General features: G+C 40.8%; 4 protein-coding genes across 5 annotated transcripts; 2 read left to right on the forward strand and 2 right to left on the reverse strand.

Moving 5' to 3' along the window:
* Positions 1-1,674: 1,674 nt before the first annotated feature.
* Positions 1,675-5,164, reverse strand: sowahca (sosondowah ankyrin repeat domain family Ca; the record flags this gene model as incomplete). The annotated part of the gene is made up of 4 exons (XM_083908887.1): positions 1,675-2,154; positions 2,863-3,252; positions 3,541-3,929; positions 4,840-5,164. 4 exons carry the CDS (start codon positions 5,162-5,164, stop codon positions 1,675-1,677), a joined length of 1,584 nt encoding a protein of 527 aa, XP_083765013.1.
* Positions 5,165-6,261: 1,097 nt separating this feature from the next.
* On the forward strand, positions 6,262-12,814 carry septin10 (septin 10). Its single transcript, XM_083908794.1, has 10 exons — positions 6,262-6,382; positions 7,440-7,554; positions 7,648-7,843; positions 7,958-8,144; positions 9,871-10,032; positions 10,162-10,258; positions 10,345-10,513; positions 10,602-10,734; positions 10,841-11,019; positions 11,422-12,814. Exons 1-10 carry the CDS (start codon positions 6,353-6,355, stop codon positions 11,435-11,437), a joined length of 1,284 nt encoding a protein of 427 aa, XP_083764920.1. The 5' UTR covers positions 6,262-6,352; the 3' UTR covers positions 11,438-12,814.
* A 5,547-nt stretch (positions 12,815-18,361) lies between these two features.
* LOC310942874 (E3 ubiquitin-protein ligase SH3RF3-like) lies at positions 18,362-100,172 on the reverse strand. 2 transcript variants are annotated; one of them, XM_083908322.1, is made up of 10 exons: positions 99,556-100,172; positions 48,775-49,050; positions 42,593-42,688; positions 36,177-36,485; positions 34,533-34,648; positions 32,510-32,680; positions 29,728-29,990; positions 26,124-26,440; positions 21,698-22,047; positions 18,362-19,457 (listed from the first exon to the last, which is right to left on the reverse strand). In XM_083908322.1, the coding sequence occupies exons 1-10, from the start codon at positions 99,958-99,960 to the stop codon at positions 19,289-19,291; spliced, it is 2,472 nt and encodes an 823-aa protein (XP_083764448.1). In that variant the 5' UTR covers positions 99,961-100,172; the 3' UTR covers positions 18,362-19,288. The 2 variants fall into 2 exon arrangements, with proteins under 2 accessions (XP_083764448.1, XP_083764447.1); XM_083908321.1 differs by having other exon boundaries at positions 19,230-19,473; positions 99,556-100,106.
* Positions 100,173-117,781: 17,609 nt separating this feature from the next.
* On the forward strand, positions 117,782-136,291 carry edar (ectodysplasin A receptor; the record flags this gene model as incomplete). Its single annotated transcript, XM_083908516.1, has 11 exons — positions 117,782-117,832; positions 120,521-120,640; positions 123,812-123,993; positions 125,936-126,021; positions 129,488-129,565; positions 129,857-129,982; positions 130,084-130,155; positions 131,950-132,022; positions 134,487-134,814; positions 134,947-135,010; positions 135,906-136,291. The coding sequence occupies 11 exons, from the start codon at positions 117,782-117,784 to the stop codon at positions 136,289-136,291; spliced, it is 1,566 nt and encodes a 521-aa protein (XP_083764642.1).
* Between the last annotated feature and the right edge of the window lie 7,888 nt (positions 136,292-144,179).

Genomic DNA, 144,179 nt, shown 5'->3' on the forward strand with positions numbered 1-144,179 from the left:
TTTAAACGGCATCGTGCCAGAGGTGATGGTGTTTGCGTTGCTCCTCTTGACATTTAAATTGATCATTTATTAATAGCGTGACATCAACACATTTCTAATTTAAGAGAGCACAGAGGCCTGGTTTGATGCAAATAATTATTGCTTTATCACGTTTAAGGATGAGGAAAAAAAATGACAACAGTGTTTTCACACCAGATAATCACTTCACAGTATTTCACAAATGAGACAGACAGCGAATCTTATATTCATGCGGGTTGAAAAAAGCAATGTCAAAGCACATCTGTATCACATATGTCTACATCAAAAGTGTCAGTCTTATAATTACATGAAATGCTGCGATTTCAGCATAAAGCTACAAAAGGAACATTTGTGTAATCCAGGAAGTGTCGCCGAGTACGAAAGATTCACATATTTGGGGAAAATGTTAAAAAAGTCAGTGTGCTTTTCAGCTTGGAGCACATTTAGATCTACACTCATTTAATATTCACAGATGAAATTACACTTGGCGTATTTATTCTTAATCTGATCAGTGCCATGCTGAGTGTCTATGTTTTCAATTGTTTCGTGCCTAACCTCAACTGATCCTCATTTAAATCATGCATGTATTCAAATGGAAATAGGAAGTCGAACTATGAAATTCATAGAAACAAATACTTGAAACTACAACTATGATGGAAGCCTGGAAACATTCCTCCTGTCAGAGTAAATTCCACCATTGAGATTGAAAGATATAGAAAAATAACAGTCTCCATTTGTATGTCTAGATACAGTTTGCAGTAGATTAGCTGTATAATGGTAAGGTAAAACAGTTTGATTGCCCACTTCTGTTGTGCATACAGTTTTAAACACATACTGCAGCTATGACATGGACCAAAAAACAGCTGTGATTTCAGCACAAGGGGTTTTCTCCCGATGTCGCCTACTATCTTCAAAGTGACAAAGTGCAAACATGGTATAGACCATATTTCTGCGTTCACAAAGAGTTTGAACATCAAAATGTGCTACTTAAACTTAAAATTAATTCATATTACTGTTATTATATACTGGAAGAAAAAAAACGTCAGCACCTTACAATCGGAGGAAGTTGAAATATAGAAAAATTAGGTTGAGGAATATATTATTTTATTTTAAAAAAAGAAAGAAAAAAAGATTTAGAATAACTGTGAAATCAAGTGTTTTTGTATCCCTCACCTTTGCGTCATGAAAACTCAATACAATCTTACTTTAGTGCTTTAGTGTTTGTGTCAATATTATTCTTGTGTTGAGTATTAAATTAAAAAAAAAAAAAGCTGGTGTGGTATTTGCTACCTGCTCTAAAACAGAGCCTATGGATTAAATCAACCCACCATCCCATAAATTAAGGTAAAAATAATAATAATAAAAAAGAAAATACAATCTACATGAACAGTGTCTCCCTGGTAGTGATCACCGTGAGCCGAACACCTGCAACAGGAACAAAAACAAGTTATAAACTTTTTAGAAAAACAACAAATGTGGTTAGTCCTTAAAAATATATTATCATAAACCTTAGAAAACAGCTTGAATCCATATATAAGATATGTACGATTAGTTGTGGTCATGGACCTGTCAGTTTATAAGTGAAGTAAACGTCATCTTGTGAAAACAAAGTCAGACTGATTGAAAAATGATGCACTGCTGGTTCAGACCGGCGTTTCACCCAAACAGATTGGACAGCGGTCGGGTTCGTATCGGACTGCTGGGAAGCTCCTCCCCTCTTCCAAATTCCCCCGTGTCCCGAAACGACACGCTGTGGATGATCTGAGCTCGGTGGCGCCCTCTGTGCAGCCTGGCGTTTAAGCGGCTCAGAGACGACTTCCTCTGCATGCCCTCTCCTTTCGTCTTCACGGTCCCAGCTCCCTCCTCCGCCGCCTCAGCCGGTGGAATCAGAAGACGCAGAGGGTTCAGGTTTCCAGGCAGGACTCGAGGAAACCTCCACGTGCGGCCTTTTCCACCACCGCCGCCGCCGCTGCTGCTGGTGTTTTCGCTGTCTGACTCAGTCCCCGGTGAGGTGACCAGCCCCTCGTCGCGCAGGTCAGCAGCCAGTGGTGGGGGGAGATACTGGATGGCTCGTCTTCCGCTGTAGTCTCTGGCCTCGGGGTCTGCCTCCCAGTCTGACAGCAACACTCGAACCACCTGTCAGGAAATGACGATGAGTTAACATAAAGCAACATTGTATTCAGGGCAGGGAATTGAAATTGCATCACAAACAGTCACAGAAGACACATTCAGGAACACCCGCACTGAGACCTGAGATCGATGCTATATACTCTTTCAGTGGGCTGTGTTATTAAAGTGAACAAAAAGTCACAATATGTGACAAAAGTCACTTGGTACCTATATCATTCAAGCCTGTTGGTGCAGTGTTACGATCTGCTGTTGCTTCAGTTGGTTAGGTTTTAGGTTCAGCAATGTTATGTGTTCAGCTGACTATCAAAATACACTGAATGACCAGGTTTTTCAGCCATATTCCAACACAACAATGCCAGGACACATTGGAAACGTGTGGTTCATGGAGCATGAGACATCATTTCACACATGGACTGGCCGCAGAGGCTGCCATTTTGGCAAGATCTTTTCAGTAGCACACAATGGACAAACTAAATATCTGAGGCCACTGCAAAAAGCTAAAGGCGGTTCAACAAAAACATCTAATGTGTGTCTTTTTTTGGGAGAGGCAGCATATATAAACATGCAAATTCGGTGCATGTTTATTGTCATGTAGAGGTAAGACTTCTAATGACTTCAGCTGGAGGTGACACACAGTGTGCAATAATCTGCTGATTCATTGCTGCACATGTAACGTAATGAAACTCCACCGGCGCCGTTGTCGCAGCAACCCACCTGTGTGTGTCCATGCATGGCTGCCAGGTGTAGCGGCGTGTATCCAGCGCTCGATCTCACGTTCACATTCACCGGGATCGCGTTCTCCTTGGCGAAGCCCAGCAGCTGGGAGAGCAGCTCAGCTTTGCCTTGCTTGGCCGCCCAGTGGAGGCAAGTGAAGCCCGTCACAAAGTCTCTCTTGGTCACCAGGCTGGGTTCGACGGCCAACAGGGACTGCAGGCTTTCCCATAGGCCGTCTGAGGCGCACAGCATCCACTCGTGCTCCAGTGGGTCCAGAGTCACCAAGGCGCAGTCTTCGTCGGTGGCTGAAGAGACGATCGATACCGAGTCACCATCGCTCTTCAGCGAGTCTCGGAGGCGTGAGCCGCGGTCGATCAGAGACCTCCGAACCTGCGAGAGACAGACACACTATGCATGAAATTTAAAAAAGTAATTGAAAATAACATTTTCAAGTTTTAGATTTGAGATTTCAGTTGAAATAGTGTGATTTTCTTTTGTATTAACTCCTGATGATCAACAAAAGACACTCATAGATCAACCCTGGTTATATCGTAGGGTCTCAGAAGAGTAAAAACTGTTATCATTTCACTATCATAATTAATCCAATGTATCAACAGACTCAGATCCAAACAAATATTTCAAGGTTTTTCCAACCTAACAAATACAGTATCCTCCTACCTGAGGAGAACTACTCATCATCAGCTCTATGAAGTTCCTGCGACTTCCTTTCGGCGTGTTGATATCTACAGCAGGACCGAAACCTTCTAAGGCGCTGTCTTCAGACAGGCAGCTGGTGAGCATGGCCCGCTGGGAGCCCTTGGAAACCCTTCGTGCGGCTCTTGCTTGCTGACTGTGGAACCAACCAGGGTGAGCCTGCTCCAAATCTGGCACTCCAGATATAATTGGGGCCGACTCTCGCCTCCTCCGGTCCCTCAGCTTCACCTCTCCTCTGCCTCCGGAGGTTGTTGTTGCTGCATTCATCTTTATCTGGGACGTGGCTGCAGGTTGCCCGTTGCCATTCGACCGTCTGTCATTATCCGGGTTTTCACCAGGTGGGCTGGACTCACCTGTGAACACATTAAACATGGAGGAGAAATTGAGAATTTATTGAGTAATCTAAACCTGAACTCTGGACTGTTGAGTCACCTTGATAGTGTTAACCAGGCGATTAGGGTTTTGATGTTTTCCAAACTTTTTATACAGAGATTGACTAATTTTTACTGCTATTTCTGTAGCATGACATACTGAATAGGTAAACCAGAAATTCATTTCCAAGAGATATAGTATATATTTGATAAATCCATCACATTTTATGCCAGTTATTTATGACATAAACACCTTAATCTTAAGTGAAAGTCTAGGAGAAAAACACCTTTAAAATTGACCCATTTGTAGGTCCAGACCCACTCTCTAGGAATAACTTTTGTGCACTTTTGTGTGTACATACTTTTGTACAAACTGTGTGCAAAGAAGTACAGGTTAAAGGTCAACAGAAATGGGTTTTAGTGTCCATATTGATCTTTACATATCTGGGCAGGCAATGTCAGCCATTCTTTCTTCCATGTTAGAATATATATGTAATTTGTTTTTATCTCTATTTAAATGTTTTTATTGTGTTCTATTTTGCATGTTATATCTTTAATGCTGCTGTATTCCCCTTCTTTTATATTGTAGAGCACTTTGAAACGCCCTGTTGATTAAATGTGTTGTATAAACTTGCCTTGCCTCTCCTATCTACATTTTGTGACTGCTATAATATTGTAAACTAAATATTAAATGCATCAAACAGGTAATAAGAAAAAAAAAGTGTCAAATTAGCCTTGAGATGAAACAATAGCATCCAGTTAATCGCTCTACCTCGAACACAGACACACACATCTGAATATAACCTTGGCTAAAAACATAATAAGAGGCATAATTTCAGAAAATAAACGATATAATATGAAGAAATGGACACAAAAGATGGATCCCGCTCACCTGTTTGCTCTCTGTTGTCCTGGTTGCCGTTGACACTGTTGTCCACTGGCTCGTGGATATTCCCGTTGCACTCAACGTCCGCACACATCACCGACTCCGGGCGACCGTCAACGTTTAAACACACAAATGTCACGCCGTCCTCCACCTTCACGAACCCCACGCTCTCCACGACGCGTTTGAGGACCTCGCGATCCACCCCTTCCTTCGACGGGTCATTTCCCCCGAGATCTGATAGGAAATGATCGATCAGAACCATCTGTCGGACCCTCCCTCCTCTCTCCATCAGGAACTCCTGCACGTCTTCCTCTGTGCAGGCGGACGCCATCGTCGTGCTGCACCCGACGCGAACGCAGCGCCGAGATGGTCGAGTCTCAACGGCTCGCGTTTCAAAATGTCTTCATGTTTATTCTGCTGTCATTCACTAACGTCGGTGACAAACTGACATGACATGATAGCATCACCCTCTCTCCGGGCTCCGGCCTCATCCTCTCATCCGTGGGGAAATCCAGTTACGTGCTCCGGCCGCTAGGGGTCACACTTCTCTGTGAGCAACGTGAGCGCGATGCGTTTGAGTGCTCCTCGTTAATTCCGGCTTTCAAAGTCTCCTAAATGAGTTCATTCATGAAAAGTGTCTTACTCATGATTGCTACTGTCAAACATTTAAGCCAGTATTTGCGTTTAGACTTTGTGACGGAAGAAGAACATTTAAAAACACCCGGCAATTAGTAACAATTTAAGTCTGTAATAGTTAAATACAATCCAGTAGTTTGTTTTAACTAAAATATAAAAGTTAAATGACACCACATACCTCACATAGACACACAGTTCAATTTAGCAGATCGTATTTACTACAGAAGCACTGTCTGAACGCAATTAATTTCCAATTTCTATACATAAGGCTATGATGTGGTTGGTGGTTGGTTTACGTTCCAGTTATTCACGGTATTCCGATGTAAATGTGTCTGATTTAAACAAACAGTGCAGAACGACCCAGCAAAATACTGCTTCAAACATCATTTAATTAAAGTTATGTAGCAAAAAAACAAAACAAAAAACAATTGTAATTTCCTCGCGTGACAACTAAAACTTTGTGAATAGTTGTAACGTTGATAGGTATTCATATTTTTATGACTCTCTGCCACATACCACAATCGAACTGTACCATTATCCAGAGAAGGGGGTGTGTTTTGTTACCTGAGTAAATGAACGGTGTTTGGATTACATTCCATACAATTGTAGTATAATGTTCTTCTTAAAATAAACCTACGTTTTCATCCCTCTTGTAGTTTCGTCCATTTACTGGACAGAAGTTACCAAAGCAAAAGCTAAAAATTAAACCTTTCACCTCATTCTTTCATTGTTTACGTTGGTGTAGTCTGTCCAGTTGTCGACTGTGGACGCTGTGACTGACTGAGGCGGGGCGGTCCTGACCGGGATTGAGGGAGAAAGAAAGGCTGTTAGATTTGTGATACTTGTGAATAAATCTCGGGAATTAACTCCGGTCACGAAAACCATGGCCTCTACGGACGTTGCTCGGCAGCCGGTCAGTACTTTCCTTTCCCTGTGGTTGACAAATGACACTGTTCCTTGACAGTTGAGCAGGGAGTGTCCTGGGTTAGCATTATGCTAGCTTCAGCTAGCCTGAGAACTAGTTTCTTTCTGTCGTTGACGTTATTATCACGTTCAATCCTCACTGAAGTACGAACAGTAACGCAGTGTATATTACAACACGACATACGTTTTTGGTGTGTATTCAGAATATCTAGTAGCTAATGTAAACTTAAGTTTTCAACTTTTAAAATTGAATTCCGCATTACATCCTTCTCCAAAATACACCCATGGGGGGCGGGACATGGGCAGTATGTGGCTAGCTCTGTGGTAGCCACCCAAATGTGAATAAAAACTCTGAAAACATAGTCGAGCAGTCCTGTGCTATGTTGTTATCGACACACCGAAATGTACAAAAAACAGTACTAGATCAGGTAATAATCGTTAATTATGGAAGTGACTCTAGTTATGTCAGTTGCTCGATGAGCGTCACTTAATTTGTACTTTTTTCAATGAAATTTGGTGGATACGTATTTCAACCAATAAATATGTTCAGAAGTAATTACCTATTCCAAACGTGGGCAGATGTTGAACATCTGCCATCTGCTTCAATGACAACCACAGCTTTCAGAGTAGGACACCAGGAACTCAGGAAAGATGGATTTAGCTTAGGTTTTTCCTGTACTTTTGTCCTTTTTCTTGTCAGATACAGACTTAAAACTTTTAAAAACTTTTTAAAAATTAGTTTATAATAACCTGTTGTAAATGAAATCCTCATAATAGTCAACTATTAAGGTTTTGTATGTATTGGGCAGTAGTTTTTTTATGATCTATTTTCAATCCTTTCATCCATCTATTATATCACTTTATCCTCTTTATCTGCACTGTTTAATTTTGATTACGTTTGTAAAAACTTTGAGAACTTGTATGTGAGTCACTCTTGCTATATTGTTGTATTTAGTTGTGAATGCCGCCGGCATGCCCGGGTCAGTGATCCCCAACAATTGTTTTCCTGTTTTCTTTATTTTGTCTTTTCTTCAATTTCCCCTCAGGACAAAGGAGCTCGACCCCTGTCCCTGGCAGGCCATGTGGGCTTTGACAGCCTCCCAGATCAGCTTGTTAACAAATCCATCTGCCAGGGTTTCTGCTTCAATATTCTGTGCATTGGTACATATCACACACACACATTCAGACATCCATCCTGAAGCCAAGTTGAAGTATTACTAGATTTTTAATAACAACATCTTTTTCTGGCTCTAGGTGAGACTGGTATCGGCAAATCCACTCTTATGGACACTCTCTTCAACACTAATTTTGAGAACTTTGAGTCGTCCCACTTTGAGCCTCAGGTGAAGTTACGGGCTCAGACGTACGACCTGCAGGAGAGCAACGTCCGACTACGCCTAACTGTGGTCAACACTGTGGGCTTTGGGGACCAAATGAACAAACAAGAAAGGTGGGAGGAGTGTGGTGTTCAAGAGTGAATGTGTTTATACACGGATTTAATTAAACACCTTGTTTTACTACTACTCTACCTGTCATTGATCAATCTCCCGTGTCTTTCCTGAAGCTATCAACCAGTGGTGGACTACATCGACAGACAGTTTGAAAGTTATCTGCAGGAGGAGCTTAAGATTAAACGCTCTCTTCACAACTACCATGACTCGCGAGTCCATGCCTGCCTTTACTTCATCTCCCCCTCAGGCCATTCACTGAAATCCCTGGACCTGGTCACTATGAAGAAACTCGACAGCAAGGTAGGCAAATGATTGCTTTGTAATGTGCTACAGAGTTACACTAATGTGTTGTGTTACACATAAAATGCATAATATTCACTTGGAAAGTACTGTATGTCTTAAATAAATAGGAACATAAAGCAGTTGGGGAAAATACTCCTTTGAGGTTCCACAGATTAATTATACAAGGTGATGACTATTTGTCATTGGCTGGCATATAACTGGAAATAAGACCACTGCACATATGTTATAAATAAGTTTTTTGTTAACAATTAAAGGAATACAAAGAAGTGAGTGTGTAAGCTGGGTAAACAGGTTGTGAATGCATGTTTATTAAGCCCTTATTCATAGATTCCTGAGCCTTAATGACTCAGGTGCCTGACATGAGCTCAGCTCCACCCTCAACAACAAAAATAGGCGGTAACTCAATAGCAAAACACAGGAATATGACACAGCCAGACACAGGACATATGATAAAACGTAGTGCATAAAATCAATACATAGTCTGTATTTGTGTACAGTGTGTTGACAATGTCTGTATTAAATTGCAAGTGCTTAGCAGCAGTGGTTCCTCTCATACCGTGTGATGAGAGACCTAAGTAGTGTCACATGATTGTCATCATTCATTTACCAAATATGGCACTGTGGAATTGTGTGTAGAATCCTCCAAAAGCAAGGTTGGTGGTTGGATCCCGAGCTCCTTAAAATCTGTGTGTCAAAGTCTCCTTGGGCAAAACAGGGGTCGAATCCCTGCTGGTTGTGATGACAGAGCCTGAATGATGTGTGAAAGTGCTGAAGGAATACGTGTGTGTGTGGTAAATGTGAGGTGTGTAGTGTAAGTGCTTTGAGGCATCTGCGATAAAAAAGCACTGTATAATTGAAGTTGTTCACGATCCAACTCCCTAAAACTCCTCCCATCGCTCTTAAAGTGTTCGAAAAACTTTCCCATGCTCCCTCTGTTTACTGACTTTGTGTTTCTTTGTGTTTGTGTGATTCCACTGCTGTGAAGTAACCAGTAGCCTCGGATTTGCGTGTGAATGGAGTCGGAAAGCAGTGGAATGCTGTCGTTCACGCACACTCGGGTTGCCCTTTTGTGCTTCTGTACAGATACACATAGTAAGAGCTGTTTGTTGATTGTGCAGCACTGACAGAGAGAGAGAGAGAGAGAGAGACGGTCTGTTACTCAGGCAGCAGTTGGAATAGCTCTCTCTCTCCGAGCCGTGTTTTGTTTTCTCTGCTGGGATCAGTGTGTGTTCTGTTTGTGTGTGTGTGTATGGTTGTGTGGTCTGGCCCTGAAGCTCGTCTGGTGACAGTAACTCATTCCAGGCCTCTGGCTCTGGTACGACATGATGACGGACAGGCAGGAATGTGGGACGACTTGGACAGCGGAGTGGGCAGCTGGGCCAGAAATAACAACCACTTGGTTTATTTTAAAAGGGGGTTTAAAAAAAGATTTTATTACAAAAGGTTTTCAAAACAAATACTGATAAATGATGACCACATTTTCATGACTTGTCTTGCCTGAGTCAGACGGATGAGGGGGATGCTTTTATTTTGTCAGCATACTTTTTCATGTTGATCAGTGAGATTAATTTGTCTTAGCCTAGTTTCAAAATCAGTTTCTTAAAAAAATGTCACAGAAATGAAAACAAGAATAAATAAAACACTACTACCAAAGTGCATTAGATTTTTTTTTACAGTATATTTTCTGAAGCTTCTCTAATGTTGCAATGCATCCTGTTCGTAGGTGAACATCATCCCAGTGATTGCCAAAGCGGACACCATCAGCAAGAGTGAGCTGCACAAGTTCAAGATCAAAATCATGAGCGAGCTTGTCAGCAACGGCGTCCAGATCTACCAGTTCCCCCTGGATGACGAGACCGTGGCCAAAGTCAACACTACGATGAACGTAAGAGCACACCCACATTTTCAACAACAGGGGTTTTGTAGTTTAATGTAAAATCAAAATCAAGCTCACTTATTTAATGTCATATTATCAAAGATATCTCTACTAGAGTACTGCGTCTTGTTTTTGTAGGGTCACTTGCCGTTTGCTGTCGTTGGCAGCACAGAGGAAGTCAGCGTTGGCAATAAGATGGTGAAGGCTCGTCAGTATCCCTGGGGTGTTGTACAAGGTAAGATCACAGTGTTGTCACTGCTGTGTGAGTGTGTGTTTGTGTCTTGACACGTCGTCTAATGTCCTTTTTGACGCGTTTGTCAGTGGAGAACGAGAACCACTGCGACTTTGTGAAGCTGAGGGAGATGCTGATCTGCGTCAACATGGAGGACCTGAGAGAGCAGACGCACACTCGCCACTACGAGCTGTACAGACGCTGCAAACTGGAGGAGATGGGATTCAAAGACACGGACCCCGAGTGCAAACCTGTCAGGTAAGCACTCACTCACACACCACAGCATCTGCAGTGCACAAAGCAACTGGACATGGATAAATAATGAAGTATGTGTGTTTATGTTTAGTTTGCAGCAGACTTATGAGGCCAAGCGTCAAGAGTTCCTGCTGGAGCTGCAGAGGAGGGAGGACGAAATGAGGCAGATGTTTGTGCAGAGGGTGAAGGAGAAGGAGGGCGAGCTGAAGGAGGCTGAACGAGATGTATGTCGACATGGAGACACACGTTTAAAACTATCTTTGTGTCCAAATTTGACTGGATTAAATCAAATACTGTAGAAAATATACATTTGTGCCGTGTGTCTTTTAGCTCCAGAGTCGTTTTGAGCAGCTGAAGCGCCTCCACGCAGATGAGAAAGCAAACTTGGAGGACAAGAAGAGGCTCCTGGACGAGGACCAGAGCTCCTTCAGTAAGAGACGCGCTGCTGCTCAGCTCCTGCAGGCTCAGAGTCTCACTGCCAATGGCAAGAAGGACAAGGACCGCAAGAAGTAAGTGAATAGAGAGTGAGGTCGATTAGCAGACGCACATACACACACAGCCAATATGCTGTGGACATGTAATGTTTCAACTGACTGACATGGCATCTTTATTTGTTAGTGATCCTTACATCTGCTCCTGGTTTCTCCAGCTGTGGCAGATTGCTGCACGTCTGTCTGGTTCTGCCAGACATTTTCTCCCTATTAAAATGTATCTGATGCCGTGATTTGGCGCTAAACTAATAAAACTTATTTTGACGATGATTGAGAATGTTTTCCACAGAAAATACTGTTAGGAATTATGAAAATGGAAATCATAGGCTAAGTCAAGACAGTTTGTGGCGCTGTACAAAATAAATTCAATAAGTTGAGTTGTAACTGATGTATCTACCTGTTCCTCTTTTTTCTTTTTAGTTCCGGCTTCATGTGAAGACTCTGAAGTACACTCACTCCACTATGACCAGCATAACCAGTGGCGTTCTGCCCACACATCCCTTCCAGCCCCTTGAGGCCAGTCTCAAAACACTAACCAGGAAAACCCCCCCACATGAACCAGCAGTGTGTGTGTGTGTGAGTTTGATTATGTGCCAAAGTTTAATGACTGTACTCAAGAATCCTCTGTACACTAATTATTTTTAATCGACTTTTGTGCGTTTTATACCTCCTTTGTGGAATATTTTATATTTATCCTCTCCATTTTTATATCAAACAATGTTTAGTTTACCTCTGTGCTTTTTTTGGTGCCCGCTGACATCCTCATAAAGCTTCTTAGTAGATGCTGAACACACACTCGTACACGGATTGGAACAAATAATACAGATCTACGGGACATTTTTAACCATTTGTATCTCTTATCTTTCATCATGTACCAAACTAGCCTTGTGACTTTTGCTAACGCGACAGTCTGTAACACATGCTGTGCTGTGTTTGTAATTTATTTAAGAGCTCTTTTCAGCCGTTAAGTTACTGCAAATACCAGAAGACAAAACATCTGCAGACTGTTCCCTTGCATCAGGGAGCAGGAATTACAGTACGAGTCATTTTGTGTGTTTTAGTGACAAAAAATGCCATTAATTCAAATGAATTCCAGCGATATCACACAGTCCATGTCTGAAAGGGGCTTTACTTTGTTTTTGTGATAATTCCCGACGTTGTATTTAATACTTTCTTCTTTGTCAGCTGTCATACGCGTGGTCACAGGGCATTACACCTTCTCTCTGTCTGTTTTGAATCCCTTTTCCTTTTTTTCTTATCTCTCCTTGCTATTATCAGCCTTTTAATATGAGCACACCTGCATTTACTTGCATTTAGGTTTTTATCAGACGATGAGGCTTTGGATTAGGTACATGTTACAGCATATTTATAGATATATATGTATGTATATATCACTTTATTTGCTTCCTTTTTTTTTCCTGCTGACACATGCAACACATGAAAAAAAAGGAAATCACATTAAGTCTGTGTGTCCTTGGGGAGGAAAGAAATTTGACTACAATGAAAGTGTTTTTTTTTTTAATTCACTCGTCTCTGGAGTCTTGATGAGACTTTGTTTTTAAACCTCACAGCATTTTACTGTAAAGTGGGACACCTGTGCTGCCTGATACTTTGGTCCAGGACAAGAGTGACGTCTAAATCACATATGCTGCCACTTTATACTCACACAACATATTTTGGTGCCTTACTTTACTTTTAGGAATACAATATAACACCTAGACGTCCAGGGAGCACGCCGACGCCTAAAGGAGTAAAGCTCACCTGAGACACACATATGTATTACACACATATTTAAGTCATAAACAGTGTTATTTGGGAGCATTTGTTTTTTGCCTTCTTTCTAAATAAATCTTTGTATTTTTGTCATGATGCACTCTTGTCATGTTTGTTTTTTTTAATCTCAAGCTGTGAAAAGAAATGTGACAGCATTCTAGTGATAGTGCAGATAATTGTAATTAAAACACTAGACAAGCTTATATATAATTAAATGTTGAATTTAGTATTTTTTAAAATAAGTGTAGGGCCGCAGAATATCGATTGGCGGGCCGCATGTGGCCCACGGGCCGCATGTTTGAGACCCCTGGCTTAGACCATCAGGGTGATCCATGTATTATTTCTTTTTTTTGGGCCTGACACAAATGATTTTGCGTTTAATAATTTTGACTTAATACTCAAATCAAATATGAAAACACAGGCCACATAGGGATATTTATTATCACTTTATTATTAGTTGCGTAACCTAGAAGTCACTCACTCGCTCATCCATCTTCTACCGCTCTGTCCTCCACATGAGAGTTGCGGGGGCTGCCGGTGCCAATCCCAGCTGACACTGGGTGAAGTAACCTTGAAGTACCATCTCTAATTCGCTTGAAAAAGTAACTTTGAAGGAAGACGTCGTGACAATCGATGAAATCAACAGGATCTCCACATTTTCCTTTACCCCCTGGTTGGTTCAGAGAGAAGTGACTAGCAGGGATTTCCTCCCCCAGGTGAACGCTATCTCACCACTGCAGGAATCTGGGAAATCTAAAATTGCTGCCTGCCTCCTGCTAAGCCTAAATATACTAGTTAGATTCTGTGTATGAGTCAAGACTTTTCTTACATCCAAAGTAGCTGCCTGCCACACTGCTTTCACATACATCACCTTTTGCCACTCACTCTAAATGCAAATGGACCTGGATCATGGGAGGAGACGGGCTTGGCCACTGGAGATGAGGTTGTCATCATATAAGTGAGGTGGTGGATACGAGCTGAGGTTTCCAATTACACACCTCCACCATGTGCCGGACACTGGGGAGAAGGAGGGGAGGAGCCAAAAAGATGGAGGCAATGATGGAGAAACAGCAGGAGTCAACTTTCACATCACACATCACACATCACAGGGCCACACAGAGACAAACAACCATCCACTCTCACACTTACACCTTAGTGTCACTTAAGAGTGTTCAATTTGCTTAATCCCCAAAACTGCATGTTTTTTTTGCACTGTGGGAGGATGAAGACGGGATTATTAACAGAAATCCAATTTAACATACTGTCCATAAATGTGTTTGTTTCAGTATATAATCAATTTTTATTGCTTTAAAAACAAGGAAACAGCAGAGAGTGGAAATATGGCGAGAGCTGTGCAGGTGTTTTTATATTAGGGCTGAAATAATGACTTAATTAATGGATTATTCATCAAATACTCCATGAAAGTTTTCTGATTTATCAGCTTCTTAAATGTGAGTATTTTCTGTTTTCTTTGCTTTGTGGACAAAACATCCTCATTTCCCAGGTTTGAGAAACACTGATGAACATTTTCTGTGATTTTATGGACCGAACAATTTACTAGTTTACATCCTCTCATATCTCCACCATTAGATGTCACTAATTCTTTGACACAGGACCCTTTAAAGTGGAGAATTTTACGATTCTCAGGCCAAATCACTGCAATCCATGTGAACGATACAGGCAATGTTTAAAATCTTACGAATCTGCAACAGATTAAGGAAATAGACACTGAAATGCTGTTTTAAAACAAAGGCATTTATTGCGAAAAATGCACTTAACATGAAAAAAAAACAAAACAAAAAACAAACCAACCACGGGTCATCAGTACAAGACGATGTATCATGGTCACATGGTAGAGAGCGCTGGTCAGCGCAGAGCATGACTTCAATGGCACAAAAGGCCTATAAATATTCTGCACAATATAGAATTATATTTATATTTATATTTATATATATATATATAATATAATCTTTTTCGATTTTTCCCTTCCTGTTCTCAAACAAACCGAGTCCTGGCGAGTGTACGCACCAAACTTTTTGTTCCTTAAAGTTCCTTTTTTTGTTTTGTTAAGAGCTACATACAGAGGCTCCCTTCCCTCACACACACACACACACACACACACACACACACTCGCAAAAACAAATACACACATCACACAGGTGTCCATTCGAGCAAATATGGCCGACATCTAATTGAAGATGGCAGGAGCGCTTACACTTCCTGGAAAGGACAGCAATTTAGAAGCAAGTCCAATAAAAGAAAAAAATTGGATGTGCATTCATGCCGGTGGGAACTATGACCACGGCTGTTGGCGACTCCTTCACATTTTCCTTCACCATGAGAAACTCACGTGGTATTTACAACCAGGGAAGCTGAAGAGACAAACTCACGTTTAAAAAAAACAAAAAAAAACAAACAGGAGTGAAAACCAGCAGCTCAAGCCATTTATTTTATGTAAAGTGACCACTGTGCAGTGGTTGTTTTCCTGATGATTTGACTCTTGTAAACTCTTCATCCTCAAAAAGAAAAAAGACAGTGGAGACCAAACACAAACCAAGACTTGTGCTTTAGTTTGACTCAGGTTTCTCGCTCTGGTGTTTAGAGTGAGGATAGAGATGAAAACTCCGGCCGCTGAAGTCGTACACACTTGAGAGTATTTGAGAGCGTGCATTTTTAGGCACCAGGGGCTCGACTGACCAGGTTTCCAGTGAGTGATATTTCATGGAAAAAGCTGCACGTGTCGTCTCACACACTCCCAACAAAGGACACACTTCAAGATTTTTAATGAATCATGAGGTAAGTAAGGAAATGACAAGCTGCTCTATATGAACAATCCTACTCTATGGTGTCAGTCTAGAGGTTTTTAAAGAGGGTTTCCCTGATCCAACACACCTGATTCAAATAAATGGGTTGTTCATTCATCAGGCTTCTGCAGAGCTCGCTGACGAGCTGATCATTTGAATCAGGAGTGCTGGAGCGAGGAAACCTTGATCTAAAACATGCAGGACAGTGGGTTCTGAAGACCGGGAATGAGAAACCCTGGTCTAGAACCTAGTTTGTATGACGTGACCTGCTGAAGTTTTTGGTTTTATTTGTTAAAAGAGCTAAAATGATCCCAGATTGTGCTTCGTTCTGTAATTGATGTCAGTTTGCCATGTTTTTGTTCAATTTCCTTCACAGATTAAGGGATTATGATTAGATTTTCTCATGACAAAGTAACAACGGATTAAAAAAATGACTTTTTTTTTCTCCCCCCAATTTCAAGTTTTAAGGTTTATGCTGCACTTGTGCTTCTGATATATCTTCTGTCCTGGAAACTCACTGTCCTCCCCCGCTGTGTTTTAAAGGTTTTCTTGCTCCAACACACCTGATTCAAATAAATGGGTCGGCTTCTGCAGAGATCTGCTCAATCTAAAACATGCAGGGCAGTGGGTTCCCATGGCCAGGAATGAGAAACCCTGATCTAGAACCTAGTTTGAGCTGCTGGAGGTTTTGGTTTAATCTGTTAAAAGAGCTAAAATGATCCCAGATTGTGCTTCTTTCTGTAATTGATGTCAATTTCCCACGTTTATGTTCACTTTCCTTCACAGTTTAAGGGATTAAGGTTGGATTTTCCCCATCATCAAAGTAACAATAGATTAATAATTAATAGTTTTTCCCCAAAAAAATTCAAGTTTTAAGGTTTATGCTGCACTTGTGCTTCTGATATATCTTCTGTATGATCTCTATCTGAGGTGTTTGTCAACCCTGGTCCTGGAAACTCACTGCCCTGCACACACCGGATTCAAATAAATGGATCATTATCCGGCTTCTGCAGCGATCGGACCAATCTAAAACATGCAGGGCAGTGGGTTCACATTGCCAGGAATGAGAAACACTGGTCTAGAACTTAGTTTGACCTGCTCGAGGTTTTGGTTTCATCTGTTAAAAGAGCTAAAAATGATCCCAGATTGTGCTTCTGTGTCAGTTTTCAATGCTTGTGTTCACTTTCCTTCACAGTCTAAGGGATTAGGATTGGATTTTCTCATCACAAAGTAACAATAGATTAAAAAAGGACAGGTTTTTTCCCCCCGAATTCAAGTTTTAATATTATGCTGCACTTGTGCTTCTGATATATCTTCTGTACGGTCTCTATCTGAGGTGTCCAAGGCAGTGTTTGTCAACCTTGGTCCTGGAAACTCACTGCCCCACACTGATTTCAAATAAATGGATCGTTATCAGGCTTCTGCAGAGATCTGCAGGGCAGTGGGTTCCCATGGCCAGGATTGAGAAACCCTGGTCTAGAACTTAGTTTGACCTGCTGGAGGTTTTGGTTTCATCCGTTAAAAGAGCTAAAAATGATCCCAGATTGTGCTTCTGTGTCAGTTTTCAATGTTTGTGTTCACTTTCCTTCACAGTCTAAGGGACTAGGATTGGATTTTCTCATCACAAAGTAACAATAGATACAATAGATTAAAAAAGGACAGTTTTTTTCCCCCCAAATTCAAGTTTGCTTCACTTGTGCTTCTGATATATCTTCTGCACAGCCTCTCTCTTAGGTCTCCAAGGCAGAGTCTGGAGACTCACTGCCCTCCCCTGCCTTGTTTTAAAGGTTTTCTTGCTCCAACACACCTGATTCAAATCAGTGGTCATCAGGCCTCTGCAGAGTTTGAATCAGGTGTGTAGGAGCAGGGCAACTTTTAAAACATGCAGGGCAGCGGTTTCCCCAAGATTAGGATTGAAAAACACTGGTCTAAGGTGTTAATAATCTCCAATCATAGCTAATCTGACAAATCTCACGTGTGTGCACTGGGCTGGTTGTAGTTTGTGCTTTGTTCTGGACCATTATATAAAAACCAAACAAACAAAAAGAGGAGAATTGTGACTGGTTTCTCTCACTGATATTCTTTTACAAACACCCACACTCTTCACTCACACACACACTCACACTCACGCTGAACTCGAGCTCTGAGTTTTGTCCGCTGTGCTTCAATCTCCTGAATCTAGATGTGTTGTTGTGGCAGGATGTAAACAAGACAAGCTTGAATCCACACTCAGGAACATAGAAATTCACGAAAGCAAAAAAGACCGACTGTACACACTGACTGACTGACTGACTGACGCGGTACAAAAATACTTGTTTTAAAGTCGACGAGATCAGAGAAAAAGCTGTCGAAGGTTTTGGCAGTCGAGCGTTGAAAAGGTGTTCGTCCTCTGCCCTCTGATTCACAAGTATTTACCTCGATCGTACAGTCTTCCACGAACCACTGATCAAATCTGCACATTTACAATATTGCTGTAGTCCCACAAAAACACTTAATATCCCCAACAAAAGGCAAGTTTTCCCCGTCTCATTCGTGTCATAAACTCTGGATAAAAGGATCGTAATGATGATAAAACGAGGCCTGCCCTTAAAACACAATGATAAACACGTGGGAATCCCTTCTGTCAAACAATAAACGTGTAAAATACTGAATATTTAGACATACTGGCAGGTTGTATCAGATATTTTCAAGTGAATTTCTTGTGTCCGTAACTCCGCACGGACGATCAAAACACAACTCGGCGTCGAAGGAGTTTTGGCGTCACGTCTGGTTTCTTTTGTACATTCAGCGAGCCAGTTTATTCAGTTCAATGCAGCTGCGAGAGGTCTACGAAGCACAAATGGAAATCAAGAAATGGTCGTATAAAGTCATATAACATATATATAAATAGAAAAAAAAAAAAACATCACTTAAATCCATATTTTTTTTCTTTTTTGCACCATTTTCAAAAAGAATGAAAACCCCTTCCCCCCCCTTGTGGACAGGTCGTGACACAGCATGGCTAGTTTGGAACAACACAAACATCTATTTCCAACGCATATGAAAAACAATAACAAATGCTACATGCATTAACATATACTGGTTGAAAAAGAAACACCGTATGCTTGTTGTCACAAACTAGACGCAGATAATGTGCTTACGAAGGATCCCTTCCCTCATCGCCTAGAAGTGGGACGTTTTCCACGTTTTTTTTGTTTTTTTTTCCTCAATCGAAGAAAGCACCCGAATTCATGTTTGTGAGGTCTCAGTGGAAAAAAAGCAGAGCCGACGCTAACTTTGTGCTCGTGTTTTGCTGGTGGATGATGCCCGAGGAGAAGAACTGGGGGAGGCAGGGTTTTGTCTGACTGTGCTCTCTGAGTCTGTGTGTGTGTGTGTGTGTGTGTCGTCAGTAGTCAACAATCACGAGGTCAGGCCTCCAACGCTGTCCGAATAACCGGGAAAAGCTGCCGCGCTTCAAATGTGGCTGGGCTGGTCGAAGCCGGAGCTAGCTTTCCTTTATATGTGTGTGTGTGTGGGAATTAGTTGGACCAATATGTGTAATATCTGTAATAAATGTTTTGTGACAGTATTGAATATCATTTCAAATTTGACTATTGTTTTTGCAGGTCACTTTTCATGTTTGACTGAAAAGTGACCGTGGCTTTTGTGTGTGTGTGTGCGTTCTTCTTCTTCTTCTTCTTCTTTCCGTCCACTTTGTTTCTGTCTCAGTTTCAGAAGCTCTCGACGAAGCTGCTGGGGAACAGGCCCGTCTGCCCCGTCCTCTGTAAGGTCCCTTTGAACCAACCGTCCTCCCGCTTCTTATGGACAAACACCACGTCTCCCTCGCGCAGCTCGATCTCCGCCTCGCTCTGCGGGGGGTAGGGCACCACCACGCGGTACCTGCCACACACACAATCTTTAATTGGATTCTAGAAAAGTTCTGCATTCTGCGGTCGTGTGTTTCACATTAGACTTATTCAGAAGCTGGCGACTGTCTCTGCATATCAGACAGTTACTGCACAACCGCTGTGTCTGTCTTTTGGTTTACCGCTGTCTAACGGGGGGGATTAGCATTCATCAAAAATATTGGCAACACAGCCACACACTCTGACAGAGTGAGTGCATCATGTGCTGGCATTAACCACCGCTCCCAGGGTGTGACACGGTTCAGTGTGAGTTAGGTCTCTGACCTCAGACCTGGTGTTAACATTCATCCGTCCATGTGGACAGAGTTAAATACAACTGTGCACACACCTGTGTGCGGTCAGGTCAGGTCAGGGCTTGTGTGGTGACATCATGTCTGTTCACGAGTACAGTCGTTAGACAGTGTATTTGCACAGCTGGTACCACTTTATAATAAGTACACACTATTAAGCATTGATGAATATTGAATTCATCATTTATAACTTATGAATACTCATTAGTATGTAGTTTATAAACACTACTCGGTGTAATGCACATGTGTAAATGGTAAACTTAGGCATAATATTGTTGAAATTGCACTTGTTTTTCTCACACTCAGGGTATGAATATGACTTCATTATATGTCATTAACCTTGTTCCTCTCTCTGTGTCCTCATCTTGCAGGCTGCAGGATCCAGGTCCAGTTTCGAGGCTATTCTTATTATTATTATAATACATATCATCACCATTATTCCTGGTCTCTTTCTTCTGTCTCATCTCCCTCTTGTCCTTTCTCTCCCCCACCTCTCCTCTGTCCCCCATTTTTTCCTTTCACCCCAACCGGTCGAGGCAGATGGCCGCATGTTTGAGTCTGGTTCTGTCAGAGATTTCTTCTTCCACTGATGCCTAGTGTTTGCTCATTGTGTGAATTGCATTAAATTGAACTAAAATGAGTTTGACACCCCCTGGTTTAAGGGCATGAGGGGTGTCCAAAGGTCCAGATTTGATATTGTGAAGGTTTCCAGGGGCCAATATGCCTCTCAGACCTCAGTAAACATTACATACAAATGCACTGTTTTACAATAATTCCATTTTCATTGTCACAATTATCATTTTTAAATGGCATTGTAACCAAATCCAAGCCACGTGGGAGTGAAAAAATGAAAATAATCTGCCTTTCTTTCACATCTGGAGTCGAACAACATAACATAATAATAGACAGATTGAGTCTATCTATCACAGGTGGGTTTAGAACCCAGTACTCTGGATTCCAGGCACAACTCTTTACCAGCTGAGCTAATGAGTGACATGTTTTTCTGTCTCGTTTTCTCCCGGGTCATGAATAATACATTCTAAAAGAAGCTGCAGGCTGTACAAAATCTGACTGAGGGCTGTGATCGTCCTTCGGACTTTGGACATGCCCGACTTAACAGATCAGAGTTAATTTGATGTTGTGGCCATTCACGACACTGTATTTACATTACTCAAACACTTTAAGGGTACAACCAAAATCTAACACATATAGAGAGAGTACAATAACACATGGATTGTCATTGCACACTCACACTGTACAACAAAGTTAAATGCCTTCCTACCTCTCGTCTATTGACTCATTGTCGTTTATTGCTAGTGGCACGAGGACATCAGCCAATTAGTCGCTCTCTAATCTCTAATCTGACGAAGGACTGCATTCATGCAACTCATGAAAGTGTCCATATGTGTCCTACTCAGAGTATGGTTTCTGTGATCAGATCTAAAGACACAGGTGTGTAGTTGTACGTGTGATCTGGATTTGATCAGATCCCTGAAGTGTGTGTGTGTGTGTGTGTGTGTGCAGCTGATGACTCATCTCAGTGTTAAGTGTTGCTCCTGGTCAGCACTAAGTGACAGATGGCTCACAGGCTTCAAAGTGAGAGCCATCACCTTGATTAAACCCCGGTGTTACTTTCCTCACAAAGTGGACTCAGTGCAGTAATAACTTATCGGTCATAAAGTTGCCTCGAGCTGATTCTGACTTTGTGTCCATTTATCCTCAGCAAGTTCAAAAACTTTCACCACTGTTGTTTCTTCCTCTAAAACTCTGTATCCTCCCTTAGCTGTAAAGACAGTGTAATACACAGTTTTCTCAGGGATTATTATGGTTTATTGTCAGTTTAACCTTGTTCTTTAACGTTTTGATGTTGTTCTATTTCCTGTTTCATTGATGTGTTTGTTTGTGTTCATGTTTGTGTGCCCACCTCTCTCTGGACAGGGGTTTTGGTTCAGGCCGCAGCACCATCAGAGGGTTGACAGCCCGCGTTGCCGGGGGAGACATGGGGAAGTTCGTATCGAGGGACCCGGACTTCCTGTGTAGTGGCTCCAACCCTATGGCCCCGCCCATCTCGCTCTCGACCGGACAGGAGCCGGCCCGCCCGGCCGACACCATCGGACAGGAACCTGAGCGGGCGTGATGGTGATGGTGGTGAGGATGGTGCGCGGGGTCTGTGGGGGTGTTGTGGGTCGGTGGGGACGAGGGAGGTGAGCGGGATTTCTTCTTGGCCGCTGCGCCGGACAAGAGCTTCAACAAACCTCCAGCTTTCCTCTCCTTCTGTGGACGGAGAGGAACACACAAGCAAACAGAAATGCTGGTCAGGATCACTGCTGTTCTTGAAACACACAGGGATGTGTAACACTTTAGATTAGGGAACACATATTCACCATTATTAACATAAGTAGCATACTAGCCCTTTATTAGTAAATATTAAGCTTGTATTAACACCTTATGCAGGACAAATCTTAATTCATGTCGTAATAGAGGTACAATAAGGTGTTAATACGTGCTAAATGGTTCCGAATAAAGGGCTAATATGCTACTTATATATGTTAATAAGCACCTAGTTAATGGTGAATGTGTGTTATTTTTGTTTATATTTACCAGAGTACTTTTTGCTCAGGTGTGTTTATATAGGTGGTCAAAAAAAAAACACATATACATATGTATATATATATACATATATATATATGTAAATATATATATACATATATACGTATATATACACATATACATAATATATATATATATATATATATATATATACACACACATACAATAATAAAGCATTTTATTTGGGGGTGCCTAAATGCTCTGTGTTCTAAGGGTTAAGATCCAAAGACTGCTCACATGGCAACTTTTACATCATCCCAGCATTTTTTTCCACAAAGTCGAATCAGTAAATTTGAGTCTGCAGCAAGCATAAAAAAAAACTAAAAGAAAGACAGAAAAAAAACAGTCTTTTCTTCCCTCTGCTGCCCTTTGTTCAACAGCTCAGCAAGGAAATAATGGTTATGAGAGAATCAGAACAAGTGTTCTCAGAGATCATGGTAGGAGCTTCTGCTCGGCTACTATGCGTGTCTTCAACAGGAGTATGGGTGGGTATAAGCAAAGTGGTTTGCTCTATTAATGATCCTTCAAGCTGAAACAATGTGTACGTACTGAGGGAGTCACCCAGGAATCAAGTGTAGCGCGAATGCGGCTGAAGTGGTTTGGTAATGACACCGATAAAAGGCAGATTCATGATTTCTCCATTCAGCGATGAATATGGAGGCCGTGCACAATCATGCCCATTCAGCTCAACTCAATATCTGGAGGACAAACAGCTGTCTCTCTCTTTTGCCCGCTTGTTGCTGTGTTTTTTTGTTGTTGTTTTTTTTACACTCAATCATGACAATGTGGATCAATACCAAGCAAGAATTCACTTTATCAGTGATGCAGGGAGCCTTCATCATCATCTTTGCCTTCACTGCAGCCATTTGTTTCTTTAATAGCTCTCTGCTGGATCAAGCATCCAGGTTTTTAAACCCATTTCTCTCCTCTCTCACGCACTCTCTTGTCATTGCAAAACTGAGTGATGCAGTTCTCACATAAATGTCATAAGTGCTGCAAATACAAGAGCTGGAGTAGAAAAGTCAAAATATAGACTAGTAAAAAAAAAAGGCTTGTGATTTTTTATGGGATTAAGGATGAAAGAGGAGAAGATGTTACGACAAATCGGCACAGAGAGCGGAGGAGAAAAAGTACACCATAAAGAGAGGGGGTGACCTATTGACCAGCTAATTTTTCAATAAAAGAATAGAATAGAATAAAAGAAGAAGATAAACTATGTGTCTGCAGGAGTGGACGAAGAAATAGCATAACATAATAAGTGTGGTCAATATTTCTCAGGGGCAGCATGGAGCGCTACATTAATGCTTGTTTGAACATAGATCGGGACAGCGAGCAATGCTTTTGCACTATTTGCTGGCGTTCTATAGACCCAGTGTATTTAAATGGAGGCCCGTGGGCCACATACTGCAGTTTTATGTTTTCTAGTATGCCGTTAAAGGCACTTAGAGATGTTTGTGGGTCGAATACGACACGTTTACCTTATTTCTAAGAGAAACAAATGCTAATATTGTGCAACTTTTTGATTGTATGCACTTGGAGTTGCATCTGAGATGACAAACATGTTTATTTTTTTAAATTTAAAAGAGTTACAGCTAATACTGGGCACTTTATAATGCACTTTGAGGTGTATAAAGGACAGGTATGACCCAAATTATTGCATTTCTAGTTCTTTTATTACATTTTTAATGTATTTTTTTAAATTTGACCTCAATCTCTGGCCCAGCTAAATTTCTTGGTTCTGGAATTAAATAGTCCTGCTATGGACCATGCATGTTCAATAGCAGTTTTTTTTTGAAGCACTTAAACTTGAACAATCAAACACAAGATCAGACGTTTTAAACAATTTAAAAAGGGAACAATTTTGTATTTTTTCCTCTATACAAGTGCCAGTTATTTCTTATTTCTCACAGGATGTGCTGATGCGATCTTCCTTTCTTTTTACATCATTAAATTCTTCCTCCCGAAACACACATCCACTCTTCATTCACACCACTGAGATTCCCGGCCTGGAAAATGTAGTCACCTCAGGTTTTTTTCGGTGACAAGGGAGCGAACGATGCAGACACTTGCGCACGCAAATTTTTCCACCGCTTTGGCATCGCGGGTTTCCTTCCTGTCACGCGGATAAATCTAGTTTGAATTTTAATTTGGGAGAGGGAGGAGATGATGAAGAGGAAAATAAAGACAACCAGAGGGAGAGGAGACAGAGAAGGGAGCAGTGGAGGAGCCGAGGGGGGGGGGAGAAGTGATGAAGGAGGAAATAGAGGGATGAAGGGACAGCAGGAGAGAAGATGGGAGGAGAGACACTTTCATCAGCAAGCTTAAAGGCTTAATCTGCCTCCGATGAGAGTGTGTGTGTGTGTGTGTGTGTTTGTTTGTGTGTATCCGTTCATATTGGCGGGTCACACTCTGTTCCAAAATTGGCCACCAGAGAGCAGCAGACAGTCACCGTTTCATCTGATTCCACGGCTGACATGGAAGGGCATTAAAATTAATGCTCAAATCTCCAAAGAGTGAAGTTTTATGTCATGGCAAAATGTAAGAGGGTTTAAAAAGTCTGACCTGGACTTCTGCAAATTATACCGCAGAGCTGAGGTCTCAAAGTCCAGGCCCGCAGGCCACATGTGGCCCTCCAACCTCCCCTTTTTTTCGAAATAGATTAATTTAGCATCATAAAACACATTTATATTGTTAACTATATATTGTTCCATAACGCAGACACTTTTATTTTGAAATTCTGTCAAATTTGGGATACCATTTTAAGCTCATATGAATAGTTTTTCACTTCATGATTTGAAACCAAGGTGTTGATTTTCTTTTTCCATGCCATGCATTTGTATTTGCATGCATCAAACTTGCAAAATGCAAAATATAGAAGGTGAAAAATAACAAAGACTTCTTTTTGCTTTAAACATCCATTTAGTCGCTGCACGCGCGTGCCCTGCATGAATGCATTTCCTGAAAATGGCGCGTGTCTAACGATGATATGTGCGTGTAATGGTGGCAGCGCTCCAGACAGTGTGACACGGTGTTGACCAGACAGTATCCACACACACACACACCGTCTGCCAGACAGTTATCATAGCTGCTCCACCATTTCCTCTGTGACAGAGATGGAATCTCACTTCAGACCTGAAACCTGATGATTTGGCTCGGCTCAAACTGAGAGCAACAAATGGTCTTTTCAAAGTGTGACTGTGGGATGACATAGTGTTTTGCAACAGCTTATTATTTGTGTTCTAGTTTGACTTTGAAAATGTGATTTATTGAGCTAGTCATGACTGAACAGAAATTTTTAGGATGAAATGGTCTTTTTTTTTTAGTTATATTCCTGAATCGTGTCTCTAAAAAAGACGAGCTTGAATGAGACAATGTAAACAAGGCAGCTGCCTGTTCCATGGTCAATGAGCTGTTTGTCAGCTCGCCATGTCGTTAGATTAGCTGTCCCAGACAGTGAAGCCAACGGCGAAAAAACAAATGGAGCTGAGACAGATGCAAGCCTTTGTTGCCATCCTTCACTGTCAGTGCTGCCTGATTTAACATCCACAGCTCTGACTCCGCACGTCTCGTACAGTATGATGTTTTTGCGAGGTGAAAAAAACTGGAAAAAAAAGACACTCGCTGAGGAAAAGAAGAAGCATTATTCAGAAACACCTGCTGCATAACATTTCACCAGAGTGACATCAAAAAAACATTTCAGTGCCATTTGATTCTCAGCTCATCGTTCTTCAGGAGCTCACCTTCTCTGCTTTCGGTGCGATGGCGGGCGCGTGGGAGGGGCCTGGTAAAGGTGGCTGCAGTGGACTGGCCAGCTCGCCGTTGAGGAGCACCGCTGACACGTTAGGAGGCGTGAGACACGAGAGGGGGGACGAGAGCGGGAGGAGGGGACGTGAGGCCGGCGAAGAAAGGGGCGACGGCCCTAAACTGGGACCCGGAGACACCATGGAGAGAGGACGACCCGACTGGCCGGGGCAGCGTGAAGGGGAGGAGCCCTGAGAACGCAGGGGAGAGATGGCCACCGTGGAGCGTTCTGGGCTTCCGGCCGTGGGACTGTGCACTGAAAAAAACACAGATACACAAATGGATTAAATATCCCATATTATACCCTATTTCTCCAAGTTAAACAAGTTCCCTGGTGGTCAAAATACAATACAAGTAGTATCTCTAAAAAGTAAAACGAAACTTGAGGGACAGGAAATGACACCAGCCACAGAGGCTACTGGGAGCTAACAGCTGTTAGCATTTGGAAAAGTGATCATTTGCAGGCTCTAGCAGGCACATTGCCGTCATATATAACATGTATCCACTGGACAGATAAATCCTCTGAGGCTGGAAGTCTGTGTAGAACTCTGTGCTGCACTGTGGAGCCAAGAATAGAACTTTTCGCGGACTTCGCAGACATCCGGTTTTCGGATACTGTTGCCCTCGCCAGCACTCTCACGTGTGCTCCACGAGACAACAATTCCAGGAATTTAGCGTCTTGTGACGTCCCAATGAGTGCGGAAGTCAACATTGCATGTTTTATCTCCTGTACTTATACAAATATAAGTATTAAAATGATTAAAAAGTTGATTTTGCATAATATGGGACCTTTAATACAAACGAGAGGACAGCAGAATGACTCTCTTTGTAAATCTGTGGAGATTATTATAATGACCTGTATTCTCGAATATTATAGTTTGTCTGTAGATATGTTCAGCTATAATAATTAATTTGCATTATTATAAAACTAAGTAAGAAGACTCAGGTTTGAGATCTGGTCGGATAAAGTGCCTTTCAGCATTTCTGGTTCCTCCCATAGTCCAAAAACATGCTGTATGGGGATTAGGTAAATTGGACACTCTAAATTGACCGTAGGTGTGAATCACGCAGCATCTTGACACACTTGATGGTGATGATTACTATTACCATAATACAGTAATATAGTCAGCCTATCTCAGCCTGTATTGGACATAATCACTTAAAAACACACTAGCTAAATTGTTCTCTTCCCATATTTCCGTTCTTTTTTAATACATTCTCCATAACATTGACATGGCAGTAAAATGGAAATATATTATGACCCATCCTGAGGCCCTAACTCAGGAGGAAAAGGTAGGCAGAAAAGTGAGTATTTAGCGCTTATGGAAACACACACAGAGGACATTACACTGACATACATTCATTTCCTGGAGACTTACTCTAAAATTAACCATAATTACTACTAATCCTAACCTTGACCTCAGCCTAACTTCAAAACATGTCTTCACATTAAAATGTAGTCATTTACGTTTGTCCCCATAAGGAAGACAAGTCCCCATGTGTGTGTTTAAACACATTTTAGGTCCCAACAGCATAAGGAATACCAGCCACACACACAAACATGGTTAGAAGCCACCTGCTCTGCCTTCACTGCAGCACTCAGGCCGTAATCCATGGAGAGGCAGACTGGTCATGTGACAAAACCACTAAACACCAGAACTATGCACACACTTTATTTTGTAATGGAGACCATATGCATGTTTGTGTGAGTTAGTGTGCGTGTGTGTGTGTGTGTGTTCGTGGGAGCCAGAAAGAGAGAGGGAAAAAAGGGAAAGAGGTGCAGAGGTGGAGGCATGAAGCTCTGTCATTACGCCTCCATAAAACAAAAAAAAACACACAGTGATGTCATTCCACTGTGTGTTTGTGAGTGTGTGGGAGTGCACATATGTGTGTGTGTGTGTGTGTGTGTGCGAGTGCGTATGTGTCTTGGCATTGTTCTTACAGCGTGTGCTCTTCAGCCTCACCATTATTTTCTCAGCGAGACAGAGAAGACACAAAGAGGAGAGAGAGAAAGAAGGAGCTGGAGAGATGAATAGACTCTTGAGTGGAGAGCACAGGGGCTGATAGCATCGAGATGTCGTACAACACACACACACACAGGTATGAGTGTTTCTGAGAGACTGTGTGGGACTGACCAACCAAAAGATTCTCCAGAATCTTGTTGAAACAAACAATTATTTTGTTTTTAGTGTTCGCTCAATAATAGACAAGAATCCACCTACAGTCTCTGGGTGTTTATGTGTCAACGTTTCAATGTTCTTCCCCATTTTAAGCCAGCAATATGCAGAGTACACATAATGCAACATCCCTGATGCTAGTGCATTCATGTGCAAACCTCTGTTAAGCCTCTTTTACATTAAAATTAGCTGGTAAACATGATTTGTGAACTAAAGAAAAGTGGTTGTTCTACCCCCCTGGTGTTTTTTTTCTCCCACCCCCTGCTATGATTGAGCTCTTTAAAGCATTTTAATGTTTAATCTTCTACACTTTACATTCTTTTAATCATTTTTTAAAGAGTTAATTATTGTTTTATGCTGCGCTATCATATTTTATGCTCAATTTTAGTCTAACTTTTTTTTTGTTTTCTTTCACTCTTTTTATTATTCTTCACCCAAAAAGCAGCCTTGCCTTACTTCACCTGTACGTGAACTGTGGCATCCCTCCCAGAATTCATTAAAATCGTTAACCACAGACATTCGTGGCTATCGTTCGTGTCATAGTGTTCCCACCAAATGTCAATCGCAGGGTATCTGCAGATTTCAGCAAGTCAACAAGTTTAAAAGATCTTTTTAATGCCACCTTGAATGAAATTTAAGAGCGAAAACACTATAAATAAAGGCGATAGATGGGGGATTCCACTGTTTTTAAGACCAGTATATAACATTTTTAATGAATTTAAGACATTTTAAGGCCTTAAGTCGGAGTGAATGTGGATTAAACACATTCTTGCTGGTCAAAAACCTGTTAAAATCTGGGATTAAGTTGTTTTTTTTAACCACAGGGATTAGGGTACTGTATGTCCCCTATCACCCTGTGATGATGTGATGTTTTTGGATGGCATTGGCATTTATCCACCTTTTTTCTTATTATATAGCTTTTATTATATTATATTATATCATTTTTATTATTATATTATATATTATTTTTTTGAGGCAGGGTTCCAAATTGATTTTGTTTCACACATGACTGACAGCATTGATGGGAGCGGAGGTTAAATAGGCAGCCGGGAGTATAAGCCTGCAAAATTTTTTTTTTACATGGTGTTGAGGCTACTTGAATTAATGACAAATCAATATTCTATTATTCTGTAATCAGAGACTAAGGGTGTAAAATGTAGCAACATCCCAACAGATCTGGACTCTGCTCCTTTAAGCCTGCCGGCTGGTGGAGGATTGATGTTGCAGAGGATGAGGTTTGTAAAAAACACGAGGGACAAAGACAAGTCTCCATGTCAAAATACCTATTTTACATGTCTCTGTAACCTCTCTCCTGTGTTACCTTTTCCTGTCTTTGCTGAGTGTAAATATGCACGCTCTCGCTTACCCAGCTGCACCGAGGTACGAGCCTGGTTCACCGAATGCTGGCTGGAGCGCAGACAGTTCTTCAGCTGGGCGGCGGCCGTCTGCGGCGACGAGGCGGGACTACCGGAGTTTATCAGTGGGGTGGAGGGACGGGGAGAGGAGGGCCCCGGGGAGCCCGGGGAGCAAGGGTCAGAGATTTTACATCCCACCTGACCACCACACCCGCTTCCGCCGACTGGACTGGACAGACACGAGCCGCGAGTAGCACCCACTCCAAACGGAGCCCTTTGAAGAAGAGAACAGAGACATTTTACTCGTAACTGAAATGTCCAAACGATCAGAGCTGATGTTTTATCTTTTCTTTTAAACCAGATGATGCCATGTTTTAGCCAAGATACCCATGCTGCAGGCACATTTAGAGCTGATAGCAAATGGCATCCAGAGGACGAATCCTACTGACTTGAGATGATCCAGTAATTTTCCCCTCACATCAACATGAGCGTAATAAATAATTGACTTCCAAATAAAATAAAGACGTTGTTTTCAGAGAGATAATATAAGAGGGGAATCTAAATGTGTATTATGTTGTAATACACATAATCGATAAGATTATAAGATAAGATAAAAATAAACATTTTGAATTAAATAGGATGAAGAACAGCAGTTTAATCCAGGACGGTGATGGAATGGTTGTGTTTATTCTTGTAAATATGTAAATAGTTGGCAATGGGATAAAGTAGTCTATAAATTGAGTTGTGTATAATGTAAAGGAATGCGGTCTGTGCATATAAGCTTATACTTCTGCATCCATCCATCCATCCATCCATCCATCCATCCATCCATCCATCCATCCATCCATCGTGCCCATGAGAGCAGGAAAGGAGCATTCAATTCAAAGTGCCCGTGTTCTTTGGCGTAGCCCGACAAAGCCCCCTAACACGAGCACGGACTCACTTGTTATGTGCAAAATGTTAATCGCCAGTGCTTTGTTCATAATAGCAGAGCGGGAGCCACAAACGGTACCATTATCCTTTGTCGGAGTGAGTAAATTCCGTGCTATTATCTGACTGGTGGATGGGCATAACATAGTGTCCTGCTGTAACATGTATGGAGGCGCATGGCTGCTCGTGCTTCCGTCTGCAGAGTGCTGAATGGCAGAACAGCAAGCTGAACATTATTGACGCAGCAGTGTTCACACTCTTATGGCTGCCCATCGACTTCCCGTCAAACACATACCGAGTTATGGCTTTGTCTGTGTGTGTGTGTGTGTGTGTGTGTGTGTGTGTCTACCAACAGAAAAACACCAAAGTTATTCACAGCTTCTTTAATATGAACGTGTTTTAACTGCTTATTCTGCGTCCTGGGGGTTTTATACATTTATAAAGTGCCGCTCAGATATTCTCGGCTGCTATCGGTAACTTTTAAGACTTCATACATTTTGGCGATCGATATTTACACACTACAGCTAGTTTCCTGCTCGAGTGGAAAAATTCATACCATCGTGACAAATGAATCCAGCATAACACAAATTGTGGCTGCAGCCAGCTCACAGCCACTTCCTTCAACTAAGTATGTTCACTTTCAGGAGAAAAACACGACATAAAAACTAAAAGTTTTCCACATTCACTTGTAAAAAAGTTTATCTGCATGTTTTACAAAAAAAAAGCACTCACTTATACATGTTAGCCCGCATTTAAATATCAATATGATCAGCCTGTTATTGGCTGTGTGTGTGTGTCTTTGTCAGCACCTCATTATCATGGTGAGAAATTTCTGAGCTGCACTGCAGACAAAAGAGGGGAAGAGGTGTGGGGTTGGGGGGGTGGAGGAAGAAGGAGAGACTCGGAATAACAAATTGCCTCTCATTTGATTACTTGCCCATCTTCTCTCTCTCTCTCTCTCTCTCTCTCTAAGATTGCATAACTGCAGATTGTAAGCAGCCATTCATATCTGGTGAAGAGGGACCACCTGCTGTTTTTACAGCCGTTTCATCTCTTTGTCTTCTTCTTACTTTTGCTTTGTCGCCTCTTTTGGTTTTGTCTTTTCCCTCCACCTCTTGTCTGATTTCCTTACACGTTTTCCTTCTTCAATCCAGGTGTTTTTTTCTTTATTTCCCTTTTTCTCGCCTCTTATATCTTTTTTTCTTACCCTCTCATTGTCTTTCTCGTTGCAGTTTTTCCTCTATTATCCTAAATCTCCTTTTCAAAGTGAAGGAGATGAGCACCGTGGTTAGGAACAGCAAATTTGACAACAATGCTGATGATCTATCTATGATGAATCTGTTGGCGGGCCGAGCATCAGAACGCTTCGACTCACTGAATCTCTTAAATGGATATCACCATAAGGAGAACAGCATCTGCAGTTTGTATCGCAAGCTGACACAAAAAAAAAATCACAAAGAAAGGTTTTTTTTGGCACGAGTGCACAAAAACGTGTGCAAAGTTTTTATGCCAAAACAAGTCCCAAAACTGCTCTGCTCCACCTCATTTGTATTCAGCTTTGATTGAGCTGGTAAATTACCATGAAAATGACCAGGTAAATTACAACTACTGTGTGGGAAATAACTCACAGGTGGCTCTAAACCTCGATGCACTGAGCTCATACTGTGGACTGTATCACAAATCAATCACCTGTTTTTTGTTCCATAAAGGTACTTGAAGGTTTCACAGCTGTGCACCCACTGCTCAATATGATTATACTGTAACTGCTATATACTTTTATCTGGATGGGGAGATGACATTATCCCTCAGGAGGCTGTGTCCCTGCTGTTTCCCTCCCCCCTCCCCAAGCTTGAGCTCACTGACCTGGACACAGGGGTGACGTAGTTTCCTGGGAAGACACCAGAGGCAGCTGTTCTCAGCGAGGTGCCTTTAAACCATCCGTCCTGACACTTCTCTGTCACCCGATACATCTCTCCTTTCCTTAGTTCAAGCTCGTCAGCCTTTTGGGGCTTGTAGGCATATAGAGCCAAATATCTGGGAACGAAACAAAAAAATAAATCTTAATTGCCATTTAGAGGCAATGGACTTAAAAGTAAGTTATACTTTTTAAAATCTCAAATGATGTTTGGGAGCGATGCGACCACCGAGCTGACTAAATTATTTATTTTCCAAAACACAGCGGGTGCCTCATCAACATGTTTGTGTTTAACATGCCTCTGGTTAGGTACACTGCTAAATCTGACATGTATTCATTATTATTCATGAATAATAACGTTTTATGTGTGTTGTCGTTTTCTCCGAGTTAACGCAACATAAGCGAGTTTCTGGTCGTTTCTGGTGTGTGTGTGTGTGTGTGTGTGTGTGTCCTATGTTGGTGCCAGTCTGTAACAGAAAAAGATTAGACCAAAGGGTAAACAAGCACTATAAGCACTGCCTCCCGTTGCCATGGTAACAGATGTGGGGACCGTCTCCTGCCTCCCCATGGCAACAGACAAGGTTGCCAGGTCAAGATGGAAATGTCTGACCTCATCAGTGGGACATATCTGCAGCCACACATTGGTGTGTGCGTGTGCTGTAACTGAGTGTGTGTATCAAAAGCTAAATTCTAATAAAATCACACATATTTATTAAATATGACTGCTGCTGCTGTGTGTGTATATAACTCTAACCCTGGTTGAGGGCCCTTATTGTCACTTTCCCTGGGCCTTTATAACACCCTAAACTAATTCTAACCTTGGCAAAAAGGCAAGACTAAACAACAACAACTGCTCTGTCACATACATAGGAGTTCAATATCAGGGACACACTCGGTTACCTGGGTCATTAATTACAAGATAAATTAATGAACAATCTTGCTCAGCGTTGGCACCTCACCAGCCATCTGGATGTGACTGGAGAGATTACATTCCACAAGACTTTAAGCACTTGTGAGTGTGCCAGGTACATTTTGGGTCTTAATCCTTTTTTAATAAAAAAAATATATATATTATCAGCATATGTGAAGTTGGTGAAATCAGTAGCAAAGCCTGTAAGTGCAGCCTGTGCAGTTTGTCCTGTGAATGCATAGCGAGTCATATTGCTCCAGTGATATCCATGCGTAGCGACTTAATTTAATTTTCTAGCACATTTGTACAGATAGAGTAAAAAAAAAAAAAAAAAAAAATCACAGCTCAACTTCCTTGTGATCTCAGAGTTTAAGATGCTGACCATGTAAATGTAACATTGGAAGTTCAAGAGTTGAACATTTCCTTTTCGCCTCCATTTTACCCCAGTTTCAGCTGTTTTTTTTTTTTTGTCCACCATCCAAAAAGAAAAGCAATTTTCGTAAAAGTGAGTTATGTTATGTTCCTTCTTAGATGGAAATAGATGCTGAAGCACTGCAAATACGAGGACAACCAGTGTGACTGACAGCTGGTGTCGACACCTGGCTGCAAGTGAACACAAACCGCCAATCTCTGCGCATCATATCGGGACGGGAGTTCAGATCCCCACGGGTGACGTCACGACCAGTTGCCACTTGCACAGCACACTGCGGTAAAATGGATAGGAAGTCTAGTGTAACCACATGACTGTGCTGTTGAAGGCTTTGCTATGAAACACTGATGTAACTGTTCTTGTGAGTCTATATTTCCTTCCTAAGAGGGATTTCATTCTTGACCAATGGAGGAGTAAATGCAGTTTCAGTGGCGGTGGAACATGGCCAATATCTTTGGGCAAAAGAGAAAAAAAATATATTTTTAAACACAGCCAGGAGCTGGACTCAGAAAATTCTGCTTGCTACTCAGGCACAGATCCATGTTAATAAATCAGAACAGGCAGGTGTGAGGAGGGACTATAACCCAGGTCGCAGGTGGGTTGTGCTGACAGCACCCTGAGGCGTACTCACATGTTGAGTGGCAGCTGCACCTTGGCATGGGCCAGCAGCTCAGAGGTTATTGATGCCACTTTGGGGGGCACCAACACCCCTGCCGTAGAGGGAGAGGGACCTGGGGGAGACGCGTCCTAAAACACAAACAGAAACACACATGAGTGGTTTTCATTTAGAACAAAAGAAGGACTTTTTTTTTTCTTTCTTCCAAGTATGTGCCTGCATCCTTATCAGCTTCTCAGTATGCATCCTGGGTAATATTCAGAGACAGGAAAAGTACATTGAACGCAGGTGAGAATACAACCACAGGCAATACATGTAAAAGCAATGCATCTGCAGTTGAAGGCTGTCAAAAAGAGGAATGGTTTTATTCATATGGAAGTGTCAGGGTGGGTGACAGGGGAATATGTTATAACCAAAGAGAATGCTCGCTGGTTTATAAAATGAATAATGTTTGCTGTATCTTTAGAGCCTGACTAGAAAATATTACACATGTGCTTTGGTACTTTAAGTACTTTAATTATGTTTTTATTAGTGCTGGGCACGTTAACGCGCTAATGGTGGTCAACGGTGTCAACATTAAAGGTGCATTATGTAATAAATCTAAAACAACTGGCTATAAAATCCTCCTAATATCTCACAGAGACTCAGGAATAATGTTCATATAACAAACTGAACTCACCAACAACAACAGTACAGCCAAAATATCTGCATTAAAAAAAATATTTTGCAGACTGCAAATCATGTTTATGTTTTGAAATCACGTTTTGGCATGTGGCGCCACCTACCGCCGTCTACCAATCATAGACCTCTGTATTTTGAATTTGAATGTCGTAACCGTTTTTGGCAGCTAACGGAGCTAACTGGTAAACGGTGCCTGGGCACGTAAACATGACGTCACGCACGTATTTTTCCGGTCAGCACTAGTTTTTATATATATAATATAATATATAATAATAATTGTATAAATATATAATTTATATATAAATATATATATATAATTTGTTACATTGAAAATACAAAAGTCACATATAAAATATGACATGTTGTTTCTGTTTACTCTAAGAGATTCTGACGACGTGATAACCATATGCAAATATATGACACTAGTGCCAGACAACAAAAACAGAGCTAACTGACCGACCCAAGGGGGAGAGGTCACGTTACTCAATGCCGCACGATGATGTTTTTGACAAATCGTCAAAACCAGCCCATAACTTAGCCACAGTATGACAGAAATGTTGAAATTCCACCTTGAGACTGGTAACCCACGCAAAACCAATTAAGATTAAACAAACATGAGATAAAATCATGAGTTCAATGCCAACCACCTCATTCAGTCAACTTTTGAATGCAGAAGTATTTCTACACAAAGACACTATATTTGGTGCAGAAATTGCCCTGCATACTTTACAACTGCTTTCTTTGTGTGTGTGTGTGTGTGTGTGTGTGTGTTTGTGCTGTATTTATGTTTGTGGGATCCATGAGGACATTTTGAACTTTAAAGTGCTTTTTCTGGGTTAACACCTGGTTTTCTGTGAGGGTAAGGCCACTTAGTTGTGATGGTTAAGGTCAGAGTAAAGCGGCTAAGGAATGCATTATGTCTATGAGGTGTTCTTACTATGTTATAAAAACATGTTTGTGTGTGTGTAGATTATATACTTGGATGCGTGCAGCAGCTCTGGGATCCGAGGAACTGATGAGCACAGGGTGGGAGATCTCCATGCTGTGCCTGTTGTTGAACTGGGCTGCCCTCTGGCTGACGGACAACGCTGAAAACGAATGTCGCTTCTTGGCGTTTTTCTTGCCCTCGCCTCTCCGATGGCTGGAGCCGTTCCCATTCGAGGGGGAGGCACTCGGGGAGGGGCCGGGAGCGCAGGGGCCCAACGGGACTGGTTCAGAACTCGGACCTGGAACGTTCGTCGGCTGAGGTTTGTCAATCTCCATTAACTGCTTGGCTGTTTCGTTTAACTGAGAGGAAGAGGAGAAGAGGAGAGGAGGAGAGGAGAGGTGGTTCAAATGATGTTAGATGTCAGTCCTCATTGGTTCACACACACAATATGATATCAAGTGAGCTTGTGTGTCTTCTTGGCAGCCTTTCAAACAAGTGGACCAGTGAGAGAGAAACACACTTTGACAGTCTCTCTCTCTTTCTGTCAAACAAACAAACAAACAAACACTAGTCTCAAATAACTCAAAAAGCATGAGCTTCCCTTTACCATTTGTTGATTCAGGGTTTCAGACTGTAGACTTTCAGCTCAATATCTATACGGGTGGATTCGTGAAAGACTGCATCTTGACGCGAATTGCACATCCCACAAAAACAATATCGGGTGGTGATGACCTCGACCTCTTAGAACGTGGAGTAAAAGAGAAATGTGCTTTTAGCCTCAACCGTGTGTCTTTATCTTAAACAACTTTAAGTGCGCGGCAAGGCTAGACTACTGCTCTCTTCTGTTTTCTTTTATTAGCGAAACCAATTCATCAATAGAAGAGCTTAACATTTTCTCGTACGCAGAATACAGAGTGAGCTTTAAATATCAAAACACAGTGAATTTCCATTATTATAGTGATCAGAAAATCCTGAACAATAAAACACACAAATGATGTAAGGTCACAATGCTCACAATACAAGTGTGAGTGTCTTCTGTTCATGAGTTTGATACATACAATGCATGAGTTAGTAGTGATAAATGGACGCGAAGCAGTACAGTATTAGTTATTTACACGCGTAAATGATCTCTTCGTGTTAAATTATCTGACTGATTCAGAGGTGTCCAAGATGCGGCCCAACACATTACTAAATGTATTAATTAAACATTTTATATATGTAATAATTATATGTACTACATACTGTTTTTTCTCTAGACCCAGAGACTAGATGCTCATGGCTCCCAGGACATGTGAGTTTGACACACCACTGGACTAATTCAATCCTGGAATCACACTTTTATGTTTTTCCTCTGTGTTGTTTTCACCACTGTGTGTGTGTGTGTGTGTGTGTGTGTGTGTGTGTGTGTGTGTGTGTGTGTGTGTGGTGATATGCTCCAGTTGACGTCAGTATAGTAGTGTGTGGGCCGTTAACTTTTGCAGCCAATAAGACTGAAGACACGCTTTATGGCTTATTCAGAGTAAATCCTCAATCATCATTATATGGCATAAATGACGTTGAGATGACATCATGATGCAATGGCTATATACATTTTTTTTTTTTTGCATTACTTGACTGAGGTAATGTCTGTTTTCCAGTCTTTGTGTGAGTGCGCTCTAGTCTTCATCATGATAGATCTTCAAACACATACATACATAAAGGCTGTATATCATCTCTACATGAGGCGTTTGAGGGAAAGCTGCTCTGCTTTTATGATCAGTACGCTGTGCTTAGACTAACACTATGTAGTTAACATTCTTCCTGCACACTTGTGTCCACAGTAATAAAGTAAATCAAATATCACAGCGCCACTTGACGTGTTGATTGTCTGCAAATCAATGTTTAACATCCTCTATGAACATTCCTGCAGTAAACTTATGGGTAACTTTCAAATCTGATTCTTGCGCAGCATTTGCAGTGAGGACACATCATAGACATAATGCATAACCTTAACCCTAATCCTAAAATAAACCCAATTCTAACCCTAAAACCATGTCTTAAACCTCAAAAAGGACCTTTAAAGGATGACAGAACGTGAGGACCAACCAAAATGTCCTATACTCCCTAAGTTTTTTTGGTCCTCACAAAGATACCTGTTTTTGTATCTTAGTGGGGATACATCATAGACATAATGCATTACCTAGCCCCTTACCCTAACCTTAACCATCATAACTAAGTGCCTAACCCTAATCTAAACCCAATTCTAACCCCAACCCTAAAACCAGGTCTTTACCCTGATAAAGCCTTGTGGGGCTCTGTCAAAATGTCCTCACAAAAATAGGTTTGTATGTTTTCTTGGACCTCACAAAGATAGAAAATACAAGTGAACACACACACACACACATACACATAGGAACTAAACTAATATATTGACAGTCAACATCAGCTTCAGCCCTCATTTACATCAAAATCCTGTCTGTTTAACAAAACCTCAAAATCCTGAACAGTCTCCGGAGAGAACGTCAGCAGTTCTTTCTCTGTGTGTGTGTGTGCATGTGTGTTCTTGTATTTGCTGCCTCTTTAGGACCTCTTCTGGCATCAACAGACCTTATCAGGACCAAGTGTCCTCAACTGGTACACTTAAGGGCTCAGACTTGAATTGTGCTTAGGTTGAGGTTAGGTTTAGGCATTAACTGGTTATGGTTAAGGTTAGGGATGGTGCTTTGGAATTCAAAGCAGTGTCCTAAGAAGAACAGCTGCGCAAACCTGTGTGTGTGTGTGTACAGGACCACCCTGTCTCAGTTCAGTGTTGGCGATGTTTCATTTCCATATTAATAGATATGCTAATCAAAGCCACAGCATATGCTCATGAGCCTGATGGATTGATACTGCACATATAACTCAGCTTTCTCTCATGAGGCTGATTAGAGGACACACAAACGTGCACACGCACGCGCACGCAGAAGGTCAGCGAGGCGACACGCTCCTCTCAAAACTTATACTCCAAACAGTCAAGTAACTTTTACCCGATGCACTCAAGTTTGAGCGTCCACACATATATACCCACACAAAGAGAGTACACAAACACGCGGTCGCACCAGTGACTGCTGTGTCAGTTCCTCTTTAACTACCAGTGTTATAGTGCCCACTCCTGCTGCAGTAAAGGAGATAAGTGTGTGTGGGGAAGGGGGGGGATGCTGTTGTTTGCGACAACTCTTCATTTAGTGCTTTTTGGCTGAATGAAATCTCCAAGGTCCAATATTAGGTTTGGAGCTAACTGTACCCTGTGTACTCGCCGACTTTTAGAGGATGATTTTTCTCTGCGGGGGAACAATGAAGCATGAGCTGACGGGCTTACATCTGCACTGTGAAAAGGGTACAGCGGCAAGATGCATGCCAGCCCATGTGTGCACACACACACACATATATAGACAAAAGTGTGCACCCTCCTGCTGCAGAGGGAAAAATTCTCAGCCGATTCATTTAAAAATGTTCTATCTTGTCCTTGGCATCAGTTTTCTTTGTATTCACAGCGGCCGAATAAAAGTTCCATATCACAAAAGCTGGACTCCATGTACGTGCAGTCTAAGTGTGACCCTTTTAATACATCTATAGCCATTCCCTTATGAATGACTAAATCAAAACAAAAGTATAAGGATTATCGCTAATTAAACGTTTTAAATCTCATTGTTAATACACCTTTCCTCCACATACCAACGTGAGGCGCTCCACTTTTATTTTATCCCCTTAATTAAATCACAGTTTACTGTTACGGCCTCAGCATAAGGCAACAGGGGAACAGAAATATTAATTTGGCAACAAAACCAAGAAAGAAATTTAAAAATAATCAACCACAACCTCGGTGGAATTATACTTTGCGGCGATATAGTGAATTTGTTTCCAGTAAGTGCGTCTTTAAAAAGCAGTGGTAGAAATACCACAATAAGGCACAATCCACAACTTAGTGTACACATGTTAACTTTAAAACCAGGGGAAAAGCATCTTTGTTGCTTTGTTGTAAATGCAAAACAAAACTCCTTAACAGAGTTGCTTAACATCTCCAGCTACCACCAATATTGATTCATATTAAATCCCTGTAATACACCCGACAGCACGCTGAGAACAACGTTCCTCTGTCACACTCCATTTTTAGAAACTCGGATATTCACATCCGAGCTCTGAGGCAACGACTCAGAAGAAGCACACCGCCTCCAGTACGACACCACAAACACACACATGCACAGAGAGAGGAGATCAGTCGAGGTCCAACTGGGGCCCCTACCCTCCCATCCCTCATTAACAGCACACACACACACACACACACACACACACCCATGCTGTGTCAGAGTCATGGAGCGCTCTAAATTATTGATGCATCTCTGTTCAATAGGAGTCCCCGTGCGTCTGTGTGTGTTCGCGCCAACTTTTCTGAGCTTATCGCCTAATCGCCGCGACCTAAGAGAGTTGTTTCAGGGTTGGACTGAAATGACTGACTGGATGATGTAGAATGTAAAACCCAGTGAGAGGCAGCATGAGAGCAGTGCGCTTACAAAACACAGGACAAAAGAAACGGAACAGCGACTTTACATGTACGCCTCTGTGGGTTGTGGAAATCAAGCCGTTTTGTTTCATAATTGCGTCTTTGCTAACTGAATGCAGCTTCACTTAATCGCAGATAAGACGTATAATGGAGAGCGATGTCTGAAAGCAGCATGAAGAATGAGTCATGTCTGCTCCTAGTTTCAACACTAATGAAGTTCTCTAAGCCGCAGAGTACACCGGACCTGCTCGGCATGTCTTCTTCCCAGTCGGACTGAACCGTCTGTCAGTTTTTGAAGGCTTTTAAGAAATATTTGGACACAATACAAACCTGTGTATTCACAGATTTGTGGTGAATACAAGAGCAAGAAAATTGGATTAACACGTCATCCTTACAGTTGTCACGACTGGCCTTTTTTCCCCGTGGCTTAAAATGTGATCCACAATAAAAAAAAAAAAAAAAAAGGTGCATAATATGAAGGATTAAAATAAACTGGAATGGCGTTATGAAAGAAGGTATAATGTTTGTGGAGGTGGATTTTTGCAGAGAGGAAATCCCTTGAATAAACCTCCGAGTAAAAAACCCAGTCTTCCTAATTCAGTTTGCATTCCTGCAGCAATTTTACAGTTTACACTCAAATGTACAGCAGGCACCATACAGAGACAATAAAGTGGAGCCTCGGTGCAGCACGCAAACCGTATATTTGAATAATAAATGCGGAATAAAACTGCCGTTGCGGTACAAAAAAACAAAAACCCAACATTAACTCTGAGGTCAGTGCGGAGCTTTTAAAAGCAGGCCAGGCAGCGCAGAGAGGCTCATATAGACTTAAATCCATACGACTCAGTTTTCATTTGAAAACAGCATTCTGAGATAAAAAAAAAATAAAAAATCTGCGGCCACACAAGCTCTGTCTCATCCAAACACATCCTCTAAAAATACACAACACATGGCAAGTCCATTCTCTACTCTGCAGTTGTTTGCGTACTCGCAGAGAGTATTTTTATTATTATTTAGAAACAAGAACGTACAAGTACTGGAAATTTAAGTAAGTGTTAAACAGCTGACACTCGAGTCGCTGTGTATACGAACCAACGAATGCAGTTTTAAAACAGGAAATGAGGCCAACAGTGTTTTAAAAGTTCTCCATTATTGGTGCTCTCATAATGCCAGGGTAGAGTGGACAGCAGGAGCAGATTTCATGCACAGTCACTGTGTGTCATCTAAAAACACAACAGAATAATAGCAGAAGGCTGGAAAATAGAAGAATATTAGTAATAGATGATTATCAGTTAAAGAGTCTGAGGTCTGGTCGCTTTTCTTAAATGTTAAATTCATTTAATGCTGCATTAATTTAACGTCTCCATCATCCTGGAGTGTTTCCAGTGGAATTCTTTAATTCAGTGTGAGTCGGTGCCAGCAAATGCAGCATTAGTTACCTCTGCCAATACAGCACTGTGTGTTACACCACGTATCCAAGCAAAGTTATGGATTATAGCAGGAGCAGCGTCCCTGGTAACAGCACAACATATAAAACAACCTCAGGAAAAAAAAAGAAGCATTTACCGAGGTTGAAATATATTTGAAACCAAGTAAAATTGTTTTTTTTTCTTACTCGACTGTGACAGAGTAACCACCGGCCGGGGCACTGATATTCCAAATGTTTTGTAACATTTTCAGTGAAGGAATTTGAAAAGTTCCACCCACGGAGAAAAAGCATTTACCTACTTTCTTATCAAAGTCGACAGGATATAGTTTCCCTGAGAGACACTAAACGTTTTCTGTCTTCTCCCTCCAAATTAGCAGGATGATAAATGAAAACTGCTCTGCTGCAGCATCACGGTTGCTTATACAGCCCTTTCTGTAACGACTTGATAAGTGTGTGTGTGTGTGTGTGTGTGTGTGTGTGTGTGTGTGAGGGAGTGGGTGCTGTGTCTGTGGCATTACCTCGACATAGAGAATAGGGAAGATGCCGATCTTGTCTCCCAGCATACCCTCGGCCCAGTTCTCGTCCACTCGCCTGATAACTGTCAGAACCTCATCCTGGAGACACAAAGGAAATGAGTGTGACTATAAAAACAAAACTAGTGCAGAAAAAATTTATCGATTATACTGGTCAACACCAAATATATTGTTTAAGTTTGTTTAAAGCAGCTTTAGGGTCATTTTGATGTGCTGAATCCAAAAATAACATTGGTTTTGCTCAATCAGGTCAACTTTCTGAACAAAGCTACACATTTGTTTTTTAACGTTTTTGTTTACATGTACGGGTATTTTCACGTCATATGATGCAATTTTTTTTAAATATTTCTTGCAATAAACAGATTCTGAAGATTTTGCATGTGCCAATGTATGACTAATTGTTTTTTATATATATCACAAGTGAATGAAATGGCTTCGACAAGAAGATCTTGCAAAAATAAAGCCTGACGTATACTGCTACATCTGCAGTGAATACATCATTGTTCCTAAAAGGAATCTGTTAGAAAACAATAGTTTTTTCTCCTAAAACCTTTTTTGTTTGAGAAATATTAACTAAAATCAACTGATAATGTCACAAAAATGTCATCAATTTAGTCAGAATCAAATTAGCATAAAAAACCTGACCTGATTGAGAAAAATAATAATAATAAAAAAAAAAAAAATTCTGACTGTTTTCGTTTCTTAAATGTCAATATTTTCTTCGTTTCTTTGCTCCACATAACAAAGAAATCATTAAAACTGAATCATTTTGGTTTGTGGACAAAAACAAGACATTCGACAACATCATTTCCAGGTTTGACAAATACTGATCAACGTTTTTTTTTTTTTTTTTTTAACGTTTTCTGACAATTTTTTGGACCAAACTATTAATCGAGAAAATAATCGACAGATTAATCGATTACAAAAACTAGAAAAGCACTCGGAGAGCGCAGACCTCCGCCAAGGCAGCTCACGGATCATGCCCAATATTTAATCACTTATTCCTAGTCCCATTGTGGACATTTCCTGAAAATTTCATCCAAATCCGTCAGTGACTTTTCGAGGTATTTTGCTAACAAACAAACAAACTCCGGCGAATACATATACTACCTCCTTAGCGGAGGTCAATAATCGTTAGCTGCAGCTCTACGTGTAACAAATTCAAACCGAAACCACAGCTATTTTGTTTCTGCTGACTTTCAAGAAATAAAAAAAGACATGAATGACCGTGGGAATAATGTATTTACAACATGTTTTTAATCAAAGTGTATGTTCAATAGTAAAATGAATCCCTGTTTCTCTGTAACTGCACTGTAGTTATAACCTTGTTTTCATGCTAACGCTGTAAAGGATTTCAATAAACACACTGTTAGAGCCCACTAACAGTGAAGGCATACATATGTTTTTTTTTCTCTCGATTGATTGGAAGCTTCTGGGTTTCCTTCACTTTCAGATGGTTTCATTTTAAATCCTTTTTATGACTTCTTTTTGGGTTCACTTCATGACGCATGCCGCTGCTCATCACACATCATCGCTCACGTTGTTGTGGATCGTGTTCAACAGTGTGTACTGTGTTGGACAATAACAAACTTAAGAGAGATGTTATTGTTTCGGCGAATGAGAAACATTTAAAAAAAAAAAAAAGATGCGGCACAGAGCGTTCCAGTCCAGTTGGTGGTGTGCTCTTGATTTGATCAAAAGAGACAATGAATAAGACGGTCACCATGGAAACCTGCTTGAGGTTATGTGAGGAAGTCTGCCACTATACACTCGCATAAACAACTCCGTGTTTAAAGAGCAGAAGGACGTGGCGAGAAAAGGCAGCTACTGGAATAAAACGTGACATCGATTAAGCGTAGACTGACATTTTAGTGTGATCAGAAGCGCGGGCATGTACTCACATGTGGAAATCTGAAGCAGCTCTAAGCTCTTAGAGCCAGACATGCATGACCTGGCTCTTCTTATCTATTTTCACTACATTAGAACCTGATGACAGGGGCTATTACTTTGCAAAGAGCCACTCCATATAGCGATTATTAAAAGCCTTTTTACTCTATACACTTGAAGCACAATTCTATTCAAGTAAAACTTAACAACAATCTTCTTCTATGGGGATGTTCTGCTATTCAACTCAGCAGATCCTCTAAAGCTCTACATGAATGGATAGAAACTGTCTCCTTGGGGGAAATTTCAATTGAGTTCAGGTGAGGGCTCTGGCTTTGACAGGTTCTCCTTAACCTTCACTTGTTTCATCTTGTCCTGGTCATTGTCCCACAGGAAGGTGGACCAGGTTTTCATTAAGGACACGTCTGTCTGTACTTGAACTTTCTATTAAACCCCCGGTCCAGTTTCTCTGTCCCCCCGTCATTGAGAAATACTCCCGACAGCTTGATGCTGTCACAACCATCAGTGGGATAGTATTTATCAAGTGGTGAGCAACACGTGGTTAACAAACAGCTCAATCTTATTTTTTTTTACACTGAGAAGGTTCTTCAGGTGCTTTTGTGTGTCTTTAACTCAGGAGCGATTCCATTTATAGAGCACTTTTCAAGCCTTAAAGTCCACTCAAAGCACTCTTAGGTAAATTGGGGTTTAATGATTTACCCAAGGACACATCTAGAGTGGTACATGCAGACTGAAGGATGTCACCCTCTGCAGCTGGTGCTTGTGAAGAAGTATCTCAAAGGCGATGAGGAAGCTACACGAGTTATACAGTTATTTATGTGATATTTCTTTCTTTTTTCGACATATTAACCCATACACTCTTAGAAATAAGGGTTCCGAAAGTGTTCTTCTACAAGGGCTGAGGTTCTACCTGGAACCATTTGTTTTTCAAGGGTTATCGGTAACACTAATGGTTCCAGTAAGAACCATTTTGATCCAGAGGAACCAAAAAGTGTTCTCCTATGAGGACAAGCCGAAGAACCTTATATGGTTCTACTTAGCACTTTTATTTCTAAGAGTGTTTGCGCTCACGCGGCACTGGTCACTGGACAATTGCCGAGGGAATAAAACACCACCTTGTGTTAATAGATCACATCTTCAGGCGTTACAAAATGTGTTTATTGTCTTCGTACGGGTTATGATTCATTGTACAATTGTTTTTATTTTTGTTCAAGCCAAGCGAACTTATTTCCAAATTTCACAAATTCAGGATTCAAATTTGAAAAAGAGAAAAAATAAAAAAAGTTTGAGTACTAGTTGGTGAAAATGAAATAAATATGTAATTTCAACAGGTTGTGCTGAAATAGAAGACACTCTATATTGCTATCCTTATAGCCTCTGCATATACGTTTTAACATAGAAATGGAAAAAAGCTGTGTGAATTCTTCTCTGTTCTAAGGGTAAAAACATGTTTTCACCTTTGTGAATTTGAGGTGGTGTAGACTGATGAGGAAATACTGAAATTAATGGGAAAAAAAATGCAACTTCATACGTCCATTCATATGTCCACTAGACTTCATCACGACTGCAATATTCCCTCTGCTGCTCCTCTCCTCACATGTATATCAGGGTCGCGGTAAGGCCATTAGGATGATGATAATAATAAAATGTCTATGCATTAGTCGTACTAAGCTATTACCTCTCACACTGAGAAAACAACGGCACACACACACTGGTTCTGCATGACAACACGCGCACAACACACCACAGGGTTCATTTGCGAGTACGGATTCATGTGCAATTCAATCATTAACCTGATGATTAATTTAGCAGCGAAACACAAAACAATGTGCCATCTTCTTCTTCTGATTATCTTATTATCTGTTATTTCCAGATGTAGTCGACGGCGTATTTGTGACGAGGAATATTTTTCTTTTATGCGTTGCACTCCAGTGATCAGAGTGAAAGCACGAGTACGGCGAAGAGTAACAGTGTACGATGTCATTTCATAATCCTCCTCCAAAAGCACTTCATGCAGAAACGCCGTGTTAAGTTCAGTTCAGTTTTAACACAAATGGAACAGCGGGAACAAAATGATAAGGTCTGAGGAACAGAACATTACAGGAATACAAATGACAACCTGAACCACGGCTGTCCTCTCTCATCTCTGCATCTGCCTTCTCATCTGAAGTGTAATTTAATGACACATATCATTCTCCTCGTGTACAAGCTAAAGACTGTCATGGATCAACATTTTTGGACTCACCCTGAAACAAAATCCCCTTGAACACCTGACTGATAATTACATTCTTAAAAACAAGAAGAGATTAGATCCAGAGGAAGTTAGTTGGAACTGTGGGATGATTACTTATAATCCCAAAAGCAGTTGACCTTAACAGATTTAAACAGAGACATAAGAACTGGCAGCAGCATAATCCGTGGCTAATTAACACGCAGCCTAAATCAGAGAGAGCATAAGAACGTTTTTTTTCTCTCCTGCAATCTCCAATATACGCTTTTCATTTTCCTCCTCCTACGATAAAGAAGCACTGTGATCACGACGTACAGTATTAGACATGACCTGACATTAGTCGACTGAACACAGACAACGTTATAGTTCCAGAAATTACACTAATATTTGGTAAGGATTTATTTTCCCTGATGTTCCACAAGAGTGGACGCTTATATTAGTCATTTCACTTGAGTAGTTCTCTGTGAGTTTAACGGCGGCGTAAATACACCTTTAAAGACTTTTCTAGTTATCATAACACAGCTTGCTTTCAATTTTGAGAAACGTCTTGGCCTAAACGTTTCAATATGAGTTCAAAAAAATCACTTGCCAGGAGCTTTTCGGCTTCCCAAAAAAAAGTGTTTGTGTCAGCTTTCAAAACAACTTGAGCCAAATCCTCATGTGCGCTGGTTGCGATTAGGTCATTTTACGGTCAGCAGCTGCTGAGTTTCTGTCTCCACCCGACAAATAACTCTAATGTCAGAAGCATTTATTAAATTATTAAAGAGCTATTTTAATAATGAATTCATCTTGGAGGTTTTTTTTTTTTTAATAATTAAAACGTGTGCGTTAAATGTGAATGTTTTCTGGTTTCTTTGCACAATGTAACAAAGATGGTTTGTCTTTGTGGACTAAGACAAACACGTCATTTTGAGGTTTGAGAAACTCCGACTTCCATTTTTCAACATTTCTATGGATGAAAGTGACAATGACTCAAGATAATAACAATGCAGCCGTTCGCAGCAGCTCTAAACTTAACACCAAATGACACACGATTACAAGAACACAATACACGAACTGAAACTAGACAGTAGCCAGACTGTATACGTCTCAAAAAAGACACTTCCTCTCCGAAATAACAGGACTGTGTGGTAAAGTTCATTACTATCATTACTCGTCAAAAACACATATCATATCATCATATCTAAATTGAACTGATTTGTTTTTTAGCCGGGAGAGCGAAGAGGTTTCAGTTGTTCCAGCCTTGAACTCTAACTGCCTTAGAAGTGAAGGCCAACTTATTATTTTATTTACAAAAAATACTTCAGTTCCTGAGGGAGATTACCACACAGAGTACACGCTTTTACCCCCTGTTTTAAATTGCACAAGTTTACATTCTTAAAGGTACCCATATTATGCAAAATCAGCTTTTTAATTATTTAAATCCTTATATTTGGGACTCTGAAGGTCCTATCAGTCGGCAAAGTGTGAAAAAAGATGACTCACTCATGTTTTTGTGGTCCTCCTCAGTCTAAGTACAGGAGATAAAATACACAATGTTGACTTCCGCGCTCCTTGGGACGTCACAAGACGTGTTTCGTAAAACACGCGAGAGTGCTGGCGAGGTCAACGCCATCCATAAACCGGAAGTCCGCGAAAAGTTCTACTCTTGGCTCCACAGTGCAGCACAGAGTTCTACACAAACTTCCAGCCTCAGAGGATGTATCTGTCCAGTGGATACATGTTATATATGACAGCAAGGTGCCTGCTAGAGCCTGCAAATGATCACTTTTTCAAATGCTAACTGCTGTTAGCTCCCAGTAGCCTCTTTGGCTGATTACGTCATTTCCTGTCATTTCCTGTGGTGATTGAACTGCTGTGGTGTGTCATTCTTATGGTATTTTGAAAGCATGTCACACTAGTTTAACTTGGAGAAATAGGGTATAATATGAGTCCTTTAAATCAAATCCGGTTTTAAGAGTCAGTCCGAATATATGAGTGTTTATTTTGTGTCTGTTGTGAAAAATAGCATCATCAGGAGAGTGTGTGTTACCTTGCTGAAGGCGAGACAGTCTTTGTCCTGGTCTTTGTCTTTGACCTCAAAGTCGTACAGTGCTTTGCCTTGGGGTGGGGTCTGGCTCAGGGGACGCAGCAACTGGATGTAACTGGCGGGCAAGAATCCATGGCAACCGTTGAGCTCGCCGTGGTACCAGTTGTCGTCGACCTTGCGTCGCAAGATGATGATGTCGCCCTTGGAGAACTGGAGATCGCCCGGTTCTTTCCCCTCGTAAGAGTAAAGGGCTTTACCGCAAGGCAGCGCTGGGATGTTCTGAAAAAAATAAAAACACATAAAAACCACTTATTGTATAAGAGCAGAAGTATTTTTTAATTTGTGCTTTTGAACAGACATCAAACTGAAGTGATAAACACATCCATATGTTCGGGGTGCTGGAGAGGAACATTTCATTCCATAGTGCTGAGTCAACCTATTCTATGTGGTGGTGACCTGAAGTCACAGTAACATTGAAGTCTTTATGATCTGGTTGGCAATAAGAGGCATCACTGGTGAGTCCAGCTTTGTCTGCTTAAACCCTTTGTTTCAGGAGCCCTAAGGGATATTATTGAAATTCTTTTTTTTATGTTTTGTTGTACTACTATTATTTGAAATACATGGTTTTAAGTTTTTTGCAGCACTTGGAGTCCCTGAAACAGTCATCACATCAAAGCCATAACCTTTGTGATTAGTGTTTAACAAGTAACAGATCAGGAACCCCCAGAGTAGAGCGTTTACATGCTGCCGTTTAAAACTACTTGCATTTGGCTGCAAGGTTTTAACTTGTTATCTGTGGGCAGAGCAGTCGTCTGTGCTCTGTGCCGCTGCCTCATAGTGATTACCATAAAATGAAAGGAAGGTAGGCAGTTGAATAGCAAAGCTTTAACTTCATCTTGAACCTCTACAGAGTAATAAAAGCTTTGCTGTAAAGCATTAGTGTCACTGTGTGGAAATGATGACAGATAACTACACCTTGCAAACTTTGGGCTTTAGCATTTCCTGAGTTTACTCAGGAACTACTCTTTCATTATTCCCCTCCTGTTAAGGAGGCTGGGAAGTGCCAAGAAAGAGAAGAGAGTTCCAAGTTTGTTGTGTGACAGTAAAAACACATACCACTTCTATTGTTTTGTGTTGCTCTCCACTCTTTTCATTTTTATAAGCAGCGACTCCTGCAGCGATCGGTAAATTAATTGGGAGGTGGGAGGAGGGGGGAAGCCCAGGAGGCAAACTGGAGGAACTCAAAACAGTGGAAAATCCAATATGTTGCCCTGGAGACACATTTCATAGAGTATGGATAGTTGGATTCGTGTTCCAACTTTCATTTTATTCCCCACAGCAGTATGTGAGATATGACTGATTATTAAAATGTTTGCCAGGTAATTGCTGCTACCACCTTGGGCTAAACACTGTAATTTTGAAAATGCCAGAGCGGTGTAATGCATGACTCCCTGGAGTTTCATCAAAGTCCGGTCTGTGTTGTCTCACACATCATATAAGTTATTGGCAAAAACACACCGACCCATTTAACCGCGCCAAACTGACTTATTACATGTTTATGTACAAAGTGACAAATGTCACATTGAATTTAGTCCATGCTTATGCTTCGGGACAGGATGAGCTACCCATACATGATATTAGTCATTTAGACTATTTATGAACTATGAAGCTGAAACACATTTGGGATGAGTCATTTCAAAAACAATTATATTCCAACTGTGTAACAAAATGTTCTGCCATAAAGAAGAAATAAACAGCCCAAACATGACTCAGTTAAAATGCTATTTTATAGTCTGTGCATAATGAAGCATGCGATATGCAGGATCTAGTGATTTTCGCACCAATACCGATACTGACCGATACCAATTCCCATCCCTACTTATGTTCAGTGATTCCAATGGTGTATTTCCATTGGCTTGACTCAACTTGCCTTGGCATGGCACGGTTATTTTGCGTTTCTGCTAGCGATAGTACCTGCTCCGGCAAGGTTCCAAGCAAGCTGAGATACAATTAACAGGGAAATGTCTAAAATCTCAATATTTAAATCTCCCATGGAATGGTCCTATCGCACATATATGTGAGTTATGGAGGTCTACTGACATACATTAACTTGTTTTTATGGTCAAAAACCTCCTATTTGCTGCAAACAAGCCAATATAAATCTCTCCTCACTGAAGCTCTCGTCAGCCGCAATGTTTCAGACCGAAATCTCACCCCCAGAAGACAGACTGTGTTGTGATTGTGGAAATGTTTGCACATGTGGAAACCTTTTTTTGTTGTCTTGAGGACACCATTGAGCTAAATCTTTGTCAGACATTGCAATATTAAGATGAGAGGTCACCAGTTAAGGTGAAGTTAAACTCCACTGGATGTCAAAACATAATTTCTTCATATGGCCCCATTGGGTAAACTAATACAAATTGTTTTAACCAGCAGAGGACACTGCGATTGCCCTCACAGCCCAACTACCATGTATATTCACATTCCCCAACCACACTCAAACACTGCACCGCATGCTGACGACACTGGACATTATCTTGAAAGAGAATGGGATTAAAATGTTTTATCGCGGAAAAAATTGAGGTAAACAAACATGGAGAAAGAGAGGGAAAGAAAAATGTTCTTTCCCTTTCTTTCTCCATGTTTTTTTTTTTACATTTAATGTCTAAGAGAATGACTTTACGCCAGCACACACACACACACACACACACACACACACACACACACACACACACACACACACACACACACACACACACACACACACACACACACACACACACACACACACACACACACACACACACACACACACACACAGAGAGTTTTTCAAGATAGAACATTTCATGAAGGAGCCCAAGGCTTGGCTGTCTGACTGTACTAAAATCAAAAAGTGATGCAATACGCGGAAACACACAAATGTACACACAATATATGCACACACAAACAAATAAATAAAACATAGTTCAAATTCTGCTTTCAACTTCTTTTTTTTTACTATAATTATAAATCAAATTGTAACTTCTGAGGTTGGTTCTAGCTATGGCTGCCAATTTCCTGATAAGAAAATAAGGACAGTTATGCTGTTTACATATTGAACTTTACACACTTTCACAGTTGAGTGAAAGATACAGTTTCACTATTTTCTACAATACTATTTCTATGTAACTTTCTATCAACAAAATATGAGTTTATATATATACGATATAATAATGTTATTATATTTTTGCAATCTCCTTTTCACGTGAGCAATATTCTCTTGTCACCATTTTACTTTTCCAGCTCGCTACGATACACAGGACACACAGTGAGTAAAAAAAACAACAAAAGTCCCCATTTTCAGTAAACTAATTTATAATTTTTCAGATTAATCAGGGTTTTTACACTGACTTGAAAGTCAAAAATAAGAGTCAAAGTGTGTTACGTATCTATCTATCTATCTATCTATCTATCTATCTATCTATCTATCTATCTATCTATCTATCTATCTATCTATCTATCTATCTATCTATCTATCTATCTATCTATCTATCTATCCAACACATCTTTAATCTTTCAAATACAGCACAAATCCTTATTTTCTACGGCATGGATGGCAACCCTAGCAGATTCACAACTTGACCACTTAACATTTATGATGACGATAATAACTTTATCATTACTGTTACTATAAGGCATGCTATCATTACGCTTCTCATCTGTGATGCCTTCTTTACTGCCTCATTTGGACGAAGCTACCACATAAGTGAGTCCACAAATTTGTTCTTTCCTTTGCCATATGGTGTAGAACCCTGAAATACACATCACAATGCTTTGGTGCAGTGTTTGTCAGGGCATTTGAAGTGGAACTAAAGCAAAGCTGCGCTCACAATGTGGTAATTACGATGTGGTAATTACATTAGACAGTCAGTTGCACTTCTAGGCTGTATGTTTTGAACTTGAATGGGTTATTTTTCTTAATGTTCCAGTTCAACATAACCATGTAAAATGTTTTTGCAGATGAATAGAAACCTCAATTACCTCTATATTGCACGGCTGAGGTCCTGAATGAGGCCAGCAGCAGCAGCTCAAGTGGAGCAGCTGGAATCCCCAAAAGAAAAAGGTAAGCTCCTAGAGGCTGCTGGAGGGCCAAGAATCAGCACAGTTATGCTGTTCAAAGCTGGTAGAAAGGAGGTTGAGGTGCTCTCTCTGCTGAGGGCATCATCAAAATTTTCGGGCTAGGCTGCTGTCTAATTCCTTTCGGGACCTACAGGGGCATGCAGGTTACGCTGTGTGAAGAAAAATAGAAATGACCCTCCACCTGTATACATCTTAACAATGGACTATTTTTTGTCTTGGACTGGCTTTTTTGTTTCTACTGTGGATAAATAATTAATGTGCATATATATATAGTCTATACCGGAGCCAACAGGAATCATTAAATGCCTTGAAACTGCAACTCTTAGTTCTTGTAGTGCCGTTCTAAAGGGTCACTACACAGATGAGGCCAAGAAGCATAAAGGAACAGTGCTACGCTGCTACTTAAGCAGGCTGTTGGCTCTTCAACTATAAAAAGAGACACGACTAGACATTTGTGAGACATTTGTTAAGTGGTGAACTCATAATTTGATAAGGAGAGTCGTTTTCTTTTCCTTTTTCCTTTCTCCCAACGTCCTTTTTTTTCTGCTGAGATTCGTGATTGAGTGTGGCAGTATTAGCACCTTGGTTAGCTTCTTTACAACACTATAAAAGCCCTTTTACATGTGCACTTTACTCCATAAATGTTCTGGCGAGTTTACTTGTTGGCAGTGTATTTGAAAAGGACCCTTGCTCAATGTAAAACTCACTGAGGATTTTCCAGGTGGGGGCAACATTTCTGCAACTCTCCCTTTATTGCTCAAGTGAAAATACTGTAGCACCAACATGAATATATACTGATGACAAAAGATACCCGAAGGCTACTGTATACAATATGTGCTATATGTTGTGCCTCCACTTTCATACAACAGTTGTGTAACATGTTTATTCTAATTATTTATTATTAATAACATGTATATTTACGGATTTCTAAAAACACAACCAATAAACAATTTTAGAAATGTCTTAATATGGATAGAATTAGGACTGTTCGTTGTACTTGCGTCCCAACCGCATAACTCGGGGAGTGATAACACGTATGAGGATTCCAACCGATTGTTCGAAGTTACAGGCCACTTCGTTGTTTCGTGGCGAATGATCAAAATTCCCTAACATTCTGATAGTTGCCATGGCATGGCCTATTTAATATGCAAAGCCTTCTGATAACTTTTCATCTTTAACCTCTTTGTGTTGTACAAATCGACCGGTTTTTATATTGGTACGATAAACGTGCTCAGACGAGTTTGTCCGTTTACAAAGCGCTGCAAATCACCAAGATGGAAGCCAAACACAACGTGGCCAACTTCCTGTTTGGTCAAAGATTCAGGGAGGCACTTTAGAGCGAGGGCAACAAACTCAAAAGTAAAAGCAAAAGTGAAGACTTTCAATTGGGGGCGCTATTGAGCCATAATGCCAACGCACTATGCTACGTCACACCGGACCTCCATGCAAAGTTTCCAGAGCTTTGATGCATCTTAACCCCTTCAAAAATGACCGCAAACCCACAGAATGATAATAATAATCTGAAGAAAAACAATAGGTTCCTTGCACTTCATGCTCAGACCCTAATAATAATAGTTTCATTACAAAATCGCCATTGAAGCAACCTCTTTTTTCTTTTCTTTTTTTAATCCATGTTTTAATGACTTCTTTTGTTGTCCTTATCTGAGAAGTTGCGAATGACAATAACCAGGACAGTGCACTCACCTTGTGTGCATTACAAACACTAATTACTGCACCAGATGGATGAGTATTTGGTTGTGTGTGTCCTGCCCTTAGGGGCATTCATAGACAAAAACATGGTACCTCTATCAGCCAGGACCAAGAGTCCCATCTGTTTAAAATCTCTTAGGGAGGTGACTTGACCACCATGGGACCGACTGCTCTTCCAACAAAGCCTCTATGAGACGGCGCACAATGGCTGACCCATATTTCACTATTCAATTAGATGCTTGGTGTGCACTTTTTCATGGAGGAATTTATTGTTCAATTAAAATCTCACGAGACTAACATGAGTACACTTTAGGTGAGTGGGTGGTGGTAATATATCTAACGAGAGAAGGCGATCCAAATAAATGCAAAGGTGCCCTTACCTACAGCTACTTAGTAACGTGATCAGAAACGTTAGGCTCCACCTGCCTGATGCCTTGAGAAAATTCCCCATTCAAGTGTCAACAAACCCTAAACCCAGCACTCTACTGAAACTATAAATTAATTCTTACATCTGTACTCTCACAGGAAGCTGACACACTTCCCTGGCACAACCATTAATTACCAAGTAATTCTATCGTCATATCAGACGTAATGACAGTATTCTCTCATCTTGAGCGATAATTAATACAGTGGCATCTGTCACACTGATTCTTCCAGAGAACTTCAAAAAACACCAGCACATTAAAAATATTTCTCACGTTCTTTATGTGTGTGTGTGTGAAGAGAAACTGAGCTGTCTGCGTTATTGTCGGTTCAAGCACATAGATGTAGATGCTTGGGAATGAGTAAACGCACATACACGTACGTACGTATGTGCATATACTGGTGGAACTCAACCTGTCTTTGGAGATCACACAGCATATAATGAACGTACGCGCAGTACCCAAACACACACACACACACACACATCCTTACAGTGCGGTTTAAGTCTGAATGCGACACACTCGAGCTGCGCTTATTAAATCAATAATTAACAGCCACTCTCAGCTCCGCGTATGAGAGAGTCAATTAGAAGCACTTTTGTGTGCTGGAACAATACCTTACAAAGCCAATGGCTCTCATAACAGTGACTTAAATTATAATCATTTTTTACGATCTTAAAGCTGATTAGCTTTCGCACAACATGAACTTTGTGCTGGGTTACGTTCAACTTGAAAGTGTGAAGTGAATGATTAAATTATGAGGGACATGACGCGTCTTTTATGGACATTAAGACCCAAAAAAGCTTAAATAAACCACATTTTTTAAAAACTTTGATTGCATTACATCACTCACTCCAGCTTCTCCAACAGATTACATTTACGTGCAGATTTTAATTGGGTGAAGAAATGTCCATAAGCTGAAGTCGATTTATGAAGTCATTTGTACAATATAAACTACAATAGCAGTAAACATAGGGTCTGGTGAACATTGATATGCACATTAATATGTGTGTGTGCATTTATTCATTAATTGGGAGGGAGAATGGAAACACTAAATCCAAAAGGAGAGACGTTATGGAGTGTGAAATGGAGGTGGCTGTTGCTGAGGATGAAGCTATATCGATGGTGATTGAGACTTTATCGTTTGTTGGTCAAAGGTCTGGGGCGACCAATAAAAGAAAATCTGTTGACCGGCAGCATGCAGTAACCACTAATGCCAGTTCATTTTCTTATATTTTTGTTTTATTGCGGCTTTTTTGGGACCATGTTTTGTCACTGTATTCATCTCCGTCAAGAAAAGAAGAGTGATAGCGAGCACGGGTATTCTGGAGATCAGGATGAGGTGGGTGGATGTCAAAACTGACACCAAGACGCATGGTGTTGTGTATTTGAAACCTGCCATGTAGTCTCGGCTGGTGGGAAATCAGCAGTCACAAGATCTCCTTGCCCTTGACTTACTGTCTTACTGTCTCATTGCTGGTGTTATTCAGAGGGAAGGAGGGAAGAAGAAGCTGCTGCTGCTGCTGCAGTGAACCAGTTAAACAAGGCATCAGCTGAGCATGAAGCATGAACTAAATTACACACTTCAGAGCGGATTTCCTACTGTACATGTCGCCTGAGACAAACTTGTTTAGTATCGGATGTAGCGTTGTTGCAGAACTGTATAACTGTGGCAAAGATCGTCTTTGAGGTCCACATTCAAAATGGCAATGATCCAAAAAGTGGAGCAAAGCTGAAAAGAAGAAGATTAGTTCTGTCTTTGTAAAAATGTGTTAGATGTTTGCATCAGCACTTAAGTCGTATTGTAAAGCAGATGTTTTTGCCGTTAAGGGGGTAAAAATCCAGTTTAACTTTGCTCGTTTTTATTCTTAACTCAAATATTCTTGCTAGTTGTTATTCTTGTCTAATTTCCTACAGCTGCTGGGCTTCATTCATTTTGGAGTGGATGCTTTTTGAGAGGGAATCTCATACTTAAAATATGGAGATCACCAAACTGAGAATAGTGTTCCTGAGACCAGAGAAATCACACTCCAATGTCTTCACAGGGATGAGCCAAAATGATTGCTGCTTCATTACGGAAAAAAATAATGATAATCAAGATTATTTGGGACAAAATAGAAATTTTGTATTATCTTCACTAACACTGCATATTTAAACCAGGGATTCCACTGAATGTCTGTATTTTATTTTTGCCCGATGACAAGCAGGACAGGAAGTCAAACACAACATTTGTTTGATTTTTACAACATTAAAAGCATTATTTTCGGAATAATAAAAATAATAATTTTTGACTTACTTTGTTTGATGTATATAAATATATTATTTTCTTAATGGCTGGTTAGTTTAAAAGCTTGGTAGTTTGTAAAAACAACAGAGTTTAAGAAACTAGTATTGGACAAGAAAAAGTCTAAAAATACTTAGTGGCAAAAATAGTGGCGGTTCCGACTGGTTCTCAGTGGAGAGTTTATTCAAATCTGGGATGTTCAGACTGGCAAGAACGCACATATGGCATCCTCATTTGCTGCCAATAACATATGAAACGTTGATATTCAATAGCTTACATTCAGAAATGTCTGCACTCAGGCTTTTTGTGTGTCGTGCTTGATGTTTCCGTGAGCGCCGTGAAACAAAGCTACTGAAATAAAAACGCAAGCAAAAAATATCAGTTTTACTGTTCTGACACGCAGAACGGGACAAGGCAACAATATAATCTGCTGGCTCTGTGTTGTACAACTGTACTGAAAGTGAGCGCAGTATGTTACTGGAGACGCATACAAATCTCCATGGCTTTTAGTGCCTACACAGTGTTTTTAAATTAAGCCACACATAATATATGCAAACAGTTTTTTAACACTTGCACAAAGCTGGAACAAACGACAACAACAACACACCCACATATTATAACTGCACACCTGTATCTTTGCAGTAGGGTTGAATATTTTTGGTCAACCGTTTCTCCAAGTACACAAATATGCATTTTTAATTTCAACATGAGTAATGTTACTGTCCTTGAAGCGGATGGTACATTTTTGAGGTTTCAGTTCAGGGAAAAAACATTCACGTTCTGGGAAGAGCTTTAGGTTAAGTGAACTTTGAAGGAAATCCAGAATCAAACGGTCTAAATGGTCTCATTTAGAGAACCGCGACACATTCTGTAGCCTGCATCCACTCATCCGTCAACTCTATTGCTCAACCACGCTAACATTCCCAAGCCTGTGTGTGTGTACTTTGTGTGTGTGTGTGTGTGTGTGTGGACCTTTTCTGGAATACAGAAACACTGACCTTGTCAGGACCAGTCGTCCTCAAACCTTGCCGTAATGAGGCAGAATTTAATTTCTGACTAACTGCTCAAGTTTAGGGCCAAGATTTGATTTGTGGCGAGGCTAAGGTCAGGGATAATGCTTTGTTTAGGGTGTTCAAATGAAAGGAAGTCAATGCAGTGGAATAAGAAAGATAGCTGCACAAAACTGTGTGTGTGTGTGTGTGATAGATGGTAGATGGTACAGGATGTTCCACTCTGCTCATATCCTCATCCATTTCTCCAGCACCGAACCATTCTGAGACCCCCGTAGTTCATCTATTCCCCTCCCTACAGACACGGCCACACTCTCTATTTAACTGTGATTACTCTGCTCACTCTCCTCTTGCTCACTTGTCCTTCGAGGGGCACTGGGCCATTACAACTTTTTTTTTTCTCCCCTCCAGTGTGTGTGTGTGTGTGTGTGTGTGTGCAGAAGGAGAGCGAGAGAGTCTGTGTATGTGTGTGTGTGTGTGAGGTAATAGCATAGTAAATCTGCAGAGGTCTTTTTCCTCTCTGCTGTGAAAGCAGCATTCTGTCTTGCTGTGCTGTTTTATTGGAGCAGACAGTCGAGTACAACACAAACACACACACACACACACACAGTCATGCAAAGACAGAGAGGTATTGCATTTATGTTAGGGAGGAAAAACTAAAATAAGTCCACTAAAAATACTTTGAATGGAATGAAATGTAGAACCGCGTCCACGCCGAAACACACTTAATACAACACATTGACGTAGTTATATTTATTAGGAACAATATTAAATATTGTGAAACAATAAATTATGCTGACAAGAAAACCTCAGTCATGCAAACATCAGCGCGCACACACACACACACATACAGACACACACAGTCTGGGATTGATTCAGTACACTATTGATTCACTTTCCATCTATAATTCATGATACAATGCACACCTCAGGTTAAGTGGCCACACACACACACACACACACACACACACACACACACACACACACACACACACACACACACACACACACACACACACACACACACACACACACACACACAAACAGGCAGTTTCTGAGAAGTAGGAAGACGAGAAACACAACACCATTCACTGTGTATAAACTTAGACTTGCGCGCACACACACACACACACACACACACACACACACACACACACACACACACACACAAACTCATGCCGATGTCTAACCTGCAGCTACCAGGAGTTAATTCATCTCAAACCTGTCTTCACCTCCCCATCACTCCCTCGCTCTTCCTCGTGTCCCTTCTTCACTCTGACTTAGCTGAGGTGTCACATGCTGCCCTGCTCTCCTCTCACTCACTCACTCACTCAGTCAGTCCAACCAAATCCACGTGAACTGTATGTTTCAGACAAGCTGTCTGTGTGCGTTTGCATCGTGACAAGATACAAAACTCAGGCGCAAACAGACAGGCGGACCGGCTGTCTCAACAAAATATACCAAAACAACTGGAAGACAAAAAGGAGGAGACAGGATGACATGAAGGAACAGACTATCACTAATAAAATAAAATAAAACAAAATAAAATGGACCCTAACCCTAACCCCCAACCCTAACCCTAATCCAAACTCGTCACAAGTATGTGAAATGTTGCAAAAGTTCCCCACCGGCTATTGATAGTGTGCTCATCTTTTTTGATAAAACAAAATAAAATGTGATTAGTGTTGAATGATAAATAGTTCACAATATAAATGTATTTTTATGATGCAAAATGGACCTTTTTTATGAGAATGAACTTATTATAAGTTGATATTAAGAGGTGGGCTGCCTGACAGCCAAAACCTGCACCTTAACCTCAGCACAATTGAAAACTTAGCCATAAACTCTTCTGCCTCATTAGGGCCTTGTTTCTGCCACTGTTTCAACCTTTCAGTGAAAAACTTAGCGAAGTTCTTAAAAAATCTCTATATAAGATTGATAATGAGTTAACAACAAAAGGAAGAATAGTTCTCTCCAGTTTCAAATGCAGGGGAATCCTCTGCTCGCCACATTTTTTTATGCTCAAATTTGTTTCAAGGTCCCATTTACAGCTGGTTGCCAAATGCAGTTCTGAGATACTTGCTGATGATTTCTCCACACTCACGGTGCATGAATGGTGCACTCAGTGACTTTTACAACCCCGTTGGTCTACTTTCGAATTCCCTCGACATCATCATCCAACCCACCAGGCAGCACCTGTTTCTGGGAGAACAATGGGACTCCAGAGATAATGATGTTAAAATCATGGTTGTTCTGAAACTTGAGCAAATAAGTGCAAGAGCAGCTGGAGTTTAAGGTCCCATATTATGCAAAATCAACTTTTTAACCATTTAAATCCTTATATTTGGGACTCTGGAGGCCCTATCAGTCTGCAAAGTGTGACAAAAGATGACTCACTCATGTTTTTGTGGTCCTCCTCAGTCTAAGTACAGGAGATAAAACATGCGATGTTGACTTCCGCGCTCACTGGGACGCCACAATGCGCTAAATTCCTGGAATTGTTGTCTCGTGGAGCTCCGCTTTGTCCGTAAAACACACAACCGTAAAAAGCAGCATCCGAAAACCGGAAGTCCACGAAAAGTTATATTCTTGGTTCCACAGTGCAGCACAGAGTTCTACACAAACTTCCAGCCTCAGAGGATTTGTCTGTACAGTGGATACATGTTATAAATGACGGCAATGTGCCTGCTAGAGCCTGCAAATGATCACTTTTCCAAATGCCAACTACTGTTAGCTCCCAGTAGCCTCCGTGGTTGATGTCACTTCCTGACCCTTAAATTTCATTTTACAATAACAATGTGTGCACTGTAATTCAGAAGCATATTATTGTTGTCCCCTTATACAAATACACAGCAACAACAAAACTCTACTATGAGCCAACAGACAACACATATTAACTGCAACATCATGACAAATTAACTCACACACACACACACACACACACACACACAAAGTTATTAAACTTGTTAATCTGTCCACAGACGTTTACACAATGTCTTGCAAAGTTTTTTCATCTTCACGCTGAATATTATCGATGAATATCGTCTACAATGTCCTCTCAACTTAGGCTTTGTTTCAAGCTCGAGCGAATTTTGAGGGAGTGAATGACTGTGAAAAGACGTAACGACAGAAAAAGGAGAAACTCAGCAGGCTTTAGTGCGGGAAGCTCTGGGAGCGCATGCATATTCATAAGATTCATTTCCATCTGGGCTTTGGGGAGGAAAAAAAGAGTGGGCTATGTAAAACACAAAAACAGAAGAAAAAACACACACGCACACATGTGGCAGAGCCTGTGAAATATGCAGGCTGTTTAGTGCTAGTGGGGTTGTGAAAAAAAGATGGATGTCTTACCTGATCATGAGTCCAAAGTGTGGAAGCAGGAGGAAGCGGAGCAGAGGCAGCGAGGAAACAAAAACACAAGTGAAGAGGACAATTAAAACCATTACTCACAGACTAAATTCCTGCAAAAAAAAAAAAAAATCCAAATGTGTCTTGTTGTTTTCTAACTAACAAGTGAACACACATTTTGTGCTGCATAATAACACACAGACACACACTGTAACAACACCATAGACTGTGATCATTCCCCACAATTTTAAATATATGTGACACTGGTCAGTCGCTCACTGTCACTGTTGGACACAATGACAGGTTAATGAATTGTTCATTCATATCCATGGACCAGATCGTCACCTAAGCTCTTTCACATCATTAAACAAACCCCACAGCTGACTGCGTGATGCGATAGTCTAACATAAATCATGATCTGCTGCCTAATAATCATGATCTAGCTTATAATATACAACACCACTGCATGGATGTCTTTGTCCTGGTCTCAGTTTCCCTCTTGTTTGTTTTTGTTCATGTTCCATTCGCTGAAATGTTCTCCTGCTTCATTTTTTTACCATTTTATATATAGCTGCTTGGGTAAAACATGTATTATTAATTTAAGATAACACAAGCAGCACTCACAGAAATCATAATGTGTCATTTGGATTAATTATTTTTACTTGCAGGTCTCTCTTTGATACATGAAGCCAATTCAATAAATAAATGACTGGAAAATGAAATAAATGACTGGAAAATGAAATAATTACAAATGAACCTTGAACAAGTAAAAGATGAGGCAGACATTTCATAAAGCATCGTGTTGTCTAAATTGGTACCAACCAAGCTGAATGATCTCTCTTAACAACAGCTGAAATGGGTTTTCCCATGACCAGTGCCAGTCTTTAGAGGTCGATATATGACGGCAACTTTTTTGGCTGATATTGGAGGGATGTTTACCCTTCAATCCCCTAAATTAATAATAATAAATAATATATAATCTTGCTCAACTTAAATTGACATTTATTGAGCAACACTTAGGGTCTGTTTCTCCCGTCTGCATTGCAGTATTTTAAATAACAACAATGTAAAAATGTGTAAAACTTACATAAATACGTAATAATCAGGCAGTCAATAAAATCATAATCTGCTAATGTTGATTATTTACGGATTGTGTTGATTCATTAATCTAGAGTAGACTATAGATATTATTCACGTTACGATATGATACGATACACGATACATGGTCCACGATACCAATAATATCACAATATCTGTCTAACTGAAGAAAAGAAAATGTCCGTGAAAAGTAAAGCGTGCAGGATTTCTCTATTTATTCAAAGTGCTTTGTCAACTTCCTTTTCTTCGGCAGGGTAACTTCCGTCCAAAAGTTCCCTCATTCATTAAGCAGCGCCACCGTGAGGAGACAACAAGTAGTGACGCCCCGGTGAGTGAAACTGTCAGAGACTTTTACGTTAGAGTGCCTTCATTTGTTAATTAAAATATTGATATTTGCCCTAGCTTATCCATTATCGTATTGCGTGAGGAAGGATGGCGATATATCACCAAATCAATATTTTGACCCACACCTAATAGATATGATATGATAAGATACTACAATAAATTGTAGTATACATTTTCTTATCCTGCTTAAGATAAGATTTCCTCTAAATCCAGCTCCCGTGAAACAAGGATAACAAAAAGTGAGCAATAAAGTGAGACCTAGATAAAGAGGGTGGTCAGGGTGGTCGGTTGTCATGGATGTGCCCTTTCCGTTGCCCCCACTCCCCCCTGCGTACAACCCTGTTACTGTGGCGACCTGGGGGCCTTGACTGACAGATGGTTGCTGAGACGTGTCAGCGGTTGTTACGAGTGCTCAAAGTGTCAATCACAGCCAGAGACACAAAGAGATGAAAGGAAACCACAAGAAACAACAAAAGGAGTGAGTGAAAAAGACATATTTTACATGAACACACCGGATATCTTCTCAAGGTTTTTCAGTGACTTGAATATGTGAGAATTTATGTGACACACAAAAGGTCTAATGGAGCGATTTATGTCACATGCAACTCACTTTTTAACCTTCCTCTCAGCTCCATCGCACATTTCTGACCATGATCCGTAGGTCAATATGTGTGGATTGATAAATAAATGATGTGTACAAATACGATTTGAAAGAAAAGCATTCTGCTGCTCAATTATGGGAAAAAAATACTATTTCAAATGATTACTCATTGACTTGGACTTTAAACAAACATTTTATTTGAATAATTTAATTGAATAGTGTTTATATCTTTACTCACGCTACCATGTTTAACCCGAGGATTTCCCTGGAGGTATATGTTTCGCCGGAGTTTGTCTGTCATAAGGTTTATGACTGCTATTTTGTAGGCACCGCACTGCCTTGGCGAAGGTCTGCGCTCTCCGAGTGCTTTTCTGGTTTATTTTGGTGGCCACTCTAAGCACTCACTTTTTTTGAAATTCACCCATTCACACACACGGTCATACATAGGGTTGGATATCATTAATTGCGTTGCTCTCTCTGCTGCAGTTCAGCCAGACCTTGGACCATTTCCCAAGGTAACCATATTCATACATGTGTTATACCCACACTAGCATGTCGACTAGAGAAGCCTGGGACAGAGCTCTGATCTTCAGGTTAAAAGACAACCTGAACCACAGTAAAAATATTGTTTATTTAGATGTGTAGCAAAAGACCAAACCAGAAAACGGTACTTCTTTAAGTGTAACACTGCAGACTGAAAAACCAACATCCACTTTCCCACTTGAGTACCTTAGGATGTGAGTGCAACATTCAACACAATGCTGCACATCAGCTTCTCGCTTCACACACACACCAGTGAAAAGCATGTACACACACGCATGAGCACTGAAGTCGAGGGGGGGAACAAAAACTGAGGTTCTTCCCTGAGGCTCTTCACTGAGATTCCCCCACCGTGATGTCAGTTCCTCACACACACACACACACACACACGCACATAATGACAACAGAGGTGATTGGAAGGGAGCTGCTGCCGCTGACCTATCAGCTCACAGTAACGCATGATGACAGCGGTCCATCTCTTTTATCTCCATCCCTCTTTCTAACACCTCCTCTCTACACGTCTCTATCTATAAATCCACCTCCTCCTTCTCCTTCCACATCCACCTGGCATGACTCCCTCTCTATCACATGTCACATCTCTCCATCTCACAGCTCTCTCTCTCTCCCTTCCTTCCTTCCTCCTCGTCCTTGTTGCTTCAGGGCGTTACAATTTATCTCTTTTGTCTGTGTGTGTTTTTTTGGTCATCAACAAAGTGAAAGGCAGACGCCATGATGTTCCTCTGATGTCAATTCTTTATCATAAATCAATGTTTCACAGATATTGCAGTATGCCACTTCTGGTTATAGATAATTACAATATGAATATGATGCATTTTAAGAACTAATCACTGCTATATGTGTCTCTCTTGAGCTTTTCTGACGCAATCTGATTCGAACAGTAGAGCGAAAATGTCTTCTTGCAACTTTTATGACAGGTATTGCAAATTCAATTTGACTCGCGATTCAATTCAAGTCAAGGTTCAGTTCAATATTCGCTGTGTGCCAATTTAAAAACGAGACGAAGCAGCCTGTGCAAATTTACCGTTTGTTTCAAACTGTGTGATTTTAATTATTTGAAAACAAAGACTTCTTCTGTCCGAGTAAGAGCACGAGAAATTGCTCTTTTCAAAAAGCTGTTGACTGCTGGTTTTCACAGGATTAGATTAGATCATATCAAAAAAAACAAAAAAAAAACACAGCACTCAAATGATCATTAAATGAATATAAAACGTCATTTTGAATAACAAATTTCTCCTCTCTCGCTTTTATCTATCCCTGATTAGTTGTAGTGAAGTGCTTTAGGAGTGCTTCGGTATTATATGGACCCTGAGTGTGAAGCAGCAGAGGGCAAAAAAAAAAAAAAAATCACCTCTGGATCACAGAGGTAGACATTTACGGAGATTTAACAGCAGACTTGGGAGTCTTCCATCACCAGGAACATGGCAGAGAGGGAGAGGGAGACTAAACTCTGCCTCAACACTGATTATTTTTCTTTTACATTTCCCTGGCGGTTTTATTATTGTATGCAACAACATCACATCTAACACACATGATCTAAGCTATTTCTGCCGACGCCTCTAATCACCTTAAATGCTCTATTTTATCAGGAAGGAGCCAGTCGTCACTACATTAACTGATTTTTCTTCTTCTTCTTCTCTACCAGCGGACTACTTCCAAATGGTTTATGCGTCTCGTGCTGGTAAGCCACGTGGGCCCGCGCCAGTCGGTTTGCTGCCGTAAAACAGACGCAGCTGTCTCTTTTCTTCCAATGAATCTGCAGCAAACTAGATGCTGCAAGATAAGTTGCCGCCCCCCCACCCCCCCAACCCCCAGAGTTGGTACTAAAAATTTAATGTGAAACGAAACGCTGAGATATGATGCGTTATGAAAATGAATTTGACCACCGCCTGCGATGAGAGCGGTCCATCACTCACCATCTATAGCATCCAGACGCACCTCCCATGTTCAGTGTGTGTGTGTGTGTGTGTGTGTAATTGATTGCGTGCAGCATATACTGTACTGTAGTCTGCTCGCTATCGTTCATTTAAAACTTCATTACAGCTTGTTTCACATACACAGATGAGGAACCTAGTAATTAATGCAACCGATGGGGATATTCATTCCAGTGGAGACAGAAATGTCGAGTGTGACGATACTATCCTGCTTTAAGTGTATACTGAAACAGCTTTTTCTCTTATATTATCAGAGGACAGGCATCTGAGAGAGGACGCGTTTATAACAATTAAGCGAGTAAACATCCATCCATCCATCCATTATCTACCGCTTTATCCTCCACCGGAGGGTTGTGGGGGGGTGGAACCCTTTTGGAGGGTATCTACACTCTTAGAAATAAAAGTGCTAAGTAGAACCCTACAAGGTTCTTCGGCTTGTCCTCATAGGAGAACCCTTTTGGAGGGTTCCACTAAGAACCCTTTTAAAACCCTTTATTCAGGAAAGGGGTTCTCTGGGTCAAAATGGTTCTTACTGGAACCATTAGTGTTACCAAGAACCCTTGAAAAACCCTTTCTTCGGGAAAGGGTTTTTCAGTAGCAAATGGTTCCAGGTAGAACCTCAGCCCTTGTAGAAGGACCCTTTAGGAACCTTTATTTCTAAGAGTGTAGGGCGATAGACGGGGTACACCCTGGACAGTTTGCCAGTCCATCGATGGGACACACGTAGAGACAAACAACCATTCACTCACTACGGTCAAATTAGAGTGTCCAATTTGACCTAATCCCCAAATCTGCACGTTTTTGGACTGTGGGAGGAAACCGGAGAACCCAGAGAGAACCCACGCATGCAAACTCTATGCAGAAAGGCCCTTGTTCTGACCAGTTTGCAAACCCGGGTCTTCCTGCTGCAAAGGAAACCGCCGCAAACCACTACAGCAACCGATTGGCCCTGCATATCAACACATTTAATACTCAAATACACACTACTACTGCTGACACAAAAGGTGAAATAAAAAACAACCTGAATAAAATTGGATGCAAAGCAATAACAGCAAACTCATAAAAAAGAGTTTGATATTGTCTTTCCTAATTTGCAACATGCTTTCTTCTGTCTTGACATAATTTGAACAGAGAGAAATCCTGGAGGTACAAGATCTAATTTAACTCAACTTGCCTGGGGTTTTTATTTCTTTTTTTTACGTTTTCTTCACAATGTTCATATCCCCCAAAACATTATGGGAGCAAGAATTTCAAAACTCAGTACAGCATTAGCCAGCCAATCACTCAATAACAGAGTGACAATATTCATTTTTGTTTGGGCCCATGTTGATCGACCTGCAACCAAAGAGAAGCTTCCCCTCCTACAGGAAGGCAAACATCACTAATCAACTCTCCAAATAACACAGCAGCTGACATTTTGTTTATCGTTTGCTTTCCTGGCTTGATTTCAGTCAAAGTGAATGTGTTTCGGAGCTGAAGTGGACATCATGCGCTTAGTCCCTACCCATAACACATACATGCATGGATTGGTTGCGGCTAAAAATAAAACTGATCAAATGGCAAACTGAATCTGTTCCCACAAGGCAGCCAAGTAACGTGTGCATCTGAGAAATGGTAGGAAGAAGGAAAGTAGGAAGACAAGAGGAAATGAAACATGGATGTCAGCAGCCTCTTTACAATCTGTTTTGATAAAATGAAGCTAACGTTACAAAATGTAAAGCCCCTGTTTTAAATGACGCCAGTGAGTCAGTGAGTGACTGAACAGTGGACACGGTTAAGGACCATTTCCAAACCCTCTCTCCTGTGGAAAAGTAAACAGTTCCAGTCTTTATGCAAATGTACATTTCAAAGTGCACAAAATGCAAAAATGTTTTGCCTCCTTGCACCTTATCACTTTGAAATGCTAATGACACACGCGCATGTGTGTGTGTGTGTGTGTGTGTATGTGTGTGTATGTGTGTGTGTGTGCTTGTATTCGGACATATTTTGGCATAAACTCTGAACTTGTCAGAACCAGTCATCCTCATGGAGACCAAAACATGGTCTTAATAAGGCAGAACCTCAGGCATTAAAGTGGTTATGGTTATGCGGATAACGCGTTGTTAAAGCTGTCCAAATGAATGAATGAATGTCAGTGCAGTGTCCTCAGAAGAATAGCTGTGCAAACCTGTGTGTGTGTGCTTGTATTTGTACAGACTTGCACTGAGAGTCTGGTTTGCCTTATTTTCAACTAAATGACATCTTTAGCTCTGGTGTCCCATTTGCTCACATTTCTCTCCCTCTCTCTCTCCGCAGCTATTTAGGAAAAAGGTCACGTAGGGTTCATTAACCGCGTGGCATAAAGTGCTCTGATTGGTTTACTCTCGTTTAAAAAGGAGCAGGAGGCTGACCTTTGCAAGGACGGAGGGAGCCAATTTTGAGGGCCCCCACATTATAAAGAGGTGATCGGCCGTTATAACTCGCGATGGCCGAAGAACGGGGGGGGGAAGGGTGAAATCAAGAGAATAGAGGGGAAAATGGAAATGTGAGGACAGACTTGAAGAGGACGCAGCTTCAGGTCGTTCAGCCGTCTTGACTTTATCTGATCTCTTTGTCTGCGGCCGAGTCAATCTTCATTTTTTTCCTACAGAAGTGGGCGGTGTGTCGGTTTTACAGCTGCATTGTCTCCACAGTGACTTCCATTATCTGTTCACTGTGTAAAAGATGACTTCTTTTTTTTTATTAACATTTATACTTCTGCTTTCTGGTTTCACATTTATTCAGGAGAGTGTGTGTGTGGAATCTCACTTGGCAGCTGGTTGAAGGGAGATCGCTGCAGGAGATGACAGTGAATAGTAAAAGACGGCAGCGAGGATGGATGTAGCAGATGAAAAACATGGTGATTTATCTTCAGAGAAAAAGAAAGAATGGCCAGAAAGTGAACTTGATAAAATGTTGTGCCAAAAAAAATCCCAAAAGAATGTGAAGAAATCAGCTTTAATTAACATTATACATCTGGGAGCTCATTTATAAACAGTGTGTGTGTGTGTGTGTGTGTACAAATAAACTTGACAGGAGCACGTGTGCCACTCTTAACAATGGGTGACATCCGACAGTGAAATAAAGCCGTGTGATTTAATGAACCTTCCGACACAGTTCACTTCTATCTATATCAAATGATACAATAATCACACTAGGTCACAGGAGACATCCATGGGCTAATTGGTGTTTGTTTGTTGCCGTTTCAGAAACCATATAAATGACAAGCGGCTAATGAGGCGAGGCATAAAAAGGACAGCGTCTTGATATCTGCTCGTCTTTATGGTGCGTACAAAACTCAAGATTAGTGACCATAGAAACTGGCAAAGACATAATAATAATAATAATAATAATAATACTAATAAATGAATGTGTTGGTGCTTTAAATTTGACAGATTGAAGAGATCACGAGTGGAGACTGAAGCGGATAAGATTAGCCGTGTCTCGTGGAATTGGCATTTCAAGCACAACGACATTCAGACGACATGCCTTTATTGGGAAACTTGTGTTCTTTCCCGTGATGAATTACACGAGCGTTCTTAAATGTCACGCTGCGCAGCTCGCTGTATGCAAAAATGCGGACGGGTCAGCAGGTTTGCAAGGTGGAACGCTGCAGATCGGAATCGATATCGTATTCATCCTTGTTTGGGTTTCAACGTAAAGCAAACACACATATTCAAATGGGGATATGTGTTTTAAAAAACACAACATTCCTAAAATTCAAAGACACACCTTTTGTGTGTGTGTTGTCCACTGTCTTCTGAGGCCTCACAGAGCTGACAAGGACAGGAGGATAAGGTGGCAGCGTGTAATGACTTTAGAGGCCAAGGGGTGGAGAGGATCAGGTGGCACATTATGTGGGTGGGCCAGGAGAGCACACACACACACACTGGAATAACACAGATAATATTAATACAGTATACATACTAGCAGAGGAAGGAAAAACACTTGTAGTAAGTCGCTTCAAAAGCACAAACACACGTTCGCACGCTACATTTGTTAATTAACAAAGCTGAAGTTCCGTCTCTAAAGTCCTTTTTGACCTGGTAATAACCCTCTGCCATTAGCCGCCTGGACATAACATATGTGCGTGAGAATTCTTGTATCCTCAGCTGCTCAGCTCATTCAGACTGCGCTCGCTTTTCTGCGGTGTCCTCACACGGAGTCACTTCAGATATGGACTCGCGTGTTCTGATTTGATTTCATTCGAGTAAGCAGCGAGTCGGTCTCATTAAAGCGTTGGCCAAAAGTCAGCGATAAAAAAAAAAAAAGACACCCCCTCCAGGTTATAGCTGAAATGTACACGTACAAGTGTTCACTCTTTTAATCAACTGATTAATTAGTTTAGCGAATGTTTACAGAACAGGAAACCCAAATCCTGACTTTACAGGATGGCAAAACTACTCGTAATTACAAGTACATACACACACACACACACACACACACACACACACACAGTTACACACACTACGAGAGTCATAATTAATAACAAATTGCTGCTCTGGGGAATCATATGTAAATCTATTGCTTTTAAAACTAATACTTATGACTTGCGCTCACATATTCCGTCTGACTTTCTCTGCATGCACACGCACACACACACACACAGACAACTACTTACTCTCAGTTGCTGGAGATGGGAGAGATCAGTAACAAAGACAAATATTCATCAAGTCCCACCAGACGATGCATAATTCATTACACGGGGATCTGAATTATATATATTGATCATCAAATATTTACAGTATTTGCGTTTTTCAAGAATGGGAGCTGGATGTAATCTTTCTCTGCACTGGCTCGATATGACGGGGGGGGGAAGACGGCGAGGAGCAACATGGGATTACTGTTTCATAGGGATACATGAAAGATGATCAAGAGTTTGATATTTTTTTTTGTCCTCTATTTTAAATGCATGCTGTTTTACACACACTTCTTTTGCGACCTTTGAGTCCATTTATGCTTTTATTGTCCGAGATTTACAATGTTTTGACATTCATCGTTTCAACCTATAGCTAATTAATATCCAGTTTAAAAAAAAATTGAAAAAAGGATGAGGAAGCTACCGGCAAGGTTTAATCTAAGGTGTTGAACGCGTGACGCATTACACGTGAACGCGCTCGTCATCTAATCCCATTATAATCTAAACTCCCAATCAAAAGTGGGAGAAACAACAGGAACATGAAGTGTGACAAAAACATACCGCAGCACCTCTTTCACTCCAAGGGGCAAGAATGTCTACTTCTTTTTACATTGCTCAAATTAAAAGGTGACTTATTGCTCCTAAAATAGATGGATTTGTAATAATAGGAAGCAGATTACTTTCTTGTGCGTGCACATGCGCGTGTGAACACGCACAAAGATTGTAATTCTTTCTAAAAGAGATTAAACCATTTTTTTGGCAAACGTTGAGCATCTTTATTGAATACACGCGCTAATGTGTTATGTTGAATGTGTGCGTGTACTGTGGTTGTTGTTGGGAACGTGACTGGGAAGTGGGCCAAACGAAAGGATGGAGGGAGGAAAATCGCCCGCTGAGAGGAGCGAGAGGAAACCGAACAAACAACGGTAGGAAGACGAATAGGACAGATGTATCGGGCCGCAGTGAGTCAGATAACACCGCCACTGATAGAAACAGAGAGAAATCTGATCCTCTGATGTTCTTTCTCTCCTTCTAATCCCTTCCATCTCTCCTCCCTTCGCATCGGAGTGTACAGCTGTCAGCGGCTCCGCCTCCATCTGTCTATGACAGGTCAGCAATGCACAGCCTGTCCATCAGAGGAGAGACGTGGTCGACGCTGAATGTGTGTGTGAATGTAATGAATGTGGTTTGGACGCAACGGGGACAAGAATCCCAATCTAAGAATTAAGGATGAAGGAAAGCAGGACTAAACGTCTAGAGCCATGTCATCGGCTCATCGACTCACTGAATTATGGTGCATAAAACCTTTGCACAGTACAGTTATGGACAAGTCATAAAGGCAATCCAAAAATCAGTGTGTTTCGATCATTGCGGTGTATTTATTATTAATTTAAATCGATCAAGTTGAGCCAGAGGAGTAGTTTAAGCTTTTCATATTCAGTTTAACATATTCATAGTCTGTCAAGACTCACTCGATTTTTTTAAAACTTACAGTTAAGTCGCTCTCTGGAGCTCTACATGAGTAGTATAGTCGGAGCACGGAGGGGGTGATTCCTGGACAAAAGCAGCGCTCTTTTACATGAGGTCTAGATGCGTTTGGGACGGATCGTATCTTCGCCGTATCTCAATTTTCTATTTTCTTGGAAGCAATCCACTGCACTACAAGCTAAGATAAGAGTCATGGTAATTGAAAAAAGGAAAAAAATTGATAAGAGTTTGTAATGGAAGGAAAGTTAAATAATCATCAGGGAAGACGGACGAAAAATGATAGGAGTCACAATTTAACGACGAGATAAGAGTTCCTCATGATCCATTAAAGAGAACGGAGGGATTAAACATTGCGCTGCTGCCACAATCAAGTTGCTTGAGCAAAAACATCTGGCAATTTCATCATTCTTCATAAATTGGAGAATATATGGACAGTACATGAGTTTCAAATTATGGTAAAAGAGCTTGTATCCAGTTTATAAAAGTTTTATATTTAACGGAGACACATTGCACTTGGACGGTCAGTTGCATTTACGGCTTCAGTGGTTTGAGAAAAAGCCTTAATTAAAAAAACGTGCAACATTAAGTGACACAAAGTCACATAAAAGAAACAGTAACGCAGATGGAGTCTAACACAGGTCGGGTTTATCTACTGAACCAGTTCCCACAAGGGAATACACGCTGGGTTGCAGGACCTCTTTCATTCTCCATTGCCTCAGTAATGGTCAATAATGTGCTAATGAGAAAATTGTGTTCTTTTTCCCCACTGTGGCAAACCAAGCGTAAGTTCATCTGGGTTGGCGAAATCCTAATATAGTGCCGTATAGGAAAACGCTGCAGACACCCTATAGAGAACATCAGAGAAGCATAAGAGGAGCAAGATTCCGTGATGAGAGAGAAACAGGCTGTGGTGTCAGATGGACAGGCAGATGGTTGGAGGATGAGTTTTGTTCAATCAGTCCAGTGATAGTGGTGAATCCTCAAGCACTAAATCCAGAGAAATCCTCACAAGCAAAACACAAAGATATCTTCACTACAAACCTGGGCTTCAGAAAAAGAGCTTTAGAAAAGGGCCTGAGTTTGTAAACCACAAAGTGATTTAAGGTTTTTTCTTTATTTAACAAACTCCAAGTCTCTATTTCTTATGGAGAAGCCGTGTAACTGGCTCATCTACACAGTCCATATCCAACCATAAGCTGTCTAGTTAGCACTTTTGGGATCAATCAGTCATCAACGCAAGGACGGAGACATTCATTTCAAACGCATCATGGCTTCATCCTTAGCCCAGAAAAAAAGATCTATGTCTGCAGACACAGGCAGTATGTTTCCCTGCATCGTTAAGTCGAGCTACATTTTGAAGTATGACTTAATTGGACAACTGTCCTTGTCCTCGTATGCAAGCGCTAGCGAGGGAATCAATTCATTCCATAAAGTGTGTCCGCCTCCTCTATGTTAAGCCCCCGTTTCAGCTCATGGTACCATGATGAGCAGCGTTCCATGTCTTTCAATATTTACATCTTTGAGTTGACACAGCATCATTTTGGTTTCCTTGTCAGTCCAAAAATGCACTTCTCACTGTTTTGTCTTCTTCTTCCTTTTCTTCCACAGGCTTCTCCTATTATTTCCAGTTTTAGCTATATCAGCAATTTATTTTCTTCCAATGTCCACTTATTATTCAGTTTCCATCAAACAAAGCATATTTATATTGACCTCTAAGTCATGCTAAAAATGAGACATGGCTCCTACACCAGTGATGGGAATAAAAGCATTATAATAAACACTGTTACTAATGGCGTTTATTACAAGATGGCTAAGGAAAGACTGTATTCTTTTCAGTAGTTTTAAGTACTTTGTCTTTTACTTTCTATCTCATATCACAGATTATGTTATATGTACTTAAACTGCAAGCAGTGTATCTGACCTACATCACAAAACTGTTACTGGGTGAGTTGTTACAAATCATAAATCTATCTCTAACTTTTAACTTTATCCGTTTGGTCGATATTTTCTTCTGCTGCTGCCAGCGACACTTTGTCTACATCTGCTTACAGCTGAATGAGTATATTGAATTATTTAATCTCAGAAACTTAAGGATTTCAGCACTTGAGCATCCATTAGGAAAAATAATGTCTGCTAAATAATGTAGTGGACTACTCTGAATAAATGCCACTTTCAATTCTGCTGTGGTTTGTTAAAAATACATGTGCACCGTCTGATACAATGTAAATTTTGTCTAGTTACAATGGATCCAACCATTGCCATGGTAATCCACAGTATCAAGGGTCTTTTTTGTAGTTAGAATTTGAGCAGTTCTTCGAAATAAGAGTTTTCATTTCAGAGTTCATGAAGTTCAAGGTGGGTTTTTTTCCTGCCCTATGGAACAATGGCCCTTTCAAAATTGATAGCGTGCTCATTAAATCATTATGCTTACTAACTCCTACTAACAGTCTAAACACTTCTTATGAACAATAGTCTTCTTATTCATTGTAAGACAATGTGGGCAAGATAATTATTGTTCACATGAGTCGAACAACACATGTTTTTTAGCTATACCTCTTGAAGACACTCCAGAGAGCCCATAATGTTGTCCTCTAAACTGAGGCTCATGTGACTGATGAGTCTGGTAAAGAAAGCATGCAATTGCCACTGCTTTGAGAATTTAGCACTTCAAAATGTGAGGCATAAGTGCTGAGGGGTCAGGACTCCCTGCAGTGGCCACACTCATCCAGAGTGAACTCCTAAATGGTCGTCTACCACTTTATGGTTGCACCAGCGGCGATAGCTGGTCTTTGAAACAGGGGAAGCTCATTTCAGGCCCAGTTATTTATACATAAATTCTGCACAATGCACAGCTAGAACGAGACAAACGTCATAATTATGCAAAACTGAAATGCTAAAATAGTGTTTTTATTTACAGTGTATATGTACAAATGAAAATGGTTTGTATCGCTGAGCAAAGAACACACAACTATCAGCTATTTGTCGACAGATTCTCGCAAAATCCACACAAGACTGAGGCAGAATGAATTCGTTGTTGTGTATGTCTCTGCCGTGCTGTCAATCAAAAACCGGTTCCGCCTTTCAGACAATTCCTCCAATCATCGCCCACTGTTCCATTGACTCGGAGGGAAGCCGAGCTTCCATGGAAGCGACGCTGTTGCAGAGAACAGTTGATGGTGAGCTTCATGTGGTTTTAATGCGGTTGCTGTTACGGGAATACGAAAATCACGTAAAACGATCTGTGATAAACAGCTGATTCGGAACAAACGGGTGACACGTTCGAATCATGTTCTACCGCACGTTTAGCATTGAAATATAAGCAGTACATATTTTTGACGCCATTTACGAGGAAGCTGAGCTTCCCTTGTCGTCTTGGAGCTATCGCCACTGGTTTGCACGTACGTTCGACTGTGAAACAGATGGATTCTTGTGTCAATTGTATGTGGCCATATTTGTCGATGATGTGGATGGAACTTCTTTGTGTAATATCAGACGACTTCGGTTGACTACAAGCTCGTTGATAACAAGTAAAGCTCTTTCCCCAAAATAAAATCAATGCCAACAGCATTGTTAAGAAGAATATTTTAAGTAAAGAACAAATTGCTTAACCGGAACAAAAAGTATATTTAATTGGCCTGAGACGTACAAAGATCCAGCTCATCACTAAAACACAATTTTCATCAGGATCTCACGCAGAGAGAGGGAGTTAGAGAGAGATCCTGTTCTAATGAAAGTCAATTACACTGTGGTGATTTAGAGACGCAGTTTTCCACTGCCTGGCTCCGACTTCATCTGTTTTTGCCTCAGGTATGTTACGTGTGCAAGCAGCGTGGAGCGCACAGATTGAGTTAAGTAGATTAAGAGAACACGAGTTACAGAATAAAAGTAACCAGTAAGCCAGCTGATTGTCAGGAGTGTGTTCCTACGTATAGTATACGGTATATTAATATCTCACATTATGTGTTTTAGTTACATGCATATGTAGAATGCAGTATTCATTATTATGTTTTTTATTAAAATCATATGGAAAATACATGATTGGGTTTTTGTTCTCTTAGAATGAGCCGAACAAAAAAATGATGATTCATGGGGGCGACGGTAGTTTATACATGCAGGCGTGTCCTTGGGCAAGACACTTAACCCCACATTGTTCCTGACAGCTGTGTGGTGTGAATGTGCTGCACATAGATGCGCTATATGAAAGTGTGAGTGGATGGCAAAAACTATAGTGTAAAGCAGCTTTGAGTGGTCATTAAGACTAGAAAAGCGGCCACTTACCATTCAACTGTACAGACAGATATTAAAAGAGATAAAGAAAATATCATTAATATCTGAATATCACCCTCTACTGCCACTACTGTCATTATGTGAAAGACAGAACACAGAACAGAAGAGTAAAATGTTCACGATATTCAAAAGGGAATACATCGACATGGGGATTCACACACTGGCCGAACTGCAGAAAAGAGACGAGTATAAAGAAGCACAAAGATTTGAGCAGAAGCTAAGAAATTGAAATTAAAAAAAAAACTGTCAAAGAAAATGTATTTTTAAAAAAAAGGGAAAGGTACACAGACTAAAGAAGAGCAGAAAGCTCAACTTGCTCAGAAGAAATGCTGCTCCGACAAAAAGCCCAACGAGCAGAAAGCTTCAAGAAGCTCCGAAAACAAAAGGGAATTGTCAGGGACCAACTGGAGGCCACGGGGAAGAAGAAGGCATCTCTGTGGGAGCAGATGTAAGAAGGATGTAGCAACGCAGGACAGAAAAGGACTGGAGGGCTGCGATTCGGTTCATCTCTGTCCACAGTGAGAAGATGATTAATACAAAGAAAGTGCATGAGGACCAGAGCCACAGAACAACAGGCACTGGCTTCAGTTTGACAGTTTGTTCATAACACATTAAAAGGCTGAGAAGACCAGAGAGGACAAAATAAAAATTCTGACACCTGGTAAAAAAAAAAAAGTTCTCGGCTTCTCTGGCTGAATAAGGAGGAACATGACGCTGCAGTGAGGAATAGATTTAACGAACTTCTGTGAGGGAGAAGTCAGCAGAGAATCTATGGTCTCAGGAAATGCCTGAAGTGGATATAAACAGGAATAAAGAGATCAATGAGGTCGACCTGAGGCAATCTTTTTACCCCACCCAAGCAGCTAAAAACACCTTAGTCGCAAATGATTCAACATGAAAGAGGAGTAGATTTTAGTTTCAGGGGTCAAATGGCCCGATTAGAATTTAAACAGCAGGAGCACAAGAGAAACAATCATTGTAAAAAAAAGTTTGTTCTCTGGACCCGTCATCTGTAAACACCACTGTGCCTCAGCAGCAGCATCAAACATCCATCACCTGCCACTCGGCTTCTGTTCTCATTCTCCAACAATTCCTTTTTCTGTCACTTTCATTTTTTTTGTGTGTGTGGGGTTTCCAATGACTCAGAATAAAAAGTGTCAAGGTGAAATTTCATTTTTACTGGTTTTATTTCATTAGGTGAATAAAAAATCATTTGAATAAAAATAATATATATAAACAAAAAGACTTAAGGCTGCAACTAACTATTTTAATAACCAATTAATCTGTCAATCATTTTCTTGATTAATAGAGTATTTGTTTGGTCCATAAAATGTTGAAAGTTTCTGATTGCTGTTTCTTAAACCTGAAAATGATGACATTCTCGAATGTCTTTGAACCAAAATTATTCCGTTTTAAATGATTTCTTTGTTATACGGAGCAAAACAAAATGGAAGAAGCTGAAAAATCAGAGAAATTTATTGAAAAAACACTTTATTTAGTAGGGTTAGTAATCAAATAATCGTTGCAGCCCAAATATAGTTGTTCATATTTAGCTTGAAAAACAATAAAACCCTGAATTCCCAGTAAATTAACTATAATAAAAGAAATGTACTCTGAAAGATTGCTACTCCGGGTCAACTATCAAACTCCAACATTTATTTTTTTTGGTGGGAGAGATTCATGGATCATTATATTCCATTCAATTGTAATGTTGTGTTGTATAACTCACACACAATAAATCCAATATCTAAATGTTTGCTCAAAGCAGAAACATCAGCCTTCAGAATCACAGTCAGTAACCCTGAGCTGTGAAAGCAAGAGACAGATATACATGTTCGCTTTGACAAGGATTGTAAAGAAAAGTAAAAAAGAATGCAAAAAAAAAAAAAAAAAAGAAAAAGGGAAGACAGTCAAATACAAACTAACAACAAAAAAAAAGGAGAAGCACTGAGACGAGCTGAAGTGCAGTTTGTCAGTCACGCTGCTGTCTCCAGGGAGATTAGACATAAGATCCCAGAGTGTTAGGGGATAATCAGGGACCGGGGTGAAAAAGTCATGTCAGTCATTAAAAGGTGATATTACCGTGTTGCGTTATATTCACACAAGTGCAGAAGCCATGCAGTGTTTGTCTGCACTGATATCGCTTGTATTTCATATCAAAACGTCACACACTGGTGCCATTAATAACTCACCCTAAATGTTCCAAAAAAAAAACAAAAACGGCATTAGAAGTGAGAACGCGTTTGTCTTCACAGACGCCGAAAGGTTTCGTCCTTAATTAGAGGATGAAGAACGCGAATCTGAGCGAGGGTAACGACGAAGAGCAAAGTCAAAGGATCTCCTCGGGACAAATCGGGAGACACCCACCTCCAGCGTTCCACAGAGGTCACCGAGAAGTCAAGTAAAACAGAGCCACATCGAGATGCAACGCAAATCTCTACCTCCAGAAGATTACAGCAGGAGTCTGAATCGGTTCACATCAAAGCTCCCAACCTTTACCCAAAAGATTGTGCGTGCATTAAATGAATCATAAAGAATCATACTAAAAAAAAAGGTATATCTACTCACTCTATGGTGCAGTGCTCAAGATAAAATACAAGATTTCTTGTACTTTTTGACTGAAACATGGCTAAAGGATGCACTTAGGATCATCACCGCAGACTCTACAGACTCATGCCGAGTGCAAATGAGTGACACGTTTATAAATAAAAACCTCTCGCACACTGTCGGTTTTAATCATTTAAATCCTTATATTTGGGACTCTGGAGGTCCTATCAGTCGGCAAAGTGTGAAAAAAGATGACTCACTCATGTTTTTGTGGTCCTCCTTAGTCTAAGTACAGGAGATAAAACATGCGACTTCCGTGCTCACTGGGACACCACAATGCTCTAAATTCATGGAATTGTTTGTTTGCGCTGGCGAGGGTATCCGAAAATCGGAAGTACGGGAAGTCCGTGAAAAGTTCTATTCTTGGCTCCACAGTGCAGCACAGAGTTCTACACAAACTTCCAGCCTCAGAGGATTTATCTGTCTATTGGATTCATGTTATATATGACGGCAATGTGCCGGAATCTGCAAATGATCACTTTTCCAAATGCTAACTGCTGTTAGCTCCCAGTAGCCTCTGTGTCTGATGTCATTTCCTGTCCCTTAAGTTTTGTTTTACTTCCAGGGAACCAGTTTAACTTGGAGAAATAGAGTATAATAACGGACCCGAGCGACTTTCGTCAGGCATTATAATGTTTTTTTTTTCTTCTTTATGACATTTTACCGTGATCCATGTATTTATTCATAACTACAAACTACAGTCACACCTTCACTGTACACACTTTTTTTTTTTTTTTTTTTTTAAATCTAATGCATTTTATCAAATCTTGGTGACAAGATCAATCTTCTACCGCATTATCCCTCTATCACACCCTGGACAGAACACCAGTCCATCACAGGGCAAACAACCATTCACTCTCACACCTATGGTCAATTTAGAGAGTCCAATTTAATCCTCTAATCTGCATGTTTTTGGCCTGTGTGTGGAACCCAGAGAACCCGGAGAAAACCCACGCACATACATGGGGAGAACACGCTAACTCCATGCATGAGAAGAGGCCAATAAAGAACATGACATCCCCACACAACTATACTTTGTTTTTCAATTTCTTTTTCTGCATCACATGTCTACAGCCTGACTGTGGTTCTTTTGACTTAAATGAGGAAGTGAGGGAGATGATAACCACTTTTCTGGTTATAAACGGAGGTTATGTTGAGGCCCAGGACCTGGTTTGGGCAGGAAAGAGATGATATTTCTTCCTCATAGCACTGCAACAACAAAAACATACGAGTGCAATGATCTCATCATGTCGAAACAATCCCAAACAAATCTTTCAACACTTGGTGGCGAAGTGGTTTTGAACTGTGGCCTGCTGCTTAGAGAGGACATTTGTGATTTGTCAAAAACAAAACTAATCTGGGAACAAAAAAAAAACAAAAACACTTCTTACGAAATGTGCACAGTTCACTTTGGTGAGACGGGGGTTGCACAAGTGTTCTTCTCACTAACGTGAAACATTTGGAGATCAATTATGAAAGATGAAACAACAGAACACGTCGTGTGTGTTTCTGTTCGTCGCCGTTATCACAACACTGCAGCTGTTCTTGGACATCACGGCCACGGGATGACTGCGAGCAGCTGCAACGTCACAGACGGAGACAGGGAGAGACTGGGGGCGGGGGGGCAGAAAGAGAGTGAGCGAAAGGGGAGTTTGGGTCAATGAACTAACTAACCTTTATGTCTCTGTACATTTCTACCTCAATCTCGTTTTCCTCGTCTCTATGTCTCCCTTAAACGACCGCAAGCTTTTCCCCGAACAGACAGAAACAGAAAGTCTGATGAGTTTAACTTTAGGCCTCGCAGACAAACTGCCAAAAATATAGAATGGGGAGTATATTGTAGCCATAATTGTGGTTCAGTCAGTCTGAGGTGCATGCAACCAACATAAATTACTTTTCTCCCTCTCTCTCTCTCACACACACAATACAACATGCTGTATATTTACTATACATGCAACACTGCAGACTGTGGCCAGACAGCTCTGAAAACTATCTCTGTGTCTGCAGTGTGTGTGTCTGTGTGAGATCTACTCGTCTGGCCAAAACCACAAAGCCAGGAGATGCTACTGCTGGTCCAGACGGTCACATGCAGACACACACACACCTTCCTCCATCTGTCCACTTAGTGGGTCAATAATAACCTCATTCATACAGACAGAGAGTGAGGAAGAGAGAGAGGAAGAGAGAGAGGCGGTTCCGACGCCCACCGAGATCAAAAACGCATTCACATCCTCACACCATGTGTACTTGAACCAGATTATACTGGACTAAAATGGAATTACACTCAACTGAACTGGATCATACGGGTCCCAAACTGATTATATCGAATTAAGGGATTATACGGAAGTCGATTATACTGGACAGATGAAGACTATATAGAGAGACTGGGAATAGACGGTGTTGGACTAAAGTAGACTCAATCAGATTATATGGGATTGAACCCAATTTTACTGCATCTGCGTGGATTTTAGTGGAGTTGGCAGTAATATAATTCCCACCGGGTTGGTTCAGTACAGTAAAGTCACATCACCTCATGCATAGGTCGGCGCCCTCGCTTTCAATTTGTCCCATTTCACTCCATTTATTCTCGCTTTGCCACGGGGAAGTCGAGTGAAGCGGCAGGCCAATTAAACTGATGCACTTTTCCTGAGGTGAAACTTAAATATCTTTGTACTGTATGAACCAACCCGGTGGTCATTTGTCACTTTTATCTGCGACGTTGTGTGAGAGCTGAATTAGTTATTCAAATAATTGCTCAGTGGACTGAGAGACAGTAGCAGTAACAGTTTTCTGTCCTAATGTATGAAGACTTTCACTTATAACATAAAGGCATAAACATGTAGACTGTTTTGAGATAAAGACACATTGTAATTAATTAATAATACATAAATAGACAAACAGATCAATAAGGAATTTAGTTTACCTCGTATACAAAATGTACATCGTCTTCTGGTTTGCTAGTTGAGGCTAAACAGGAGGGAATAATATATTCAATAGCCTCTAGGGGGCGCATCCACTGGTTGTAAAAATAACTGAATTTGAATGGAAGTCAATAGAGATTACTTATAATATACTATTTAATATTCCACTGAGGATTAAATTGGTAATTTCAGGTCTTTTTAATAGCACTTTTATTTAGAGGAAAACAAGCATGACACATATGAGTGGAAACCAGTATGATTGACAGGTGTGGTTGAAGGTGATGCCTGTACATTTCTAGATCTGAAAACCTCAATATGGCAGCAGCCAAATTGTGCTTCTGGAGGCTTCAAAAATGAAGAGTTCATATTCTATGGGTGACTTCATAACTTGGGTAGAATGGAAGCCGAGAGGGAAAGTTTTGACATCGCCATAGACTAGTGAATTCTCCTTCCTTTAGGTTGTAATAATAGTTTATTATACTTCTGTGAGGATACTGTGAAATACCACATCCAAACGCCAGGTCAAACAAAGACAGCCAAGCACACACAGACACAGACACACTCACAAACACAACCACGTCGGATTTGCACATCAACAATTTTTCTCAGTGACTTTCTTTCATGTGAAAAAAAAAGCCTAAACAAAGCGTTTTCCCTAACCATAAACTAAATCTTAGCCCTAAACATAACCAGTTCCTCAGAAATGACGGTTCTGCCTTATTAGGACCAGGTTTTTATAGGCTCCATGAGGACTTGTGGTCCTGACCAGGTCAGTGTTTATGACATATGAAATGGTCCTATACAGGCATAAATACAAGAACTCACACAGAGCTTAGACACCACATACAGAGAAGCCACATGACCAGACTGGCTCCGAATGTCTGTCTCTTACACACACACACGCTCAACACACACACACACACACACACACACACACACACACACACACACACACACACACACACACACACACACACACACACACACACACACACACACACACACCAGTGGCTGCCAGTGGGACAACAAACTGTCCCCCTCCTGTCCACTTATGGTGCACCAGTGGCCAATGTGTGTTGGTGTGTTCAGAAAGAAACAGAGAGAGAGAGAGAGAGAGAGAGATAAAAATAAATTAAAATTGTGTGTCGTTCTGCCTCGTGACCCACACACCGCTCATAAGATTCAATTATGAAAAAACAAGAGCTCTTTATTAACGATTGACAACAGCGACACATACAAACATCTGCAGGGTTCAGAGCCATCTGTTGTTTCAGATAGCTATCAGACCGATGTCTGAATGGCGCACGTCTTCCTGTGAGACAGAAGCCATTGTCTTCTGATTAAGGGTTTCTGAGCGCATGGATTTATGCAGCACTTGGGAATGCAGTCTGCGTCCAAATAGGAATGTGTCATTCAGAAACACATTACTCCAAAATGCCCCATCGGTAATCAGTTAGGTCGAGACGTGGAGCCTGTGCAAAAAGTCATTAGCAACGGGTTGATGAAGCTTTGTTGAAGCACCAAGGGTTTTCTAAACAAACCAAGGGTTTTCTAAACAAAAGTGTTCACTCTGAGACACAGAAATATCACACGCTTCATCCACAGATATGGATATTATTCCAGGAGCTCGACTGTCACTGTGGTGGTGTTTACTGTCAGTGCTGAGATGAGAGCTGAGCCACATAAAATGATCATCAGAAGTGATAATGGATAAGAGTAAGTAGCAATTAATGCTGATGCACAATGTTGGATTGCTGTTTATGGACTATTTGGGAGCAAATAAGGAAATCTGCGGTTGTGTTTACTAAATAAATACATACTTGTGTCCAAGCCAAACCAAGCTAATTTATACCCCCAGTGGCGAGTAGGGCTATACGACCCAGGTTAGCTTAGGGTTAATGCTCAATGACATTTATTTCATCAGTCTGATCAACTGAACGATTGATTGATTGAAAGAGGGACAGGGGCATCGAGGCCAAGGGTGTCGTTTTCTTTATTTCCCTTGACTCGTTTTGTTTCCGACAACTACGATCTGGGGCTTTTTCAAACTAAAGTATACACTGTTAGAAATAAGGGTTCCAAAAGTGTTCTTCTACAAGGGCTGAGATTTTACCATTTGCTTCTGAAAAACCTTTTCAATCCTTTCAAGCCTCCAAAAGGGTTCCACCAATAACCCTTTTAAAACCCTTTATTCAGGAAAGGGGTTTTAAAGGGTTCTCTGGATCAAAATAGTTCGTACTGGAACCATTAGTGTTACCAAGAACCCTTGAAAATCCCTTTGCTCGGGAAAGGGTTTTTCAGAAGCAAATGGTTCCAGGTAGAACCTCAGCCCTTGTAGAAGGACCCTTTTGGAACCCTTATTTCTAAAAGTGTATACTAAAAAGCCCATGGACATAACAAATCAAAACATATGCTTTCCTCACACACCTCAAACCATTCTGTGAGCCCTTAACCCTGTATGACGATGATCTGCATGTGTTATGAATGCACTAATTTATCCAGTTTTTTTGCACTTAAACATCAGTATAAATCTCTGCTTCAGTGATAACGGAGGTTACAAATCAATGGTTCTTAAGTTTGTGATCCGCTAACAAAAAGTCAACTGTAGGAACTCATTAACGTCACAGAAACATGAGGCCAACACAACGCCGCGACGGGCTAAACCGATGAATGCGCCTCTTGACACTCGACGGATCTCGACGTTTGACGTGACACGCCGGAGATTTAGCCCGACTGAGAGCTTGGATCGTGCCACAATCACTGCTGAGCTGAAAAGTGCAGCGCTTGTATAAACTGCTTTAATGCAAAATCCAGAGAAAAAACACTGCAGTAGTATAATCTGTACTGTCCTGGCGTAACCTGCACACACACACACACACACACACACGTTGATTCAGCCAATGTATCAGCTCTGTATTCCCTTTGTTGGACGTAAAGGCCAGTGACATATTTTTGAGGCCAAGTTTCACACACTACTCACAGTCAACATTATGTAATAATGTAGAGTGAGAGCTCAGTGTTGAGGGCACGGGAGGAGCACACTACTACATTCTGCTGACACAGTTTAGCAGCTTTGTTCAGGAAAATATGAACTGAAAGAACCTGGTTCCTTATTATTAATAATAATGTTATATACAGTGGAATTATGGCATAAATTTTTTGTGTTTACACTATCAACCAATCGACTACTACGAACAAACAATTAGACTTTTCATGTTTGATGTTCCATTGTTGTAAGTCAGTTAAAAATGCACATTTGGCACCTTTTGTGTCTTCACCGCTCTATTTTAAGTGTTCCCATGGTGTAGTAATGTGGTAGTAGCAGCTTTAGTTTCAGTCTCAGGGTCTTTAAATATAATTCTGTATTCTCATGTTTATCCAACCTGATATAAATAAAAAAGATTTCAGTAGAAAAATAGCTACATCTATGTAAAAGAACGGGCATTTGCTACTTGTAAATGTCAAAAAAACCCAACAATGTTGGCATTGAAGAGCCAAACCTCAGCTGCATTTGGGCACCGCTCTGTGTAAATGTGTATTTAAGCATGCGGCAAGGGACGCAGAGTGATTTATCTGGGACGGCGACATCACAGGCAAAGCAACAGCAGTCAAAATTCAATTTTCTGGTGGCAAGAGAAGAAGAAGACGAAATGAGAGCGAGGCTGAATAGGTGTGACTGCAGAGGTTTGCCTTCAATACAGCCAAGGATCATACAATACACAGAGGAACAGAACGCCTCGACAAAGCCTTCCCGCTGACATTGTTTTATGTGCTAAAATGTGTGCGAGACTGTGTAAGGCTGCAGCAGCTGAATTCAGCAGATAGAAAGGAGAACTGTAGTGTCACTCAAAACCAGAGGGAGGAAAGAAGTGAAAGAGTGCAGAGAACAAAGGGGGAATTAAACAAGGGGGGGGGGGCTAGAGCAGAACTGGAGAGATAATATTAGTCAACTGAAGAGGACAGCTGCTATTGTCCAAGTTAATACATTTACTTTCTTTTTATCGCTTATGTTGCAGGTAAAAAACCTGTTGCAGGACACAGTACGAGGATCATAGAGGAGGGTACAGCCAGTGAGTCACAGCCTCTAAATTTAGATAAGAGAGACAAAACATCCTTTTCTCAATCAGGGGGTTGAAAAAAAAAAAAAAAAACATTCCACAGTGACACAAAGCGGCGTTCCTTTCTAAGTTTGTCAGCAAGAATGAAAGGCCTGCCAAAGTGTTGTCTTTTTTTCTCCGTCACAGCAGTCACTGTTCAAAGCGGAATATCCGTTATTGGTGTTTGTTTGTTCAGAAAACGGCACGAGACGGCAGATTTTCAGGCAAGAAATCGGTTTAGACGTCAGAAACATCATTTCGTGTTGCATTGCATTACAGCCAATTAAAAACACATCATATTTGTGTCTATTTATATCAAAGTTGTGTTACTGTAGTATACCTGAGAGAGACAGCTGTTCAGAAAACGCGTCCTGGTACGGAGCGGTGACATCTGTGGCGGCTATTTTTAGGATTCGGGGGCACGGGGGTAATGCCTGGACTACATTTGGTTTCCACGCGACTGCAGGTGTGTAAGGTGATAAAACGGGGGTGACATGATCGCACATTCTCAGTGTGCGTGTTAGAGGCTGCTGGTGTTGAGCATTCATGGTAACATCACCTCTGTTCCCGGCCCTCCAACCTGCAGAGCTTTCTCCGAGTGCAGCAATTCACTTGTACCACGGATGTCACTTGGTATCGCAATAATCTCATCTCGCAAATATTTGCAAAAGACACAATCATGTTTTTTTCTATTTAGAAATAACAGTGACGTATAAAAAGAAATGGAATGGCAATAGCGGTGACTCACTACACAATGCAACCGTCAAATCAGTCTCCTGCCTTCAGCTAAGAAAGAAGAAAATCCCATCCTTCAAGCTGTTGTGTTCGACAGAGTTAATTATTTCACATCGACATTCACGATTGTGTTATTGTAGTTCACTCTCTCTTACAGGGTGTTATCTGACAAATTGCAGCTCGCAAAACTACACTCAAAGCTGCTTCTCTGTCTACTCAGTCCATTCCTGGGGATATAATATTAACATCAACTCTAATGTTATTAAAACTTTGTCAAAACAGCTTCATCCATGTCATTGCTGCACAATGAAACTGAACAGAGCTGGAAAAACTGGGGAGGCACGGAGGAAAACGAGGGAACGAAGGAAGGCAAGGATAGAGAGGCGGAGTGTGCTGATGAAGAGAGAAATGGGGTTAATAAATGAAAGTATGTAGGAAAAGTGAAAAGCTATGGCTGCAGGGTCTGACACTGTCCCAGTTTTACTACAGTCCCTGCATCTCCTGTGGCTCCCCAGCACATTGCCACCCAGTTGATTAATGCCGCCATCACACAACCATCACCAGTCTCTTTGAAGTGTGCGGGGAAAAAAAAGGGGGAATTATGATGATCCACATAAAATTTCTGTAAAGAGCTGCAATCAGTTTCAGTCTAGTTTCCGATTCTGAGCCGCGCATAACCGTTCTGTGACACGGCGGCATGATGTTTTTATCCCTGATCAATTTGACAGACTGAAATACTGGCAGTCATGAAATACATTAATATTGAAAATGCCTGCTTCCTAATTTCTAACCACAACGTTGTGTTAAAACTCCACATGCGACACCCTCACAATTCTTACACCTTAGAGAAAGACAGACGGGTACAACTGCAGCACAAGAAAAAACAAACGACATTGGTTGACAAAGGTGTAAATGTGTTTAGTTTAGCAGCTTAGTAGTTTAAAAGGTGAAAAAGTTGAGGCTGTGATCTTGGGATCTGGACACTTAGAAATAAAAGTGCTAAGTAGAACCATATATGGTTCTTTGGCTTGTCCTCATAGGAGAACCCTTTTTGGCTCCAGGTAGAACCTTTTTTTATAACCCTCTTAAAACCCTTTATTCAGGAAAGGGGTTTTAAAGGGTTCTCTGGATCAAAATAGTTCTTACTGGAACCATTAGTGTTACCAAGAACCATTGAAAAACCTATTGTTCGGGAAAGGGTTTTTCAGAAGTAAATGGTTCCAGGTAGAACCTCAGCCCTTGTAGAAGGAACCCTTATTTCTAAGAGTGTAGTATCTGGCAGAAAAAAAAGATGATATTGAGCCATCCCAAAAGACCAAACTAACACTGCAAAGGACATCCATCCATCCATCTTCTACCGCTTTATCCTCCACATGAGGGTCATGGGGGGTGCTGTGACAATCTCAGCTGATATGGGGCGATAGGCGACTGGACAGTTCGCCAGTCCATTGCAGGGCGACACATAGAGACTAACAACCATCCACTCTCACACCTATGGTCAATTTAGAGTGTCCAATTTGCCTAATCCCCAAATCTGCATGTTTTTGGACTGTGGGAGTAAACTGGAGAACCTGGACACATACGGGGAAAACATGCAAACTCTCCATTCAGAAAGGCCCTTATTCCAACTGGGTGGCGAACCCTGGTCTTCTTGCTGCAAAGGCCTGAGTGCTAACCACTACACCAACCGCGTGGCCCGGGTGCAAAACATGCCACTCGTTATTCAACTGAAGGGCTCTCAGCGTGTGAATATGAGACAGCCGAGAGAGAAAAAAAAAGAAGGATGATGGACATACAATGATGTTTCCCAAAGGCAATAAAACGCAGCTTGTGCCAGAAACAGCATGATGACCTATAGGGTTTTAATAGAGCTGGCTGGACGAGGCAAAGGAAGGATGAGATGAGTTTGGACCATCGCCAGTGGGACAGATGAATAGAACGTGAATGAAGAGCGGCGTGAAGAAGTGGCTGCAATCTCTCGCCCGGAAGTCCCAGTCTGAGAGTGGACAAACATCAGGCGAAGAGACATAGACGAGGATATATTGGACGAGAGGAAGTGGAGAAAGCAGAAAAACATGGACAAGACGACAATGAGGCACAACAGCAGAGCAAGGGCTCGGGATTCGGAGATTCCAATTAACTTTATCTATACGCGGTTTTAAAATTCTTACTTTTCAATCTCTATTTACAAAAAATGTCATGATACTACATGCTGGTTTTGCAATATTGTGTGTCACAATATGATTTTTTACAGTACGTGTAATACAGTATTAATAAAGACAGTCCATTTGCCTGTATGAGGCTGTGAGGGGAAAAAAATAAAAGGTCAGATGATGGACTGAAGAAAATAGAACTGATTTCCAGTTGGGATTTACAACAGCACAACTGTGAAATCTCTATCTGTCTTCTGGAAATGAGGTGTGGAGCAGAGATAATGGACCTGAGCTTTTATCGCACACACATGCACCGACGTGACAACAGATAAACAGTCGGGACAGTTATTCTCGCCGCGGCTTGGTCAATTCTGTGTGGCTCTTCTGAGCACAAACACACATCAATATCTTGTCTCTGTGCAAAATATCAAGTAAACAAATATGACATAGCTACAGCCTTTGAATGGCTTGATGAATTGCTGTTTTTTTATGAAAAATTAAACAAAATATATTATTCATTTCACACACATTGAATGGGTTCTGCAGTCAGAATGTCATTTTCTTGGATTAAATGAGAAACTGCCACTGCGTCAATCTCAAATTCAAAAAGTCTGATTTTTGTCAGGCAGGTTTCAGCCAGATAAGCGTTCTCTTTGACACAGACTGCTTTTCAGAGTCCCCCCCCCCCCCATTGATCTCATGCATTTCTTCTGGTATCCTGGGACACGGAGGCACAGAAAAAGGCTCCCTGTGAAAGTAAATACCACACTGTCCCTGAACATGAAATTGTTATAATTTGACTACACCGCCGAACAAAAGCAGCAGAGAGCTGCTGACAGAGCGAGTGTGAATCGTTCCCCGAGTCGCCACAAAGGCTCTCTGCGTTTTTGGCATTCCTGTGTATAACTGCGTACGAGTACTTGCACTTTTCTGTGATGCAGCATAGTATAAAGAAAACATGATCATACTCAGTAAAACATTTGCCAAAAAAAAACCTGCAACCATTGAGAAAAATACTGGAGCAGCGTGTACAGTTTACATTGAATTTTATAACATATTCATACTGTATAGATTAATAAAACACCATCATGGTAAAATACAATACCTTCACTCTTAGAAATAACAAAGGTGCTAAGTTGAGCCATATAAGGTTCTTCTCATAGGAGAACCCTTTTGGAGGGTTCCACCAAGAACCCTTTTAGAACCCTTTATTCAGGAACAGGGTTTTAAAGGGTTCTCTGAATTTAAATTGTTTCTTTTTTTATCTTTTATTTCTAAGGGTGTATTGTATTTTCACATGAATGTGTTTTTTGAATGATGTAAAAATGGCCATCATTTAGCCCTAAGCTAATATTGCCCCATGCCTATGTTGGATTTCTTTTCACTTGACTGGCCCCCTACTGGCCAGACGTGATGCATGGAGGCCCTAAGGTAATTTGAGTTTGAGACCTCTGCTTCAGTGTGGCACACATACATTCCTGACTCACACTCTGTTCACATAGCACAAGTCTCTCTTGACAGCCTGAGCTTAGCGATGCATTAGTGTGATATTTAAGGTTTTTTTGGATCACATCAGGTTTATATTTCTCCGTATCCAATACGGGAATCAATAATATTGCGCATTATTGGACTGATACTGACACCGAATATCACTTTGGCTCATAACTTTGTCAAGATTTACGGTACAGTTTTATGATGCACATTTGAGTTTCAGACTGATGTTGTTGCCATGGTAATGCATGGCTGTTGACGTGTCCAATCTTCTTTCACTTCCTTTCCTCTCTAACCACTCTCTGGTCTCTGGTCTCAAAGTGAAATTTAATAGCAAGAAATGGACATAACCAGCACATGTGAAAGTGACAGTCTGAGCGTCTCTGCAGAGTGTCAAGATTTTTTACTTTTAAGAGCTGAGAATATAAGTGTTCCCACTGTCCCCCCCCCCATCTAAACAGAACACTGCCCCAGGGAGGACGGTATGTGACCTGGCAACAGTCTGCTGCACATTCCCTGTCCTGGAGGGAGAAAACCTCCAAGTCATTCTATAAACACATAAACACATAAAAGGAGACGTTAAAACCAAAAAAAGTCTACTACACAACTGCCACAGGCTTTCATATTTCCCTTCCAACTTTCTCAAACACACCCCGTTTCCCTTGAACACACGAGTATGACACAAACATTCATTGCACACGCTGAGAATTCTAACGATTCTGTATCAAAACACAACACATACTCACGGTGATATATGCACATAGATATATATACACACACATAAGGCAGCAAATGCATTCCTTCAGATACACACAAACCACAATCACACACCACATATGCCAATTCAAATATGCACACATAGTATTTATGCAGACATAAACACACACGTGCACAAGCATGCACACACACACACACACACACCCAGCCAGGAGTGGATGTTTGGACACAGACGTCAGAGTGGAAAGTTGATCACAGTTGTACTGCAGCCATGAACACTGTGGATCAGAGCGTGTCCCGAAATAACCTGAAATGCTCCGATCTGACCCTCACAAATTCACATACACAACGTTTGAGAAGAATGATGCAATTTATTTCCTGTTGCCACCATTTGTTTCGGGGGTTACAGTCATGGCGGAGGTGCGTGGAGGCCATATGGTCCAAAAGAACTACAAGAATGCACCGACGAAATTGTCGGCTATGTATGGATGCTGTACACCATATGCTCTCCATTTTCACGATGAGCAATTGAAGCTTATTTCACTACATTTACTAACAGACTTTGTATGTATTGGTTTTGGAAAAGATTTCCTTTCCTTTCATTTAATTCTCGCGTCTCTTGTCCTCATTTCTTGAGGCACAGCTCGAGACGTTTCATCTGCTGAAAAATGAAAAACACTTTTCATTTTTCGGTGGGACTGAACTACGTTTAAGTTCAATCATTCCTATGGGTAAAATAAAAAGCCAGCAGGAAAGAGAATGAGTTCACAAGAATCTGTAAATGCGGCTGCAGAATTAAAGTTGAGAGCTGTGAGAATGAACAGCGGGTCAATGAAAAGGACAACCTGTATCTGTTGCCATGTTTCCAGATTCTCTTTAGATGTGTATCTGGACTGTGTGTGTGTGTGCGTACACACTGATCTCATGTCTCGACACTTGCCAAGACTGCGCTTCCTTGCCAAGTCTAAGCAGAGTGGTGGGTGCATTTCTGCATCTCTCCATAACAGAGAAAGATGAGGAGGTGGAGAAGGCATTTTTGCAGCAAGACAGGAAGGAAGTCAAACTTACTCACACTTAGGCATTCGCACACCCCCCCTTGCACCCCAGCGCTGTCTGACACCTGGAGAAACCGCAGTGTATTTCCACGGAGCTCTTCCCCCATGAGAACCGTTCCACTTTTTATAGCACATCACCAGTGAAACTGCATCCCTTATTACCAAAGAAACACACACCAGGAGTCACAAACTATGACTTGTAGCACTTTTCCTACGCTGCAGAAAGTGCTCTAAGCTGCTCGAGGTAATTTTAAACACTGACAGACTGAGTAAATCAGATGTGATTTAAACGCTGCTTTCATTAGCAATAATATATTATAGACACCAGCACCTGTGACTCTCTCAGCAGGAAGCATGCCCTTCACATAGGATCCTTGATGCTGCATTGATTATGAAGGGGTTTCTCTGATCATTGCTCTGCGCAGTTATCTTAAAGACGCTAACGTCATTGTGAAGTTAATTCTGCGGCCGGGCTTCATCCTCTGGCTCGTAAAGACAAGACATTTTTAATAAATCACCTTCACTCACTTAAAATTTTAAATTAAAATGTTCTCTCCTCAGCAGCAGCAGCAGCAGCAGCAGCAGCAGCTACTGCGCCTCATTTTTCAAAAGAAGATAAAACAGTTTATGAGCTGTTGATGCGTTCAAGCTCAGCAAAGAGAACTCCTTTAAACTCAGCTCGACGTGACGTGTAGCTGCTCTTCGGTGGGAAATAAAGTGATGTTATGAACATTTTAGTGTCCAGTCAAGTAAGCAGTACAGATATTATTGGGTTTTTTTGGGCCACTATTAATTTCACAGTTGGAAAATATATTAAACTTACATATATACATATTTATTTGGTTAATATATACACATAAACACAAGTAAAAAAAAAAATACACAATGTCTCTAGCGTTTGACCGGTGGCAAGTGACATCTCACCCTTATTTCCATAGTAACAATAGGACGAGGACTGATGGGAGGGGTTAACCCTTAACCTAGTGTGTGTGCATTATGTGTGTGTGTGTGTGTGCACATGTATATATTTGCCCCTGTGTGTATTTGGGCAACTGGGGGGAAGGGGTTGATGGGATTCCACTCAAACACCCGTGGGAATAGCAGTCAAGCTCCAAAGCTTGTTTAGGCTTTAACACCCATTACACATTCACCACCCCCAAAACCTAACAACACACACACACACGCACAGGTTTGTGCATCAGTTCTTCTTCGGTTGTTGCACTGACTTCATTTGGATCCTTAACCATCACCAGTTAATGCCTGACCCCAATCTTAACCTAACCAAATGTTAAACCTAAATGTAATCAGTTCCTCGGAAATTAGGTTCTGCCTCATTAGGACCAGGCTTTGGTCCCCACGAAGCGAACCAGTGGTCCTGATAAGGTCAATGTTCATGCTCCATGTTACAGCATCATCACAGCAGGTCATCACCCGAAAGTTAAGCTGTGCTTAGATTCAGAATCAAGATCGATATGAGGAGCAAGGGAGATATTTAATGGGTCCACAATGACACAGATGCATATCATTTACTAATAATACCAATAACCTTGCATCATTGTGTTTACTGCATAAAACACAGTAATTGCCAGTGAGTCATCACGTGCATGTTTACGCACACACGTGCCCACATATACTGTACATAAACAAAAGCACAAAACAACATCATGAATGATGCTTAAAGTGTCACGATGTGCTAATGAAATTCATTCAATTCTCTTTGCACAAAAATCAAAGAAATTGGAAAAATGAAGATGAGAATGAATGAATTAAAAACGAAACAGGAAAAATACACACACACACAAACAAAGGAGATCTTAACTGTGTATTTGTTGCTTTTCAGGCTTACAAACTGACCTTGTGAAGACCAAAATCTGGTTGTGATGAGAAGGAACCTCATTTCTGAGGAACTTGTTAAGTTGAGGACTGCCTGGTTATGAATGAAGTAAGAGATAACGCTTTGTTTAGCTTGTCCAAATGAATGGAAGTCAATGTCATGCCCTAAGAAGAATAGCTGCGCAAACCTTGGTGTATGTGTGTGTGTGTGTTTCCATGTATTGTATAATTACAGGCACTATCAGCTCTTTTTGTGGAAATGTCCTTGCTTGTCCAGCTTACGTCAAAGCAGTTTGTCACAATGATCCCAACCCTTGATCCTCTTTCGTACCTGTATTTACCTGGGGTTGCTATGTGATGACTCCAAGGGTTTTAATGGCAGCAATGGCACTGCCTTCTTTCATCTCTGCTTTGCCCTGTCATTCCCGTGTGTGTTTGTGTGTTCATTAGGATTAGGTCGGGGTCTCCAAAGGGGAAACAGCCTGTTATCAATGCCTGTAATGATCCTTTGAACCTGTTTCTCTCTGTATTTCAGTGGACGACAGTTGTCCAAGCCCAAGACACTGCATTGACTTCCATTCATTAAGACGGTCCAAACAAAGCATTAACCTTAAACCAGTTCTTCAGAAATGAGGTTCTGCCTCATCAAACATCACAGACCTTAACCCTAACACAACAATCTCAACTAAATGCCTACACCCAATCCTTAACCTAAAGCCAATTTGAACCCTAACCCTTAAAAAGTCCTTTAAAGTTCTGAGGATCAGCCAGAATGTCCTCAATAGATATGTTTGAATAAATACAGATAAGCCGAGTCAAGTCACTTTTATATCAAATATCACAAACCCAGTTTGCACACCCACAGAGGCGTATGATAATGTTGTTAAAGGTATTTGATTATTGATTAGTACTCCATTTAATGCATGAATAGTAGCACGTGTCGATTGTCAGGAGGACACTCGTTTTCTATCATGTTGATTTGCGAGAACAAAAACCTCTGGAGCTCTGCATTTGCAGCTAATCTGTAAGTTCAACTCTGAGATACCGTGCCAGATATTGCCTCAATAAATCATTCTAAAATAAGCTCCTACTCACACTGCACTGTGGGAAAATAAATGACACCCTTAATGTACGAATAATTTCAAACAGTTGTATGGCTCTGTGTGTGTGTAACATTTGTCCAAAGCAAGGATTTGGCAGGAAATGTACAAGAGGAGAAAATCTCAAAACAAAAACAATTACGCAAAAAGTTGAGACACATTTTTCTCCAGCTAATAACTTAACATTGTTGAGCCATAGTCTAAGATTCGACCAGACGCAACAAAATACCCACTTCTCAAATCAGGCGTACAGACAGCCTGTGTACTAGGATACTTAGCCGTGTTTAACCTCTGAGGTGTGAAAATGTGTTTGTTTTTTTCTCTCTCTCTCACAAATAAGCTTTACTGTGTGAAGAGTGATAATTGGCCCAATATTGGTCAAAATCTACATAAAATATAAAAGATGCATGCCACTATAGCAATCCAATTTGGTAGATGCAACAGCACAAACTTATCAACGTAGTTGTTTAAAGGTACATGAAAAGTCTCTATTACATTCAGTGTACAGCAAATCTAACCATAAAGATAATCCGTATTATCAAATGAGCATGATTTCAAACTCTACTGGTCCCATTGTTCACTTTGCATGGCATCGACTGCATGTGTCTACACACTCACATTCACTTCTGTGAATGACGGAGCAAGTGGCAAGTCATTTCTGCAACAGCTGATGTACAACACTGCAAAAGAGGGACGAGGGCTGCCAAAGTCATCAGCTGCTCACCGGCCTTTGTGGTCAAAGAGAAACAACACAGTAAAGATTTAGCTCTGATTTCCTCACTGAAAAAGACGTATTATGTATATATACTGAGCGGATATTGTACCATGCTATCACTTGCCCAAAGAGCACAAACAGTAGGTGACAAAGCGCTTGTCTTACTTCTGACTCAGCGTGTCTGTGTTTTGCCTCCGTTTCCATAGCGACACATTCATTCATATAACCTGAGCACATGATGTGCAGCGTTTGACCCGAGCAGAAGAGTAAATACAATTGTGTTGTCAATCAACGCGCGTGACAATGATGTGGGTGGAAATCATACGTGACTGTTCCAGACCTGTGAGTTAGCAGCAGCAGCAGGGAGCAGCCATTAGCTAATAATCCTGCAGAGATGTCCTCAGCTATTATTCAAGAGAATAGGATGAGTCAAGACAAGAGCACAACAGTATCCAAAGCACTGGCAGCACTATACAGTTCTAGCACAACTCAGTTCCACTCTACTCGATTTATACTACCTGGTACCTTGTACTTTCTTTAGTATCTGCTCTGGCGAGGTTCAACGTGAGCTGAGAGATACTAAACTGTGAAAGACTGTGGGCCACTGAATGGTCAGAGAGTGTCGTCACTGGAAGAGTCATGAGCGCGGCATCCGTCAACAATAGCGAACTGTAGATCAGTTAAAAAGACTTGAAACATGCGTTAAGCTGCAACATTTAGGAAGGCAATTTCTGCAAATCTCAACATTTGACAGGTGGAGTCTGCTAAAGCCAACGATTGTGAGCTGAATTACAACCCATTCGACTGTGTTTGAGTTCAGTGACTGTGTCAGACGGAGTCTGCGCTCCGGTCATGCAGGAAGTACTGAACTATTCTTCTTAATGAACTGACTCTAATTCAGTACAGCAAAGCCGAGTAGTTCTAGAACTGTATAGTGGGTAGCGTCTTTCCACAAAGATTACCTCAAGCGTCTGTGGTTTCGTTCGGTATAGAGATCGGTAGACACCAGGATGACTCATTCCGTAAAAAATAACAATGTTGTTCAGCTCCACAGCGTACAAAAAAACATATCGACCATTGTCGACAACTAAATTCCTCATGGATTTTCATCGACAAGTTCAAAAAATCTTTACACCCCAATTTTTTGTATTGTTTCGTTGGACTGGCACAAACAAGAATGATGTTGGTGTGACAAAGCGATTGGATCTCGAAGTGGACACATATCAATACCTGGGGTTAATGGATTGTTTGTGCAGACTCACACTCACACACACACACAAACACCACTGTTAAAGGAGATTCACACGTTCATAGCTAACCCTGCGGTCCCAAGAGACCCAGGAGTAGACCATTGCAAAGTGGCTCTGAAAGAATTGCCGAGGGCTATGTGCTATAAATGTGTGTGTGGGGGTGTACAGTCAAAAACTTCATTTATTCCCGTTTAATGATGTCCATTGTGACGGGAGGTTAGAAAGTTACTTTGAGGTCTAAAATATCCAGAATGTCAAAACTCTCTGCACTGTAGCACGTCTCTTTTGTGCACGGGTCTTCGTGTGGCATCTGCAGAACTGCCCTGAAGGGACCGGCGAGGTTTATTGAGTGAATTGAAGTGGAGTGTAAAGTGTTAGTGGAAATGTCACTGAGGGTTTGGATTCCGGTTCATTGCCACGAATGAGCGACTGCTCGCTGCTGCTGCCGCACTTCATCAAACCAGAGCTCCACTGCTTCAATCAATGGCCAGCTTACCTGGTAAGTCTTTGTGTACTAAGTAGGGGGGAATGTGCAAGCTGACAGCAATGTCTTTCTTAGCCCGATTATTCACTGAATCCGTCTTACTGAACTCAAAGGGAGTAAGGAGTGGGGAAGGAGGGGTACTGCTGAGCACAAACATGAACATACCTGCCCACACGACCTCCCTCAAGCAAATCACAATGAACTTATCAAAAAAAAAGGCCGCAACATGAGCTCGCCTTAGTCAAATACAGTATATTGATCCAGCCATACGAGTTACAGCATGAGACTGGAAATCTTGTCTTTCTTTAAAGGGAAATCTTATAAGAATAAAATGTCAATAGGATGAAGTCATTTCTTCTCTTGCGGGTTTTGCCATTAATCCGTGACTTCTTCATGATCTGACAGTTTCTCAGAGGAGAGGAGCTGCTTGCATTCCTTCACTTTACAATGTGCATTGAATATTTGGAGATTTCTTGGCTGCCACTGAGCTGGCATTTCAATTACCGCGCTTTAAGGTTACGGTTACGGTAAGTGTATTAATCCCTGTGGGGGGAAATTCATCCTGTGGATTTTACCCATCCTTTACTCTGAGCCTTCTTGGAGCAGTGGGTACAGCCAGTGAGCGGGAGCGCGGGGACCAACTCCAGATTGAACGTCAGTGGCTTGGTCTGGGGCACTGACAGGAGCATTACCCGAACACATGTTTTGATGTTAGGAGGAAACCGGAGCGCCCGCAGGAAACCCACACGAACACGGAGAGAACATGAATGGCTTCACTTTCCTCCTTCTACCGACTGAGCATGAGGCAACGATTGACTTGACAGTTAATAGATTTCCCAAAAAAATGACACCATGCTCGCTCTGTGAGACGCATACAATTCTAATCTGTTTATCCACCGACAGTCAATTGCAGCTACAGATTTTGCATCTCATTGAAACAAAACTCTAGACAAAAATATTTTCCCAGATGGAGGAAAACGGCTGATTTTTCTTCATCAGTGTTGATGAAATCAAATCATTGCCACATTACCGCCACATCTCCTCTGCACTTCTCACATTACATGCCACGAAACAATGCACTGGATGTGCTGCATTACAAGTAAACAAGGCTCCATCTCTCTCTCTCACTGAGCCTGGGTTATGAAACCTTGCACTGCTGCAGCCTATGGGCAACTGGGCTTCACCAGGACTATGGCAACAGCAGGAACACAGACAGGTGACACACTCAGTCTGTCTTTATGCGTCTCTCCTCTCTGCTGTGTCTGTCTCACTCCACTCCAACGTCATTACCCCTCACTGGCATCACAGGAACGATAGATAACAGTATGCATCAGTCAATGCATAACAGCAAAACACTTTCTGTGTTTCATGACTTGGATTCTGAAGCCAAGTTTATTCCCTTTATCGTGATGATCAGACAATCTACCCTGCAGTCAGTGTATATAACTGTTTATAAACTGTATATAACCAAACAGCAGCTGATGTCAGTGAAGGAAGCGAGATGAACACAATGTTCGCACATTTCCAGCAAACATCGCAGGGAAGAATTCATCATAATTCCGACACAATGGTGTGTGCAGATATGCAGCGCATTCAGAGATCGAGAAAAACACAGTTTTAAGTGGGGTACTTTCTCAGAAATGTCAGAAAGTGACTATGTAAACAAACTAGGGCGAATCAAGCATGGAGACATTTCAACACAGTTTGGCTAATTAAAGCAGAAGAATCACTCGAGCATGAAGTGGATGGTGGAAAAGTAACCGACCTTAACAGGGGAGCTCCTGGTGGCCACCGGCAGCTCTCTGATCGCACTGCCCGGGGGAGACGCGGGCAACCCGGCTGCGTATCCGTGCAGCGAGCCGCCGGCCACGGACTGCCTGCCGCCGCCTCCGCCTCCTCGCTGCTGGGGCCGCTGCTTGATACCGTCCAGGAGGCGAACCAGGAGGATGTTAGCGGGCAGGTCGTCCACCCCGCAGTCCACCAGGATGCGGCACTCCGGGCAGCGGAGCTCGTTCCGCGAGCTGACGATGTTCTCCAGGCAGCGGCGGCAGAAGGTGTGCTGGCACGGCAGCACCTTGGCCGTGGTGTCCAGGCGCTCCAGGCACACCGAGCACTCCAGCAGATCCAGCAGCGACGAAGACTCGTCCATGTCGCCGGAGAGGGTGAGCATCTGGGCTTCAGTGTCCGTGGGGACGCCGCGGCGGCGACGACTGCTTCGTGAACGGCAGAAATGGACCGGGAGCAGCGCACATTCTGCGGAGCGGACCGGAGGAAAGCAGCCCACCACGGTCCACGGACAACTCACGACGGAGTCCCCCGTGTACCCAGCAGTCGCTGCTGTGTTGTGAATGTTCTCCACTGTTCCGTCTCCTCCCGCGTGTCTCTGTCTTTTCCTCCTCTCTCCCTCTCTCTCTGAGTATGTGTGTGTTTCCTCTCTCTCCCTCTCTCTCCAGCAGCTGTGCTGAAAGCAGTGAGGTCACGCTCTCATCATCATCATCACCATCCGCGCGCACAACACAATTGCGGCGCGCGCTCACGCGCCAGAGGCAGATTGATGACACACAGAGAGAGAAACATAAGAGAGAGAGATCTATGATATTTTCAATTTGACCAAAACACAGGATTCATTTACGTCATCATGCAAATAAAAATACACCATTCGGCCAAGAAGGTGCACGACACAACTCACCTTCAACCACAGATGATATTATAGACACAGGATGTGTTTATAATCTGAACTCTGACCCCTAGAGTGGAATTATTGCCAAAATCTGAATAATACCACAAATTCCAAAGCAAAAAAACTATTTGACATCTATAAAACACAGACACTAGATTACAACAACCATCATCAACTTTGTGCCACATTCCCATCTGTACATTTGCTCTTTTTTGTTTGTTTTGTTGTTATTTTTGGTTCTTTCCACCATCGTGGGCATGCATTACAGGTAGGATTAAACAACTCTTGGTTGGTGACCCATGGTGCAAATGGTTAAATTCCATCTGTGGTCTTTCGTTGTCCACTTTCACACTTCACTGTCCTTTCAAATTAACGCCAAAAGCCCTAAAATATAATTAATAAAAACTGAAGTCCATTAAATATATGGCATGTCCCTTTGGTGTAATACTTTTTAATGACAAACAGTATGGTTACAGTAAACATACCATACTTTGTTTATATAGCCCATTACTACAACCCACGTGTGACCAAAGTGCTTTACATTAGCGACACACATCATTAAAAACACACAGTATTCACAATAACACAATAAGTCTTAGTGAATGGTTATAACTGTAAAATACCACATCATCACAAGTCTGCCTTTTTCTGTACGAGGCTGCCAACAAATCAAATCAAATCAATTTCAAATATAAAATCTTTTCCTTTGAAGGTTAAATGTTGGTTCAGATCAGAGCTGCACTAATCGTTGTACGGTGTCTGCTGTGATGTTTTTGCGGCTTTTATAATTTAGTTTATATATGGAAACCTGCCCAGGGAGTGGAGGTGTAAATTAGCAACTGCTGTAAACTGTGCAGCACAGCAGCTTCATGCTCTGTCTTGGAATTATACGTTAAACTGAGATTATGATTATTTATTAGTATTTTCATTGTTGCTGTTGATTTGATTCCTTTATTGTCTTTGACTCCTTTATTGTCTTGGGTGTTGGAGCTTTGGCAACATGAACTTGGGGTCACTGAGCATCAGGTTGGAGGGAAAAAAGCAACTATCCAGGAGTCACAGAGTTTAAAAATAAACTTGTGTGTGTTGATGTGGAACCATATCTGGTTCACAACATACAGAAATAACTCGCATTATAAGTTGATATTAAACGGCGGACCACGTGGAAACAACTGGAGGGCCACTGCTGTGATGTATATTGAAATGGAAAATTTAAACTAAACAAAAGAGAAAGAACAGAGACCTTCTAACCACCAGTCATTTTACCAGACTGCTTTAAAAAAAAAAAAAGAATCATGTTGCTTGTGGATGTTGGGAGGTCTCAGGTGTGATCTCAGCTGCTCGGACACAGCCTGGTGCAAACAGACTTAAAAACCTTCACAAATGCCCTCCTCTGTGTGTTCACTGGTTGGTTCAAATCACAGAATGGACCATGAAACATGTGTCAGTTCATGTCTTGTTCTGTCCCCCTGACTGCAGCTCAACATCCTTCAGTAACTGTCCTGTACCTCCAGCTGAACATGGGGCATTTTGGGGGGGTGGGGGGCAGAAAGGTGGTTTCTAGTGACACCTTGTGGGCTACTACTGAACTTTTATTTAGGCTCTCGTGTGTCGTTATTGTTAATGAAACAGTAAAAAATACAAGATTGTATTGGTTTATTGACATTATTTTGTAATATAACATTTGGAAATAATCCGCCATAATATGTAATGGACATAAGATTATGAGGACTTGTCTTCTTTATGGGGACAAAAATCAAGTCCCCATAACGTAAATCACTACATTTTAAGAGTGAATACATGTTTAAAGTTTACGTTAAGGGTCAGGGTTAAGGCGCTTAAGTAACCCTACAGGAAATTAATGTAAGTCAATGTAATGTCCTCTGGTGTGTGTGTGTGTGTGTTATGACTGCTGGCTTGTGTTGCCTTTGCACTTGTTCAAACCTGCTTCGCTCTCACATTCAAGCCCACAGGGAGACGGAGAGATTAAGGTCCATGTGTGTGTGTGTGTGTGTGTGAGAGAGAGAAAGAGCGTGGGCCACAGTGACGCCTTCCTGAGTGGGAGGGTGGTCCCGGTTTTTACCACCCACGGTGAAAAGCAGAGGATGGACTGCTGCTGAGGTGCAGAGATACAGAAAAGGTGAGCATGTGGTGAGCAGCAACCACAACAGAAGACAAGGCTCTTGAAGAGGCTGGCCTGAAGTTTTAGACTCGTCTGAACTGATAAAGCAGGAAACCTGAATATTTAATCAGTGTTGTATGGATTCCAAAGACAACATGATGCAAGAGGACTGATAATTCATTATCCTAAAAGAAAGGAAGTCAAGTGAAGTTCAACTGAAGATCAAGTTTAGTTCTCTTGAGCTCAGCTCAGCTTTCACGAGCGGTGCATTCAAATCCCCACGGCTGTGAAATAACTGCAAAGCAACAGTAAACGTTAAGGTGTGTGTGTGTGTGTGTACAATGGTGTTTTTGCTCAAACCATCCTTTCGAATGCCTCACCAGAACGGCAGCTCAGAAGTACTGGCAACAAGCCCAAATGCTCACTCTCTCTCTCGTTATCATACCCACTCATGTCATGCCCAGTGTTTAATACAATCCGCCACAGCCAATAATCCAGAATTAGTGGAAAACTTCAGGGAAAAGCAAAACAAAAAAAGATGATTACTGGATGAAAATCCCCTCAATTTATTTGAGCATCATAGTCGCGGCTCCCTGGTGGACGCATCGCTGTGTCCCTGACGCTGTTAAACAGTAGATGTGGAAAATGCCTTTTAAAGAGAAATAATATGTTAAACAGCTCTGTGTTTTACTGGTGAAACACTGTCTATCATTCACTATTTCTATAATAGATATTATAGAATATTGACGTTTAATTAAAGAGAGTTTTGAGGACGTGAGCTTGAGCTTTACCGGCTTTTCAATTTCTATTAACTTCTCCATAACTTCCCCCGAGGCTCATTTTCCCTCATTTCTCTTCTAAAAATTTATTATCTTTATTAAATGTAATGTTTTCTTTCCTCAAAGACTTGACATGATGGAAATGTATTTGTGTTTTGACCATAAAACATCAGCCTTATCAGCGTTCACATGCTGCATTAACCTCCTTTTAGCTCTAGAGGCCTCTACAGTATATCAGTAACATTCATAATAATTCTCTTATCCTGTCACGTCTCTGCATTATCTTACACTGTTTGTCTGAGATGACTAAGTATAGTGAATATACAGCCTCTCTCTCTGTGTGTGTGTGTGTGTGTGTGTGTCCTCTTTATAGACCTATACCATACACCTCTCTTTCATTGACCAATGTCCTTCGTTCATGCAAAAGTAGGTTAGCTGACACAGCAGTTACCATGGCAACTGGCTCTTTGCTTTCTTGTTGAAGAAAAGAGGGTGAGTGTGTGCTCTCACAGACCAGACAAGGTAAAAGAGGCACATATATACTATCAGGGGTACAAACAAGGTCATGGAGATTATACATTATATTTAGATATAATCCTTATTTAAAATAATGTAAATTGCGGGAAAAGCTTTGCTGGTTATTTCACTTTTTCCATAGAAGTCATTTGAGTGCATGATGAATTTATTTCTTTCAATTTCAAATTTTTATTTTCCATCCTTTAAAAGTGTTGGACAACATTTCAGACTTTTTTTCTTCTCCTTCTTTTAGCTTGAGAGCTCAAGTCTCTTCAGGGAAACATGAAAAGCATTCGGAAGTTTGTTTTTAATGATTTTTGCCACAAACTGACGCAAGTTCATTAAATCAAGCAGCACATGAAGTCTCCACTGACTGCTGTCTTCTGTGAGCTGCAGCACTTTGATGTGCAGCTCGAGGGGGGGTTCAGTCTCTGGATCTCTGTAATACAAGTTGACCTGAAGACTTTACAGCAGGTCAGAGTATATCCCATTTATCATTCACCTATTTATGGAGCAATTAATCATGTAACTCCTACAGGGATGCACGATATCAATCAGCACGATATCGGCATCAGCAGATATTGGCTATAAAATGAATTGTCGGAAATTGGCAAACACGGCAAGATCTGCCAATACAAAGAACTACAGGGTTAATAGGAAGTGTTATAATAATGAGGTACAAATACTTTGTTACTGTACTTAAGTACACATTTCACGTGTCTGTTCTTTGTTATTTACATTTCTAGCAACTAGAAGAAGAATTGGTATTCACACATCTTTCATACACTTCAATTGTGTCTTGCTCAAGGACACATAGACTAGCAGAGCCAGGAATTGAACCCACAATCTTCCAGCTGAACAACAACTCACCCTATCACTGAGCCACCATTCCTCAACTCCTCACTTTCTTAATACTTTTACTTCTAAAACTTAAGTACATTTTATATCAGATAATTACTTTTTACACTTGAGTAAAGTACAAGTTATATATACTTTAAGACTTTTACTTAAGTAATATTATAAAAAGTGACCTAGACTTCTACCAAAGTCATTTTCTGGTAAGATACTTGCACTAAGGTACTTTATACAAGACTGTTATGCTGGTGCCCAACTATTACTATTTTTTTTACTTTTATTGATTTTGTCCAATGTAGAACATTTATATCACATCCACATTTTAGTGTACATCTTATTGAAAAAAGTTTATATCACTATTATCATATCCCATCAGCAACTACTTCCTCCTCATTTGCACCATGGACACGGAATAAGCTGCAAAACATAATTTCACTACACTGCTCTCTTTAAACACCTTCAAAGACGTTTTATGGGCCGTCATGAAAGAAACGTGTTGTACTTTATTATGTTTCTCTCTTTTGTTTTACTCTCCTTTAACTACGTCTTTTTAGCTTTTATATTCTGTTGTGAGTTTTGTATCTGAAATACTTTTTTGTCTCTATCTTGTATCTCAGTGGGAAACTTCCTGGCTAATAAAGGATAAATAAAATAAAATAAAAAATATATTGTACTGTAATGCTACAGACTACAGATTGTTAGCTGGTACTGCAGGTATTGTTTTATGTGCACTCTCGCATAAATCAGGACCTGAAAGGATATCAGCCATTTATTTTCTTCAAATTAAACATCTATTCAATGCGTTTTATGTCAAATAAACAAATCACCTGAGTGAAACAACAGATAACCCAGGATGACCCTGGGCCTCTGTCAGCCTCAGGCAAGATATAAGAAATGAAATACAACCCCCTAGTGGTTGGGAGGGAAACTCACAAATAAAAATGAGACACGGCTCCTACAGTGACCTCTGCAGTTATATCGGTGTCAGTTATCGGCCCAAGCACTTCTGATTTATCAGCATATCTGCAAAAAGTTTAAAATAGTTCATCTGTAATAATTTCACACCGTCTGTGTTTCAGTCCATTTAATAACAGCACGGCTATAACATACTATTATTAGCTTTTTATTAACTATTATTGATGGATGTCTGTTTTTGATATTAATAGATCCATTTTGCATCATAAACATGCTCTTATAGTGAATTGTATGTCATTCCATATCAAAACAAGCACTTTTACTTTGAAATTAGGTGAAATGTCGTCATGAATATCTTAAATGTGATATCATGTTGGAATATTGTGTTTTCATTTTAAGCTTGTGCTACTGAACAGTTGTTTTTCCCCACACTTTTTTGACCAGACTAGACACTCATTGGCCCTCAGGTCATTTGAGTTTTACATTATAATAATATATTAAACTCACTGAGAGAAAAAAAGAATAAACAGATCTACATGTCTCTGTACAGCACATGGGCTTCAACATAACACCCAACAGATCACGTGTGAAATGTATACTATTCAAAAGTTGTTTTTACTTGAATATAAAAGTTGTTTTTTGTTTTCTTCCTCATCATCGGATGTATTGCGTTCTGTCAGTTCATCCACTTGTTTGAGTCTTTGCCATATCCTACTCTTTAATGTTAAAAGACCACTTATTTCCCTCATCTATTATCTGATAGATCTGATGTTTAATCTTTTTTATGCCTCAGGTGTCTCAGCTTATCTAACTCGTCACATTATATCCGCATATCATCTCCACATAAGGTGAATGAGAATGTGTTTTTGTACTCCACTGTCCAGAAAACACAGTTTTTTAGTTAATAAGTGTTTCTGGCAGCGCTGCTATCATTCTTTCAGAAAAACTCATCACCCTGCTTGTTATCCTCTCTTAAGCCTCTCTTTTTTATCTAAACTGTTCTCCTCTCATCCTCATTTTTCTGCCTGGAAGCCCCTGGAATGACATCAATGAATCTGTATGAAAACAGACAAGAAAAGAGAGGAGAAAGAAATATGAGAAGGGGACAGAGCGAAAAAGAAGAAGGAGGAGGAAACAGACTGATAGAGGGACAGAGAAAATGGAAGTGAGGAAAAAAAAGTGACCAAAAGAAGACAGCGATGGAGATAAGAAGAAGAAGAGAACGAAGAGGGAAATCCAGAGACAGAGAGTAAGTAATTACAGGACTCCCAGGGTCTTCAAAGCTTCTCTTTTATCTCCTTCTTCCTGTGGTTGAGAAAAAAGGAGAAGCAGCGGAAAAGGAGGAGGAGAAGAAGGAGGAGGAGGACTTAAGTCCAGCTTTAGTTTTCAGACAACAGGCACCAGTGGTCGACATAACACACATGAGCAGAAACACACACTAACATTAAAAAGAACCTCTTTAGAAACACCGTCAGGACCAGTAGTCCTCATGGAGACCAAAACCTGGTCCTAATGAGGCAGAAATTAACATTTCTGAGAAAGTTTAGGACTAAGATTGGAATTGTGATTCTGTTAAGGTAAGGTAAGGTAAGGCATTACATGGTTAAAGTAAAAGTTATAACATTTAGTTTAGATTGTGCAAGTAAATACACAGAACTGGGATTCTACATAGAAAACCAATTAAAAATCTGTCAAAAAAAAAACTGTCATTTTATCCACTTTGAGAATCAAAGGTTACAATAATATTGACTCTTTTTATCCGTGGCTTAATTAAAGTGAAATAAAATAATATTTGCAGTCTCAGTAATAACATAGTAATCTTGATTTTACAATATCTATTTGTGTGTTAAGAAGGTTGATGTAATCCATAGGAAAATGTCATTATGAATATGAATGAATAGATTTATTTCATAAAAAAATAAAACAGATAAAAAGCAGAATATCTGAAGAGGTTGAAGTAAAACGTCTATGTCCCTGTGTCCCCTTTGTCTCTGGCTTTGCTTTAAATATTCATTTATTCATTCATTGGTCTACGGCTTTATCCTTTGAATATAAAATGTACATAATCCAAAACGTAGGTGCGACCAAAAATAAGAATGTATAACAACGACGATCCCAAATGGATATACAACACGAAAGACATCCACGTCATCATGTTAAAATAACAGTGAAGGCACAAAAGAGGAAACTGTAATCACAATCATTCCTCATCCATGTAATTCTCTGTTTGCTTAAACTCAGTCACTTGAGAGTCGATAGTTTGACACCACTAACTGAAACACACGCGTTGTCCTTTATGTTCATATATTGCTCATATTTCATATATGTATATATATATTGCATTCTCATATTGATTATGATCGATATATTAATGTTACTTTAGATTTTCGCTGTTTTTTTTGTCAACATTTTGTCTCGATGCTTGTTTATACTATTTGTTTAATATGATGAATGTACAGTGCTTAACAAATTAGGAAAAAAAAATTAAATAAACTATACTTTAATTTGACATCTTAATCAAGAAATAATCATGTGCTTTACTATTTTTTTATAAAACAGTACATTTTAAAATCTGGGAATAACAAGAATAATTATATTTTAGTGTTAAAATATAATTTTGGTTATAGAGTGTCTACATAGTATGTGTATTAATCATTACAGAAACATGAATTTTGATAATTACTACTATAATCTAGGGAGGATTTGTCTTTGGGTGGTAGTCTAATTCATTTGTTATATACATGAGAACAAATACATCAAATAAAAAAGTTTCTGTTATGGTTAATACACCAGTATGTAGCTCTTTAACCAAAATTATATTTTTAATGCTAAAATCTAATTAGTACACCGTTTTAAATGAAATTGTAAATCAAATTATTATTATTAGTATAAGTATTATTATTTCCTGATTAAAGTTTTAGGGGTTGAATGTTATGCTTGATTAATTTCTGACTTCTCAGAATTGTGAATTATTTAACTATTTGTTTGTTGCCAAATAGACAATTTTTTGAAAGATTTCTAAAAAACAAAAACAACAAATTCTCATTTTGATGACAGATGGTCTAAGTCAGAGAACTAATACAAGGTGACATTTGCCACCACCTTCTTTTGGACACTAGATGGCGAAGTTGAGTCGCAGCCCGAAGCTCGTGCCCGGTTCCCGCAGACACTCAGTGAGTGAGTGAGTGAGTGAATCTACCTGAGACACGTTAGTTAATGTGTTTCTCACTCACTCAGGGCGGAGAAAACTTTTTTTCCTCTCTTTTTCCTCGCTCATCAAAAGGAGGAGCCTGCAGACACATGTCAGGCACCGCAGTGGAGGCTGACACACTCACCGACTCAAGTCAATGACAGACGGTCCCTCGGCGATGCTTCTCCGACACCACGCGAACACAGTCTGATCACCGGATCAAGCAGGAACTTTTTTTTTTTACCGAACCAGCTGATCTACAGCGGCGGAGAAACTACAGCAGTGCGCCCCGCGTCTCTGAGCTCCAGGTAAGGACGTGAGGAGCTGCTCTCAGGAATGCAGGGACGGATTGCTGCAAGACTTTGGGGGGAAATTCCTGAGCAGCACTTATTATATTATGCCAAACAAACATGTGGTTTTACAGTCATTTTATGATGCACGGGTTAAAATAGAGGGAAAATACTGAATGTTTGTATAGATTTAAGTTTATTTATGGATGACTTCAACTGTCTAAAGGCTGTTTTTTTTCGATTTCAACATAACCAAACACAACAAAACACAACTCATTTTTGCATCAATGTGCAGGAGGTCACAATCAGCGCTATAAATAAACCCCAAGTCCAGATTCAGGAGAGTAGAAGTCAGTTTAAAAAGGGTTGCCAGATTTTGAAAAGTCCTTAAATAGTGTGATGTTGACACTTGGTTTGGTTTGAAATCAAACATGTTGTAAAATGTACTATTTTTAGTGTTACTATAACACCTGAGATCAGTGCAATAGTTTTTCTAGTCACTAACTTTCCAGTTTTACGCCTCACGTGCGTTTGTGATTTTACTCGTGGTGATGTTTGGTCAGCGTGGAGAAACAGTTGGTCTGTTGGCACATGAACGTCTCTACGTTGTGACTTAATGCTTTATTGTTTTCTTCGTGAGTCACATCTGCTCTTATCTTGTGACACAACAGTTGTGTTGCCATGATGTTGTTGTAATTTTGGCATTGGCATGGGTGGGTGTTTGAGCAAGTGTGTGTGTGTGTGTGTGTGTTTGTGACCTTGCACAGCTTTTTCTTCTCTGTATGCATGATTGTTTTCTCGGTGCCGCCTGACTGTCCCGGGCCTCAGGGCCCTCGGGGGAAGTCCTGCCCGCAGACAGGCAGCTTGGCCCGGCTAGAAACATGCTGCATCCTGCCGAGCCTCTGAAGTCTGCTGGCTGGCTTTGAACTATAGCTGCTGGAGGTGGAAATCAATCCGTCTCTTTCAGTCTCTCTATCTGTGCGTCTCCCTCTCACTCTCTCTCTCTCTCTCCCCCTGCAGCCCCCAGTGCAGCATGCCTTCACTGCCACTGAATCTTTCATGTTCACAGGTAGAAAGGCAAAGGAGACACAGAGAAGAAACAGGGGTGGGACTGTAGCTTGTCTTCAAAAGAAGTTAATATGGTTTCTGAGGATTAAAGGGATGAAGGCAGAAAAACTAACAAAGCCAGTGCCTGTAGTCATGATCATCCAATACTAGACTAAAGTGAATGGATGATTTGTTGACTTACTCGCCTCTCTGTTGCTTTATGCTCCACGGTATTGGAATTCATACAATAACCCTATTTATTTTGGAGTGACATTATAGAAAGTGAGTGTTTTCTCTTCTGAAAGTCGTCGCTCAGATTTATGTTTCGATGTCACAGCTGATTCCAACCACGCTTTTTCACCCCTGTGGAGGATTTTTTTTCTTTTTTACAGAGCTCAGGAGGCCTGTTAGGGTTTGACTGCTTCATAACTCTTCACACATCCAAGATGAGATTTGACTAAACATGTCATTTCAATTGTACTCATGAAAGTGGAGTTATTTCAGCTCATTTGGGGAAGACTTGAATGTGCAAAAAGCGACAGTCATCCTCTATATTTAGTTTGATAGGGGTCGGAAATAAGAAATGTAAACACTCTCTAGTAATTCAAAAGACGATTTAAAGGAACATAAAATGTCAGCATCAACTTCAGCCCTATTTTGGGGTTTGTTATTAAGTTCTGAGACTTCACACAAGCACAATAGCTTGTCATTTTTTTTAAATTAATATTTTAAGAGGAAAAACATACATTAAATAAGTGAATTTTAAAGCAACATCATACAATTAAACATACATAAAGTTTCCTAATTCATTTTGCATCAGTGAATTCATACAAAAATGTCAGGCAGTGTCATTCTGAATCAAAATGTAACCTACAAAGAGGTTTCTGCACATGGCAACCCTGACGGAGCTCAAACCGAAGCACATTTCTCTTAAAATGAGAAACAAAAGGGATTTTATTGGACTACCACCACAGTTACTGTCGCTCGCTCTCTCTCTCTCTCATAAACAGAAGAATTAGAAAAAATGACCAGTGAATCTTCAGCTTCCAGGAGGTCCATGGGAAAATGCGAGGTAGCTGCGTTGCATTATATTTTAATTCCGCGCAGTAATCGTAAAAAGCAATACATTTTTGTAATCATACGTTTCACTCTTGCCACTATTATTTACCCATGCACCGCACAGACAGCTCAACAGACCCAATACTAAATCATCAGTTGAAACCTCTCCATGTAGGCCCCAGGCTGCGAGCTTAATCAGATTGGGGTTTGTGGTCTAATTTGTGTATACTTGAGTGTCTTGCATATGCGGAAACCTACTTAAGTTAGTCATCGGTTCCTTTTATTGCAGTCGAGAGTCTGTGGAGGAACGATCTGGCACTGACTACTTTTATATTTTGGAAAAAACAAGAGACACTGGGTGAGGTCTTGAAGATCATAATTTGTTTGATACACACACACAAACATGGCAGTGAGTGCCCTTAGGTGGAGGTGAGACAGAGTGATGTGTGCTGGGGTGTAAGGAGTCGTTGCACACCAGCTTTGCTGTTTCTGGTTGGTGAGATTGGCAGATGGAGACGGCGCTGAGGGATTCATTTGTGTGTGGGGGTGATGCTTTGTGCAGGTAGGATCTGGTCAAAGAGGGTCATCAGGACTGGACGCAAACGTTTATTTTAGGCTCTAAAATCCTTTCCAGTGAATTGATGAGGTGTTGTACTGAGACACCCGAGTTTATTATCCTCCCGCGAAGAGTATCAGACTTTTTTTTGTCATGTTTTCATTGCCGTTTGTCAGGCTGACTGTTAGCAGGATTATGCAAAAACTACTGAACCGATTTCCTTGAAACTTCGTGGGAGGGTGGGGTTAACGGCCTAGGAAGAAGCGATTATCTTTTGGAGGGGATCCAATTAAGGGGGCGTATACAGTTCCCTCATCTTTAAACATTGAGCTGTATATGGCAGACCATTCACACATAATGTAAAGGTAGATTTTAGTGCAGATTGGTGGCTGTAAGTGAAAAAACACTTTGTCTGAGGTTATTTATATCATAATAAAGTCCTTGTGTCTCCTTATTGGCATGACCACTGCAGATGTCCTCTAACCGAGGAAACATCTCTCTACTTGAAACACTGTTTTTTTTTATGTAACTGAACTGTTCTGCAATCGCTCTAATTTAGGGCGTTATTTTTTTTGGGGATGTTGTAAGACGTCTACCTCCAGGCGAAGTTGCAGGTTTGCAGATTAGGCTTCTTCTCACCTACAGCCGCCACAGAGTAAACAGATACAGACGTGGAGAGAGATGCTAGCAGAGCTCAAGAGGGGGGGGGGGGGGGGCAAGGGATCAGCGAGTGGAGACGATGAAAGACGGATCACCGGCAGGCAGGAAATCAAAGAGCCTACTGATTGACTGGAGCTGGGAAAGGTGTGTGTGTGTGTGTGTGTGTGTGTGACTTCTTTTCATGTGCCCTAAGAGTTTGTTTTTCCTGCACACTGAGTGGAAGGTTGACAGTAAGTCTGTAATTAAAGCAATCAAAAGATAAAGAGAGATGAAGAACACACACAAGCGCGCGCGCACACACACACACTTGCTGCTCAGGCTATGAAGTTAACTTTTATTTATTTATATTAGTGCCTGTAGATATTCAATGTACACTATTTGAGTGCATCACAGGCGACTACTGCAGATGATAAGTGAGCCATGAACTCTTTATTCATCCCTGTTACGGTAGGATCCGCATCTGATTTGCCAGTGGAAATTTAAGCTGCTTCAAAGCGTGTTTTGACACTCACATTTCACACTGATGAAGCCCGATGCTGCAGATGGATGGTGCCGACCTAAACGGATGTTAAAGTGAGGAGATGAGGACCAGGTTTTTGTGTCCCGTCTTCAAAGTTGGAAATCACTTTAATCATGGGTTTATTTTCACATCCAACTCGGACGGTAATCATGTTGGAAATTAGACCTATTTATTTCTGCCTCATTTGGGTCCTGATTAATGAGACTTGATGGGTAGTTTGTTCAGTGATTTTGACTTCCTGCAGCGCTGACAAAGACAGAGAAAACCGAGGAGAATGGGGATGAACGGCGTCAGCAGTGCAGTGTGTGCATGTGTCGCAGAGATCTCATGCTTGGGAATGATGTGCAACACAATAATAAATCTTTTCCAGCATGTTGATATAAACCTAAGTTCCGATTGAGCTAAAATTCAAAGTCATTGGGCCGATCTGACTGACAGCTGTGCCGACACCACCCCTTGTATTTACTCTCCGTCTGCCTCCAAATCACAGAAAGGATGTAAAAATGCCAGCAGCGGATTCCTCGCTCATAATTCACTTTGGGGGGGGAAAAAAGACAGGACAAGCCACTTAAGGTTACTTAAAGGTGGATTGAGTGTGGATTGGCCAAATTCTTCAACACATGCTTAGACGTATTATCAAGCGCCTCAGTGTTCACACAGTGTTCGACACATTTGAAGGGAGGTGTGACTTGATGGCTTTTGTACTGATGTGCTATAATATAATATCTGTAATGACGGGGTATTATACTGAATTAAATTGTGAGTCACAGTATTTGACTTTATGAATGAATACTTGTCCTTTTTTAAATTATTTTTTATAGAGCTGTTGGGTTTTCAGGCTAAAAATGTTCGAATTGTGCATTTTTTGCTGATATTTTAAATTTGGCATCACATTTTTGTTTTTGTTTATTTGAGCCTGCAGTTAAAATATTCCAGAATACGGCAACTTTTACACTTCTTTAAACATGAATCGGGTTGGGCCCATGTCTTTGCTAGCCACTTTTTCATCTAAGATACCGATATCGCAAACTCGATATTGACCGATATCGGACCGATACTAAGAATCCTATACTAACCCTAACCCTAATCTTTTATCAGTATGTTCATTTTACTCACGCTATGATCTTATTGCATAATTGATCAGCACTTTACTCATTGTTTCTTAGAAGACACTGAATTTGCCATGTTGTAATGCAGAAAATATTTTAAGGATTTTAAGTTTCGAATAATTGGCAAGATCGGCTGCTCAAACTTCAATCAGCAGTAACAAGAGGTTACATGTTATTAACGGATCATTTAACATATCAGATTAGGCAAGACAAGAGGAGGAATACAAGGAAAAAAGAGAAAGATTTCAGTGGGAAAACAATTTTTTCATTTAGAAATAACAGAACCAGGATGACATCAGAAGTACTTCGGAAAAGCCCACAAGCCATCGTTGCACCACACGTTTTCATTCATTCATTCATCATTTTTTTTCACATTGGTTTACTTTTTGGTCAGGTTTGCTGGCCACACATTGGCCCAGCATTTAACCAGGCAGGAAGTCATTATGAACTGGCGTTTATGGGGTCAAATACGAGTGATGGAAAGCCATTTCCCACACAATCTAATTGTAATTAAATGAAGGGGGGGGGGGGGGGGGGTGCAGAAAAACAACAACCATGTGGCTTATTTTCCAATTTAGCAGAGAAATCAGCAAAGGCAAACAGAAATGTGTCACAGTGTTCACACAAAAAACTAAATTACAACAACATAAGTGTGATAAGTGACAATTTAATGTGTGTCCAAAACTATCGCTCAGATTTTCAGAAAACTAACATAACAACAACAACAAAAACCCCGACTGCAATCTTGACAATAGTTCTGAAGGTAATTCTTAGGCTCATCAAAGCCTCATCTATCCACCTGGATGAAAACATATTAAATCTGCTTTAGGATCAAAATAATATTTAACATATCATCCGTTGTTGCTGCACTTCCTAATCCATCGTCTCAGGATTTAGTGGAAGGAAATCTGTGGGCTGTTTAGGATTTTTTCGATGTAATTTTACGCCCAAATAAGAAGGTGCATGTTTTCTTCACATAATGACCACTTTGGGAAATATAGAACTCTTTGTGTTTGTAAGCTGTTGGGTTCATTTCTCATCTCGCAGTTGTGGTCTGCCTCCACTCGGCTTGTTGCATGTTGCTGTATTAGTGACTGTAAGTGGGATCTTGTGGGGGATATTTGAGTCTCTCAGATGTTAAACTGCAAGAGTCCTCCACCGCTGAGTTAGAATTAGGAAATGAGCATTACGCGCATCTACCGTGATGATTTAGTGAAACGTTTTCAGCTTTTATCTCTTTTGGAAATGATAGTAATGATTAATAAGAGGCTCACATATGCCAAATAATGTGAATGGTGAGCATCTGCTGTGGCGATAATAACACACAGGAGCAGCAGTTATGATAATGACGTATGACGGACACTAAATTTCAGGACGTTCCACACGAAACAGCTAATCACTTAGTTAATGAGACTTATTAAACCAGTGCATTTTTCGAGTCTTAATTGCAGCGTTTAATGTGCGACTGATTAACACAGCGTGTTTGTGCTGCGAGATCCAAACCTATGGGTGCAATCTGAAAAATCTTCAGCTAATTATCTCTCACAACCCGCCTTCAGTACCTTGGGCCGCGGCCCAAAACTTTGAGAGTCGCTGGTGTAAAGCATTTCCACAAAGAATCAAAACACATCAAAGAACGACTAACAAGAAACTGATTGGCAGTGATGACAGGAAGTCTGCTCCGACTGCCAAAAACTGAGCAAGAGTGCAAAGAAATAGCAGGAGGAAGGCAGCCAGTGTCAACTTTAATTAATGTATGCGTTTGTTGTCGTTGCATAATGGGAAGTTCCTATGGCAGCCTGCTTTAGGCTTTATACAACAAACTGTAAACATCCTCATAAAGACATTTCCCTAACACTACCACAGTTAGCTGTAGCTGCAGACCATATTGGTACAGACCTAATGTGTCTTTGAAGCATGTTCTGGATTTTCTTTTTTTTTAATGATATCAAGGCTTTATACTTGTCACTGTAGGCAAAGGAGCTTTGACAAAAGAAGTCCTCTTTTCTTGGTGATTTGCTTTGTATGAATTTTTGAGGTTAAAGGGTTTGGCATTGTGCTTTTCTTTTCTTTTTTTCTCGTTAAAGCAACAGAGTCAATTTCTTTCTCCGTTGCTACAGTGGAAATTCATATTAGATTCCCATTGCTGACGAAAAAGAGCAATCGCAACTAAATAAAAACCAGAGAGGCGGATGGAGCAAACGAAGGAAAGGGGAGGGAAATTGGTTTTCCTGTAGCAACGTCGCTTCAATGTTGAAGAATGACCGCCGTGTCCCACCGTTGCAACTGAGAACTGCACTAACTGTTTACCTGCTGCAGTCGGAGCTAAAGACAGAAGGGTAATTTATCAAAGATTATGTGGTCTTTAGAAGATTAAATACCCTCAGGAGGTAAAAAAAAAAGAAGATGACTTGGGCTGACTTTCATGTCAGACCTGCCCTGACAGAGAGCGAGCGGGGGTTAGAAAGACAGAGTGGGTTGAAAGAGGTAGAGTGAAGCATCAGAAGACACGGCGAGTCTTCAAACAGCAGTGTGTGTGTGCGCATCCACATGCATGTGTGAGTGTGTGCGCATCACTTAAACCTCATAATGAGTAGCCTTGAGGGGGTCCACAATCATTTGGCAGCTCTTCATTTCCTGATTTTGAAAAGTGCTATCTCTTCTTTTATCTTTTGAGCTGATAGACACAGCACCACGTGCACATGGATATGCACACACACACACACACACACACACACATATGCTGTACACGCGCACAAATGAAGTCACCACACACTGGTTTTGGTCTCACCACAAGGACTTGCGCAAATTAAGTCTTATTTTGTCCTCACAAGATAATTCCATGTGCATATTTATAGGACATACAGTATATCCCTGTGATAGTGTGTGTGCGTGTGTGTGTGCGAGAGGGTGTAATTAAGCAAGATCAAACCCTCAGGGTTGGTGTATTAGCCATGACTGAAGATCAGAGAGTCTGTGACATGGAAGAGTGAAATCAGAGGTTTGGAGCCAGACAGACAGATTCTGACCTCAGATAGCAGATAATGGTGGCTTCTTCCTGTGTCTCTCAAAACACACACACGCAGACCTCAAGTGTCCCGGAAGTTTCAAGGGGTTTTACAGTTCACCTTTTAATGTGTTGTTAAATTAAAACTGATTTTTGATTGATGTTTTCATATGAAAACTCCAACATCAGGGTGTCATGGCTCAGTGTAGGAAAATAGTTCGTAGTTCTCCATCCTGTCAGCTTTTTCGAGTACGTTTGGCATTTTGCAGAAGACGCACATGAAAAAACAATAAACGTGGCAGAGAGCTAAGTGAAAAATCAAATGTTATCCAGTGATATCACCAACAGAAGCAGAGGTTAGCCAGCGGTGATATGTGTTTGCACTTATGAGCCAGAGGAATGTCATGGGCTGTTCTGCTGCTGTTGCATGTTTATGGGAGATGATTTGGCGGTATCGGGACAGCAAACTCATCAGGACCACACACACACACACACACACACACACACATACACACACAAGAGACACTTACACTTAAAGCACTACTGCAGGCAGCAGTTTCACAACTGTTGCATAAGTGATGTTTGTTGCAGGAGCACAAATGACTGAAAGATATGTATAGTGTGCTGTTAGTATTGTGTACTTATGATTGTGATCCTTCTCTGTTTCCCAGGAAGAAGACGCAAAAATGTCAGAGAGGAGAGGTCAAAAGAAGTCAATTTTTCTGTCCTCATTATTAGTAAGTTTTGTATTTATTAATTGTTCTCCTCTAACTTAATTATCTCTGCCCTTTTCCTCCAGATTTATTTTCCTTACTTCCCTGAGCAAACTCTCCTTAATTTCCCTCTCTATTCCAAAGTAATTTTTCCATTCAATTTGTTTTTTAACACACCCTCCAATTTCTCCCGTTCCTCCCTCTTCCTCCTTGTGTTTTCACCTTTATCAGTCCATCAGTTTGGATCGCAGCCATTACTGAGTCTACACACGGCACTGCATCCTCTAGACTTGTTGAGCTGAAGGAGAGTGTGCAACTCTGCCGCACTTGTACTATTTATGCTGCTTTTCCAATACATAGTAGCCGCACAAATCGCCTCGCGGCTATTTTACTTTTCCATTAGTGATAGTACCTGGTACTTTTTTTAGTACCTGTTCTGGTGAGGTTCAAAGCAAGCTGAGCCACTAGCATGTGTGACGTCATCAGACTGCACTAATTGGTCAGAGTGTCATCACAGGAAGAGTCATGAGCAAGCCGTCCGAAAATGTGCGTTAATCGCCAACATTTGGCATGGAAATGTCTAAAATTTTGCGAGTGATGAGCCCCATCACAACCCCTGGTGTATTCCAGTTCAGTGACTGTGTCAGACGGAGTCTGTGCTCAGGTCAAGCAGGAAGTACTGAACTGATCTTTGTACTGATGTACTGATCAGTGTACTGAAAACAGCTGCTTTACAAGTTACTAGTCACTAGTAAGTCATGCCGTGCTGTGATGACACTTCCCACGTTTAGGAGGTACTGTATTGTAATGCAAAGAGTTGAGCTGTGTCCAGGCGAGGCGTGGCGGGACCGTGTAGTGGAAAAGCGGCATTAGTAAATGTTAGAGAGCCATAAAAAATATCCATAAAAACCAGGTAGCAAAAATGATTCTCTTCTTGATTTGATCTTCAGACCCACTGGCTGTGTTCCCAACTGGCTCCAGAACTTGACCACTCAGTTTTCCTCTCATGTGTCCATGTGTGTAAACACGAGGTGACACTTAGTTGGAAGGGAAGAAGTGTTTGGATTAAGCCAGAGCAACACTGTGCGAACGCTGTTTCCAGTTCACATGGTGTTCCTGCCCAATAATTCTAATAGATCTTCAACTTAAACCGGAGATAACTGAATGTGGTGCACATATGCAGCGTATGTATTCTGTATTTATGGGAACCTGATTGGATTTCCTCTCAGTCAGGCAGTGTGATGTCTGGTTTATTGCTGTGACAGGAAGTTTGTTTTTCCAAGTGTGGAAAATATGGAGGAGATCGTTATCGCAGACTCTTCAGAGACAAAACGTGCTGCTCATTGAAGCTTTTTCACAAACTGTTAGAGAGAGGCTGTTGAAGCAGTGTCTGCATGTCGTTACTCACTAAATACCCACAGTGACCCTGCATTTGTTGACACACCAACAAAGAAGAATGGACAAAGGGGATGATTTGCACTTAGTGAATAAAAGGACGTTTGTTAGTTGCAGATGAGGACCCTTGACAGGTTAAAAGGGGCAGTACATATCCATCAGGTGTGCTCAGTTCATTTTTTTCCGATCACGCACAAACACTGGTAGTCTCCATTTGTAATCTGCTTAATGAGAGGGTAATGAGAAAAAGAAGGAGATGTTACTAAAACAACAGATAGACGATGGAGAGGATTAGTCATGCACTCGTTTACTTTCCCTCCATCATTTGCTGGACTGCAGATGATTTTTCTTTTTAAAAGTCAGTTAGTTTGTTTGGAAATGCACAAAGTATGCTGCTTAAACCACAAATACCAGCTGCAACTTATTACAGTGAGCCACTATGACACAATGCCACACACACACACATACACACGTACACACACACATACACAGAGGCACCAATACAGCACATGGCCACACAAAGAAACACTGGTATTGTGCAAACTCTTTTCAGTCCCACACACACATGGCTAATGCTGATCTATCCTAATCTGGGTATCACAGATGAAGATGTTCTGATTTTTGCCTCCTTTATAGTTAAAAAGGATGACGCTGCTTCTCATACAGTTTTTTATTATTTCCTCAATAAATTAGCCAACGTCCGACGTTGTCATTCAAGTCACTCATAATTAATCAGACATGGCTGAAACTGAATTTTTGGGTGTGTTACCCAGGAAGCACTGGTTAAACATGAATAACGGTTTAATCTGCAATAAATCTCAGTAATTCACCCTCAGTGGCGGATAGGATGCGGATTATTTCACCACCCAACTTGTCACATACAAATCAACATGACGTTTAAGTTTTAGCAGATCTGATTTAGATTCTTTTTGCAGAGATAAACCCTAAAACGACAGATGTTTCCCTATCCTGGTCGTCGGGATACTGCTCACTGTCCTGGATTTTTTTTTAAAGATGTTTCCCCTCTGCAGACGCCTGGTCACAAGCCGATTAGATTTGGATTTCACCAGTTAAGAGAAGTGGTCTAAATGTAAAAGCTGAAGTATATATAACAGCAGACAATAATTAATCAGGCTAGTAACCTATACCTATATGTTTCTACAAATATACCTTGTGTAGTTTCCTGTCGCAGTACTGTATAAGTGACTCTGAATTAAAATAAATTTATCATCCAATCATTGTATCTAACATAACATCCCATTTGATGTCACAGTGTATTTGGTCCAAAGTCTCACGTACATCTGTCTGTCCCTCCAGCTGTGCTGCATGTTTGCGAGTGCCGAGTATTCCAGTTGTGGAGAATATGAGTTCTTCAACCAGACCAGTAACAGCTGCCAGGCCTGTCCTCAGTGTCAGCCAGGACAAGAGCCACATATGGTGAGATACACACACACACATGCACAGCCACATTTATTGCTTCTATTAAAGAATGATTAATCGGTTTTAAAATTACTTTAATTATTAAACACCCAAAAATTATTTGATTGTCAAAATAATAAAACTTTGTTGCATCTCTCACACTCCAATGTTGTTGCTTCAAATTAATGTTGTTTTTCTATTTTGGTTCAGACCACCCACTGTACAAACACACAGACACAAACAAACAAACACAGATTCATACACACAAATGCACAATGAGGAGTGCCTAAATTCAGAAATGTCTTTCTGGTTTATTACTCCGATTGACTTGGACGTGAAGGCATGTGTTAAGAGTGAAGCAGTCACAGAGTGATTTAGCCTCCATCAGTCAGTCTGCTGGCAGCCAAAGAAAACAACAGTGCAGGTAAACGCTTCAGTGGGCACCTCGGGGTGCCACACCCTCTTCAGAGAGGCAGCTGTAGGTGAGACAGCTGGAAGGTGAACAGATTTAACCTTAGCTGCTCAAAGTCATTGCAATATCTTATTTTTTTGAAATTATTAACAGGAAGCACTTGTATGATTTGTTTTGATTGTTTGATGTTTTGAACACACTTTTATGCAATTATTTCTGAATAAGAACATAATTTACACATAACTTTGAATAGCATTATCTCAAAGCACAGTATGTAATTTCTACCTTCAGAGCCGCATTTCCGTCATGGTACAGTTTGTTTTTTTACAGTACGGTACGGTTTGGAACGGTTAAGCCCTCGGTCAGGCTTGATGGTTGATTCTGATTATTTTGCTACTGTGCCTAATGGAAATGTAAAAAAAAAAAAAAAAAGACCTGTCTCAAACTGTCCCTCCAGGGCATCTGTTCCACACGTCATAGGGATTACTCAATAGCAATAACAAAATAACTAGTTTGATGACGTCAGGAAGAAAGTGCTGACTTTTTTGCTTCCCCTGGGTATGGGCACTTTAACGAGGAGAGCAAGGCAATGTGTATTCTTGTTCCATTAGTGACAAATACACACAATACTATGAAAAAAAACAAAAACAAAAAGCACACTGATTATTTCCTTCTCTACTTTGACGTTTCATAGCGGGTTTCTTATGGCAGAGACAGTAAAGGGGATGACAACATTAAAAGTTCACTACTCAAAATATATTGCATATTTTAATGCAGTTGTATTGTATCTTAAAGTGGCCACATTACTGCAACTTTAATTCAACTAACAAAATGACTTCAAACACACAATGTTGTTGGCTAAAGTGTTAAAACTGAATTTGAGTCTTGGCAAATATTATTGTGACGTTCCTCTCTCGCTGCTCCAATGTTGGGAGGTTTTTTTTTGGTTTATGTTTGCTGTACCTCCACCAAAGCTTTGTTAGAGAGTACAAACATAAACTAGCTGGAGTCGAATCAAATGTTTTCTCCACTTCCTGCTGGCGAACACATTTACCTTGTCAACCTAGGAGGTTATTTAAATATATTACTTAAAATATTGTGCTCGCAGCTTGTTTCTGCTCGTTTCTGTTAGTACACGTTAAAAATGCACGACTCTGACGCTTCCTCTTCATTCCTCGTCTCGTGTACCGCACAAACAGATAAAAATCTCACGAACGTTCCCACTGTGTTGGATTGCTTTTGCCTTCTTATTCCCCACTTCCTGCCTCCCTGCCTTGTGTTCACTGGGCTTCCAATGCGCTTTAAGTAAACAGCCCAACAACGTGCTGTGTTTGAACTTGTAACATCGAGTGATCCTCTCGTCTCTTTGTCCAACGACGACGACAACAAGAGGCTCAGACGTATCTGCGCAGAGCTCTGTCATAAAGGGATAATTTAGCCATTTTGTGAGCAACAGAAACATGAAAGAACAAAGAAGTTTAATCAGTGAAATGAAAAGCCCCTTTGCACTTTCTCCTGTCCCTCTGATCCTGCTGGTGCCACAGCCTGTAATTCATGAGTTCTTTATTCCCCTTGCATGTGTGCTTGTGTGTGAACATATACCGACACCCTTTTAATCATGAGATAACCATGAGGTTTCTCCTCGCTACAGAGACGTTAACATTCGAACACACAACCGCATACACACACAAACAAACTATGCACGACGCATCGCTGTGAAAAAGACACTCAAGGCTTCTCTCTGCTCTGGATCGTGTGTCCGATGTGGCTGCATTTCCAAGCTTGTACCTTAAACACTGCAGTTGGATATGGAGTGGTGGAAGTGTCAGTAAGGTGGAACATTATAAAAACTGGCTCTTGAAGTTTCAATCAGCTTTTATGATGTGTGAAAGCTGCGAGACATTATGAATAAATTCCCTGGGGCGGTGGTTTAAGACTGCACCACAACTTCCTTGGTTCAATACAGCCGGGGATCTTTATCTCATCTCGTCTCTCTAGTCCTGCTTTTTTTTCTCCCTCATCTGTGTCAATCTTACGAAATAAAAGGCAAAAAAGGATCAGTCCTTTTTTTTGCACATATCCAACAAATCATCTTTTGAAAAATAAGTTTTCACTCACTCTTGAAAATATTTGATTGAATGCACAGAAGCAGTGCCACACTGAGCCTCAGCACAATAGATCCAACGTGAGCTTTAACGATACCCGACAAGATCCTGTCGATAGCTCAACACAGTTTTATATCAAACAATCACACGGAGACGCACAACGTCAAACAGAAGGGAGAGAGCGGTGTGAGATATATTTAAGATTTGTCTATTGTAGCCCAAAGCCAAAGGGGAAAGGCTTGTTTCAATAGATAGATGAAAGTAGAAGGAGAATGAAAGATGAAAGAAGGGGAGCAAAAAAGAGAAAGAAGTTGTGTGTGTGTGTGTGGCCTGTTGTTCAGCCCTCCTGCTGTGAGGAATTACTGTGTGGAGAATGATGCTAAAAGAAGGAATAGCGAGGTGGTCATTTTAAACACCACCAGCCATGGAAAATTGCCCACACATACACACACACAGGCACACATTGCGAGGATGTGTGTGACCAATCACATGTCTGTTTTATCCTCTCAAGACAGTGATGGTTGATTTACTAAGAATAGGGACAGAAACAGATGTGTGGGATAATATTTAAGGCACACAGACTGATCTGAAGAGTTCATTCATTACATCAAATGTTATCTTTATTAATGTCAATGTGTTTTCTGTGTGTGTGTGTGTGTGTTGGTTTTATAGACCTGTGGCTATGGTGTGAAGGACGAGGACTTTGCGTGCGTGCCGTGTCCACAGGGGAAATACTCCAAAGGGAAGTATGAAATCTGCAGACGCCATAAGGACTGCGACGCCCTCTACAAAGCCACGGTGCGCGTGGCAGGAACTTCGGACAGCGACGCAGAGTGTGGGCCGTGTTTGCCGGGGTAAACAACTCACAAACACACACGTTTTAAAATAAGTTACAACTGTAAGAGGCCTCTAAATTGCCCGAAAGTGCGAGTGATTGGTTGTTCGTCTCATCAAACATAATTTACAAAATTGACCTTTAACTCCTCAGGAAAATGTATATGGAAGTCATAAATCAAGGGTGAACCAGGCCAGTTTATCTATAGAGTTATTTTAGCAAGCCCTGGTGGCCATTCTGTTTATTTTTACTTCTGGGTTGTTATCAAGTGGCAAACTGAAAAACTATATCTACATTTTATATGAGGTCTATGTTTAAAAGGCATGTGTTGAAAATGGCAGCAGCCTTTCCTCGTGACTCAGTTGTGTGAATACCTGCATATTTAATATAGATATTGTATATTGCACAGACACAGAGATGCACTGTGCAGTGTATTTACATTATACAGTATAATTCGACTAATCAGATTCAGAACATATTGTAAAGACTTGCTTTTAAGTCGCATGAGCTGACATGTGAACAGACCACCCTGCTGCCTTCAGTTTAATGCGTCCCCTCACTTTGTGCGCAAACACACACTAAATCCTCCACCCCTCCATTTGCACATGACAGCTTTGAATGCAACCCCTGTCACTTAAAAATATTTAGTCAATAAGGAACGCTTTAAATGTTACCAGACCTTCCTCTCCTCCCTTCTCCTGTTCCTCCTTCCCAGCATCTCCCCCCCTCCCCACCTCTAGCGATTCTGCACAGACCCACTCATTGTGTCTGCACCAAACTTTCTCTTCTATCAGTTGCAAGATTGTTATTTTTATTCAATGAATCCCGCTAAAGCAATAACTTGGATATTATTCCCCCCCCCCCAAATCATAATTCATCTAATATTTATGATTAAATGTGGGAAGTATAATGTATAATTTGGCATAAATAAAAGAGATTCACGATTGGATTGGACCGGCCTCCACTTCAAACAGGGAAAGTGCAATTTTGAAATCTTTCCCCCGTCATCAGTCTGGATGCTCTCCGGCTGCCTTCTAGTTTTCTTGGCTCTCGCTCTCCTTTCACAGGATGTTTTTGCTTTTGATTAGTGTGATTGTTAAAGAGTGAGCTCAGTCTGGTCATGTCTACAGCCATGTCCATACTCATATCAGAGTCTAAGCGTGTTGCATGCAGTAAAGAACATGCCTGGACAGTTGTTAGACAGTTCAGGTAAGACCTGTAGCTGAGCAGGTGGAAAAAAAGCCCAACAGAAAGATATAAAATACTGAAAGTCGAAGGAGACACTGTCCATATCAATCATTACTTCATAACAAAATAGCGTATGTGCTGTTTAGCACCAAGTGTTTGTTTAGCACCATCATCTGTTAACATTTTAAAACATTTGTAATTGTCGAGAGTTATTTGTGTAAGATCCAGTTCCTGCAACAACAACAACAACAACAAAGCAGATGTCTTTTCATCTGTGTGTCCATCAAAACTACCCTAGTAAAACCCCTGGCTTGTCGAAAAGACTCACTCATACACGTGTGTATGAAGGCACCTGCATGCTGAGTACACTGCACATCTGTATGGATATTCCTCTCTCAAGCTTAAATGATTTACTGATCCACACTCAGGCCTTTTTGCCTCCCCCGCTCTTTGTTCCTCTAATAGACGCTCAGACGCTCACAACTCAGGGCCATTTCTGTACAAAGCTGATGTTTCGTGCCTCCAGGGCATCAATTATGTGCATTTCTTCACCGGCTCAAACTTTTCACCTCAGCTGTTTCCCCATACCTAGGCACCGTGTATGTAAAGTATGTCTAGAAGGTAGGGAGGCCGCATATTAAACACACCTGCTCTGCTCAATAATAAAGCTTGCTTTTAACTGCTAACGGCAGATCTTTAGGAATCTATTTAGAAAGATCGGTCACCTTTAAGTCAGTCCTGACTCGGTCTTCTGTACTTTCTGTCTCCCCCAGGTATTACATGCTGGAGACCAGACCCAGAAACCTCTATGGGATGGTGTGCCACTCCTGCCAGAATGCACCACGCAACACCAAAGAATGTAAGAGCCATTGCTTTACGCTTTCATTTCACCTTCTCCCCCAACATCCTCTACTTATTCTCTTTTCAACTATGGATTCCCCCTGCTTTCTTTTTAACCATCTATCTTCACAGCTTTCTCTGTCCAAACACGGATCCGGTTTCCTCGAGATTAAAAGCAACCAAACATTAAAGTTTTCCATCTAAATGAAAGGACATAAAAAGAGGACAGGATGTGAAGAAGCAGATGTACTGCATGTTAGAAAGCCTGGCCTGGGTTTAAGGGAACAATCAGAGGTCAGATGTTGCACTAAGTTCTGCTGACACCCCTGACCACTGCCCACCCTGGATCACTACTGTGTGTCTTCAGGGCGTTTTTGGAAGCTCATCTTTAACCTCACAAGCTTACCGATTATCCTACATACCTGACTGTGTGTGTGTGTGTGTACAGTGTGCATGTATAGTTATGGTTCCAACTGCAACCACATCAGTGGATGATAATATTTACCAGACGTCTCAATTGTTTTCTGTTTTTAATCAGCCTCAGCAGTTCATAAACATTCCGATACACTTGCACGTGTGACATATCCTGGTCTATGTGATTGTCATACATTGGCCCTCGATGATTTGAGGCACTTACTTCTTAGTTTGACAGTGGTGATGATGCTCACAGGACTAATGGCTGTCATCTGTACAGTATATGAGGAAATGAGGTTATTCTGTATCTCCTAAAGCAGCAGAAAACATAAGGTTACAATCCGTAGTTCATTTCTAATTACTGTGGATTCCTCTGGAGTCTTTTGTTACAGTAATATAAAGTTGATTCAAACTAGCCCCTACACATTTTCTACATTATAAATCACAATATTTCCTGAGTTGACATTCATCAGTTTTAAATTGTGTCATAAAATCCTTCTCATTGTCTTCACTGTGCACTATGAAGTTGTGTTTATCTGTAATTATCTTCAAATCAGTTGCCATTTTGCTTCTGTACATAAAAAGGTTAAGAAACAAGGAACAAAGAAGTCAGTAGTATGGGACTTACTGAGAATGTAACAGAAATGCTAAATAAGAACCGTGCCGAAGGAGTTAGACAAGGACACAAATAGAATATTTATAATGGACGTCCGTTCTAAATGAATGAATAAATAGACAAATGTCATTTTGAAACAACTCAGAATACAAACCAAAACTACTCCTTGCAGTGTAGGAGCCAACTTTCCACTCTGCGGCTTTGTCCACATGTGACAAACAGGACATGGAAGAAAACTGAGGAAATGTCAACCGGATCTGTTCGATGTTCTTGACACTCACTGATATTTACTACTTTGGGAACAATATTTATGAGCCCATAATTGCTTAAAATCCCCTTTGAGTGTAATTGAAGAGTTGCGGAAATTAATGGTGTTGTTATTTTGCCATATTTAATGAGTGTGTTTTGAAAGATGAAAACCTCAAATAGCAGCCCAGGCCTGCAGAGGAGAACATATGAAAGCAGGAGCAGGTGTGTGTGTGTGTGTGGTGTGTGTTTAATGAACACTTGTTTTTTTAACAGCACCATAATTGTTGTTTCTCTCAGGCAGGTTTAAACGGCGCAGTGCATAAGTGCAAATAAGCAATACAACGATGACACATTTATTCTATTATATAATTGTTGTTTTGTTGATTGGATTTATCAAGGTGATTTGCCATTGTTTTTGCTAATTTCAACATTTTAGTGTGTTTTGATGTGGATTTACTGGAAAAATGCTTATTTAAGATAACTGTTGTGTGGAAATTCAACACTCATATGGATTTCTGCTCACCAATTTATATGTGATTACTATTGTGTTCAGTCTACAATATACATTCAAATGCAAAATCAAGCTGCTAGAGCAGTATTGCTTTCTAAACATAAGTTAAGTAGTCTGGATAGAGGCTAACATCTCACAGAGCATCCTCTGTTGCTCCCAGTCTGTTAAGACACATTTTAATTAAACCCCTTTAGATCAGATTCACCCCAACTATAAAATAAAAGGAGCTGAATTTTGGGAGTTCTGCTTGCTGAGGTTAAAGGCAGGCTGACACTTGCCGTGTAATCTGTAAATTACCCTGGCTCCTGCCTACCTCTGTGTGTGTGATAATTAAAACTTCAGTGGGTATGAGAAAGACAGATTATTTACATGTTAGTGCTTGTGCGGATGCTACTCTCTGGTAGGCAGACATTGTTAGTCTCTAGGCATCATTAAATTTCCACATTTACCCTTTTGACTTCTTTCTTGCACTTTAACAGCCCACCACTCTACCCCGATCAGCTGCCAATACACCTAACAACATACTCATCACTGCTCACCAACTTCAAGAGCAGCGTTCCACCCACAGACACCAGACACATGTGGCTCGTGTTGCAATTTGACACAGAACTATTTATCACAGGTTAACCTTTGATTCATCCCCACTTAAAAAAGAGGTATCATCATCCTGAAACAAAAGTGCTTTTCTTATGTCGGCACTGCTCTGTAATTCTGCTCCTCTCAGTTTGTTTAGAACTGAGTATCCAGATTGCCCTGCAGTATTATCATTTTGCAGTATGTGTTCAGCCTTTGAGACATGATTAAGAGACGAAACCACAAGACGCTAAACAGAATTCCAGTTGAGACTCATATCCTTATGCAGAGAGTGTAAACACATACCCTGGGTTAATGTCTGCGCCGCCACAGGGCAGCAGCCTGTGTGAGTGTGTGATTGTGTGTGTGTGATGACAGGAGTCTCTGTGACCACGGGAAGCAGCAGGGCACATGCCAAAGAGGTGTGCAGTATATCAACAAGGGGAAATAAAAGACTGATTAACAGAGCTGATTTATGAGCTGCCAGTGGTTTTATAGCTCAATTAGGAGTAAGGAAAAACAATTGATGAATAATCCAGTTACACAGACGCAGAAGGGGAATGGGTGGAGGGCGTTAGAACGAAAGGAAATCTGGACAGAGTCGCTTCATGGTGCCGCAACGTTCCCGACACAACAGCTCGCCTGTAACAGCGGGAATGAGTCTCACAAAGACGGAGATAAGGGGAAACTGCTGTTGGTGTTTTCGAGGAAAGAGACAATCCATAAAATGAAATGCCAAAGCAAACATGCCACCAACTGTGAATGTTTCAGTGTGAACTCTGCCAGTAACAAACTGAATGAAATGTTGCTTTGTGGTGCCTTCCTCTTGAAGCCTTTATCCGAGGAGATGCGACAGTAAATAACCACATTTTACAGAGGATTATATAATTTTATGGAAATTTGCAGTGTCAAAGTTGTTTCACAGCAAGGGAGATTTAAATTTCTACTGCACAACTCATTTGAGCACACACACAATATCGGTGGAAAAAGTGACCAAGGGTAAGAAAATGTGTGTTATCCGGAGTACGCAGTAAAAGCTAACATTTTCCCCATGATGACTGTGTGAGCAATCAGCAGGAGAAACATTAGCACTGAGCTGTGTTTATGTGTCATGTTTTTCAGGCATGCAACGAAGTAAAACAATAGAAAAACCAGTCATTGACCCAGGCAGCACAACAGTGTTTCCTCATCCAGATAAAGGTATGTGCAAATACACAACGATGGAAAACAGACAAGCTTCACCCATCGACATAATACATCTCATTTTAACCTTAATCATAACAATGAAATGCCTAACCCTTAACCTAACCCTAAGCCCAAGTCTTAACCCTCAAAAAGTCCTTTTAAGGGGTGACAGAACGTGAGCAACAGCCAAAATGTCCTCACTCCCTATGTTTTTTTTGGTCCTGATAAAGATGCCCATACAAGAACACACACACAAACCCCTTACCTTAACCTTAACCCTTAACTTAACTTTGATATCATTTTCAGGTTCCAACGGACAGGGTCACCTTGCGACGGCTCTCATTATCGCCATGTCGACCATATTCATCATGGCCATCGCCATTGTCCTCATCATCATGTTCTACATCCTGAAGGCCAAGCCAAGTGGTCAAGGTGAGAGGCATACACATACACTCAATCTCATGCTAAAGGTTGACATTTTTTATTTTTTTTTAAATTTAATAGCTTTTCCGGGTGTTTGTTATGTGTTACAGCGTGCTGTGCTGGACAAGTTGTGAAGGCAGTGGAAGCTCAGACCAAACAGGAAGACAAGAAAGATGTCCCAGGTGAGACAGCATACTGACACACAAACTCACTCAATAAGTAATAAGCTTTACGTAATCTTGTTATTCATATCCTTGTATACAAGATACTAATTATTCAAAGTTTTGGCCATATAGACACTGTATCAATGGCTTGGGTCACAAACAACAATTTGTCTTTGGAACCTCCGAAAGTACAAATGAATGTTTTTTATAATCTGAAAATGAATGCATTGCAGAAACAAAGCATAAAAATGTAATAACTGCGTAACAACTGTATAGATCACCTGTTTTTTGTCAAGAGATATGAGTGTTTTCATATCAGTGAAAGCAAGACCAGCAGTCACTGATCATTCCCATGTCTTCATAACCTCCGCTCACACACACACACAGCACAGTCCCTAAGGATTTGCCTACAAAATATGGGCTCAATAAAAGAGGCAGTTTAAACTTAAACTACTTAAAACACACTCCATAACAGTACAAAGGCACTCATGGTTATGGAAATTATAGTCACAGCACAGACTATAATTTGTATTTTTTTTTTTTGCTCTAAGCTTTAACGACTATAAAAATCACTCTAAAATTATCACACAGTGACACAGCACACAATTCAGTTTCAGGCATGAACACATGCCACCCAGCACTTATTACAGCAGCATCATTTTACTCCTTAGTCCTGCCTGTAGCAAAAAATCTTTTCAAAGCTTAAGTCAGTAAACTATGACTATGACTTAAAGGTCAAGCTCAAACACTATATCTTCTGTGGTTATGCTGGCCGTCGTCAACAAATGGATTATCCAAAAAAACCTTCTTGTGGTGCTCTAGGCTTGGACGTTGATGTGTGAATTATGCGACACCTGAACTCATCATCTGCAATAACTGTGTTATCAACAAATATCCTACTAGTGTCAGTCTGGTATATGTTTACAATTGTACAATTAGTATAAAGTATGCTAATATTAAGTGAGTGTGTACGTGTGCGTGTGTGTCGGCTGACAGACCCGGAGTATGATGAGTACCTCATGGTGGAATGTGAAGCCTCAAATGCTAAAGCCATGCATCGCTTTAGGCGTCATTTTCTCCTGACAACGATGCTCCACACAATTTCTCTCCCAGACTGACTGACTAACCACTTACATGTGGCATTGACGAGAACACACACGTTCATGCATATGCTCACACACTTACTGTATGGTCAGCGTATGTGGCCACAAACATATGATCTGACAAGGCCACTGACTCGATAAATAAATAAAAGAGTTCCTGCATTGCTGTTTAATGTTGAGTTATCATGAGTACTGTGTGTATGTGAGGACTAAGCCCATTGCTTGAAGCTCTACTGGAGCGACCTGTCACTCATGTAGACCCTGAGTTTATACTGTAAGTCTTTGAGATGAAAGAAACAAGACACTTAAATTCACACACATTCTCTTTCTCTCACACTTTCCTACAGACAATATTTGCCCCACTTAGGTATTCGCTCATTACACTGTCTATCTCCATCGGCATCCATTTGAAGTGCACTTCAATATAAATAATCACTGTAATCATTTTAAACTTAACTCCTAATTCAGTCCCTCTAGTTATGAGTCATTTTAATGCCTCAAGAATATCAGTTTTCTTTTGTGTGCCCCACCTCAATGCGAACATGAAAAATTACAGATTAAATGCGGGTTTGATTAAGATTATAGCCTGCAGAAAAGGATTTGGGTCCTGTTTTGAAGTTACCTATTTCATTAATGAACTTGTGCATCTCGGTCTATTTGAGTCTGTGTGGAAAAAAATAAAACAACCTGTATATCCATTTGTTTTCAGACAACGTGGTGATCTACGCAGAAAAAGACGACTTTGACAAACTGAAAGCTGCTCCTCAGAAGGCCGTCAAAAGGTGAGAGACGCCTTGCAACAATGCAAATCTTTAGTTGAACAAACTTAAGGCCATTTCATAATATTCATCAACCCATGTCCATACACTCTTAGAAATAAGGGTTCCAAAAAGGTCCCTCTACAAGGGCTGAGGTTCTACCTGGAACCATTTGCTTCCGAAAAACCCTTTCACGAATAAAAGGTTTTTCAAGGGTTCTTGGTAACACTAATGGTTACAGTAAGAACCATTTTGATCCAGAGAACCCTTTAAAACCCCTTTCCTGAATAAAGGGATTTAAAAGGGTTCTTGGTGGAACCCTCCAGAAGGGAGCCAAAAATGGTTCTCCTATGAGGACAAGCTGAAGAACCTTATATAGTTCTACTTAGTACTATTATTTATATGAGTGTAGCAATATATACTACATATGCAGCTCTCTACAGACTCTGAACATGGAGAGTATTGACAGGTTCTAAATGTTAAGTCATATCTATTTCATACTGTGAAGATCTGAGGAAAAAGGACCCCATTACAGAATAGTTTTCTGTATTAAAGTATGAACCTTTATTGATTTCTATGGAGAAATGTAATTATAGTAACCTGTTTGTCTCCAGATTGACCTCCAGGCATTTTTTTAATCTGACAACTGCGCTTTAAAGGGGATTTATATCAGTTACAAAAGTGTATTTTTAGTGTAGTTCTTGGCACAAAGGTCCACATTGTACAACCAATGTATTTCCCTCTTTCATTTGAATCATAATTTGGCATTGTGAAATGATAGTGATGCCAACTTTTGTATGTGTCAGTGAATTATTGCAATATTAACTTCAACCATGCATATGTATTCATCCTAAATGTATTTGCACCTTCACTGAACATACGGGTAATATATGAATGTGTGCTGATCTTTAGGCGTCTATTATTATGACTGTCTTTTCTTAGCTTCTCACCATAATTGAACCGCAGCCAAACAAGTCAGTGCAGCCGTATCACCGTCACTGCTGGCATATTTTCATTTTTTCCATGTATGCGCAAATACAGTATGTGTGTGTTTCTGTGTGCACGAAGCATGTTAAAAGCAGTTGAGGTTTTCTTTTGTACTTAATGAAGCAGGCAGCTGAGAGGTTTGAGGGGGGTAAGGGGTGGGGAAGCACAGATGAGCCCTGAAGCCGAGCAAACACTGATGGACAGAGGGGGTAGTTGTTGCAGCAGATAGGGGTATTTATTCCAGCCCTCACCTAAAACCACGACCAGCCGAAAGCACATCCTGGCAGACAACAAAAGAATGACAGCTTGCTCACCTTCATCTTCCTGCATACATCTCATCCCCCATGTGCAGACAATGCTGCTTTATAGGTGCAAGGAGCTGATGAGCAGGAGCATGAAAAGTGTGATTATGCACAGCAGAAAAACACAGTGATTCTTTTGTGCTCAACTGTTATGGTACTTAGAGCACACACGTGCTAAGATTGACTTTAATATATGGAAGGAATATGAATAAGAGAACACACAAGTGCACATGCACACACACACAAACACACAGAGAGAGGGAGAAGGCTCTGCATAAATAGCAATAAACAGTGTGGTACAGCAGCATGCCAAAGGATGTGCTAACTCACTGCTACAACTGCCAGCGTGGGTGTTAGATGTCCAGGAAACAAAGGCATTTTGTATGTGTGTGTGTGTGTGTTGAGCAAAAGAGCGAGGGAGTGTGAAACAATGGCATTCTCTGTCAAAAAGGTGCTTTTGTGAGAAAATCCAGAGCAGGCTCAGAGAGGGTGATGAAGGGTAATAAAGTGATATTATATGGTATCATGTTATAAAACACAGGGCTATTTCAGTCACTCACAGGAACAGCTTAGAAACATCAGCAGTCATGGCAACAACAAAAATCATCTGCAATTCGTTTTTAAAGTTCCCGTAAAAGTTTCGCAAAGGCATGAATTGTTCTTTGTCAATTTACTGTCACTCCTCACAACTATAATGATATAGCAAAACAGCAAACTATGTACATGGCAGATAAGTAGAATCAGAATGACCGTTTACATTACAGTTTGCATTTGTTGCAGTGTTATATACTCTGTTCTGTTGATTGTCATCGCTGTAAAATAAGCTGCCACATGTATTTTACCACAAAGATTGATTACTTGTGAGGCATTAATATTCTTGAGTGCAGCAACAAAAGCCAGAAGAAAATGGAACCTTAATTGCAGAGTAATAAATATAGTAAGGAAAAACAGCATATTAGCATATTAGTTGATGACCATTACCTGCCCAAAATCTACAGATGGTAATAATCGAACCTCTATGCAGTGACGTGTGCCCTCTTAAGTCACAAGGCGCTAAAGTAAAGAACCCCAAGAGTGGTAAAAACATGCCATACTGGCTGCCATTCCTTTGTGGCCCAAAAAGCACAAATAAGGGTCAAGCAACGTGTTAGTTACAGACCAAAAACATACTTAAACTGTATTCTTTTTTGTCTGTGTAGTGAAAACGACGCATCATCAGAGAACGAGCAGCTGCTGAGCCGCAGCATCGACAGCGACGAGGAAGCGTCTGACAAACAGGGATCCGCTGACACTAATAAACCCAATCCCAACCTGTGCCTCCTAAACCTGGGCAACAAGCCTGACCTCTGTCTGCTCTCACTGGGGCTGCTGGAGACCGACCACGCCTGCAACGGGACCCCCACCATCGCAAACGGCCATGCCAACAACATCCCGAGTCCCAACCATGTCGGAAACGTCAACCACATCTCGAGCTCTAATCACATCAACAATGCGAATGCAATCAATAACAACAATAAGACCCCTGGGGTAAGGAAGATGGGGAAACAGCCAACTTTAAAGATGTTAACTGTAGGAAAAAATGTGATCACAAACAGATTTTCAGTTCACTATCATCTGGATATCACAAATGTTTTTTTTTTGTTTTTTATCACTACACAGATGCTCCAGAGTCGAAGGAAAAAGATCTTGGATCTGTATACCAAAGCCTGCAATGTGACAGAGGGTAAGACTTTTTCCTTCTGCCAATACTTTCCCTTTTCCTGGTGAAGACTAAAATGTCATTTTCAATCAAATTAAAACTGCATCTGACAGAGGTGATTACCTCGCGAAGCCGCAATATTTTTTCTCCAAGTAAGCAAATTTCAGTGTGCAACTTTTAAATATAAACACATGTCAGTTACATTCAAACACTGTCAAACGAGTTGACACAATGCAGATTAAGTCCATCAGCTCCACAAGACTCTCTCTGTGTTTCTCAGTGTTTGTGTGACACTGTGACATTCCAATGCTGCACACAGAAAGTCATTTGTTTAATGTCAAGACAAACGGAGACAACAGCAACCTTGCGCTAGAAAAGTATGATGGCTGAAAACAGGATGATGTGTGACTTAAAACAGTGAATTCTACTGCTGTCATTCATCAGTTTGATGGGATAAACGATGCCGTCAGTGTAGGTACACATATGCTCCCTGTCAGCTCTGATAGTATTGCTTGACAGAGCCTGTTTTTACATGACGGACACAGCACAAATTCTCAGCTGACATGGCGGTGTACACCCTGGACAGATCGCTAGTCCATGACAGGGCCACACATATAGAGACAAACAACCATCTACTCTCACACTCACACCTACGGTCAATTTAGAGTGTCCAGTTTACATAATCCCCGTATTGCATGTTTTTGGAATGTGGGGGGAAACCGGAGAACCCGGAGAAATCCCACACTCACACGGGGAGAACATGCAAACTTCATGCAGAAAGGCCCTTGTTCTGCCCTGGTCACAAACCCAGGTCTTCTTGCTGCAAAGGCAAGAGCACTAACTGCACCAACTGTGTCCGCTAAACTGTTTATATTAAAATAATGTTCAAGTTACATCTAACACTCCCATCCCTCTGCAGGCCTGAGCCCCACAGAGCTTCCCTTCGACTGTCTGGAGAAGACCAGCCGCATGCTGAGCTCCTCCTACAGCAGCGAGGCGGCTGTGGTGAAGACATGGAGGCACCTGGCCGAGAGTTTTGGCTTGAAGCGCGATGAGATCGGCGGCATGAGCGACGGCCTGCAGCTCTTCGAGAGGGTGAGCACAGCGGGCTACAGCATCCCCGACCTCCTGACCCGCCTCGTGCAGATCGAGAGGCTGGACGCTGTGGAGTCACTCTGCTCGGACATGTTAGGCAGCAACGAGGTGACGGCAGTGGCCGGACGACAAGGCATCAGCAGTTTTCACAGCCAGCTTGTCTGCTCATCCCCATACCCATCTCCCTCGCAACGCTGTGCCAGTGTCTAGATATGTGGCGGAGCAGAGACTTGGACACCATACAGTATACATGTATGTACGGACAGACACTGCTCTGACTGGGATGACTGCACATATACAGAATAAATATTACACCCAGCACATGAAGAAGTCAGTGGACCTTTCCCAGGCTCTATGGTATTTGCCCATCGTGGAGTTTCGCTGTCAAGGATCTAGAATTGTGAAACTGTTTGCCTTAAAAAGGATTTGTGGGATTTTTCAACCTTGGCCATATGTTTATTAATGTAGTACTGACACAAACCTTTAGAATAGGTCTAATAGATCACCCCAGCTGCTTTGTAATCCAAAGGGGCAACTGTGATCTCAATTTGCCAATATGGCTAAAATAGTTTTGTAATAGTCTGACAACATTTGTGGACATTGTAGCTACGAGACCAAATCTAAAAGTGTTTGTAAGTAATATTCACACACCCACATTTATGAACCCAGGTGAAAATAATCCTGGAATTCCCCTTTAATTTCTGTCTCTCTGACTTTCACAAAGACAAAGATTACTTTCTCCTTTGCAAGAAGAAAATAAGACTTTCGTCTCTCTCAAGCTAGCTGATTTGATTTTGTGGTAGATGGAGCACAACGCAAAAATTATATTCAGTAAAAAAGAAGATGTGCAGCACTGATAACAGAATCATTGCTGTCCTTACGCTGAACCTTCTGATGACAGCTTGTGTCCGTATCGAGGAAGCGACCGGATTTGACCGCATCTGTTACAGTAACGTTCTCGAGCATGCCTTTGGTTGTGCTGTCATCATGTAGGAAAGACAGTACATACAAGCTCCCTACTTAAAATGCAATTATTATCTCCAGCTGGAAATGCTAAAACTTCACTCGGCTCAGCTTTCATCTGGTACACATTCCTTTTGAACACTCAGCATTTAGGGACACCTAAATTGTATTCACCAGCAAGGCCAAAACTTAAGTCAACAGTAGGATTTAGCATTTTGTTTTGAATTATTCAAAAGGTATAATGTTGGTGCTTCTATCTAAATGCTTAAAGCTGCACTTTTGAGTGTCAATCCCCATGTGATTAATGAGCACAACACTTCTCTGCTGCTTGTGCTGCCTAAAGACAATAATGTATATATAACCACTTCTTCAGCAGTGATCCAATACATGACCCCCACCACCCCCTAATAATTCTTCCCCTTCTCCCTCCTTTCCCCTTTCACCCCAGTGCTGTGGTCTAGTGCTGCCGCCAGTCCTAATTATTTGGCATGTGGCTTACTGGGCCCCTAATAGGCTGAAGTGTTGTGGTTTACAGAGCGGGTGCAAAGTGCCTGTGATTTCCATCACCCAATTAAGCATTTAGAGCCACTTAACCACTGAAAGCCAAGTGGAAAAGCTGTTAAAAAACCCTGGTATTAAATATGGAGAAGCCACAGTGCAGGCATGACTAACTGCCCCGGGGGTTTCTGTTCTCTGAATAGTGCAAGAATTTACCCAATCGTGGTGGAAGCAGAGCTACGGTTGTCCTGTAAGTGACTGATCTTGCTCAGCTTTTGCGGTAGGGCCCTTTCATGCTCAGACAGGATTAAATCGCTCCTCTACCCTATGGGACCAATATAGCAAATGAGAACAATATGACGCCGTGTATGTTGTCCACCTCTGAAACGTAGCTGCAGCCAAAATTTTAATGCTGCATGTTGTACGAGGGTGAGGGTGGCTCCGATCAGCATCAGTTTAAAGTTAGTACAAAAGGCATCATGCGGCTGATATTCATTGATACTCCATAACTAACAGATAGTAATTAACAGATTAAGATGCTGCTGGTCAACATCTTGATTTTTCTGTAATGGTTTAGTTTCAAAACTCAGCATTAAGCTTTAAATTTCTACTTAAACAAATTTTCCATGACTCACTTTGATCTAATTTCTTGGGATTTCACATCCTGTGATTGATCTACACAGAATCAAACACATCACCTGCTGCCTTGTTCTTTTCCCCCCCTTTCCTACACTGGGGCTGGACTCCAGTACCTTAAATTAACATGCATGTTTACCAAGCATGTATTTATAATTTGCTCTTCATAACATCTTATTGTCAAGGCACATCAAGTAGAACTGCCTTCTCCGGGCAGTGTTGTCTTGATCAGATCCATTTCAATTCAAAACAAGTTGAAATAGTAACGTGATGGTTTTTTTTATACTGTTGAACTTTTGTCAATAATGTAATTGCTGGACTGAACTGAAATGAAATGGATCCAAGCTCTGTTTTCAGGCAGGCAGGAGTCTGACAAAGAGTTACAAAGCGTGATTTACGGAAACTAAACATGAATTAATTACCTCAATAGTATATGCATTATAGTAGGATATGTAAAAAAAAAAAACACACACACAACTTCATCACAGAACCAAAGTATAACTGTATATATAACTTATTATTGTACATAATGTATACATTAATAAAGATGTCAAGAAAAATGGCGACGTATTTGTTGTGTCTTGTGATATTAAAGGTATTAGTGGTCAGGTTTTCCTTTCTCGTGGATAGAAATTGTAAATGATTATGTGAATTGATGTACATATAACAAAGAACAGGAACAACAAATAATTTGTCATGTGATTTCTGTACATCATTGTTAATGCTCTGGATCTGCATCATTCTTTCTCACATTTACAATTTCAGTATACAAATGCTTTGCTCTCTATGGTCAGCATTTATTGTTATTATATTTATTGCATGCGTTTATTCAGCATGACATTTAAAATTGATCTAGCTGTTAATTATATTTATGGCCTAATTTATCACTCAAAGCCTACTCATATTTTTCCAAGACACATTAATGTGTTAATTCTGATCTGCCAATGACACTCACTCATGCTTTGTTTTACTGGCAGTTGTCGCGATGTTGTTTTGTACAAAACATGTGTTGCTACTTTGGCAAAGTAACTTCCCTTCGAGGATCAATAAAGTATCTATCTACCATAACTTCCTCCTGGAAACAAAACAAAAAAGAGTTGAACTCAGACTACTGAGAGTGTGATTCAAGTCATTGATTCGTTCACACAGGGACTCTCACTCACTCACAGTGTGAACAAATCAATGACATGCCCCATTTGCTCACAACTGACTGCCAGTTCAAGTGGACCAAAAGATGAATAGATCATTGAAGAAAGTGATTCAACCCAAGGTTTTTTCAAACAAATCATTCAAATCCTTAGCTTCTTGGGGAACCAAGTACGACTGCGTAAAACCCGGTGTAAAAGGAAGGTAGAGATAAATCTGGTCACAATAAACAACTCCAGTATATAGAGATGTACATGAAGAAAGGAGTGGGATTCAACATAAACTGCATTACTCTTTACATTTTTCATCTTTTTTTTTTTTTTTACATCTTTCAGGTCTCAGTGACACACCAAGTGGAAAATCCCACCATTTCCGAGTTAATTCAAAACTCCCAACAGTTATTATAAGTCATTAAATGTGGCACTTTAAGTGGTTCATCAAACGAATCCTCGTTTCATTGGAAAGAAAAATGTGGGACAAGATTAGCAAACCACAAATACATCGAGGGATTACCTCTCACTTTGAAATGCAATTTCACCTCCCTCATTCACCGGCTTGCTACTGCAAGTTCAGTGTCCAAACATTAAAAAAAAAATTTCGACTAATTGTGTAGCATTTTCTGAAAATTATTTTACATTAGAAAGAGCATTGTATTCATATGCTGCATGCACTGTATGAATATGATGGGTCATAACGCAAAAAGTAGTGATCCACACCAAACGATGATGATGAATGGTATATCATAAATTATGATATCCCATTACTTCCAGAGGATTAGGTCATGATGAAGTGAAACATCTCCACAGCACTTAATCGTAACTTTATATACAAGACTTTCTCTACAACAATATAGAACTATAGTTGTCACCTCTGCACAATTATCAGTAGTTCATCATTGTGTGACTGTGACTATGTGTGCCAAGATTCTAAAAGAGCCTGTGCTGGCTGCTGGTCTTCATTTTGAATCTGTTTATATACGACTCATCTGGGAGTGGAAAAGCCAGTGATGCTGCTGTGGGGCATCAGGACAGCATTGAGGTCTTTCTCTCATCATGTTTCAAACTTGCACAATTGCCGACTAATAACTGATCCAATTCATATGAATGCAGAAGAATGTGTTTGTGTGTCTCCGGGGTCTGTTTTTGCGTCATAAGTGCTAAGCTTGGCTTGACTTTAAATGAGGAGGATGAAGCTACACAAGAGTGTCTTCAGGGCAAGGAGTGTCTATCATGAGACTAATTCACTCTCTGCCAGACACACTCATCCATGTAAGCTCCCCGCATACACATCAAACAACAGAAGTATTATTGTCCAGAATGCATGTCCAGCAACTCATTCCGTATCAGAAATTTAATTATAAGATAAACTGGTAGCAATCTTTGTAATTACGCTTCAAAATTGCTTGAAAAAATCCCCTTAAAAGGTCACACTTTTTTAAAAATAAAATAAATGTTTTGTATTTCGTCAACTAAAAAATGGTTGACTATGTACTATTACACAACATAAGCTAAAAGTGCAATCCCAGCCAGGCTAACAGCTGTTACTCCTTCCAACTCTACTTTATTTACAGGTATTTTACCACAACCTCCGTCTCTTTATTGCATTACTCAATCTGTATATTTATGCATATTGTGGCTTGTCGAAAGGATATACATTAGGTGGTCTGCTGCGTCAAACCACTATGGACTTGATTTTATGCTTTGTTGAAGTGGAAACACTTATGTTTCTCCCCCTGCCAGCATCCTCCACCTACCAAATAACATTTTAATGATGTTAACCAGCCAGACCAGAGGAGGGCGAGTCATTTTCTAAATGTTGGGTCCACTTAAAAAAAAACCCCAGAACATAAATCAAGATCAGCAGCACAAGCGAGTTTGGGAACACAGACCAGACACCGCTCTGCTGCCTGCAGTGCAGACCAGACCCCAGTGAAGTCTGAATGAAAGTACATAAATCAACAGTTCCTGAAGGAGAAATAAAGGCAATAAAGCCTTGTCAAAGTCACGGTCCAACCAATTATTTTACTCATTTCAGAAACTCATTTGTGTTAGTCTTAATAATAATAACAATTAAAACAAATGCTGCTGTTCTGTTCCACTTCATTTCACTCCTAAAAGCCCAAGGTTTGTTTTTTTATAGGCAGTTTCCTGGTGCAAATGAATTCTACAGCATCATTACTCTACACATAAATGTTAAAAAGGTACTGATTTATTCGCAATGAATGGCAGACAAAAACAATATTGGATAATTCAGCAGACTTAAACTATGTATTTTGGGAAGACAAACTTACAACTCATCTCGTGACTGCATGTTGAGATTAATGACAAAACTGATTCAGATACAGTGACTGTTAACGTGAACTGTGAATATCCAAATCCAAATATGTGGCAAAAATTGACAACTAACTTGATATTTCCACAGTTTTGTGTATATTCTATTCACTGAAGTCAAATACTCAGAAAACAAAGAAATCCAGTTAGTGAACTATGTGTATAAACATGTGTTTGTGATGTCATTCGTGCTGACTGCATCATACCGAGAGGTGTTTTTAATTGTTGAAATCTCTGTAACTGACGTCTGTCTCCCGAGTGGGGAGAGGGACTACACAGCTTTTTTGCATCTGTTGAGCCTGGAGAAGGAGAAGATGCAGCAGATCACTGCAGAGTTGTCTTTAATCAGTGCCAGGCTGGGATTAGTAAACAGAGAAACAGATTTATCAGGGAAAGTGTGGAGGAAAAAATAAAAAAAGGATTAGAAAAATTCAATATCTGGTCTTCACAATGTAAAATTAAACCACTGTTCAATGTCAATTTCCATGCTTTTCCAGTACCTTAAAGTGGTGGTAAATTGCATATTTATTTGTACACATCACATTTAAAGAAACTCTATTTTGTATAAACAACCAAAATCGTGTTTTATTACAGTCACAGTCACACAAGTAAGATGGTTCCTGCTAGAGAATTTCCAATAACTCCTCTAATAAGCGAACCATTCATCCAGTTACATAACAACACTGATTCAGAATTCATTGTGCGGTGTCCTTAACTGCACTGGGTATCGTGGGTCAGATTTTTAGGCCTTGAATTAGAAATAGGTTTTAAAATAAAAAATAATGGTCATCATTGTTTTTCTTACGTGGCTTCCTCGTGACGTTTTGTTCCCCTGTGGATCATAAAACCTGTTGTTACCATTTGATATTGTCCAGATGCGACAAATCTCACCACAGCCTCAACGAGCGATACATGTAAATACTCTCCTTGCTACAGTCAACAGAATCCTACTTTATCTATAACATAATCTCCTTTGCTTGGCTGTTTACATATGGCGAAGCAGTAAAAAAGTAATCGAGTAAAGAATTTATGGTAGGCTCAAACTTAATCAGGCTGACATACTAAGGATGCCCTGGTAACCCAGTTTCATCCACTGTGGGGAATAAAAATATCCTACTTATAGGACAACAGCATAAGTCATACACGTAAGATACGTAAGATAGTCATACACGAAATATAGGCTGCCTACAATTACAGCTGTATTTTCCAAAACGGGACGGAAAGTGTCAGAAAAAGGCGAAGCTACAGTTTTATTGACTTTTTAATAATACATTCATTATTTTTGGGTTAATGGGCCACAGGCTGGTCCAAATTGCTTGAAGGGCCTGATCTTAAGTTGAATAGCCTTGTGCTAGAGCATTTCAAATTATTCCTCGATCTAATAAGCAAACTATTCATTCAGTTACATAACAACACTGATTCAGACTTCATTGTGAGGTGTCCTTAACTGCACTGGGTAAAAACGACAAAACTCACCACAGCCTCAACGAGAGACACTCTCCTTACTACAGTCAACAGAATCCTACTTTATCTATAACACAATCTCCTTTGCTTGGCTGTTTACAGATGGCAAAGCAGTAGAAAAGTAATCAAGTAAAGAATTTAAGGTAGGCTCAAACTTAATCAGGCTGACATGCTTATGCCCTGGTAATCCCTGATGCTGATGACCTCGACATGAAGCTAATTAAAAAAGTATGAGATGGAATCTTGTCACCTTTAACATACATCTGCAACCGGTCATTTCAAACGGGGATATTTCCCACCAAAATGAAAGTTGCAAAAGTTGTGGCACTATTCAATACAGGTGATATACATGAATTTACTAATTACAGACCAGTCTCAATACTACCACAATTGTCAAAAATTCTAGTACTTAACAATTGGCTATACAGCTTCATCAACAGACACAATCTGTTATACGATAGTCAATATGGATTCAGAAGAAACCACTCGACTGCTCTAGCTTTAACTGAGTCTGTGGAAATCATCACTGATGCAATTGACCAAAAACGACATTCCTTAGGAATCTTTATAGATCTGAAAAAATCATTTGACACCATTAACCATTATATCTTGATAGCTAAACTAGAGAAATGTGGTATTAGAGGTATAGTACTGGAATGGGTCAAGAGTTACCTACACAACAGATCCCAATACGTTAAAATAGATGATAACACATCAACGTGCTTGGAAAGTTTGTGGGGTTCCTCAGGGGTCAGTTCTGGGTCCAAAACAGTTTATACTATATATAAATGACATATGGGTATAAGTACCCAATATTCTGAAATTAATACTATTCGCAGATGACATAAATATTTTCTGTTCTGGGGATGATTTGAATCAATTAGTGGCAACAGTCAATAATGAAATGGCCAAGCTTCATGTGTGGTTTAATATAAACAAACTATCACTAAATATAGAGAAAACTGAATACATACTATATGGGAAAAAAAAGCTGCAAGAAGAGTTTCAACATTCAAGTTAATGGAGTGGATATTGAAAGGGTTAGTGAGAACAAAGTGCTG

The sequence above is a fragment of the Microchirus variegatus genome (assembly GCF_963457635.1).
Source record: "Microchirus variegatus genome assembly, chromosome: 22".
Taxonomy (NCBI): Eukaryota; Metazoa; Chordata; class Actinopteri; order Pleuronectiformes; family Soleidae; genus Microchirus; species Microchirus variegatus.

Coding starts and splice junctions, on each gene's coding strand:
- septin10 (XM_083908794.1), top strand. CDS start 6,353: ATGGCCTCTACGGACGTTGCTCGGCAGCCG. Junction 8,145..9,870: donor TGAAGAAACTCGACAGCAAG/GTAGGCAAATGA, acceptor TCCTGTTCGTAG/GTGAACATCATCCCAGTGAT. Junction 10,735..10,840: donor TGAAGGAGGCTGAACGAGAT/GTATGTCGACAT, acceptor TGTGTCTTTTAG/CTCCAGAGTCGTTTTGAGCA.
- LOC310942874 (XM_083908322.1), bottom strand. CDS start 99,960: ATGCTCACCCTCTCCGGCGACATGGACGAGTCTTCGTCGCTGCTGGAT. Junction 42,689..48,774: donor ACTGTCTCGCCTTCAGCAAG/GTAACACACACT, acceptor TTGTGTCTCCAG/GATGAGGTTCTGACAGTTAT. Junction 26,441..29,727: donor TCGTACCTCGGTGCAGCTGG/GTAAGCGAGAGC, acceptor TGTTTTTTTCAG/TGCACAGTCCCACGGCCGGA.